Here is a 144179-nt window from a genome sequence, read left to right as displayed (position 1 = left end):
GCAGCAGCCTTGGGGAACTCTGCATGTGACTGGGGCTGATGTGGCAGGTGCGGAGGAGGAACAAACCCCCATTGCTCAGTTAGATAGGAAGGTCTCAATCAAGGCTATCACTCTAGTGGAAAAGTAGGCTGCTGAGGATATGTGTAGACATATGATTTTATGGTCCACCAAGTCAAAGGCCACGGTGAGGTCAAGCAAGAGGAGGATGGCAAGATTTCCATTGTCTTTGAGCTCATCCATTTGGATTTTTAAGTCCAGGAGTGCTCATTCCATTCCGTGACCTGGGCGGAAACCAGATTGGCGTAGGCCAAGGAGGTTGTTGGTTTCAAGGTATTTTTGAATTTGCAGATATGCAGCTCTGTCTAGTATTTTGAGTAGGAAGGGGACAGTTGTGATAGGACAGTAGTTGGAGTGGATATTAGGGTACTAGGGTCTAGTGTGGGCTTCTTGATGAGAGGAAGGACCCAAGTGTCTTTTAGATGTGTTGGTATATAGCTAGAAGAATTGTTGATAAGTGAGCAATGAAGGGGGCAAGCTCTGCTCTGAAGGAAGTCTTTTATGAGCAAGGCTGGACAGATATCTCCTTGGCATCTGGATGGCTTCAGTCCTTTGATGATTTTTGTGACCTACAGGATCATGACCGGGGTGAACTCAAATAAGTGCATGGAGAGAGGTGAGGGCACAAGGTCTCGTGGTGCCTCAGTACATGCCAATTTGTTTGCTTTTGCTGCAATTTTTTGTTTGGAGTAAGGAGATTTTGTCCAGAAGTGCCTTTTTAATATTAGAACACCAGGTGATGTCTTTAGGGCTGCTATCTGGGGGGAGGCCAGTGTTTCGAGTTCTTGCAAGATAGTGAATAGTTCTCTCATACCTGAGTTAGCTTTTTGTATTTGCTTTTTGCGTGGAGAATGGCCTGTTTGTAAGTTTTTGGATAGTGCAGTGAAGTGCTCTTTATGGGCAGCTGAAAGTGATTTTTCCAAGAATCCTTGACTGCTCGCTTTGTAGAGCATAGTGCTTTGAGATTTGGGGTGTACCAGGAGTTCAGGTTAGCTATTGGTTTAGGTTTGCGTTTACTCAAGGGAGCAACCTTGTTAATGGTGAGTAGGAGGGTTTGATTGTAAAGTTCTACCATGGAACTGGGATCATTGGTGGAGTTGGAATAGTCAGTTAATGGTTGCAGCAACGGGGGCATGTTGGCTGGGGTGATATTCCAGCCATTTCTTGAGAGGGCCGCTGGTGCAAGTTGAGGTGTAGCACAAGTTAGACTATTATTGGGATTAGTAAATAAGATAACATTATGGTAAGACCAGGGACACCGGGCATTAGATATGATGTTGGTGTTGCAGTTAGCATCTGTAAACCAGTCTAGCGTGCAACCTTTGTCATGATTGGGACGTATGGAGTTGGCAAGGGCAAGTGCGTAGTCATCATTGGGATAGTCAACTGATTTTTGGCTATGAGCCACCCCGCCTCTTTTGGTGACCGATCTGTCTTTCCTAAAGATTGTGTATTTATCCAGGATGGCAAGGGAGAGGGAAGGTACAGCACCTGCATGTAGCCATATTTCCGTGTTGTCTATTGTGTCCGGGGTGATGAGATCAAATATATTGAGGGCGTGGGCTAAAAGGGATCTGGCATAAATCAAGACTCCCTTAAAGTGTGTTGTAGTTCTGTCTTTACCTGGGCACTTGTCAACTGTGCGAGTAAGCTTGTCGGATGAGTGAGTTTTTATTTTTTTAAAACATTTTAAAACACATTTTATTGTTTTTTCGAGTTCCAAAAACATACAAACATTGCACCACAGAAGCAAACAGTAAAAACAAGGCGCATTGTGGTATATCACGTTCATACACAGAAGAGAGAACAAGGAAGTGTTTAGTCCAGGGAATTTCCAAGAAGTTTGAGCAGGCCTTCCACGACCCTTCATCCACCCCCTACTCACTTCTCCCAAATCCTCTCCCATTGCCTAGGGAACCCTCTTGCATTATATATTCGTTTTTCCAAAGCCATGCAACAGTCCATTTCCCTTGCCCATTTTGCCACACTCTGGCACTCCGCTACCCGGCTGCTATGGATACAAACAGTTTCTCAGACCTAGTAAATCCTGAGTCCTCCCAGATACCTAGTAGTAATGTTCTCGGTTTTTCTGTAATATTGAGACCGGTCACTAAGCGTACTCTGCCAGACATTTCTGCCAAAAACTGCAAACCATTGGACATTCCCATATGTTGTTAAAAGTCCCCTCCATCCCTTTACACCTCAAGCATGGAGGATGATCTGCCAGTCCCCATTTATGTAAGGCAGTGCGTGAGTAATAGACCCTGTGCAGGACCTTGGGTTGGATCAGTCGTGGTCGGATCGAGATGCCAATCTCCCTGGGAAGAGGCATGCCTCCATCCAATCCTCGGGTTGCATCGGGAGAAGGTCCCCCTCCCACTGCGACTTAAGCTTGACCAATTCCTTTGTGGCAAAGGCAGAGAAATTGGCAAAGGGTAGAAAATAACTTTGCTTTATATGTGCTCTGGGAAAAGGTTCGCCTCTATGCGTGAGCAGTGCAAGATCTCACTTAATGAATGGAACTGAGGCGCTAGGCCATGGGACAGTTGCATATAATGATACTCTTCGTTCTGTGGCAGCCCACGCTCTTCACACAGTGTCCGGAGGGGAATTCTTATGGTCATACTGGTGTAACTGGTTGGGTCAGCTGGGGCATAAGTGCCAACCAGTTCAATAGATGGCTGGCTCCCAGGTATGGGAGTGTTAGCAGTTACAGAGGCAGTCGGTTCCCCAATAGGTGGGGCATAGCTAATTACCGGGATCCGGGGCTCTATGATATATGAGGCAGCCGTGGCTACTGGGGTAGCAGGCTCCAGAATGCATGTGGCCTTAGCCATTACATGGGCTGCTGGCACTAGGATACATGAGCCTTCAATAAGTACAGGGGCTGCAGCCTCTATGATACATGAGGCATCCATAATTACAGGGGCTGTAGGATCCCGCATACATGTGGCATCAAAGATTACATGGGCTAAATGCCCTAGAATACAGGAGGCATCGACAATTACAGGGGATAAAGGCTCTAAGATACTTGAGAAATCAATAATTACAGGTGCTACAGGCTCCATAGTACATATGCCATCAAAGGTTACAGGGGCTACAGGCTCCAGAATACATCAAGCATCAATAATTGCAAGGTCAACAGGCTCTAGAATACATGAGGCATCAATAATTACAGGGGCTACATGCTCCAAAGTACATGTGGCATCAAAGGATACAGGGGCTGCAGGCTCAAGGATACATGAAGTATCAATAATTACAGGGGCTGCAGGCTCCAGAGTACATGTGAGATCAAACTTTACAGGGGCTGCAGACTCAAGGATACATGAGGCATCAATAATTGCAGGGGCTGCAGGCTCCAGAGTACATGTGGCTTCAAAGGTTACAGGGGCTGCAGGCTCTAGGATACACGAGGCATAGATAATTACAAGCGTTGCAGGCTCAAGCATACATGCGGCATCAATAATTACATGAGCTGCTGGCTCCATAGTTCATATGGCATCCAAGGTTACAGGGGCTACAGCTCCAGAATACATGAGGCATCAATAATTATAGGGTTTACAGGCTTTAGAATACATGAGGCATCAATAATTGAAGGGGCTACAGGCTCCAAAATACATATGGCATCCAAGGTTACAGGGGCTACAGGCTCCAGAGTACAAGTGGTACCAATAATTACAGGGGCAACAGGCTTCAGAATACATGTGGCATCACAAACCAGAGGGGCTGCTGGCACTAGATTATATGTGGCATTGATAATTGCAGTGGCTGCAGGTTCTGAGGTGCTTGAGCAACAGCAGTTACAAGAGCTGTGGGCTCCATTGTGCATGGGGCAACAAAAGTTATAGGGGCATCAGGTTTCAGTGTGTGTGTGACATCGGTATTAACAGGGGCATCAGGCATTACCTGTGGCAGAGGTAGATTTGTTAAGCAGAATAAAAAGTTCCCAAAAACTAGACAGTTACAAGAAGGACATAGAAATTTAGGAGAGACACATTGGACTACGCTAGGAATATTCTTTACACATGGCAGAAATATTATAATTCTTCCAGACAGGTGCCAACTAAACCACGACAACCACTGATACCTAACAGCGACACAACGGAGAGCAGTGAAGTCAATAGTGGAGAGGGGGAGATCCAACCAACTGTTCCAACCGTCCCCTCTTGGAACAATAGAGAAATCAGCTTGACACAATCCAGCACTAGTGCAACACATGCAGGCACACCCTTGCTCCCTTTTTTTAGAAGAAGCAAGACCAGAGGAGGGAAGAAGAAAGCAAAGAACACAAAACATGTAGGTGAATCCATAGTGGTCAACATTTCATCTCAGACACTCCCCAAATCCCAGCTGGATATACTCAATTTAGGCCTGTAATAGATACCAGTAGAGAACAGCTCCAGCTGGAAATAAACCTCTTCAAATTAGTTAGAAAGATGGAACTTAAGATGGAACTTAAGGTCTTCTTTGAAACTTTACCCATATCTCATGAACAACCGGACACGATTGGTATCTTGAAATGAAGTGGAAGAGTTCCTTTCACCCACTAGTGAACAATCCGATTATCGATATGTTCAAATGGAAAACCACAAAAGATTTGAGGAGAGTTAAATACAACCCTCATACGCGCAAAAATGTACATAGACACCAAACACGCCTACTGAAAGAACTTGCTGAAGACTTATCTATTACCATGAGGACTGCAGACAATGGAGGAGTGTTAGTGATAATGGACTCCACATTCTATAACAAGGCTGTCTAGAACTTCTACAGGACACAATAACATATCTGGAATTGGATCAATACCCTAGTGTGGCCATAATGACCCTAATTTCAAAGACAATCAAAAAGGCAAAGGAACTCGAGTGGATAACACCCCGCACACGAGAATACCTACTTAATAAACATCCCATAACGCCTGTCTTCTATGCTCTCCCGATAATCCATAAGGACCCTACTGATCCACTGTTTAGACCAATAGTGGCTGGTAAAGAAAGTGTATTTCACCCTATAGCAGTTTATCTGAATACCGCATTACAACCACTGGTACAGCTAACTTCCACTTATCTTTAAGACACCTCACATTTCCTACAACTCTTAGGCGAGCTACAACTGTCAGAACCAGTAATTATCTTATTTTCAGTAGATGTCACTAGCTTATTCACCTCGATCCCACACAGGGAGGGTATGGACGCCCTAGAATAGTTTCTCTTAAACCACGAAAATGGGACCATAAACAAAGGGTATCAGGTAACAATGTCTCCATACATATAGTTGCAGGGAAAAGCCATTGGCGACATTATATATGGTGACATTAAGTATGGGGATGGGTTGTAGTGATGTCCTCTTCTCCAATAAAATAAAAAAAACAGGGGTTGCCGGGTTGTCCCCTGTATGTTTAATGTCATAATGTCTCCGCAAAAAACACTGACTTTTGGGTCAGGGAACATTTTTGCAGGGACATTATTACATGGAACCAAACAAAGTACTTGCGATCGAATTCATCAATATCATCCTCTACAATAATTTCTTCAGATATGAAGGAAAATACTTCCTTGAGCTTGCAGGGACCTCAATGGGATCACCAGTAGCCCCTAGATATGCGCACATTGATATGTATTACTTTGAGACAACCCACATCCTTAACAATGAAGTCTGGGGCCCCAAGTTGTTTTTCTGGAAACGCAGCATTGACAATGTCTTTGCCATTTGGAAAGGCAGCAGAACTTAACTACAACAGTTTTTTAAATATCTCAACCACTACCATGAGTACATCAACTTTACTCTAGAGGTGGAAGAACCACATTTACATTGCCTTGATGTTATGGTGACCCAAACAAACAATGAACTTTGTACCACCATCTGTCGAAAACCCACAGATGTTAACAACACTCTGCACTTTGGTAGTTTTCACCCTAAACACCTCAAAGAGAGTCTCCCATAGAGCCAATTTCTCAGGCTTAAGAGGATAGTATCCAACATCAATACACTGCAAGACGAATATGACCTAATATCTGACAGATTCAAGATAAGGGCTTACCCACCTGACATTTTAGAGAACGCCATCACACAAGTGGAAAGCCATCAGAGAAAAGAACTCCTGAAAACTAAACCCAAAAAGGAGGGTCATGGATTGATTAATACGTTAAAATTCTCTCCAGAGAGCCATCAAGTGGCGAGAACCATTAAAAAGAATTGGAACTTCATTAAGTTAGGCCCATTCCTGAACAAATTGTTCCCAGAACCACTGATGCTGGCTTACAAAAGAGGAAAGCACTTTAGAGACTCACTGATCAAAGCTGAACGAGTGAAGAAACCCACACAAATGGTGCTACACAAACAAAGATTAGGAACATTCCCGTGCCTCAGTTGCCTGCGTTGCTCCAATATCATCAAAAGAGACCACATTTGTCACCCAAACACGGGTAAGAATGTCAAGTTTTGTCATTTTGCAATTTATAACACTGAAAATGTGAACTACGTGTCCTTGCGGTATATACTATGTAGGGCAAATCATTAGGCGCACAAAATAATGTTGGATTGAACACAATTCCAAGACTAGGATGGAAAGTATTAGATCACCCGTCCATAGACACTTCAAAGAAGCCAGACACACAGTAGCACAGATGAGATGCGTGATTCTCAGAAGTGATCCACCCCTGAGTCAGGGGAGGGGATCTACCCAGGAAACTAGCACAGAGAGAACTCTTTTGGATCTACCACTTGAACTCTATCAGTCCCTTGGGAATGAATGAGGAATACTATTTAGGACCTTACCTTTAAGATCACATGACCCATACAATAGGGTATACTTAAGATCAAATTAGAAGGGTTTTGAAATCAGGCCAGCGATAAAACCATATCACCATAGCACAATGTGACACTCCTTATTTCCTATCGGTCTACAGATCTAACAAAAATACAGACACCTTTACAACTGGTTTGCTAACAATATGTCGTACTATACTTGATATGTACACGATGTCTACTAAAATTGTGTGGTTTAATGATAACATCATAAGCTTGATCAGTCAACTGGATACTGAACGGATACGTTTTACAGAGTTAATCCCAAAGATATTTACCCGTGTAGACGTCCTTGAAAATTACACCATGAAGCATAATCTGAACATCATATACTTGCCCCATTACTTTTAGGCTGATTGGACACACTTCATGGTGCTTCACCCATAGAGCTCACCCTTTTCACCGGGTATGAGAGCATGAATATCTTCATAAGCAGACCCCCCATTACATTACACTCACACATGGCATGCAGGACTCTACATATACGTTCCAATACACATTATTAGAACTTCCCCAACATGATTGGGGCCAGCCCACAGTGACTCACGATTTGCGGATTTACTGTTTTGACATGTTTGATGAACGAGCGTGATGACGTCACCACATATCACAGGCCCTTTTACTTTATAGCAACAATCTTTCCTAGCAACACAGCTAGCAGAACTACTTCTACTGCATTCAGAATGTTCGGCAGCAGAACGACTCGTAAGTTATTTGGGACATTTAGTCCTCTCAGATTCCAGATGACAGAGGGAACATTTTACTACCCCAAACTATTTGTTACCATATTTCAGATGTTGATGAACGAGCGCGATTTGTCACCACGTCATGAGCCCGTTTAGTTTATAGCAACAATCTTTCCTCGCAACGTGGCTAGCAGAACTACTTCTACTGCGAACAGAACAGCCGGCGGCAGAACGATTAGTAAGTTATTTGGGACACTTACTCCCCTTAGATTCTAGATCACACCGGGTAAATTTTACTATCCCATACCAATTGTTATCATATTTTACAGGTCAGACATTCCCGGAATTGCACGCCCACAAAAGCATAGAACCAGCGTGACATTTTCCTTCTTAGTTAACACAGCACAAATGGCGGAGAAGGTGAGAGTTTGTCCAGATTTTCTCAGTTTGAGATATTAGAACGTAGCAGGTGATTGCAATGTAACAGTACAACACTTACCCTTTTATTCCTCTTTTACCTCGCAGTTACTTGGGCACGTTTGATGAACAGACCTGGACCATGTCCGCACAGTGGACATAAGAGCAGAACAAGTTTGGAGTTTTCTTACCCATAAGGCGACTTATCAAGCTTAAAATGCTTTTGAATCTTGATTGTATGGAGATATAACCCATGCATGATTAGCAGAAATTGCTATATTGATACAATTTTTTCATTACATTACAGTTATACTTCACATATATGAACCCCTGATGAAGATCATACCAGCTCGAAATGTGTTGGGTTTCCCATTAAAGGAGAATTTGTGAAGAACAAAGGAACCTGTTGGAAATCTTTCTTTGATCATTACCAATTAATGTGTTCAAATTAACTTGCCTTACTAACGAATACTTAAGTATTCACAGACTTAACTAAGATTGTCTAACACACAGATGTACGAAGCTTTGTAATAACAACTTGGCTGAATTTCCGCCATTGAGAGAGTGCAGGTGATTGGAGTTCCCACATCTTGGGAATTTGTTATCCTGCATTACATACTTCTACAGTCCATATGCCAGGACAGTCTTTTCTCCAATGCACCTTAAAACCTTTAATATTATCAACTAAAATAAATACATTCAATTGATATCAACTAAATAAACTTTAGCAGGTGTGCAGTGTATATTATCTTGGAGGTAGATTTGTTGGCAGCCTGATCTGAAATGTAGCTCAGGGCATCAGGTTTAAAGTTTCCAATGGCAACAGTAGTGCCTGGGGCATCCTTGACCATAGTGGTCTTGAATTGGGAGGTGGATGCCAGTGTTAGCAAGGCAGCTGCTCGATCAGTACTCAAAGTTATGTGGGTAGGTGTTGAGTGGATGCCGATAGTGCATTTACTGGCTCTACTGATAAGGTTGTAGGGCTTGTACTTGGAGGTGAGTGTTGCTGTGCTCGAGCCTATGATTTTGGCTGAGTGGCTGCGTAGGTAGCTGTGTGGGGCAAGGGCTTCTGTCAGTATGTGGAGAGCTTAAGGGGCTGCTTGTACTTTATGATTATTTTGGAGATGCGGTGGTATGGGAGTGCATGTTTGTGAGACCCTTGTGGGAGCGGGTATCGTGAGGCTTTTGAGCCCAGTCGCCTATACCTGATGTAGGGTGGTAGGAGAGCCGCAAATGGGAGACCGTGCAGTGTGGCTGCACGCGAGGTATGTCACATATTCCTATGATTGTAGGAGCAAGGGTTGGAAGCCAGGGGGTAGCCTTTAGGCATTAAGACTCCAATCTTGCTTGTGCTGATACGACGTGGAAGAGCATCCAGAAGGAAGTATGAGGGCAATACATCAGATGTGATAGGCAGGGAGATAGCCATTATCAGCGCATATATGATTTATTTTTTCTTTTGAAAAGTGAAACGGTACGTACCGTGAGGCATGGGCTGGCAGCTGGAGTTCAATGGCCTGACAGGGCCAGGCGGGACTGCACAAAGTCCTTAGAGTGGGTCCTTATAGGGGGGCCAGCAATGCCTGCCAACTCCCCGGACCAATGGTGGTTAAGGCCTGATGTAGCCAATCAGGCTTCAGCTGAGGCAGGGCAATTGGCCAGCAAGGCCCTGTTTCAAACTTTACTGCAATGGTGGCCATCTTATCAGGGAGTCGATGCTCCGTTCTTCTCGATGTGTCCCCAGCCTCTGGGTCTTCTTGGAGGCTAGAGGGACGAGCTTCCACAGCCAAAAGGTGTTGGTAATGTGAAAAACCTAAGGTCTTTCCCAACCTTCTTCTCTGGGATCTTATGTACAGGTGGCCAGGTGCGTGCCACCGCTTTTGGATCCTAACCCTGGGGGTGGACAAGTGAGTGAGAATCATCTGGGTAGAGACAGAGCTGCCCAAACCAATGCAATGGAGAGCAAGATGCAGGGATGCTGTAAGACTGCTGAGTGCAGCAGGAGAAAGCGTGTTGAGAAAGTTGTGTCTCCAGGGAGCCAGAGGAATTGTCCAGACGGGAGCCATGGGTCCTGCCATTGCCATACTCTGTGTGGCCAGAGAGGTGCTTGTTCCCCTCGTTAAAGCGGAAAGCCCAGAATGGTCTGAGGGGCAGGCGGAGAGACCCTAACCTCAGGCAGCAAAGCTGCTGAAGGAAGAAGCAGAGAAATCCATGACCAGTGAGTTTCTAAATGAGAAAGAAACCCGACACCAATTGAGGAAAGACTGTATACTTTGTAACCTTCTGACTATGGGTGAAAGATCACTCATTCCCAAAACCCATCGGGAAACAGCTGAGATGTGGACAATGATCAAGACGGTATGAAAGAATATAAAGCAGCAGAGTGGTCCTGTATAACGGTATACACATTCGAAAGTCTATGTGAAGGAAAAGAAGCATCAGAGTAGCCGGAGAGCTGTGCGTGAGTGAAGTGTGAGTGAAATAAAAATCCTTTTTGAAAAGCTCCATGGCAGTAGGGGAACTACACGAAAACTGAAATAAGAGAAAAACTGCAAAAGCTGATAATGAGAAACTGTGAGTGAACTAAGGGTGTTGAGAAGCATCGTGGTGGCCCCCAGGCCGAAGGCTGATCCAGGGAGGCCGAAAAGACCCCACTCTGAGAACCAAACAAGAGACTTAAGCCGAGCTAGGCACCTGGTTGCGTGACATGAAATGGGTGCACCGTGCGGTCTGCAATGTGTGCCACGCCCGCGGGAGGGTGTCGAGGTGTGAGAAGGAATTGTTTGAGATACTGAATTTGAAAGTCAGAAGAACTTGGTTTTGCATTGGGGAGGGAGTTCTGCAACCAAAAAGTGAAGAGTGATATTTTCGGATGGAACTTTTGTGAGCTACACTTTTGTGTTTGGAAAATAGGTCTCTTTGAACATTGGCACGTTGAAGGATAACCAGGAGGGTCTCAGCTTGAGGCAAGTGAAGTTTGAGAGACCCTGTGAACAAGTGAATCCAGATAAGGAAAACATCCTGTGAATTTCGACAAGTGAATCCTAAGAACTTGTGGAACTTTCTTATCCTGACAGTCTTGAACTTGGGCAAGGGAGCCATAGCAGAGCTCAATTTTCACACTGACTTTGCTTTGAACACTATTAAGTTGGCCAAATCCCACACACCCTATTACTTTGTTGAAGTAAGGGCAAGCATAGGTTTGGACACAGAAAGTATTTTACTTTTTACTGACAGACTTGGACTTTCCTTCGTTTTCTTTTCATTAGTGAACATTCCCACCTTAGAGTTAGGGCAAGATAAGTATTTTCCCATCCAGCCCACCAAAAATAAAGGTTTTAAAAATCTATCTCTTTGTCTGTGTCATATTTTGATACCATGCTTGCCTGTCTCACAGTAGGTAGGAGTAAGTAGGAGAAGAATATATTTAGCCAATGAAACCGAGTACATTGTCTTTTAATGGCTATACCAAATACTAGTTGCAGATAAATGTCATATTTGTGGTGGTTAGGTGGAGATTATATTAGGTGACTGTGGTGTGTTTGTGTTTAAGAGATAATTCTAAATGCCAAGAATAATTCGACAGGAGGAGGTTCAATCAGTGCTGTAAGTCACTGCTCCATTTTTTAATGGCCATAGCAATTTCTACTTGTATAGAAAGTCTTGTCCTTCTTGATGATGGGAGGAAGATTATATTCAGTGGCTATATTAGTTACAGACAAAAAGATGTATATTTCTTCTTATGCAGGAGGAGATGGGATGTTATGTTCAGTGTTTTTAACTGACCTAATTGCCTTATAGCGGCCTTAATGAACACTAGTTGTAGAGGGAAAAATGTATTTCTTGGTAGGCATGAGGAGAGTGTAATCAGTGTATGCAGCTGAGTGTGCTTACTTTTAGTGACCATACCACATACTTGTTTCAGAGAATAGGTCTTATATTTATTGGTAGGCAGGAGGAGATTAGTTTCACTGTCCATAAATCGGTGCGTTCTCTTCCAGAGGCCACACCAAATACTATTTTAATGGCCATAGCAAGTACTATTTGCATTGCAAAAGTCATCTCATATTTCTTGATAACAAGGCGGATATCCGAATGTCCGAAAAACTTGAACCTGAGATTGGCCTACCTCAAACACTTAACAGTGGACGAACGAGGGTGGGATGAAGAGAAATGGTGGAAGAGACTGATCGGCGGAGACCGAATTACCTGGCTTTTATCAACAGTAAAAATTTTAGAACACACAATGGACATGTTACAGGTTCAGGGTCCCACCCTGCTTAGTCACTTCGGACATCAGCTTTTTTTCACTTTTGTAAAGTTCTTTTTGAACACATACAAATAAATAAAATAATAAATAAAAATAAGGCGAATATTACACTATGGGTCTGTACGTGTATAAAATCTTCTCAGTAGTCATACCAAATACTTGCTGCAGAGAAAGAGACTTATATTTCGTTGAAGAAAGGAGGACATATTATTCAGTGGCAGTAAATGAAGATGCCTTCTTTTAGTGGCCAGACCTAATACTAGTTCCAGAGAAAAGTGCTATTTTTTCTAGTAGGCAGGGGGAGATTAAATTCAGTGGCTCTAAGTGATGGTTCTATCTTTTTATGGCTATCACAAAAAATAGTTGAAGAGGAGAACAAGTTATATTTTTAATAGCAAGAGGTTGTTATCAACTGGGCTTGTGTGTGGGGTGTTTTTTTAACCATAGCAAATACTATTTAATTTTATTTTTGCATTTATAGCAGCGCCCAGACCCTGAGGCATCAAGCCACTAGTTACAGTAAGTGCAGAAGTGACAGTCAATGAGATGTTACAGGTAGGTAAGAAGCAAATACAGCGTAGGGCTGATCAGTGTCAAATCAGCAGATAAGGTAACCACATAATGGTGGCCTTGCAAGTGGGCGGCGTAGAGCTGAAGACAAAGTTAGCACGTAGATATTAACATTATATTCAGGCGACTTATTGCAGAGAAAATGTTCTATCTTTCTTGTAGGCGGGAAGGGATTATATTCAGTGGTTGTGACTACAGCATTTTTAGTGGCCTGACTAAGTACTTACAAGCTGCAAAGAAACTTTCTTGTATTTCTTGCAGGAGGAGATTATGTTCACTCGCTGAGAGTGTCTTGCTATTATTTAGTGACCAGACCAATAGCTAGTTTCTTGCAAAGGCTGCAAATCACAAATCTCAGAATTGTTTAGGTAAACTTGCTCATTGTGTCACTGGGTCCGCATTTTGCCATCTTATTGTGCAGATGGGGAAATTACAATTTTGAGCGCTGGCATGTCTCAAGCACCTACAATTGCCTGGGGAAAGGGAGTCTTGACGTGGAGGTTCAACCTTCTGTGTCTGGGGCAGAAGAGTAGTTGTGGTTTTAGGTGACATCTATTGAAAGCTAAAAGAAACAAGTGCGGAGGTGATGGGGGGGTCCCGGTCTCCTTCGCCACCACAGACATCCACTGATAATGAGTCTGGGGATAATAATGATGATGACCAAGATAACGGAGGTCACTCATATGAGCCTGTGCCCCCAAATCATGTTACTTTGGAAAACAGTGATACAAGTGGATAGAAGGAGGAGGATTATGCCACAGTTACAGAGATAGGGATAGACAAAAACCCTCTTTCACCTGTGTACATGGTATTTCCGGGAGGATAGCTTAACGGCAACGTGTGTGCCTTGGATGCAAGACAACACTAAGCAACACAGGTTTGATCCCTGCGTCCGCGCTTAGAAACCTCTGGGTTTTTAAGCGCGTTATAAATACGCAACTAAGACCAAAACGCAACTGAAAAAACAAACAATTCTTGTAACAGCGCCTCGATGGCTGTGTGAGCGCTTTAAAAATGCAAAATAAATCAAATAAATTTCAAGGATAGCCATGAGATCTAAAAGTGCACGATATCATAGTGCTCCAGCCTAGAGTGAATCCAATGATATGTATTTCTCTGAAAGCAATGAAATGTTACTGTGGAAAGAAACAATTAACATGTACTATTACAAACAATAGTGAAATCTGGTCATTACAGCTCATAGAAATGGAAGCATATACCTCCAAGAAAACACTATAGGATCTACACTCTTTCTTGCATTTTTTTAAGGACATTCCTTTCATTGTTAGAAAAAGAAGTGGGTAGAAAGATCTATTAAAAATATGAAAGTCATGCTTAGAGCACTGTGGAGGGCTTTTTATAATGCAGGATCCTTACACATTTTTTTTTGTACATAGTGTGATAAGCCTGATGGTTTCATCACTCCTTTCCCAGAGGTAGCCTCTCCTCTTGTGGGCAGGGAACGGCAGACGCTACCTGATCCTCACCCTGAGGGTTGCTATTTGAGGGATGTCCATATGGGGGAGGCAATCCTCAGGGGGTGGGTGAAGCAACATCATAGGGTGAGACATGGTATCCCCCATTCCCTTTTAGGGACACCCCTTCATTACCTCAGGCCCTCATGGCATATTGTGGCAGTAATCCTCAATATTCACCAACACTTAGGGGGTCATTCCGAGTTGGGTGGTAAGGGGTTACCGGCACTGGTAAGGATGACGGTGCCCCTCCCGCCCTATTCCGAGGTCCCTTAGTGGGTATCACCAGGAACGGCTGGTCTGACCAGCTGTCCTTAGCGGGACCCGTTAAGGGACCTTGGAGCTAATAATGGGCTTGCAATTTGCGGGTCCGTTATTAGCCCGTTCCCCATTCCCATTGAGCCTTATGGGGCCTCGAATGGGAATGGGGAATGGTATTTGGCATGGGGATTTACCGGGTCCGCATAGGTCAGAATGTCCCGGTAAGTCCCCATTCCACCTACCCGGACCCAAGTTTGGAGGCAGCCATGGTGTTAATAGCACCATGGCTGCCTCCAAACTCGGATTGACCCCCTTAGTCATAGAACTCTCAAACACCCCACAGTGTTATCAGTACCAAAGACAAACATGAGGAAGAGAGCAACCAGAATAAACATTATTCAGCTAGAACAAAATGAATGGCCTAGCTGTTGCAGGAATCCAATTGGCTCCAAAGAGCTCCCTTCACTACGGCAGGAGTTCAAAGATGAAGTCATGAAGAACTTTAGAGAGACCCAACTGGCTAGTGATTGTCAGGGCACCTGAGCTGTAAGGTGGACACATGAGCAAAGAAAGGACACCAGACCGAGCAGCCCGCTGATGCGAGACATGGAGCAGGGGAATCCCTTCTGCATACATCTCTCTGACCCCAACGCCAAAGCCCTGCAGGAGCAGACGACTAGCCCAGCAGATCGCCCAAACCAGTTCACCCAACAGTCAAGTGGAACAACTGCTGAGTTGACCAGACCGGGAGAAAAGGGGAAGTGGAGAAAAAAAACAAACAGACAGGATTCTTCTGGTTCCCTTCAACTTTCCTGACGACTCGAAACACAGGAAAACCCTGAAAAATAACACAGTATAGATGTACATTAGACCCAACTCTCTTTTACTTGGAGTATATTATATACCTAACTGCCAACCCCACCTTTACCTGTCTGCCTCTGCTAGATGCCAAGAGGCTATCTAATAAGATGCAGTAGTTATAAAAACCTTGCTTGCCAACTTGTAACTGAGGTTCTTTCCAATTGCTCTGAATCTTCTGCTTTACGTTGCTTTTCTTACTCCTTAACAGATACTTGCAAACTATGCTCAACTTCACCTGTGTTGCTATTTTCACAAACTATTTTTCTCTGCTTACTTAACTATAACTACAGCCTGTTGTATGTTCTTCATTTGAATGATTTCTTAGCTCTTACAGTCTCTTTCTCCTTACTTAGTACATTTCTTCAAAGTTCCATCTTGTTTATATCTTTTTAAAGTAAATCTTTATGGACTTCTCCTTTGTATACTAGCGTTGCCACCACATTCATAAATGCTATCACTCAATCCTTACTTGATCCGTTACTATGGGCCTCATTACCCGGTAGGCGGTGAGCCATGGCGCTATTAGCGCCATGGCTCATGCCGGTAAAATACCGGCACCGCCTTGGCAGAAAGGGGATTTACCGCCCCATTCCAAGGTTGGAGGGGCGGTAAATCCCCCTTCCGCCATTGCCCTTCCCCATTCCCATTTCTGCCCCATAGGGCTCTATGGGAATGGGGAAGGCGCTAATTACGGCACCGCAATTTTGCGGTGCCGTAATTAGCTCCGAGGTCCCTTAGTGGGTTGGATTTTAACGCCTGTAAAAAGCAGGCGTTAAATCCCCCCAACCCGCAAAGGGACCTCGTAGTAAGGCGGTAGGGATTTACCGGTACCAGTATTTTACCGGTACCGGTAAATCCCTACCGCCATCCGTGTAATGAGGCCCTATGGCATGTGTAAATAACAGCTGACTTCTCTTCTGCACCCGATCTGCTTTTATGGAATGCGCGCTTGTACAGCTGAACTGTGGGATGTTTTTACCCATGCATCCGAGCCCTACCTCAAAAACTGTACATCATGATGGCCAGAGCTTCCCAGAAAATGCCCAGGGAAATGCATGAAGAATAGGCTGCCACTCATTTTTGCCGATGTTATGGGCACAGAAGGGCACTGCCTAAAAACACCATTGGACTACCCACACAGTAGCCTGAAACCATTGGGAATGGCAATGCTGATTGCCAAAAGCAACCTAGAATTGTGGGGAATTAATTTTCTTAAATCCCAAAAATGGGTGCATTACCAGTACTCACCACTATCAGAAAGCCGCCGTTTTAAAACAACTCCAGACATTTGTGTAAAACTGAATAGATGAACGCAAAGCAGGCCAAAGAAAGACTTACTGAGAGGTGGATACAATGTAAAGTTATATTCTGAAGTGACTTGAAGGTTTATAACAAGACTGGCTGAGCTGTGGATTTCAGCAGTTTAAGTAAATTTGGACTGAAAGACACTAAAAATCTAAATGTTTAAAAGAAATGAGTGACCTACTTTTGAGTGTCACATAGGTTGCAATTGTTTAAATGTCATAGTTTTAAACTTAGAATCAGCATTCTAGCTGCATATGTAAAAATGGTTAGTTTTATTTGAATGCAGAAAACTGGGTAACTAAAAGTGACATTAGCTGGGGCCTGGCTTAAGGAACTGAATTCTGCCCACCAGCTACCCCCGACAGGAGATGAGACTTGCACAACAGCTGTGTTCCCAGGCCTATCTGCCTTTTGCTGCTCCCACCAAAAGGGATATGACACTTCTCTGATTGAATTACCTGGGCTCTGCAGGAAATTGAACAAAGCCCTGTCCTGACTCAGGCAAATGTTTTATTATGGGGGCCGTAAAAGTGGCTTCCTCCTGGAAGGAAAGGGGAGGAGCACTGCCTGTGAGAGCAAGCTGGCTTGGCAGAACTGGAAAAACCAGAAATTCAACCTTGTGCTGGGGGGAAACCACACCCCTTTGGGGCCAGAACATAACTCTAAAAAGATGGATCATTCATAGAGCGGACTTGTGAATTGTAATAATTCTTGTGATTTTTCTGCCCACATTTTAAGAGGTTTTTAGAACCGGTGGTATGATCTGGGGGCAAACTAGCAGTTAAGAGGGTATTACTTAAAATGTATGCATGTGAAAAGTCTGATACTTCATCAATTAATGCCTGCATGCCTTGCACACATTTGGGTAAATTTGAGTAAGAATCTGATATTGGTAACTTGACCAAAAAGTGAAATATGTTGCCATTTCTCAATGCAAGCTCCCAGGAAGAGCAGATTTGGACAGGGTATACCTCCTGTTATATGTGATGGGTGCATGTAATTTTAAACAAATGTGTACCTGGGCAAATATGTCTTTTGGGTCAAAATATAGATTGTGTGCAATTTGACAGGGGTGGGTTCTCTGTACCATAAACAGACCGCATCATGATGACACTTCATTTCATTCCCCCAATCAAGGGGAAGAGGATGAAGGGGCCAATAACAAGTGGAGAGGGGTAGGGCCTAGGAAGCTAGCCTCTCCACCCATTTTCAAAACACATAAAAGCAGACAGTCAGGACAGATAGAGACATTCAATTCCATCTGCTGCGGGACACTCTGCCGGGAAAATCCATACTTTACCTCCATCAACCTCCAGAGAGCCAACATAGAGACTTCAATCTATCCACCTTCAGAGACCAAGACTTTACTTCAGAATTTGTAGCAGAGAGGTCAACTACAAGCTAAATCCCTCTTTAGCAGGCCTCAAATCATTGCCACTATTCACAGCCAGGCGAGTTGTTTGAATTCTTTGCAAGAACCCTTGCCATTTGCCAGAGAGCAGTGTTGTATCCAGAGAGAGACCAGCTGAACCGGAGACCGCTGTATCCGGACCCACAGACCTGATCAGAACCAGAGACCCAGACCAGACCAGCAGAGTAGAGCTGACCCAGACGCTGTGCGCAGAGACCGTCCGTGGCGAGTGAAGAAAACCTGACCAGATCCGTGGCGAGGCCCATTCTATTTTAAAATATATTGTGAGTACCTAGCAGAACTGTGCAGAACCAATCTCTTAGTTAAAATAATATAATTCAATCTATTTTAATCTAACCAGAACTGTCTCCTAGAAGTTGTACCTTGTCATTTTGCAAAACTGTCACCTGTCATTTTCTAGCTGCTAGCTGTCACTTGTCTTTTTGAACTTTAAAATTTCAAATCTGAAAAACGACCTTTATCATATCGCTCATATCTCCGTGACCGTTTGTCTTAGAGACTTACAGTAACTTTCCTCTGAAAGCTGGGAATCTTGGCTTTTCAAGGAACCTAGAACCGCATTCCTACCCCCTATACTTTTGCCGCAATCGCGAAAAACGCACTCGCGAATTTTACCGTGATTTGCAAATTTCTCCACGTGTGAAAGCAGCAGCTTCCTTGCTTTCCTTGCTAAAAATTCGTTTGCCTCTTAAGAACCATCCCTGAATCATTGCTAGAGTGAGCCTGGACTAATATTAACTTGACACCACTCACCCTGAACCTCTAGAGGGAATTAAAAGCATTTTAGCATATTTTTCACTTCATTGCCAGCACATATAAAAGCATTTTGGGCCTGTGTTTCAAACTTCTGTAGTCTAAGCTTGCTGGGGTGAACTGAATTACATTTGATTGCATTTCTGAGAACTGTGTGCTTTCCTTCCATTTCCTTGCATTGCATAAAAGGGGGGGTGAATTGCCAGAGAAAAGTGATTACATTGTTTTGTTGAAATCATATTGAGTATTTTCTGTATTGCATTTTTCATTCAACATTACATCCATCTGAACTTATATAAAGTATTCTCTGCCACCTCATTGTAACGCTCACCTGATTCTCGCAGAGGCGCCGGTCTTGACTGGGCGACTACCGTATCTTCAAAGGTGATGTGCAGCACCCGATTGGCTCTTTGGGCTGGACCTCTGTGCCCTGTATGCCTGACGTGCAGAGTAAGATGTCTGCAGATAGAAAATACGGGGTTAATGAACTGGGGTTATTGGGGTGTCCCTATCTCTCTCCTCTTCTCCTCTCCTGTAGACCCCCACAGGTTAACGCTCTCACCTTAGGTAAGTGAATGCCGAGCTCTCCATCTGCCTCGGGGCAGGGTGCTGTAGCCAGTTTCTTCACTGGATAGGTAGCGCAGGCCTCTTGACTTCAGAGGACTGCTGTCCGTCGTTTACTGCACGAACGGTAAGTTTCGAGTAACTCAAATGTCTTTAAAGTCTTTAATAATGATGTCTCTTGTTTTGCAGGGTTCCGGCGATGGCGGATGACGGGCTGAAGTGGGTTGAAGATGGAGCCCGTGTGATGAATAGAAGTGCCTGGAAGCACGTAAGTAAGCGCTTGTTGCCAGCTTCACCAAGCGCTCTAACTGTCTTTTTATTTTGCAGGTACAAGTTCGGAGCGGCTGCAGGGTGCCGGGATACCCACTGGGTTAGATGTGGAAAGGAGTAATGGCACGTGAGTATTAAAGTTCCCCAATGTCTTTAAACGCACCTTGTTTTGCCTTTCAGATGCGAGATGCAGCGCCGAAGGCCTCCGGAGCGTGCGAAGAGTTGGTAAGCTTTTGTCTTTCAGATGCCGGAATGCAGTGTGAAGACCTCCGGAGCGCACGAAGAGTAGGTAAGCCTTTGCCTTTCAGATGCCGGAATGCTAACCTGTTCTTTCTTGTCTTTATAGGTGTTGCTGAAGACTGGATTCAGGATGGTAAGCCTTTTTCCTTAGGCCCAGGACCGGATGCAGAAGACACGATGAGCGTTCTGCTGCAGAGGGTGCAGAATAACGCAAAGCAAGATTCATCCACCGGGTGTGGTTTAAATAGCCTCCTGTAGTGCTTAGGTGTCTCCTTCCACAGCCACGCCTAAGTAAGAAAAGAGTTCCTGTTAAAAAAAAGAGTTCCTGCCTTCCAGAAGAGTTCCAGTGTTCTGAATCTAGGGAGTGGCTCCAGCCCCACCCAACAGGAAAAGTAGTTCCAAACAGAAGAGGATCAGAGGCTCAACTGGCAGGCAAGTAAGCAGCATGGTCTGCTGCAGGTAAGTCCACCCAAGCATTATGAGCCCGGCGCTTCCAGCGCTGGGACTGGGCATATTTATGAGCCTGGTGCCACTGGCGCCAGGACTGGGTCCAAAAGGTCCCAATTGGGACTGGTTGGCACTCGGAACCTGGGTTATGGATCTGCTTCCAAGGGAGTTGGGAAAACCCTGACCTTTTGGAAGCAGAGATCATGACACTTATTCTTCTGTTCCTATTCAAAAGTGTGCTAGTGCCAGACTATCCATTATTGATTACTGCTCAGATTAAGTGTGATATTCAATTATTAATTATTATACTTATCAAACAAACCTTCTAAACTTGCAAAACAGAACTACTTCTTGGCTCAGTGGGGTCAGGGGGATTCCAAGAGAGGGGTGTTATATAGGGGTAGTCATCCAGAATGCATGAACTGGACATAAAGATATATCAATAAGGGTTTCCATTCAGTATCCCAGACTAGGCATTGACTTAGCTGTAGTATTGAATTGAATCCTCTTACAAATTGGGGGCTCGAGCGGGATGTTTGTGTTAGATCTACCATTTGTGCAGATTAATACAGCGTGCCAGCTGACCAGATACACATATCCGGTCGGATCACCACGCTGTGTTACGCTGTAAAGCACTCCTCAAAGGAACGCTCTTAGGAAAAGGTCTGTTTTGCAAAAATAAAATACAAACTTCTGTAAGTCAGGAAGGAACTCAAATTTCCAGAATGACGACCTTGGTAGATATGAAAATAGCCAGAGAGCACTTCTTACACAAGCTATTTGTGAGAGGTGAGTGGACTCATCAGGACCAGACGGTCTGGTTACAAGCAATCGCACCCCAGATCACGGAAACAGGGTCAGATATATGGGGAGATCAGGGTCCCCTACATGTGGCCCTGAGTGAACTATACTTGGCCCCGAAGGCCAAGGATGAGCACAACAAGATTGCCAGGGTAGCGGCATATTTATATTTACATATGGGAGCCATGCAGGACAAATGTGCTGAAGGCCAAGATCTGGCGAGTAGGCAACTGCTGGCATTACAGAAGGCCCAATCTGATCTGGACTCTTCTGAGCAGAGGCTGCAGAGGAGCCAGGAGTCAGAAAATGATAGTAGGCAGTATATCATTAAAATAAAAGAGGACATGGATATACTGCAACAGGAAAAGGCTGACCAGGATACTAGATTTCTGGCCCTGCAGAAGGAGCACCAAGACAGTTTGGACTCCTTACTGCAGAGCCAGATAAAGCTGGAGCAACAATTAGACTTTAACAGGGCATGCACGGAGCAGGTAGCCACCCTGCAAAGTCATCTAGATAGAGTGAAGGCAGAGAGCAACAAGCTGATTTTGAAAGACCTGGATACCCAGGCAGAGTTTGATGAAGAACGCCAGAAAGCTGGTGCCTTTCAAAGGCAGAAGGACGACCTGGCGGCACAAATGCAGGCTCTTAGCCAGGAAAGAGACGCCTTAGGCCAGGAAGTCTGCCATTTAAAAAGAAAAACAGAAGAAAATCACTTGGCCCTCCAGGGGCTGGGTGACCTCCAAAAAGAACGCCAGAACTTGTTAGAACACAACAGGAGGGTGGAGGATGCTCTGGCAAGAAAGGAGCAGGCCAATAGGGACACAGCTCAGGAGGTAACCCTCCTGCAGCAAAGACTGGCCCAGTGCTCCAGGACCAATCAGGAGGCGCAGAGAGAGAATGAGGCTCTCTGCCAGCACAATGATAGACTCCAACAACAGGTAGCGATGCAGGAGAGACTGATAGAGTCTAGTAAGGCCTTAAATGAGGAACTGAAGGCGCAGGCTCTTGCATTGCAACAGGGAGCAGGGGCGGATAGAGATGAGGTTCGCTGGGAAAGAGAAACTCCTGAGCATAACCCCAGGAGCCCTAGTACCAGAGGCCTTTATCTCTCTCAGTCCCTGGACTCTGCCACCCCCATGTCCCCTGGCGCACATGAGCACAGGGCCACAGGGATGGCAGATTACTATCCAGCCAGAAGCATGGGGCTCATAGGCCAGTACCACCCAGGAATGGAGGGGCGGGCATCCGGGTATGGGCACCCAAGCACAGTGCAATTTGATGGGGAACCCCAGGAGAGTAGGCCCATTAAGGGCATCCTGAAAACCTCTGCCCAGTTAGGTCAGTGGGGGGGTACCCATCAAATCCTGGCAGCAAGGAGGGATCTGAAGACTCCTCTGAGCGGTACAGGACACAGGAGACCAGGTCCCCACATTCTGCCAGCCATTCCCAGGCTTGCAGAATCTGGGAAAACCTGGAAGAACAGACGGGAACCTCTGGGAGCAGAGCCTCTGAGTCAGAAGATGAATGGACCAGGGTTACCCGGACCAAAAGGGCCAATAAGACAAAAAGGGCCTTGCTTAAGGACCCCTTAAAGCAGATTAAGGCAATCAGGAGCGTCATCACGCCTTATCATAAGAACGCCAAGTATTCTGTTTGGGAGCACTTAGAGTTGTTTGAGCAAATGATGGAGACTTTCCATTTGAAGGACAGCCAAAGCTGTATTCAATATGTAAATTGGACCTTCTCCCCGGAATACTCCAGTTTCTTTGCGGGGCTGGAGGACCAAAATCATTTAAGATGGTCCACCTATAAGGCGGCCATCTTGAAACATTTTTCTACTCATAGAAATCCTCAAGAGGCTCACAAGGCAGCCTACAATTTACAATGTGGGGAGGATCAGGCCCCACAAGAATTTGTGCAGGGGTTAAAGCGTGCTTTTGCACAGACCACAAGAAGGGTGTGCACGGATAGCAGAGAATGTATTAATACGTTTTTCCATGCCTTGCCCAAATACATAATGACCCAGCTCGTGAGGGATTTTCACGAGAAAAGATCTTTAGACTGGGTCATTGAACAGGCGACCCGGATCTATGAGGGGCAGAAGCCAATAGAAAATAAAAATAATGCGCCCAAAAACCCCAAAGTCAACAACACCCCTGCTGCTGCCAAGGTGGCAGAGGTAAAGGTCACCCCCGTTTTAGAGTTGGAGATGGGGGGGCCTAAAAACCTACCTGCACCTAATAATGCTAGGCCCAGAAGGTCCTCGGGCCAGTCACAGACAGGGAGCCAGGGAGGCAGCCCCACAAATGGGGTCCCTCGCTCTCCTGATTATGTAAGCCCCCGTTACAAGGGAAACAGACCCATCCTGGGTTATGTGTGGACTCCTCCAGCCCAAGGGGGGGATCCAGCCAAGCACCTAACCCAGAGAACTTCCCTCCCAACTTCTCACAGGAGGGCAGAAACTCACCAAACCCTGGGCAGAACTTCTTCCCCAGGTATCCACCCAACTTCCAGCCCCAAAATCCTCCACCCTTCTTTCCCCAATTCCCTGAGCCCAGACAACCGAATCCGGGAGAGGGGAGGCCAAGGGTGGAGGGGTATCCAAATCTTCCCAACCAGGGGTACTACCAAAGAAGGGATAGCTACCCTTCCCGGGATCAGCCCAGGGGAGAAAACAGGGCCCCGTATCAGCCTGAGCGGGTTTCCCAGTTAGAGCGCCAGGTTCAAAACATGGCGCGGGATCTGGGTCACATACTGAGGGCTCAGCAGAACCCTCAGATCGGCATGCCGGCGCAGAACGCACCCAACTCTGGACCTGGTGCTCCAGAACAATGACGGGGGCAGCACCCCGATAACTCACTGGTTCCCAGGGAGGAGGCACAAAGGGAAGGGGGGTGTAAAGCCTTGGAGGAAGCTTCCTTCCTCACTTGTAAACAGCCCCTGGAAACCCAGGAACCGGAAACAAAATCTCTTGCCCCTGAAAGTCTGCCTCCTAAGGAGCAGAGGGGGGGTAGGAAAAACAAAAGACCCAAACAGACTCAGTTTGAGGAGGAGGTACAGATCTTCCAATTTCAGGGAGAGGGATCCTCAGAGGATCCTGGGAAAAGGATCTTCTCCTTCAGAGAGGGGGGAACTCCTCTAAAGAAAAATGGGTCCCTAGGGATGCAAATCCAGACTGGGGAGATGTGGAGACTGAGCTACCGCCGCCCACCATCTCATCCCAGAACCAACCGCAAGAAAATCCCCTGGTTCAAACCCATCCTGATGACTGCCTCCAAAAAGGGGGGGGGCAGCCCAGAACCGGAGCCAGGGGAACCCACAATGGCTCTGATCTCCAGTTGCCAACTTTTTCTTTCAGATTCCCAAGGCTCTCCACAGAATTCTGCCCAAATCTCTTCGCTAGCAATGTCCAAAACCAGAAAGTTAGCCCACCAGTTGTCCAAAAATGTGCATTATCTGTGCCCCCTTGAGGAGAAGGAGGGAAGATACTATGCCCCGGTACAAGTACAGGGGCAGGGTACAATTTTGGCACTGGATCTCAAGCTACCCTTCTGTCCAGAAGGGCCTTTGACGAACTGAATGCAGGAAGGGGAGAGAATTACCAAATTCCTCTCACCTCTCTTCCTGGACAACTGCAGAACTTTGACGGGAAGGAAATTCCCGTTGAGGGGACTGCAGACTTGGACATTAAGATCGGGCGACACAAAGTGAAACACCCGGTCATAGTAGTGACTCCAGAGGGCACCCCTTGTTTACTGGGGAATGACCTCCTGAGGAGGTTGTCACCCTTAATAGATTGCGTAAACAAGGTCCTCTGGACCCAGACTAGCCGACCAATAAAATTAAAACAGAGTGTCAACCATGTTAGTTTAAACGGCACCTGCCACATGGTTGAACAAAAATCTGACCAAGTAGAATTTCACTTCCAGAATAGCCAAATTCCAGACGTGACAGTAATAGCAGTAGGACAACAGACTGGTGATAGAGGGTCCTCTCTATTTCTGAAAATCAACCTTCCTTCCAGTTTAAGGTGGTATTCCACACTGGAAGGAAACACCCTGAAATTCTTTACTAATCCACAATCAGAAACTCCCACTCCTATAGTCCAGAAAGATGTGAAATCAGATCAGAGCCTGGCTGATATTCAGCAAATTGGAGAGCAGTTGTTCATCCCTGTTCAGTTAAATGATGGGAAGGACTCTGTTCTCGCTCGAGTGTGCATAAACAATGGTAAGAGCTTCATCAGCGAAGCCATGTTTCGCCAACTCCCAAAAGATCCAGCCATTCCCACCTTCAAACTGATAGACAAATGGGAAATGGACCTAGAAGCACCTAATTCCAAACATCTCCTGCCAAGCAGGTGTATGCTCAAAATCTCCATTGGCAACAAGAGCATAGTCCATAATTGTTGGGTCGTGCGAACGCCACTGCCGCCTTTTACTTAGGCAGTGACATTCTCAATCGCTTTGCCATTAGTTTGGACCTAATAAACTTCAAAGCTTGGTCCCGATTAGCAGATAATCCCATGGGCTTTGATGATCCAGAAAAAGCATTTAGGTCAGCTCAATTGCTACCTTATGCAGTTGAAATTCAGATCAAAGAGGAAGTCACCATCCCAGAAAGGACCCGACAATTCTCCCTGGAAGTGAAAGTTAAAAGAGGACAATATCTGCAAAACCCTGATGCTTACATACATCTAAACGCTTCTCTCCAACAGCAAGGGTTGGGGGTAAACCCAACTCCATTAGTCAACATAGAACATGACACCATTCCAATAGAGGTGGATAACAGCGACTTAAAGAGTATTACTCTAGCCGCAGGCACCATTATTGGAATGGCGGTTGATGACCGACATTTTTCCATAGATTTAGGTAATGAACTGTTAGGGCCAATCCCCAAGGACTGCTTTGACAGTGACAGTGATGACAATACAACACCAGACAGGATTTTTACCCGGCATGGGGGGAACTTCCTGGTGTACACTTCTTGCCCTTATGGTAAGGAAGATGTGACTTGTGACTTCAGGAGGGATGAGGTGATTTTCCAGGTCCATGAGGGCTGCCTTTCCCACCTGAAGCCTCCAGTCCAAATCAGCACTCTGACCAGGGACTTCTCCACTCTGCTGGAGGAGGCCGCTGAAATAGCCAAACCAGAAGTCTTTCCAGGCTTCAGGCAGATGGTGGAAGAGAGAGTCAACCTAGCTGATGCCTGTGTGACTCTGGAACAAAAGCAAAAGTTGAAACAAGTTTTCTTGGATTGCCAAGATCTCTTTGCGGTAGACTCATATGACTGTGGTCCCACCGACATCCACACAACAACAATCCCCACGGACCCTGGCATGACTCCGGTGTTTGTGAAACAATATCGCTTGCCTCTCGCATCAATGGAGTCCCTTACTGAAATAATTAAGAACCTTGAGTCCCGGGGAATAATCCGTCCAGTCCACAGCACCTTCAATAATCCGGTGCTGGGAATATTGAAGCCAAACGGCCAGTGGAGACTCTGCGCCGACCTCAGGGAGCTCAACAAACGGGTCCATACTTCCCGATGGCCTCTGCCCTACATTGACCAAGGGCTGGCCCAGATCCAGGGGTCACAGGTATTCACTGCAATAGACCTGACCAATGGATACTGGACTGTGCCTGTCAGTAGGGAGGACCAATACAAGCTGGCTTTTACCTTTGGGGGCCAGCAATACACATGGACTCGGACTCCCTTTGGATACCTTAACTCCGGCAATGAATTCAACATTTTCCTACATAAGGCCATGCCCGACCTGGGTGCGAGGGGTAACCTGGCTTATGTAGATGATGTCCTCATCAAAAGTTCATCTGTGGAGGAACACATAGCGGAGATCCGTTATGTTCTGACGCAGTTGAGGGCCGCCGGAGCAAAACTTTCCTTTCAGAAAGCAGTGGTGTAGAACCCGTGTTAATTTCTTGGGGCATGAGATTACTCCTCAGGGTCTCTGTCCCCAGGAAAAGAAAGTGCAAGCACTTCAGAAACTGAAAGACCCCACAACTCTGCGGGAACTAAGGAGCCTCCTTGGACTGACTAATTACAGCAGAAAGTTCATTGAGGGCTACGCAGAGATCACCAGACCCCTGATTCATCTCCTGAAGGGGGGGGGGTCAAGTGGGAATGGGGTCCAGAACAAGCCGAGGCAGTAAGACAACTCAAAAAAAGCCTCTCACAAGCGCCCTGCCTAGCTTACCCTGTCAGAAACAAGGAGTTCTTCCTGGAGACGGGGTTCTCTAATACGTGCTTGACGGCAGTATTATACCAAAAGCATGACAAGGTCAATAAAGTAATCTCCTATGCGAGCAAAACTTTATCCTCTGTGGAGGAAAAATTCAATGATTGTGAGAAGGCACTCCTGGCAACGGTGTGGGCATTAAAGAATTACCGCCCGTTCATCCAGGGGGAACACATCATAGTGGAGACTCCACACCAGCCTCTGCAATATCTCCAAAGTCACAGAATTCGGGCCGGAAATGTGAGTAATTCCTGAATTACTTCCTGGATTCTGTCAATGCAAGGCTTTCCTGTGGAGGTCAGATATGGCCAAAACAAGAAGAGTCCCCTCGCGCAAGGTCTGGCTGACTTGCATGATTGTGCCAGAGAAAACTGTCTCGAGGACGAAAGTCTAAAAATCAAGGACAACACAGAGGCATACCTTAATTCCCCACACAAAGTCTTTGAAGAAGACAAGTGTGAGGGAATGCCCACTGTCTATGTGGATGGATACTCTTACCATGTTGACAACAACGGGGAGAAAGAACTGGTGGCCGGCGTAGGGAATGCATGGGTGAATGAGTCCCCAGAACCCTCCGCTGGATACAAAATTGGTCCCCGAAGTAGTCAGGTGGCAGAGTTGATGGCTGTGCATCAAGCCATCCTCACCGCTATCCAGCATCAACTCCACGAACTGGTCATAATCACAGATTCGGATTATGTACGGAACGGGTTCGTGGAGCACCTGGTTAATTGGAAAACCAGAGGCATGTTATGTGCTAACAACAAACCCTTGAAACATGGGAAGTTGATCCAAAACATTGATGATCTGGTCACCTCGAATGAGATGACCATCTATTGGAAAAAGATCAAGGGTCATTCCAAAGTAGAGGGACCAGACAAAACTGGAAATGACTTAGCTGATCAGCTGGCCAAAACCGGGGCCATCCAAGGGGATCTAATTGAGATTGAGTCCCTGTTGGGGGAAATCCAGGTCACTGCTATCACTAGGTCCCAGACAAATGCTCACAACGACCTTTCAATTGCACAATGGAGTAAGGAGACCCCTGATGCTAATTTGATTACCGCTCAGAAGGGGGATCCAATTATTGGTAAGTTTTACCAACACCTTGAGGACCCTGAGAACTTTCCCCTGACGGATACCGATTATATTGGGAAAGAGGACCTAAGAGTGTTGATGAAATGTCCAAAAATGTTCCGAATCCAAGACGGTTTGCTGGTAAGGAAATCCAAAGCTGGCCACGATCACTGGGTGGTTCCTACCTCATTCCGAAGCCTGATGTTAAGTCACGCCCATGATGTGGCCACCGCCGGTCATAGGGGGTTTCACACAACACTGGAAATCTTAAGAGAGGTTGCATACTGGCCACACATGGGGCAGGACCTTGACCAATACTTGAAGGGGTGTCTTGTGTGTGCGCAATTTCAGCCGACGTCCCTCACACACCGCGCGCCTCTCCAAAAGCGGGGGATGACACTGCCATGGTCAGATTTGCAAATCGGATTTGTAGGCCCTGTGATTCGCTCGTCTAGAGGAAACAAGTACATGTTGACCGTTACATGCTTGTTTACCAAGTGGGTGGAATGTCTCCCAGCCCCAAATTGCAAGGCAGAAACTGCAGCTGCCCTGATGATTAACCACATCTTTTCCCGTTTCGGTCTACCTCAAAGGATTGAGTCAGACAGGGGTAGCCACTTCACCAGTGAAGTAATGACAAAGATGTGGGAGATACTGGGGGTCAAAAGGAAGTTGCATATTGCTTACCAGCCAGCTTCTTCTGGGGCAGTAGAGAGATATAACCGAACCATTGTGAGCATATTAAAGAAGTTTGTGGCAGATTCTGGGCCAAGTTGGGATATCCAATTACCTCTGGTCCTAATGGCCATCAGATCTACCCCTTCATCTGCAACCAAAATGTCACCATTTGAGTTGATGACTGGGCGCAAGATGGTGCTTCCTCAGCATTTGCTCTACAGGACCCAAGAGCAGACACTGATAAATGCCTCCACAACTCATGAGTATGTGGAGAATTTAAGGAAACACCTTCAACATGCTTTTGCTTATGCTCAGCGGAATCTAGAAAGATCAGCTGATAGCATGAAAACCCACTATGACCTGAAGACTTCCAGGAAGGAATATCAGGTGGGGGACCGGGTCTATCTATACAATTTCCAAAGGAACCAGGCCAAACAGCGAAAATGTTTGCCTACATGGAAGGGACCCTTTGAGATTATAGACAAAATCTCCCCTGTGGCCTACAAGATCCGCATCCCCAAAGGCGGTTTGGCAGAGGGGGAAGACAAGTGGGTCCACATTAACCAGTTGAAGTGTTGCCATCCCAGGCACACTCTGCAACAACTGGAGGAATCCTCTGGAATCCTAGAAGGTACTGTCTCAGATTAATTCAGTTCTAACTTAAAATATCCGACATATCGCCTATCAAATTCTGAGTTTCTCAATGTGGGTGTTTTTGTTTTTGAATGCAAAAAGAAATGTGCATGTTCATATGTTTTGACTATAAATTTATATGCCACCCCACTATATCAATGGTGGGGGAGAAATGTCCATGAATAGGTATCGCCGCTCTTCCTTTGTCGTCCTAGGAGAAAGAAAACCTGTAGACTGGCCAAGGAGGACGATCCGGAGACCGGGAGCAGAGACGCAAGGGGCCCAGTGTACCGCCCAATACTCCCATCAGGACCGGCGAGGAGAACCGATCGATCTGACCGGATGGAGGAAAAGATGCTGAACTGTGCCATCTATTGGAAGAAGATGAGGAAACATCCCAGGTCTTGCGAGTCCCATCAGTGAAACAGAATGGCCATCGCAAGAAGGGGGCTTGTGGGATGTTTTTACCCATGCCTCCGAGCCCTACCTCAAAAACTGTGCAGTACTGGCATTGAAAACATCATGATGGCCAGAGCTTCCCAGAAAATGCCCAGGGAAATGCATGAAGAATAGGCTGCCACTCATTTTTGCCGATGTTATGGGCACAGAAGGGCACTGCCTAAAAACACCATTGGACTACCCACACAGTAGCCTGAAACCATTGGGAATGGCAATGCTGATTGCCAAAAGCAACCTAGAATTGTGGGGAATGCATTTTCTTAAATCCCAAAAATGGGTGCATTACCAGTACTCACCACTATCAGAAAGCCGGCGTTTTAAAACAACACCAGACATTTGTGTAAAACTGAATAGATGAACCCAAAGCAGGCCAAAGAAAGACTTACTGAGAGGTGGATACAATGTAAAGTTATATTCTGAAGTGACTTGAAGGTTTATAACAAGACTGGCTGAGCTGTGGATTTCAGCAGTTTAAGTAAATTTGGACTGAAAGACACTAAAAATCTAAATGTTTAAAAGAAATGAGTGACCTACTTTTGAGTGTCACATAGGTTGCAATTGTTTAAATGTCATAGTTTTAAACTTAGAATCAGCATTCTAGCTGCATATGTAAAAATGGTTAGTTTTATTTGAATGCAGAAAACTGGGTAACTAAAAGTGACATTAGCTGGGGCCTGGCTTAAGGAACTGAATTCTGCCCACCAGCTACCCCCGACAGGAGATGAGACTTGCACAACAGCTGTGTTCCCAGGCCTAGCTGCCTTTTGCTGCTCCCACCAAAAGGGATATGACACTTCTCTGATTGAATTACCTGGGCTCTGCAGGAAATTGAACAAAGCCCTGTCCTGACTCAGGCAAATGTTTTATTATGGGGGCCGTAAAAGTGGCTTCCTCCTGGAAGGAAAGGGGAGGAACACTGCCTGTGAGAGCAAGCTGGCTTGGCAGAACTGGAAAAACCAGAAATTCAACCTTGTGCTGGGGGGAACCACACCCCTTTGGGGCCAGAACATAACTCTAAAAAGATGGATCATTCATAGAGCGGACTTGTGAAAATTATTTAAATGATACCATAATTCTTGTGATTTTTCTGCCCACATTTTAAGAGGTTTTTAGAACCGGTGGTATGATCTGGGGGCAAACTAGCAGTTAAGAGGGTATTACTTAAAATGTATGCATGTGAAAAGTCTGATACTTCATCAATTAATGCCTGCATGCCTTGCACACATTTGGGTAAATTTGAGTAAGAATCTGATATTGGTAACTTGACCAAAAAGTGAAATATGTTGACATTTCTCAATGCAAGCTCCCAGGAAGAGCAGATTTGGACAGGGTATACCTCCTGTGATATGTGATGGGTGCATGTAATTTTAAACAAATGTGTACCTGGGCAAATATGTCTTTTGGGTCAAAATATAGATTGTGTGCAATTTGACAGGGGTGGGTTCTCTGTACCATAAACAGACCTCATCATGATGACACTTCATTTCATTCCCCCAATCAAGGGGAAGAGGATGAAGTGGCCAATAACAAGTGGAGAGGGGTAGGGCCTAGGAAGCTAGCCTCTCCACCCATTTTCAAAACACATAAAAGCAGACAGTCAGGACAGATAGAGACATTCAATTCCATCTGCTGCGGGACGCTCTGCCGGGAAAATCCATACTTTACCTCCATCAACCTCCAGAGAGCCAACATAGAGACTTCAATCTATCCACCTTCAGAGACCAAGACTTTACTTCAGAATTTGTAGCAGAGAGGTCAACTACAAGCTAAATCCCTCTTTAGCAGACCTCAAATCATTGCCACTATTCACAGCCAGGCGAGTTGTTTGAATTCTTTGCAAGAACCCTTGCCATTTGCCAGAGAGCAGTGTTGTATCCAGAGAGAGACCAGCTGAACCGGAGACCGCTGTATCCGGACCCACAGACCTGATCAGAACCAGAGACCCAAACCAGACCAGCAGAGTAGAGCTGACCCAGACGCTGTGCGCAGAGACCGTCCGTGGCGAGTGAAGAAAACCTGACCAGATCCGTGGCGAGGCCCATTCTATTTTAAAATATATTGCGAGTACCTAGCAGAACTGTGCAGAACCAATCTCTTAGTTTAAATAATATAATTCAATCTATTTTAATCTAACCAGAACTGTCTCCTAGAAGTTGTACCTTGTCATTTTGCAAAACTGTCACCTGTCATTTTCTAGTTGCTAGCTGTCACTTGTCTTTTTGAACTTTAAAATTTCAAATCTGAAAAACGACCTTTACCATATCGCTCATATCTCTGTGACCGTTTGTCTTAGAGACTTGCAGTAACTTTCCTCTGAAAGCTGGGAATCCTGGCTTTCCAAGAACCTAGAACCGCATTCCTACCCCCTATACTTTTGCCGCAATCGCGAAAAACGCACTCGCGAATTTTACCACGATTTGCAAATTTCTCCACGTGTGAAAACAGCAGCTTCCTTGCTTTCCTTGCTAAAAATTTGTTTGCCTCTTAAGAACCATCCCTGAATCATTGCTAGAGTGAGCCTGGACTAATATTAACTTGACACCACTCACTCTGAACCTCTAGAGGGAATTAAAAGCATTTTAGCATATTTTTCACTTCATTGCCAGCACATATAAAAGCATTTTGGGCCAGTGTTTCAAACTTCTGTAGTCTAAGCTTGCTGGGGTGAACTGAATTACATTTGATTGCATTTCTGAGAACTGTGTGCTTTCCTTCCATTTCCTTGCATTGCATAAAAGGGGGGGTGAATTGCCAGAGAAAAGTGATTACATTGTTTTGTTGAAATCATATTGAGTATTTTCTGTATTGCATTTTTCATTCAACATTACATCCATCTGAACTTATATAAAGTATTCTCTACCACCTTATTCTTCTGTTCCTATTCACAAGTGTGCTAGTGCCAGACTATCCATTATTGATTACTGCTCAGATTAAGTGTGATATTCAATTATTAATTATTATACTTATCAAATAAACCTTCTAAACTTGCAAAACAGAACTACTTCTTGGCTCAGTGGGGTCAGGGGGATTCCAAGAGAGGGGTGTTATATAGGGGTAGTCATCCAGAATGCATGAACTGGACATAAAGATATATCAATAAGGGTTTCCATTCAGTATCCCAGACTAGGCATTGACTTAGCTGTAGTATTGAATTGAATCCTCTTACAGAACCGACGTGCTTTCACAGAAGAACGAACTGTAAACGACACCCGCACTCTGCAAATCATTCACCTGTCACCACTGTGGTAATAATGCTGCGTATCACAGTTGACTAAAGAATTGGTATGCGCTTACTTCCTGAGTCGAAGGGCACGACGGGTCACACCGCTAGGTCCTTTCTTCTAACTCGGCATATGCGATGTGCTAAAGAAAAGCATTGTAATGCATTTCAAAACTCACGGGCTACCCGAACAGGTTCCTCAAATAAAAACGAATGCTCGTGCGCGTTTCAATGTCCAATAACTGAAATCATGCTTATGAAACTCACGCGCAACCTGAACTGGGGTTTCAAATTAAAACAAATACTTGCGCGCGTTCAAAAGTCCATTAACTAATATTTGCTTGAGATTTGCACGCGCAACTGAACACTGACTTCCAATTTAAACGTGTACACAAACGCGTTCTATTGTCCATTAACTATATTTTTCACTATATACAATTCCAACAAGAAGCCCGAAGTTTCATAACAGAATACAAATGCTTTTCTTTTGACTTTCAGTAAACTTTTAGTTCACAACAATGCTGAACTTGCAATTTTATTTGATTTAACTTCTTTTTTCTAATTCCTTGACAAGACTTATCTGAATCTTGTCTCTGGCTGTCTCTGGCTCTTTCTGATGACTTTTCCTTCCGGAGTGTGGTTCTTTTTCTTTAGTTTCTTTGTCTTCTATGGAGCTCTTGTGCACTGTGACCACTTCCTTACAGGTCTTGAATGAAAGGCAGTTTAGAACCTCTCCAGAGGTTCCAAACTGCATCACAGTTGCATCACAATGGCCCATAGCCAATTACTGCAGAGGAGGAAGTTGACCATCTTGAATTGGGAGAACAGCAGCTGACTAACATGAGGTCAAGGAAATACTGTGAATTCAACCCATATCCAGTTATTAAGCAATCTAAAAGCCTGAGTGCCCAGAAACCTAACAACAGCAGAGCAGGGAGAGGACTGGTGAGTGTTTGAGACTCTGACGCTTACCGAAGCACGACCAATGCCAAGAGGGGCACACACGGAGGATGCCGAAGCTGCCTCATAATACTGGTGAGCCTGAGAAAGCAAAAAGGGTATACAGTTCGCTTCATGGCATGGACCGAAGAGAACCCCAGAAGAGATTGATCTGTTCCTAGGCAGTAAACAAGGGAGCTGGGATATTCTGAAAACCAAGTTGACAAAAGTGAATTCAGGAAAACCAAGTGCTGTGCAAGTCTGGGACACACACCCATAATCACATATGGTGAAAAGAATTCTCAAGGGAGATTCACACCCTTTGAGAGGTTGTCCTGACAGGAGAGTAGACCAGGATGACAGCGAGAGTGAACAGTGCAATTACGACCTGTCAGTGGAGTATACCAATGTTTTGTGAGTCTGGGACCCGTACCCATAAGTGTCATTGTTGATGTATACTATCTTAAGGAAGAATCATACTCTTAGAGATATTGTCCTGGCAGGGGTGTATACCAGGACATATGAGAAAGTGAAATGGACATTGAAGAAACCTGGCAGGAGAGTCTACCAGGTGTTTTGTAAGTTGAGAGAAACCTGGCAGGAGTGTATACCAGGTGCTTTGCGGGTCTGGGACCTGCACCCACATTGTATCAAGAAATTATGTGAGAGAACCTGGTAGGAAAGATGTTTTGTGAGTTGGAGAATAAGAAGGAAGATTCATGCCCGTAGGATTTTGAACTGCATTTGTGGTATCTTGGAAAAGATAATCCAATGGAAGATTCATGCCCTTAAACTGCATTCAATGTGGAAAAGACCTGGCAAAGGGAGTCATTCCCCATAGAGTAAATTGCAACACAAAGAGGAGGGCATCACCCTCTTCGGCTACAAAGAACTTGGTAATTTGTTTGTACTTTTGTTTTGGTGGAGAGAAACCTGGGAAATGCAGTAATTCTCTGGAACTGTGAACATTGTCCATTTGGAACCTTTGTTGGATTTATACCTTTTTGTTGAACTTGAACATTTATGCACTTTTTAAGTCAAAGACAATACACTTAACACCTTAGAGTTACTTTTATAATGAGAGGGCTAGGATAGGATTTTGGACACAGGAAACTTTTGCTTTGTACATCTTGAAACATGACAGGGCTTTACTTATTGGTTGAGAAAGGGAAATACCTCCTATATTAGAGACAGGGAGGCATTTTCCAACCCCCTTTATTATTTAAATAAAAGTTTGTAGCAATCATCATGAGCTGTCTGTGTCCGTGTCTAATTCCTGGCTGCTGGCATATGGTCTCAGCAGTGGGATCGAGCTCAGTTGACACAAACTGGGGAACCCTCATATTTGAAAAACTTAGTCACTGAGCTTCTGGTCCATCAGTAGCTGCTGCAAATTGTATGGGATTTGACCTATGTAGTAGCAGGGAAGAATTATTGCAACCCTGAGACAGAATTTTAATACCCACTGACCTGGTTCTAGTATCCACTCCCAGGCACTTACATCAAGTTAGCCTCTAAGTCTGCCCTATCTTGGTGAAATGGCCTAGACTTCTAAGCAGGCATCATAGATTCTGACTATACAGGTGATGTGAAGATCTTGATTCAAAACGGTGGGAACGTGGCATACCAAATAAAGGTGGAAGATAAAAAAAACTCAGGCGATCTTGGAGAGAGCTTTGTTTGCCGAAACGGAGGAAATCAGAAAACCCAACACAAATGGGAGAGAGGGAAAATGCTTTCAGGGGGCATATGAAGATCCCCCAATAACATCATGTGTCATCACTCCTTTCCCAGAGGTAGCCTCTCCTCATGTGGGCAGGGAAAGGCAGACGCTACCTGATCCTGACCCTGAGGGTTGCTATTTGAAGGAGGACCATATGGGGGAGGCAATCCTCAGGGGGGAGTGAAGCAACATCATAGGGTGAGACATGGTATCCCCATTCCCTTTTAGGGACAGACCTTCATTACCTCAGGCCCTCATGGCATATTGTGGCAGTAATCCTCAATATTCACCAACACTTAGGGGGTCATTCCGAGTTGTGTGGTAAGGGGTAACCGGCACTGGTAAGGATGGCGGTGCCGGTAACCCCCTACAACCCTATTCCGAGGTCCCTTAGCGGGTCCCACCAGGAACGGCTGGTCTGACCAGCCGTTCTTAGCGGGACCCGTTAAGGGACTTTGGAGCTAATAATGGGCCTGCAATTTGCGGGTCCGTTATTAGCCCCTTCCCCATTCCCATTGAGCCTCATGGGGCCTCGAATGGGAATGGGGAATGGTATTTGGCATGGGGATTTACCGGGTCCGCATAGGTCAGAATGTCCCGGTAAGTCCCCATTCCACCTACCCGGACCCGGACCCGAGTTTGGACGCAGCCATGTTGCTAATAGCACCATGGCTGCCTCCAAACTCGGATTGACCCCCTTAGTCATAGAACTCTCAAACACCCCACAGTGTTATCAGTACCAAAGACTAACATGAGGAAGAGAGCAACCAGAATAAACATTATTCAGCTAGAACAAAATGAATGGTCTAGCTGTTGCAGGAATACAATTGGCTCCAAAGAGCTCCCTTCACTACGGCAGGAGTACGAAGATGAAGTCATGAAGAACTTTAGAGAGACCCGACTGGCTAGTGATTGTCAGGGCACCTGAGCTGTCAGGTGGACACATGAGCTAAGAAAGGACACCAGACCGAGCAGCTTTCTGACGCGAGACATGGAGCAGGGAAATCTCTTCTGCATACAGCTCTCTGGTCCCAACGCCGAAGCCCTGCAGGAGCAGACGAATAGCCCAGCAGATCGCCCAAACCAGTTCACCAAACAGTCAAGTGGAACAACTGCTGAGTTGACCAGATCGGAAGAAAAGGGGAAGTGGAGAAAAATAAAAACAGACAGGATTCTTCTGGTTCCCTTCAACTTTCCTGACGACTCGAAACACAGGAAAACCCTGAAAAATAACACAGTATAGATGTACATTAGACCCAACTCTCTTTTACTTGGAGTATATTATATACCTTACTGCCAACCCCGCCTTTACCTGTCTGCCTCTGCTAGATGCCAAGAGGCTATCTAATAAGATGCATTAGTTATTAAAACCTTGCTTGCCAACTTGTAACTGAGATTCTTTTCAATTGCTCTGAATCTTCTGCTTTACGGTGCTTTTCTTACTCCTTAACAGATACTTGCAAACTATGCTCAACTTCACTTGTGTTGCTACTTTCACAAACTATTTTTCTCTGCTTACTTAACTATAACTACAGCCTGTTGTATGTTCTTCATTTGAATGATTTCTTAGCTCCTACAGTCTCCTTCTCCTTACTTACATACATTTCTTCAAAGTTCCATCTTGTTTACATCTTTTTAAAGTAAATCTTTATGGACTTCTCCTTTGTATACTAGCGTTGCCACCACATTCATAAATGCTATCACTCAATCCTTACTTGATCCGTTACTATGACATGTGTAAATAACAGCTGACTTCTCTTCTGCACCCGATCTGCTTTTACAGAATGCGCGCTTGTACAGCTGAACCAACGCGCTTTCACAGAAGAACGAACTGTAAAAGACACCTGCACTCTGCAAATCATTCACTTGTCACCACTGTGGTAATAATACTGCGTATCACAGTTGACTAGAGAATTGGTATGCGCTTACTTCCTGGGTCAAAGGGCACGCCGGGTCACGCCGCTAGGTCCTTTCTTCTAACTCGACATATGCGACGTGCTAAAGAAAAGCATTGTAATGCATTTGAAAACTCACGGGCTACCTGAACAGGTTCCTCAAATAAAAACGAATGCTCGTGCGCGTTTGAATGTCCAATAACTAAAATTATGCTTATGAAACTCACGCACAACCTGAACAGGGGTTTCAAATTAAAACAAATACTTGCGCGTGTTCAAAAGTCCATTAACTAATATTGTGCTTGAGATTCGCACACGCAACTGAACACTGACTTCCAATTTAAACGTGTACACAAACGCATTCTATTGTCCATTGACTATATTTTTCACTATATAAAATTCCAACAAGAAGCCCAAAGTTTCATAACAGAATACAAATTCTTTTCTTTTGACTTTCAGTAAACTTTTAGTTCACAACAATGCTGAACTTGCAATTTTATTTGATTTAACTTATTTTCTCTAATTCCTTGACAAGACTTATCTGAATCTTGTCTCTGGCTGTCTCTGATGACTTTTCCTTCCGGAAGTGTGGTTCTTTTTCTTTAGTTTCTTTGTCTTCTATGGAGCTCTTGTGCACTGTGACCACTTCCTTACAGGTCTTGAATGAAAGGCAGTTTAAAACCTCTCCAGAGGTTCCAAACTGCATCACAGTTGCATCACAATGGCCCATAGCCAATTACTGCAGAGGAGGAAGTTGACCATCTTGAATTGGGAGAACAGCAGCTGACTAACATGAGGTCAAGGAAATACTGTGAATTCAACCCATATCCACTTATTCAGCAATTTAAAAGCCTGAGTGCCCAGAAACCTAACAACAGCAGATCAGTGAGAGGACTGGTGAGTGTTTGAGACTCCGACGCTTACCGAAGCACGACCAATGCCAAGAGGGGCACACACGGAGGATGCCGAAGCTGCCTAATAATACTGGTGAGCCTGAGAAAGCAAAAAGGGTATACAATTCGCTTCATGGCATGGACTGAAGAGAACCCCAGCAGGGATTGATCTGTTCCTAGTCAGTAAACAAGGGAGCTGGGATATTCTGAAGACCAAGTTGACAAAAGTGAATTCAGGAAAACCAAGTGTTGTACAAGTCTGGGACACACACCCATAATCACATATGGTGAAAAGAATTCTCAAGGAAGACTCATACCCTTTGAGAGGTTGTCCTGGCAGGAGAGTACACCAGGATGACAGCGAGAGTGAACAGTGCAATTACGACCTGCCAGTTGAGTATACCAATGTTTTGTGAGTCTGGGACCCATACTCATAAGTGTCATTGTTGATGTATACTATCTTAAGGAAGAATCATACTCTTAGAGATATTGTCCTGGCAGGGGTGTATACCAGGACATACGAGAAAGTGAAATAGACATTGGAGAAACCTGGCAGGAGAGTCTACCAGGTGTTTTGTAAATTGAGAGAAACCTGGCAGGAGTGTATACCAGGTGCTTTGCGGGTCTGGGACCCGTACCCACATTGTATCAAGAAATTACGTGAGAGAACCTGGCAGGAAAGATGTTTTGTGAGTTGGAGAATCAGAAGGAAGATACATGCCCATAGGATTTTGAACTGCATTCGTGGTATTTTGGAAAAGATAATCCAACGGAAGATTCATGCCCTTAAACTGCATTCAATGTGGAAAAGACCTGGCAACGGGAGTCATTCCCCATGGAGTAAGTTGCAACACAAAGAGGAGGGCGTCATCCTCTTGGGCTACAAAGAACTTGGTAATCTGTTTGTACTTTTGTTTTGGTGGAGAGAAACCTGGGGAAGGCAGTAATTCTCTGGAACTGTGAACATTGTCCATTTGGAACCTTTGTTGGATTTATACCTTTTTGTTGAACTCGAACATTTGTGCACTTTTTAAGTCAAAGACAATACACTTAACACCTTAGAGTTACTTTTATATTGAGAGGGCTAGGATAGGATTTTGGACACAGGCAATGTTTGCTTTGTCCATCTTGAAACATGACAGGCCCTTAATTATTGGTTGAGATAGGGAAATACCTCCTATGTTAGGGACAGTGAGGCATTTTCCAACCCCTTTATTATTTAAATAAAAGTATGTAGCAATCATCATGAGCTGTCTGTGTCCGTGTCTAATTCCTGGCTGCTGGCATATGGTCTCAGTAGTGGGATCGGGCTCAGTTGACACAAACTGGGGAACCCTCAGATGTGAAAAACTTAGTCACTGAGCTTCTGATCCATCAGTAGCTGCTGCAAATTGTATGGGATTTTACCTATGTAGTAGCAGGGAAACATTATTGCAACCCTGAGACAGAATGTTAATACCCACTGACCTGGTTCTAGTATCCACTCCCAGGCACTTACATCAAGTTAGCCTCTAAGTCTGCCCTATCTTGGTGAAATGGCCTAGACTTCTTAGCAGACATCATACATCCTGACTATACAGGTGATGTGAAGATCTTGATTCAAAACGGTGGGAACGTGGCATACCAAATAAAGGTGGAAGATAAAAAAAAAACTCAGGGGATCTTGGAGAGAGCTTTGTTTCCCAAAATGGAGGAAATCAGAAAACCCAACACAACTGAGAGAGAGGGAAAATGCTTTCAGGAGGCATATGAAGATCCCCCAATTTCATCTGAGGCGGTACAACTGAAAACCCTTGGCGAGGAAGCTGAGATCATTCCTGATTTAGCATTTACTCAGCAAAATGACCCTTTTCTAGCAGAGACCTTGATACATGTGATATCTGAAGAAGAGGGAAGACTTAAAGGGGGACCATTCATCTTTCTAAGGCATGGGCTACTGTATAGAGAGGATCACAGCCCTGATAGTACTCCTAGATCTCAGATTATGGTGCCTGAAAGTTACAAGGGGATGGTTCTGGAAAAGTCCCACTCCCACTTAACAGGTGGTCACTTGGGGACAGCCAAGAAACAGACGCAGGAAATAAACACATTTTATTGGCCTGGAATCTATACTGATGTGAGGGATTTAATACTTGCCTGTGTCAAAAGACTAGTTCCCAAATACCTCCTCCAGCTCCGCTCCAACCTTTGCCTTCCTTTTCCCACATAGGTATGGACATAGTTGGATCCCTTGAGCCATCTAAATTGGGGAATAGTTGCATCTTGTTAATTGTACATTATGCTATTCAATACCCAGAGATCTTCCCATTATGTAACAATACAGCCCAACAAATCTTGAAACATCTCATCCCATTTTGTTCATGAGTTGGTTTCCCGAAACAGATCTTAATGGATTAAGGGAGTACCTACATGAGTCGGTTAATGGCAGATGTGATGGAGATCCTACACATTACAACTCTTAGGACCTCTGTTTACCACCCGCAAACTGATGAGTTAGTGGAATGGTTCAACAAAACCCTTTAAAATGTCATTCACAAATTGGTTGAGACTGATGGCAAACTGTGAGATATTATGACACCCAGGCCCCTTTTTGCCATCTGGAAAATATCACAATCAAGGATTTTCACCATTTGAGTTACTGTATGGTAGGGAGCCATGGGATGTCCTTGACATGCTAAGGGAGACCCGGGAGGAGAGAGAGGAAGCCCTTCGACCTCTCTTCCAAATAGCCCAACATTTATAAGAACACATGGCTACAATGAGAGCGATAGTTCAAGCCCACTTGACTAAAGCCCAAGAAAACCAAAAGACCTCTTATAATAAAAAGGCTCTACTTAGGTATTTTTCTATTGGACAGAAAGTTCTTGTTCTCCTGCCAACATCTGAGAATAAGATGTTGTCTAAATGACAAAGACCCTATGAGGTGATTGAACAAAAAGGGCCATACAACTATCGAACCTCCCAACCAGATAGTCAAATCGAGACCCATATAAACCTCCTTAATGAATGGAGAGAGGATCCCGTAGAAACCTCCACAGTAGTAATGACTAATCTTTTAAAAGTGGAGTCAGACAAAAACACTATAATTCCTTCCCACCTGCGACAGACACAGAAAAAAGATCGACAAGACTTACGGGAACAGTTTCCAGATGTCTTTAAAAGGAAACCATGAAGAGTAAAATGTGTTTTTCACTGCATCCATACACCCCCAGGTAAAGTTGTCCATGTAAAACCATACTAGATCCCTGAAGTAAGACAAGGGATAGTCATATAGGAAGTGGTGAATATGTTAAAATCTAAAATTATTTAACCATCCCAGAGTCTTCTGTGTTCTTCAACAGTACTCGCTACCAAGCCAGATCAATCGTGGAGGTTATGTATTGATTTAAGGAAGGTGTAAGCAGTGTCCCAATTCGACAGTTATCCTATGCCAAGGATCTGATTGATCGATTGGGAGCCGCTGTTTTCCTTGCCACAATGATCTGTCAAAAGGTTACTCGCAAGTACCTGTTAATCCAGAGGACAATGAGGAAACAGCCTTCTCCACCCTTTTTTGAATATTCCAATTCAAAGTGTTACCCTTTGGCCTTCACAGGGCACAAGCCATATTTCAAAGGTTAATGGACCAAGTCCTTGGACCATACTGCTCTTTCTATGGGGCTTATATCGATGATATAATCATTCATAGTAGGATGTGAAAAGATCATATGCACCATCTCCATTTAGTCATCAGAGCCCTAAGGAAAGTCGGCCTTACTGACAACCTGGAAACATTTCACCTGGTACAGTCAGCAGCCATATACCTTGGTAGTTTGTGGGAAATGGGCTTGTTCTACCGCAAAGTAAAAAGGTGAAGGCTGTGCAAAAACTAAACAGTACCCAAAACCAAGAAAGATCTCAGAGCCTTTTTAGGGTTGGTTGGGTATCATAGGCGATTCATTCCCAGTTATTCCTCTATAACCTCTTGCCTCACTGATAAGCTTAAAAATGCAGAACCACAAAAGATAATATGGAGCCCAGAAGACCAAAACCTTTCTGACAAGCTGAAACTAATTTTGTGCAGTGAGCCAGTGTTAAAAGTAGGCAATTTTAACAAAGAATTTATCTTACAAAAAGATGCCTCACATGCTGGGTTAGGAGTTGTTCTTTCCCAAGATCACGATGGCATCGAACATCCAATTATCTTAATCAGTAGGAAATTATATTCATGGGAAAAGAACTATGCCACACTTGAGCTTGAGGACCTAGCTATAAAGTGGTCAGTTTCATACTTAAAATACTATCTCACTGGCATAAAGTTTAAGATGGTCACTTATCATTCTCCACTAACATGGATCAGCCTTTGTAAAGACACCAATGTGTGAGTCATGCACTGGTTACTAGATATGCAGCCCGATTGCTTCATGGTAGAACATCAAAAAGGAAGCGATTAGGGGAATGTAGACTTTCTTTCCTGTTTCCCAATAGATGGACCCAGCAGCATTAGGGCAAGGCTATGTGATGAACCTGATGATGTAATCACTCCTTTTCCCAGAGGAAGCCTCTCCTCATGTGGCCACGGGTCAGCAGCCGCTACCTGATCCTGACCGTAGGGGCGGGAGGACTACAAGGGGGGAGGCGACCCTCAGGGGGTGAAGCGACATCATTGAGTGAGACATTGGATCCCCAATTCCCTTTTAGGGACACCCCTTGTAAACGGTGCCGATGCATCAGTGATTTTTATGCCGATAGGGGCCTGAACTCCTGGCAGGTCGAGCCTGCTGGTAGTTCACTGCCGATACCAGCAGACTCGTAGTTAGCCAGTCCAGTAACAATGCCAGAGCTGGTCGTATTGGCATTATTTCCGGTGCCGGTACCAGACCGGCTCACTCATAATGAGGGCCTATGACCCGGAAGCTACAAAATCTTACATCTGGTGACTTGCCAGGCATATGATGGCATCATTGGTGCACTTGAGGCTGCACTTCCGGCATATGATGGAAGTACCTGCAAGCCTTTACTCTATGCATGCGTGGACTATCCCAGGCAGAAGAATTAATTATTGGAGCATCTGAGGCTGCACTGGATATGAGATGACTGCATTAGCACCTGTTGAGTTATACCTTACCCCATGGTTACTAGATCAGGCATATGATGGCAATACAGGGACTTTTAATGGTGCAGTTAGAAAATGTTGACAACCCCTTGACCTGAGGTGCTATTCATTCCATATGGTATCTGTATGCAGCATATAATGACAGGGTTGCTACATTTGAGGCTGTAAGTGGCATATTATGGCAGCATTTAAACATGTTGGGTTATACTTTACAAATGGTGGTCTTATGCCCAGGGACTGTTGTCAAGTATTGACATAATTTGGCCCACTGACTCAGAGAAAACCCATATAGCAATCCTTGGATAAGAATGACAACGGTGACAAACAGCGTGAGTGCCTGGGAATATGATGCCAGTAGCTGACACATTCTTACACAATGCCAATGTGAAGGTCATAACTATTGGCTTTGACAATGCCTGCTTCCCAATCTACCAGATTCCTGTCTAAGATCCTGTTTATAATAAGCCTGTGTAGGGTATTCTCACATATTCATGACCTCGAGAGTAAACCCTATGTTTCTATTTTACAGAAAGTAGTTTCATGAATGTTCACAACATATTATGTAACACACTTTTCCAGATCTATAAAAATGAAAACGATATTTGAGGCAGAAATACCTTAATGGCTGTTCTCTCCCCAGTGAACATGTAAACCTATTCTGCTGTTTTCTGATGAAAACAGATCAATAGCACTTAAATGACAAAGTTCTGCTTCGCTTAATGTTACAAAGGTAATGCATTTAATTATTTAGTGCTGCATAATGTGTTGACACCACCCTCCCCCATATATGTGGATGCCTTTGAACAAAACAGATCCTAATATTTCGACTTTATTTAAGGTTCCACTCTAAAGAAATCATCCGCAGTTCCTTAATGCAATATGCTTTAAGAGTATGATTTTCCGTAGTCCACTTTGCAGGCTTATCATGCTCTATGCTTTAAAGTTTACAGTGCATTGTAAAAGACAACATTTGTTTTTCAGGACAATTAGAGAGCTTAGTGATGCTGCTTGTTGGACATAAGAATTTTGAAATGACCACACTCGTGTAGGTACATGGGGACTATTCAAAAGGATCAGGAAAACATATACAATTTGCACCTCTGTTTTCTCTTGTGGATCAGTTGCATTTTGTTCATGCTTAAATCATACTTCTCAAGTAGACAAGTATGGTTTTCGAAGTGAGGTTTACTTTTCTGACCTCTGCCACATAGGACCACGGGGATCAAGATGGATGCCCATGCCAAGTATTGTTGATTCACAATGTTTACAAGTTGGAGCCAACTGAAATGTAAAATAGGGATCTCCCCGCAAGAAATAATAACAATAACCAGGATGGCCTTCCCTAAAGAAAAGTCTCTCCCACACGGGCCGGTAGGCATTTGGGGAAATGTCTAATTCTATAGAGTTTGCAGGAGGTTGCTTCACCTCCCCATCTCTAGTGTTGCAGGCTTTTATGCGTGTCCAGAATCCTCTTGATTCTTCTAGACTACTTGCAGCCTTTCAGCAAAGAGATGGTCCATGGTCATGGTCAGCAAGGAGAACTAAGCACGGGTCGCTAGGCCTGTCTGCATACTACATCATCTCCTTTGCCTCCCTGAACTGACCATAACTTCCCTGTCCCCATATAATACCTACTCCGAGTTAATAATTCTGCCTAGGGACTCCCTCGACCACTACAATGTTCTTAATTTTGCTATATCACACTTTCTTTTCCCCTCTTTGATCTTATTCATTTTCCTCCTACACCCTCTGTAGCACTTTCTTCACCTGATTTGGCTATTGCTTTTACGCCCCGGCTTAGTGTGGACATGGACTTTAACGGCCCACTAGCCCGAGCTTTGGTCGACCCAAGCAAAGCTCGGACCTCAGCTCGGGCTGCGTGCTGTTAAAGCCCATGTCTGCCCCTCAGCCGTGGTGTGAAAGCTATTTGTACCCTGGGATTTACCGGTGTGAGGAGAGTTTTCTTTTTTTTTTTCATCTGACGGGAGATCAGCTCGGTGTGAGCCCATTTCCCGTAGGAGAAAACATTTTTTTTTTAAATTGGCCTCCGCCATCAACATGGAAAAACATGTTCCAAAATGTCCGCTGTCATACTACAACCCTTTTCTATTTCAATGGCGGCAGAGATTTTTTGGCTGTTTTTTTTTTCTCTGAACGTGGGTGGTGAAGGCACAATTGCGCCTGGGAAAGGCAAATTGTGATTGGTCAATCTGCATTTCCCGGGTGCGAATAGTTATTTATCACTTGTGGGCTCTGAAATATGAACTTCATCCTGACCCTGCCTTCCACCATATCCTCTTGGCAGCTGTCTTCCACCACATACTCTAGGCCCCTGTCTTCCACCACTTCCTCTGTATGTCTGACTCCTGATGTTGTGTCCACCACCTCTCCTGGAATAGTTCTGCTTCTGGTTTCTGCGCCTCCTTTTCTCTCATCTCCTTCACTGATTTTACCTTCCCCTCAACCTCTTCCTTTCTGCCACTTCTCCCCTTCTGATGTTACAACTTCCTGTACTAATACCACCTATTTCTGTCGACTTTCACCTCCATCTGTCAACACACCTTCTTTATTTCTTTTACTACCAGCACCTCCTCATTTTTGTTCTTCTCTCCTGATGTCAATGCCTCTTTGTCATTCTCTTCTAACATTCGAACCTCCTTCTGTTGACTCTTCCCTCTTGATGTTATTACCTCCTCCCTCCGTTCACTCTCCACTCCTGATGTTACTCATGCTCTCTTCTGCTACTACATCTCTAGCCTCTTCCCTCTCCCGAGCTTTCTCTTATTCTATCAATTTATAGCTTCCAGAATTCTCCAAAGATAAGTCTCCTGCTCCTGCAACTGATGCTCAGCAAAGGCAGCTGGCTGCATTTAAACTCTGGTTCCTGCCCCTTTCTGTGTGGTTCTTATTCTGAGGGTCGGCAACTGTGCATGTTGATTGGGAGAGGCCTGGTATTGGATAGTTCTCCTGGGTGGACCTGAGGCTTATCTGGACTTAGGGCCGTTGGCCAAGCCAATTACAAGGCTGTCTACCATCTTGGATTCCATCTTTGTCCTCCGCACCACACTGATGCTGCCAGCAAGGACTCGAGTGCTATGGTGATTTCAGTGGGTGAATTATGGGCATCAAACATTATGTGTAAACTCTCAATACTTTACATGGAAATGTTAACATTGTGTGAGCTTGGGAAATTATACTTTGTTTCCCTATCATAAGGTTAGTTTGCCAGGGAATACTGGAATTGAATTGCTGTTTTCCAAGTCAACTTTCTTCCATTTGGAAAGGGCTGTCCTTGAAACATTGTCTCTGGAGAAGACAAATATTCCTTGTGGCCTCTGCAGGTTTGTACCCATATTCTTTTGAATGGCTGGGCAAGCTGGAACTTGTGACGTTGCACATGCTTCCGTTGCTGGTTGAAGTGAAAGGAGTTCCATTTAAGGGGAAGGCTTCCCTTAGGGTATTGGAGATTTGGGTCTGGCTAGTCTGAGCTTTTACTCTATATCTTGGGCAGGTGGACCTTACCACCAGCCTGCACATTATTAGTAAGATCTCTACCAGGACATACTTCTCTTGGTCTGGTCTGCCTTGATAGGTCAGTGTGTTGTGGAAGGACTTGACACCTGAAAATGACCCATGAAGATCCGATTTAACTGCCCATTCAATACGCCTTAGGACCAAAGTGAGAAGGGGATCCCCCATGCCTCCCCTGGGCCCAACAGCCACTTGTTCAGTATAGAACCTGGCCTCTTGAGTCACCTTGTAGTTCCCTGATCCATACAAGAAACCTTGTCACATATCTACCCACTTTCCCCACTGGCTTCTCTCTAAGGGATTTTCAGAGAAGGCTACACTCTATGGGACCTCTTTTCCACTTTTGGCAAGAAATCCCTGGTCCACCTCAACTCCTTTGGTGATTTTCTCACCAAACCCAATAATTATGTGTATAGTGCTGTTGACTCACCTGGGTCATCTGAAACCATTTGTCAAACTAGAGAAGGTCGATGCAGAAGATAACATCTTCTGGTAACCCAGGTAGGACTGCCATCTTTGCCTTGCATTGCTCTGTTCCAATATTAAACCTGAAGTGGGCACAAAAATGCACATTCCAGTTTCCTTGCCTTCATGTGACTGGGTATAGGTGCAGATGATTCAATTGCTCAGGGAACACCAGGACTGCGGGGACCATGGTTTGTCAATTGGTTTGGCTCCTGCACCCATTTCACTTCAGTCTCTTCTGTTGTCTTCCACCACATCTGTTACTCATGCAGGAATTTAATCCTGTGCAACATGTGCTAGAGTCTCTTTTGTGAGGAGGTGGACATCTCTCAGATGCTAATGGTGGTATTCAGAGTCTCACCCAAATCTCTCCTAAATCACATTTTGAGAGTGCTGTAATTGGTTCACCTATTGGTGTTGAGAACTTGATATGCCACCTGGAATTCTCCCTCGAGGGGAAGGGCAGTAGGTCCGTCTGGTCTTCTACTACTTAGTGGCCTTGACTATCTTTTCAAAATTCTAATGGAACAACTTGGGATCTTCTCCTTCCACATATTTTTGCAGGAAGGAGAATGGTGATACAGTAGCTCTGCCTGCTGTTACCTGAGGAGAGTTAAATGTCTAGTTATCAACTTGTCAAGGATGTTGATGAATGTTGGGTTTCTTCCTTCTGTCTTGGCTTCTTCTAAAGCGCACCTTGAAACACTCGTGTATAGGTCACGCCTTGAAGCACTTGTGTATAGGTGCGTTATAAATGCCAGATCACATCATATCAAATCCCTTGTTCGAAGCTAAACCTTGATGGGGTGGATGGCCACTGTCTCCAAGCTTGAGCGATTTGAACAGGCACAGGCTTCTTCCATTCTGTTTGGCCTCCCTTTGCTGCTGGTTCAGGCAGCACAGCTGGACAGGTGATAGGAGGCCCATGTCATGACTGGTTCTGCCTCTTGGAATCTTATGACTTTCAAACTGGGTTTGGGTAAGTAGTAGCTGTTGCTTCAATTTGGTGTCTCTTTCTTCATCATTGGAGAAACCAGCTTTAGACCTGCAGGTAGCCCCGAAGTTCATGCCATGGTGGATTGTTGGGTACCCACACTGTTGTTCATGGGGCTGAACCCTGGGGAATGGATGATAAACAAATTGTTAACCATGTCCTATTCTTTCTAGGGATGTTACCAAAGGTACCAAGCAGACCTCTAGACTGTCTGGTTTCCAATCTGGGATAGATAGTTGATGAAGAAAGTTTATTTTTCTCTGAGGCTTGGTGGGTACGGGTCCCAGGCGTGTGGCTGGTCTTCATTCAGTTATACAGTCTGCACCTTCTCGTCCCACTTTTGACACCTAATGTAACATAGCGCTCTTGGGTCATTTATATAGGTTGTGCCTTCTCAAGCCCACTTTTGACACCTAATGTAGCATAGGGCTCCTGGGATCAGGAAGGACACCATGACCAAGTATTATACGTTTGCTATTTTTCTTGGGAACTTTGTACAAGTAGGAGCCAAAGGAAGCACAGATGGGTCTCCCAACAAGAAACAGTAACAAAAATCAGGATTGTATTCTGTGAAGAAATGTCTCTCTTGCTGAGGCAGGTAGGTAGCGTTTTGGGCTCCCTCGAGGCAAATATCTGAGTCTATAACGTTCCTAGAAGATTGCTGCAACCGCGGGTTCAATGAAGGCTGCTTTGTTAGTTGCTGGCCTCCTGGGATTCCGTACTCCACAACTGTCTATGGGAACAACTATGGCAAGTAGATGGGTCAGCGGTAGGCACAGAGAGCTAGAGAGAGAGATCTGAGCCAGGCTGCATAACCAGGGCATCTTCCCCTTCTGCCATTTTTACCTCCACCTTTTAGGTGGTCGTAAGAATTGGCACCTTCTCTTGGTAGGTTTTCACCTCTTAGTTGGGTGGTATTTGCCACATGTCATTGTCCCGTGGAATGCCACATGAGGTATATCCCTCCAAACCCATAATCTGGCATGTAGTAAAAAGTAGATGATATTTGAAATACCATTTCGACAAATGTCATAAACCGTTCCTAGGATTGCCAAGTATTTCAATTAGGGGAACAATTCACTTTTGATTTACAACAAAACAAAAATGTACAACTATTTTATTGCTGGATGCATACAACATGTTGTCCAGCATCATCTTGAATTATGAAAGTATTGTTCTGGAAGACAGGCATTGTATATTGTCTACAGTGTGCATCATGTTTCCTTGATGGAAATACGAGTCTGCATTCACCCAGTGAACCCTAGCATACTGTAGTGGGCCATAAGTCTACATTTGAGTGTTTGAGACCTGAAAGTGCACACTAGAACTGTGATTTGTATTCAACCTGACTGGCAAATTCAGTAAAGCGCAGGAAGGATTACAACAAAGTCGGATACATGGAGGGATTCTCAGTCTGGGATCATGTGTGGCCAGAAGCTGAACAGCATTAATATTTTTCGATTTGTGTAATGTGTATAAGTGGTCTATAATAAATCAGACTCACAATTCTAGAAGAATGAAACGAGTTTGTGGTTGAGCGGAATTTGGGATTCACAATGGATGCCCTCGTAAAAACTGACGATTGACCAAATCCATCTAGGTGCTCTGTACCACCACTGGCTCATTCATGTTCCTAAAGAGACACATTAAGGGTTGTATCTATTTCTGTTGGGAATAGAAACTCTCTCAAAACCAAACTAAAATATGGATCTTATACAACTCATTCTTTTGCAGAATTTTATTAGTGGGGCAAGCACTCCATATCCCCCTTTTATGCTCCTCACACCTCTTCCTCAACCACCAATTCCATGGTACAACAGATGGTCACATAGCCACTGGATATGATACGATATGATATTTTATTTGTATCGTGCTTCTACACAAGTGTTTCAGAGCACGACAAGGCGGGGAATAGGGGAGAACACAACAACGATCTTACTAGACCCAGTGACATTGAGAACGTGCAAGTGCATGGGAAAGGGGAAAAGTGCATGGAAGGGGGAGAGTGGAAAGTGCAGAGCAGAGTAGAACAGATAAATAATAATAAATACAAATACATAGATAATGGAGACAATAAACAGTGGTAGTGCAGCCAGCAAGTGGCAAGTGCTGTGTTTGCGGCAGCAGAACTGGGTAAGCCTGATAAGTGCATAAAAAGAAGAAAAGGAGGGGGTAGGGGACTGTATGGGTACAGATACAGTACCCAGTACAAGGGGTGGCCAGGAGGCAGTGCAGGAGGGTGGCAGGGTGAGCAGGTAACTGGGCCCAGGGGACAAAGGGTGGCCAGAGATGTAGTGCAGCAAAATTATGTTAAGTAGGGGGTCTGATAAGCCCCATTCAGTGGGTGCTGATCCAAGTTTTGACCACCCTAGACAAAGTACCAGAAAAATACAGCGATGCCAAGCGTGGGGGGGTATGGAAAAATAGTATCAAAATGACCGCAGACAGCCTCTGTGCATGTGAACCTCTCCCTCCTTTTGTAGGGGGATTTGGAGGTCTCATTCTGGGATGAGCTTTAGCTGTTTCCTCAGGCCCTACATCAGTGGTCTGCCACCTGAGGCTCTTCAGGTCTTTTGGACTATGATTCCCAAGATGGCTGACCTTTGAGTATGCTAGGTAGGAATTATGAGGTTCGCAGTCCAAACCATCTGGCGAGCCAAAGGTTACAGACCACTGCCTTACATAATCTCTTTGAAACTGCATGCGAAAGGTCGTGGAAGATGTGGAAACATAAAATGCCCACCACCACCACCTCGTTGACAGCTTTCAGAGTTTGCAGCGTGGGGTCTATTTGCTTATATGCATGCTACTGTAGTGGAACAGAATTACTTCATTTACATGTGGGTATGCTATCTTCAAATTTTGGAACAGCTACATTTGCATGAGTGTCCACTGCAGTTGCAGGTATGCATGTGCTAAAATGCTGAAGCACTTGCATCTTTGATGATACAGCTGGAAAACAAGTCATACATCTATTCTAGTACTTAGTCTTCACAACATAAATGGGTGTTGTGTATGCGTTTGTACCAAATAGGAATTGCACAGGAATCAATCTCTGGTATGTTATCACAGCATCTTAGACATAGTCATAGTTGAAATTATTTTTATTTGAGCAAACATTGGGCAAATGAATTCCTGTGCAATCCCCATTTGGTTCAAATGAATACACAACACCAATTATGTTGTGAAGACGATGGGGGTCATTCTGACCCTAGTGGTAGGGGGTTAATGGCGCCGGGAGAGCTGCCGGTGCCGTTAACCCCCTACCGCCTCATTACGAGGTCCACTTGCAGGACCCACTAAGGACGCCTGGTAAAACCATTAACGTGCCCATTAACCATTAAAAATCATTAACGGACCCGTTGTTAGCATGCTCCCCATTCCCAATGAGCCCTATGGGGGCTCGAATGGGAATGGGGATGAACAGATTCTGGGTTCCCTGAATGGGGAATGACCTCCTATGTCTAAAATGCTGGGATAACATACAAGAGATTTTTATCCCATAACCCTAGACTGAAGAATAACTTAGTAATAGTTCAAAAATCTCATATTCTTGAGTCCAAAGCCACTCCCTTTTCAAAGTGTGAGAGAAAAGGTGTAATCAGAGAATCCTTGTGAACAATTGCAAGCCTTCAACAGCAAAAACAATGTCTTCTCCTCAGGAGAGACAATCAAGACTTTTCCTGCACAACCCTCTCCCTGGTCACAGTCCTACTAAGGAATACCCAGAGAGAACTAGCTTTATAATGTCAAACATTTACCATAGATGCATTTCACCACACATGCTTATTGCAGAAAGAAACTTAGCACCTACAACTAATACATAAAAGTCCAGGAGCTGCAGCTCCCTTAAGTGGATCTTGGATGAACCCCAGCTGGAACATGTTATATTATGTTCTAGAACTTATAAAGCACAACTAAGACCTGAAGGTATCCTGGCACTACAAAAAAATGTACCTTCGAAGAAGAGGGAACAAGGCAGGCTGGAGAGCAGACAGACATACAGGGAAACTCAAGCTTAAAAATACAAGTTTTTGCAGCTTTTCTAAAGGGGAAATAAGCCACAATAGACCGAAGGTGAAGTAGAAGGGAATTCCACAAAACAGGAGCTGCAACTGAAAAAGCTCTGCCACCCACAGTAGATTTCCGGAAGCGAGGAACTTGCAGCAGGCGCTGGTTGGCTGAACGGAGATTTCGAGGAGGACAATATCTCATGATTTTGTGACAAGGATACAGGGGTCCACATCGATAGGAAGCCCGATGGACCAAACAGAAAATCTTAAAATGAAATGAATATGCCAAGGAAATAAAATGATCCACAGAGCACAAAGCTTTCCAACCCTCACCTTCTACCTAGAAAGGAACAATCAAGCTGTATGACTTTTTGGAACAAAGATGATCTCTTAAGAAAAATCAATATTGCTCTTCTTACAACAAATTGGGCCAACTGCTCCTTAGTGTCTGTTGAGTGAACAGGACAACAAGCGGACTATAATAGCTCCTCATGAAAAATGTAAAAAAAGGAGCTTTTATATTACTCTTCATGCCAGAGACCAGCCTCTCAGCACAGGAATCAGGATTTGAGCCTGCACGCTTAGTGTTGTCTTGTTTTGCCCCTGAGCTATCCTCACGGCCCTGAAGAAACATATTTGTTTTAAAGGCCAAAAGTAAGGCTTCCCACTTAACCACTTAACCAACAATAATCACATCTTTATTTATTTTTTATTTTGTATATAATAAAGGCTTTATTTGGTTCAACAATAAAGAAAAACCTTTTGCCTTAAAGTTAACGTAAAAAACCATAAAACAATAAATATATAACATGAATTCGTAACAAAGAGGAAGAAAAAAAGAGGAGAAACAAGGAGGGAGAGAGAACAGGAGAAGAAAAAAACCTAAAAAAGATGAAAACAAATAACCCAGGTGATGAAAGAGAACAAGGCTAATATTTAAAGCGTCCAAGCCTTGATCTAGTAGTGTCCTCAGCGAATCTGTAGCCCTCTCATCCTTGAGCTGAGCTGGACTAAATTCTTGAGATTATTTCGATCAACAATTTCACCAAAGCTAAGGTGAGTGAGATATGGTTACCCCTTAATAGTTCCAGCCACCAGTCCTCTGCTGACCTTCAGACAAAGTTCTTTGTAAGATCTGTCATGAGTAGGCCTCTTTTACCTTCCATAGTCGGGAAAATAAAACAAATGCTTTAATGACTCGACGCTATCCTCAGGTCCACACACAAAAAATGTACATCTCATTCGACACTAATGTTATATGCACTGCATCCGAAATAATTAGACATGCAAAGCTGTCAGAATTAACGTATGCTTCCAAGAAAGCACCACAGATATATCTGAGGATCACATCAACGTGAATCCATGCAAAGGGTTGTCCACCAGAGCTCCTGACTCTCACCAATTCCCCATGCCTTCAGAAAATGACAAATCACCACTCATTGACTCACGTGAACAGGAACTGAAAGAGGAACAGATGAAGCCTCGGGAAGACACTGAACAATCTCAGGCAATGAAGATAACAAATGCTTGAACTCACTTTCTGAGCAGCCTTCAAAGGCTTTTATTGAGTCAGCAAGCAGTGGCGGCTGGTGAATGTTTTAACTGAAGCAGCGTAAATGTTTGTCCCTGATATGGCCGAGTGACCGAGCGTAGCGAGTAAGACTACACCACTCAAGGGGGATTCATGGTTTTTCCCCAGATAATTATTTTTAAATAATCGGTGCAAATGGTGCATTTTAGAACACACTTTTCTTTAGAGAAAATGGGTAAAAAGCCATACAGTTTGCAATTGGGTTTTGTAGGGTAACTCATGAAAAAATGTCAATAGGTGTAAGTCACCAACAGAGCACAGGCGCATTTCTCTAACACATTTTCATAATGCCTTTTCCCACAATATGTGCCAGTATAAATCATTTTTACACTGGCTGGGCCCATACATTTCCATGCTGACTGCAACATCATACGCTATTATTCCAATATAAGAACATACTCATGTTTGCTTTGTGCCTAATGCCAGTAATGAAACCATAGGAAAACATGTCCATGTTTGCTCTGCCAATATATGGCAGTATCCCCACATAAGAACATACTCCAGTTGGCTTTACCATTAAAAATGCCTGCCAAAATATTAAAACATGTACAAACTGGCTGTACTAAAATGAAAGTCGAGCTACATAATAACACATATCATGCTTGCTTTATCAAATATGCCCAATAAAAAATGCCATACCACAATACGAAAGGACTGAACTGGCTGAATTGAAATGCCAGTCTAGCTACATAATAACACGCTTGTTTTACCAAAGGTGCCTAATACAAAATGTCATGCCACAGAAAGAAAAATACCACCGATCTCGCTTGCTTTATCAAAGATGCCCAATACAAAATGTCGTGCCTCAGTAAGAACTGGCTATACTGGTAGTATAAAAAAGCCAGTCTTGCTTCATAAAAACACTTATCATGCTTGCTTTACCAAAGATGTCCAATACAAAATGTCATACCACAATAAGAAATTACTAGACTGACTGCGTTGGAATGCCAGTCTAGCTACATAACAATTATGCTTGTTTTACCAAAGATGCATAATACAAAATGTCATGCCACAGTAAGAATAATACCACTGATGATGCTTGCTTTATCAAAGATGCCCAATACAAAATGTCATGCCTCATTAAGAAATGGCTACAGTAGTTGCATACAAAATGCCAGGCTTGCTCCATAATAACACTTATCATGCTTGCTTTAGCAAAGATGCACAATACAAAATGTTATACCACCATAAGAAATGACCAGACAGAATGCATTAAAATGCAAGTCTAGGTACATGATAAGATATCTGTATACTAACTGCGCTTCGCGCTATGCCCAAGTATTATTAGTCAGTTGTAATTATAGTACACAATAGTATTCTTAAAACTATTCATAACACAATGTATGATATTTCTCATCCATGAATGTATTCTCTTTGAATCATATTTGAACAGCTGACTAATGGTAATAATACTTGGACATAGTGCGAAGCATAGGCGGTATACAGATATCTTATATGTTCTATGGTTTAGGGTTTACCAGAAACCACAAGCTACGCAGCTGCCCTCACAAGCTCAAAAATGTAGGTGCCATTGCAACTGGGCACTGGTTAAACCTGTCACATATCTTCAACTAGCTACATAATAACATTTATCATGCTTGCTTTATCAACCATGTGCAGTAAATAATATCATGCCTGCTCCATGGTGTGCCTGCGCCTTGCAGTCAAACATAATCACAATAATGATGAATTTGATTATGTGTGATTGCGAGGCGCTGGGGGACACTGGGGTAAGGCATGTTTTTTTTTTTACTGGCCATCTATCATAGATGCCCAGTAAAAAATATGACACACCTGTCCCCTGGGTCCAGAGCTACTCACAAATGCACACAGTTGATGTGGTTATGTGGTTATGCCAGGCACTGGGGGACTCAGGTGCGGGGATGGTATTTTTTACTGGACATACTGACCACCCCTGCCAGCAAGATTAAAAGCCTTCCAGAGTACGGATAAAGCAGACCTTTTAAAGCTGACCTCCTCAACCACCACACAGACAAGGCCAAGAACATTTCCTTTGTGCCACTGGGAAAGGGTGGATCAGAAGTGTAGAACACAGAGCCACTGCCAATTATTTGAGCAAATGGAACAAAGAGGTATGCAGCACCAAAATAGGGTGACCAAAATCAATGTGTGATCTACCCCTATGAGCCTAATCAACACTACTGGTATTAGATGAAACGGAGGAATGTCATACAGCAGCTGAGTCAGAAATTGGGCCTGGGTGCCTATTGCCCAGGCCAGGGAATCTACAATCCTTGATCATTAAATAGCAAGCTGAAGCAGACCCAGCGAATCCAATAGTATGGGTCCCAAACAAACTTCTGTGATGTCTCCCCTGATGTGGACCGCCATTGATAAAACACAGATTCCTCTCTTCCAAAGGCCCAGCTGCTAAGTCAACTCTGCCAAAGTCCGACACCGAGCTGTGTCGACTGTGTATCTATATCTGAGACACTGTGTTGTTGTTCTCTAAAGGGCAGTCTCAACTCTCATCTGAGGTGCAAACCTTTTTAAAAGACTGAAATTATTCTTCCAAGTCTCTCCAGCATAAAGATCTCATCTGCCCGGGTCTAAGCAGGTATTTTCGATCGTCTTGGCTCCCAGAGTATCGCTTAACTCACTGCATTTCATCTGATGTTATGGCCTGCTGATTTGATGGGCAAAAATAGAACCCTGCAGTTAGAGAGCTAGGACCTATCCACCAATACAGTGCTCCTCTCATATCTCAGGAATCTGTAATGAAAGAATTAAAGTCCTAAGACCTTTGAACCCAAATGGCAAGGTGATGGCGACACAGTGGGTAAGGCAGAAGCAGGGGGTTACCTGGCCCTGAGCACTGTAAACACACACAAGGAAATGTGACCCTGCACTTTAAGACACATCTGGTGCCAAAGGATCCCTTAGCCTGACTACTTGGTCTGCTAGTAAAATAAAAAATGAATCCTGGAGAATGCACAGCTGAAAAACAGATCCTGAAAGACCTCATACATGGTATGTTCCTTTATGTCACGAATCACCTTTGGTGAAGAATATTTCACACAAACACCAGGGGAAACCACACCTGAGTCGGAGTTGGAACGAGGATCAGTAATCTAGGTAATGGTTCATGCTCTTTAAATTATTGGCTTCCTAAATCCCCCACTTTATTTGTGAACAAGGTGGACAATAAAGAAAGTGCCTGTTACCAACTACTCAGCAGACACTTGAAGAAGCACTCTCTTGCTTCACAGATCCACAATTCCCTAAATCAAGATCACCTTGCAACGGAAAAGGACTGTGGTTTTATAGACCACAATTACTTCAACCACTTTTTGATTGGCTCTTCTAGGTTGTGCTATTTACCAACGCACACATACATAGATGATGTTGGGGGGTGGGACAGGCCGAGTTTGGGGGAACTTTAATTAAAAAAAACAAAGACCTAAAAGAAGCCAACCAAAACATGGTCCAAGTAAGTGTGGTCGCTAAGACCGCATAGAAACCCAAGGAGCAATCAGAAAACCCGCCTCAACAGGACACAATGGCTCTCATTCCGAGTCTACCGGTAACCCACCGATAGCACCAGCGGGTTACCGGCAGACTCGCCTTACCGTTTCCTCCGCCCGGTAATACGGGGATATTACGGGTGGCGGAGGAACGCTAATTTCCCATTCCCGTTGAGTCCCATACGACTTCATTGAAATGGGAACACAGAAGCACCAGCAGCGTTAGTAATGGTGCCGGTGCTTCAGTGAAAAATCTGCCCGTAGGGGTAATTCAGGCCTGCTGGTAGTTCACTGCCCCTATCGGCAGACTTGTAGTTTACTCGTACGGAAAAGATGCCAGAAACCATTGTTTTTCCAGACCAGCAAACTTATAATGAGGGCCATGATCGTAGCTCTATAAGCCAATGCTGTCATTAGTTAATAATTTAACGCAGGCTCTGACAGGAGGTTTTCCTGTCTCTGTATACCTTTCAGCAGCAATGTCTGCTCTCAGCAGTCTTCTACCGCCTGAGAAAAAAAAGAATTAGAATTTGTCAGTCAGTCCAGTGAGCCACAGGATCTCTGCCTTCTTGCCCATAGGATCCTTTATTGTAGAATACTCACAAGCCATGTGAGCAAGGTCTTGCAAGCAAGAAAACACACACTGAATTTGAACAGAAGCTTTTCTTCTGAACCCTTCCAAATCTTCTTGAGGAACTTAGAATTTAAACATAGTAAAGATCCATCCATCTAGCACAGCCTGTACATCTGGATGAAGGGAGACACCTTCCAACAAGGGGCAGGCATTGCAGGAGATACCAATAGCTACTGGTTGGGCTCTGTTACTCTGGTACCAAAAAACTCATATCCTGCTGTCTGTCATAACCTGTGAAAGGCATCTTCTCTCCTCCTGCATGTCTATGCTCGTCTCCCATCTCCGCCCGGGAATAGATGGACACATTTATGGGAGGAGACTTTCAAGAAACCTACTTTTTCTCTTTGTTTTTGCAGTTGAGTCCTTCATCCTACCGTCCCTAAAATGTGCTTAATGAGCTCCTCTGACAAAGACAACATTCTCCTCCTCCTTCCAAAACAGTGACCCTTTGGAAACGGGATGGAAAGCAGAGGAAGAAGAGACTTGAAGCATCTGCCCTTCTTGTTATGTTTCACTATGAATAGAGTGTAGGCTTTGTAGGAGTAAAGCACTGCCAGAAAAGGCACAACTGTGTCTGTAGCCATAAGGGTGCGAACGAAGCGGCCAAGGGGGCCATTTTGTTAGCCAGAGTTACCTCTCACATGAACAGCTCCTGGCGAGTTTGTACATGGACCCGAGCACTGTTGATACTGAGAAAGGCCTTTAGAGGTGTGAGGCCTTCCCAGGGCTCTACCCCGTACACCCTGCTGCTTTCCTTGTGACTGGACAATGGGGATCACCTGGATCATCTTTCATTGACTGAGAATCTTCTAGCAAAACCTTTTCTGGCAGCCAAAATATTTCCATTAACTGTAGCGTGAGGAACACCAATTGGTCCGCCTAACCTGGTTTTCCATATTGAAACCAAGAACGTTGACGGCAAGGACACACCAGTGCACATCCCAGTCCACCCTCCTCACCCGATAGGTTGTACGTTAAGGGATGTGTTACATTCCACAGGCCTGAACCGAGATGGCCCTCAAACAAAGAAAATCCCTTCTTCCTGAGTTTCCAGCCCCCTCTTTGAATCCTCACTTTGCGAGTAGTAGTGTCTGGGGATGTTGAATATTTTGTGTTTTGTAGTAAAATCACTGTGTTTATCTGTCCGGGAGATGCTGTGCCCCACAAGTGTAAGGAGTGTGACCTGCAAGAGGGACGCAGGGTTAATGGTACAATAATTGTTGCAATATGAAATTACAATCATCATTTACATGTTGCTCTCATTCTATAGGTGTTTATTTTTTGACTGGCAGTTAAAATATTAAAGTTGGCAGAACACAACATCAAAATCAAACTGTGTCTGAGACAATAAGTGCCAGGGTTCAGAAATAAGTTCCAGGGCTTGGCCCTGACAAACCTCCACACCCCCAAACACACTCATCATTTACATGTTGCTCTCATTCTATTGGTGTTTATTATGTGACTGGCAGTTAAAATAATAAAGTTGGCAGAACACAACAACATAATCAAACTGTGTCTGAGACAATAAGTACCAGGGTTCAGAAATAAGTGCCAGGGTCGAGCCCTGGCAACCCCCCCTGCCCCTTCCCCACATACACACAAATTAAGCACTGCCTAAGTGCCAGATTTCAAGACACAGTCCTCCACTGCTCACTGGTTGGGTGGGGGGAGGGGGCAGAGTCCCCTCTTGCCCCTCCCTAGAGACGCCGTGGCTCAGCTGTGCCTGGTGGAACTCCGCTGGAATCGCAGAGCACCTTTTTTCCTTTCTCAGCTGGGAGGGAGCCATCCACGCAGTCGATTTCTGATAACTGAACCATTCAGGCAAGCAAGAGAACCGAGACATGGCACACAGGAATCCCCGCGAAAAGCAGCACTTCCGGCACATGCTTACACTTTTGCATTTGACCATAGCCCCTCATGTGGAACGCGCTATTAAATGCATACCAGACAGAGAACACTGATAAATTCGTGCCCAGCGAGGGAGCGAGTCCCCGGATGTGACCGTTATGACGGTTGAAGAGGCTTTGCATATTTGAGTTGTTTCATGGGCGCGCGCTGCAGTCGCTACAATGGGAAATGTCAAGCCATTGCCGTGAAGCACGCAGCCGCGCTGGATAACAATACAAACGCCAATGAAGTCAGCAGATGCGCCACAGCTCAATACTTGCAGCGGCAGAGATGGAACTCTGGATGCGCGGCTCTCGCTTTAGCGTGGAAAATAAAAGAGCAAAAAGCTAATTAATTAGGGAACTAACTAATCTTGCTGCGCCAGGACAAAGAAAGGGCCTCTTAGTACAGTATATTGTGCCTTAAATTGTGTTTATGACACACTTAAACCTGTCTCAGTTCAAGACACGACTAGCATGTTATTTTATGTGTAGGTAGATTGGCATTTGTAAATCACACTTCTGCCGTCGCGGCTTCATCCGTCAACCACAATAAGCTGGTGGGAGTTACAGCTTTAACCCCATATATGGGGAGCCGCAGTTGTTGGTGGCAACAGTGGGCGGGGAGATGCCCATCCTGACGTGTCATGTGCATGTTAATAAATAACTGCTGGGGCTCAAATATTTTCTAACAAATTAAGCACTGTCAGTAGAAGTCAGCAGGGCAAGCCAAAGCGATGCATCAAACAGATCCATATAAGACCCACCCCTTCTTTTTTGTGGCCAGGGAGAGCAGTCATTAGACTTACATGTGTAGGCAGTAGGAGCACAGAAGGCCGTGGTGGCATACATATTAGAGGCTGCCTTACTGGCCCCATCAGGAAACAAGAGCGTGTAGCCTTGCTGCTTGCCTGGAGGACCAGCCGATGCCTGAACATCGCTTGAACAAGCACTGCATGCTAAGTGCCCCATTCAGGATTTGACCTGGAGGCTACTGCTGTACATACATCTGCTCTTTCAGTGAGCAATCTCCTTGTGTTTGTCTATTAGGTAGCTCAACAAGTTTTGTGACGGTTGCTGAGATCTGTAGGTAACCTCTATAGCCCAGAGCTGTCTTAATGAGTGTGGCGCTCATTCAATCCATTTCTTTTTTTCCAACGAAGTAAATCATAATTATCTGTTTGTAATGTGATTCCCGATATATTATCAGCTCCATTTATCATGTGAATTGGTGCTTTGGCTGCCACATTTATGGAAGAGGGTCCTAGTACACCATGTGAAAGACAAATACACACCATAGTATTATGGTTTTTAAAACTGAAGGTGGAACATTCTAATGTACTGTTCTAATTGTAAATTGTGGAAACAGCTTCCCACATTATTTGATCCTCAGTTAAACACTTTATCCCACTGTTCGTTTTTTCCCTTAACTACCACCAAAACTGTGTCCACTCAGCAGTGACTCAATTCATTCTATTCCATAGAGAACATCTCAGTCATACGTTGCTTGACTATAATATTACTCCATATCAAATGCTCATACCAACCATTTTTTATAGAGCTCACAGTTATTGAATATTCTCAATTGCTGCGGCATCACTTTGAGTCATAATTCTCACAAACAAGTTAAACAAATGATATTTTGAAATGGTTAATGACAAATGTGTTCCAAATCTATGTATATTTACAAACGTACACAGATGCTACTCTTTGGCATTGGTACCCCATTACAGACATCCCTGATGGCAGGCCACAGCGGGATTGTTTTCTTTTTTTCTCTGTGCATCAATTTTACACAAATAATTAGTACATGAAGTCTTGAAATATCTCAAGTCATTAGATTCCTCTTTCTTCATTAACACATTTTCTCATGTTAATGTCAGAAAAATAAAACATTTAAAGTACAGCTGTTTTTCTTTTGACCTTATAGGCCTTATTTTAGTTAAGTTAACATGTACTTGCCGCTGTACCAGTATGAATGTGTTATGGTTTATTGAGAGACCACCCTCAACACGGGGGGTTCCCTACTTCAGATGCATATCATGCTCCTTGGATCCCTCCCCCTGAGCTACCAATGAGCCAAGAAATAGGCGGTTGTACAGGTAATATATTTGTAATTATTTAAATTAAAAGTAACAAATCACACTGAATTATATGCCACCTTCTTTGGGGCGCACCATTAACTTCTTGTTACACAAATCAATTATACAAATCAGTTTAAAAAAACACAAATCACAATTCTTTACTTTCTACACATTTTACTTCAAGAATAATTAAACTGATCAATAACCAAAACAATTATAAATGTAATGCTGTGCAATTTTGATTTTCCTGCAGTTTTAAAAGGCTAGCAGTAGGGTTTCAAGATTGGTACAAATACACATGACAATTATGATTTAATCTAGACTTTTGGTTTAAAATAAACACAGGGTGATTTAACTGTTTGTTTTTCAGACCCCCCTACTTTGGTCTGTGTTGGGGAAGTCAGACAGAAAAATTGAAATGATTTAGGGAATTTGGGTTTTCAGACCCCCCCCTCCACTGAAAGGCCTGTGTTAGGGGAAGCTGGACAAAACTATTGGACTGATTTAGGGACAAAGACACCCCTCTTCCTTAACCCCTTAAGTGCCAGAGTATAGTCGTCCTTTTTGCATAGACTTCAATAATAGGCTGGCACTTAGAAGTCAGGGTCAACAGGACGAAAAGGATTACCCAATTAAATTATAGGCTATAGTTTTCAGCGTACACTGGGAAGTGAGCTTTGTTAATTTCAAATGTTAACATAAATCACACCATACGGGGAATTAATTAAATTAATCATTTTAGTTAAGTATGCTAAGGATATGCACAGTTTTGCCCCACCGCCCACTATAAAAGGAAAGGATATAAAGCCAGCCGATTCCCCCACCTTTTGGTTTCCCAGGGATCAAGTCTACTTACACAGAAAGCCTCTGTTTAAAGTTCAGGACAGCCACCTGCATGTCAGGACCCTCTGGAAAGATGGGGCAGGTGTCTGGTCACTCCACTCTCAAGGATGGCCTACCGCTCTCCACCAAGGGACCCAGTCAGCGTTTAGGCCTTCTTGGCAATATAGCTCCACTCAGATGCACTCTCTGCAATCTCCTCTGGTGTTCCCTTGCAGCTGTCAGATGGTAAGTTGCAAAAGCACTCTTTTAATGCAAATTTCCACAGCTCTGTCGCTTCCTCCTAGTGCAGTCCCCCTTATATAGCAGCAATGACACCACTAATTTTAGGATCTTGGGGAAGTACCCTGTCAGAGTTCTTGCAACTAGGATTGGACAGTTACCCTTCTCTCACCACCCCACTCCAGCCCCTCTCTATGGATTTGTTTAATGGCCTGGAGCAGACATATGGCAGCTTAATTTACAAGCCCCATTTGTTCTCATGTCATTTGTTCCGCAAAAACGGCTTATGTGGCAACACTTCATCATTTTACTAATAACTGCCATGATATGCATATTTTCTGATTCAGCTAATCATTGGGAATTAAATAAGACGACAGCCAGGTCCGCAAAATGTTGCACAGCCATATGGCAATTTTCTGCCGTTTCCATAAAAAGCAAAACAGTTATGAATATGTCATTTGTTAACCATATTCTTAATTTTATCCTCCACCCATTCACCAACTCTCACATTTGGAACATTTTCAGATCAGCCAGAAACACATCTTAGATGCCCATTCCCCGAGTCACAGGTGAATGAATTTTATATCGCCAAATTCACCAGGAAATTATTTGAAAATGGTACATAAATGAGTGAAATCTGCCTTATTGTTGCTTGGAAAAAGGCCTCTTTCCTCCAGGCCACATGGTCTCACTGGGCTCGCCTGTAACCAGAGTTTTTATTATTCTCTTTGAAGTATGTTGTATCCCCCATTCACACATTTTGTCAATGCTCCAGCCAAGGGAAATTGACCTGCAGTAACTGCCTTCAGAGCCAGCAAGCCTGGGGAACACTGGGTTTTCCACATCTTTAGGGGGACACTTTATTGTAATTTATAATTAGCGGGGGATGTAAAATCCAGACTGGTAGTGGGGGATTTCTATGTGAAGTGTCCCACAGCCAGTAAAAGGTTTTGCCTCTGGCTTAGAGACACTTTTTCGTGAAAACAAAGTGGCTTTTCCTTTCAAATGTCTGCTGGTATTTTGCATGCGAAACATAAAATACATTACTTCTTGTGAACACGCACCATATCTTTTCCCTGACATTTTCTGTTAGCAGTGGCACATTTTCACATTTAATCTGCAGAGCAGTTTTTGTGTCAGTGTTGAAAACTCCTACTTTTCATGTGAACGGGACTTCAGTTTGGGTCCTTTGAATGCACCCCACAAATGGCATTGGGAGGGCCTCCGAAGAAGAGGATCCATGTGTACTGGGCATCTCAGATTTAAGCAATTGTCCCACATGGATAATTTTGAAATGGGAACCGGCTCACCTTCAGCCCGCCCGGGCTATAGCCTTTGAAATGCAAGCCCATCATTCTGCTGCAGCACTGCTCTGCCATTAGCATTATTGTGAAATGGATTGAGAGAGCCTTCAGAATGACAAAGATTGCATATTTGGTGCTGGCCACCAAGAGAGAGTTTCTTTGTACTGTCATGCACACAAATAAAACAATATTATCAGCAGGAAACATGATAAAACAATATTATCAGCAGGAAACATGATTTGTTTAAAACAGTCTTTACAGATTGACCTATATATGAACAAAGTGCAACAGAGTGTGTTTGTAAAATCAGCATTATTAGTTGTTTTTTTAATTCATAATAACAATATGCATTGCAGTGCTCTCAGGTTTCCCTGTGTCATGCACAAATTAGTCATCCTCTCTGTTATCAGTCAGGTTTTCACAATATCATATTGGTCTGTATTGACCTCAATATAAGAGCTTTTTGCTTCCTTTGAAAATTTCGGTCAAACCCACACAGTCCACATTCAGTTTGTTAGGGTAACACATAAAAAAATCCAGTAGATGCAAGTCACTAACAGTGCACACAAGAATATTTCAACCCATTTTAATGATGACCTTACCCACAATATATGCCAGTATAAAAAACAATGTCATGCTAGCTATGCCCATACATTTCCATCCAGGCTGTACCAAAACATTCTAGTATTACCATACATGTACAAGCTCCTGTTAGCTTTGCCAGAAAGAAATGCCAGTTACAAAATCTATCAACACTAGCTGCACCAATGTAGGCCAGTCTAGCCATGTGCTACCATTCATCGTGTTTGGTTTACATTTGTTACCGAATAACATGCCATGCAACAGGAAGAAATTGTAACCAGACTGGCTGCAGCAATGTAGGTCAGTCTAGCCACAACAAAACACTTATCATGTTTGCTTTAATCTTTATCCCATGTAAAAAAAAAATGCCATGCCAGTGCCACAGTAACACAATGTAACCACACTGGTTGCAGCAATGTAGTCCAGTATACCCACATACGAGCATTTATCATGTTTGCTTTACCCTTGGGGCCCAGTCAAAAATGCCATTACACAGTAAGAAGACATAAACATACTGTCTGTAGCAATGGAGTCCAGTCTAGCCACATAGCAACACTCATCATGTTTGCTACAAGCTTGATGACCATTAAAATAATTCCATGCCAGAGGCAAAAACCATAACCAGATTGGCTGAAGCAATGCAGTCCAGTCTAGCCATATAACAAGACTTATCATGTTTGCTTCAACTTGATGCCCAGTAAAAGGATTCTATGCCATAGACAGAAAACATAACCAGACTAGCTGCAACAATGCAGGCCAGTCTAGCCATGTAACAACCCTTATCATGTTTGCTTCAACCTTGATACTCAGTAGAAAATGCATCTACACTGCAGGTGCCAAATCGAAGGCCCACTCCTCAGCAGGCATGCAAACCACCACACACACTTATTCAGAATTCAGACACATTCACTCATGCACTCATACATATTCCAAGCATTTGCAACTCTTTCACCCGTGCACCAATAACACACTCTCTCATTCACATGTGCCACAACACAACATACACTCTTTCATTCATGCACGCACTCAAACAACATAAGCTCATTGCTACACATGCAGCCACGCACAAATTCCCATACACATTTTCTTTTTACCTGCAGCCTTGGTCTAGAATCCACTCTGCCTCCCTCAGGGGGACATGATCCCACCATGGTTCTTTGGCTCTCTGGCTCTCGTGAGCAGGGAAAGCTTACTGGTGTCTGCACACGTGCATAGTAGCCAGAGCACTCCGTGGACTATGCCTCAGGTGCTCAGTATGTTCAAGGATGTGCAGGAACATGCCCTATGCACAGTCAGAGCTGCATTACTCCAGCCTGCATTCCCATTGACATGCGTACTGGGAAACACAAACTGTAAGAGGAAAACTATGTTTCCCTTTGATAGTTTAAGCCAGCCCAGAAGTGCTAGCTCAACTATTTGTTGCAGCCGATGGAGCGCTTGATGTTTTTACTGGGCTGCTGTACCAAAATGGGCGGGTTGACGGCCATACTGTCCAAGCAAGGAAAGAGACTTTGATTGTTGGTGCAGAACGATTGGAAGAGTTGATGACCATCTAATGCCACTTTGGCTTTAATGAACAAGAAAGGTTGAAGCCTTAACTTTAGGAGTCCCCTGTCTTTATAATATTCAAACATTAGTGTAGCTATAAACAATTGAGATACAATATTTTTTAAGATGTATGTTTATGTTTGGTTTCTAGAGCTGACAAAAGGATCATATCATTATTACACCAGCTTCCGTATTCTTTACCTGCCTCCTTTTCCTGTCCAGCAGAAGATAGAGGACGAATGGACTGCAAAGCAGTCAATGGAGGGACTACATAATATCATGACCTCTACTGTCGTGCTGATTTGCTTATCCCTAAATAGGGGGCTTAAATATTTCCTTCTCGGTTCTATATACTGTGGGCAGATTAAAACAAAGTGGGGAGAGCTTTCGATTTGGTCCGATCAAAATGGACGCACTGCTATGACAGTGGTGTTCCATTTACTACATAAACATCCAACTGGTAGTAGGCCAAATCTCAACTTTATGTGCTTAGCTCTCATTTGCTTAGGATTTACACTGTCCAAATAGGCTTCATAACCAAACATTTGCTTGAGATCCCAATACCTATTTCACTGAAAAGATTGAGTCTACTTATTACGGATTTTTAATTCGGTCTTGGGTCCATAAGCATTCTTAATAACCAGTTTGCTGTTGCTATCCATGTCATTAGACCTGAGCCAATACTTGTTGAACCTAATGTCATGGAGCTCACTCTTTATAGGTGGGAACCGGGCAATGACCTGCCACCCTCTTGTCCCATTATATCGCAGAGGGGCTCTCTGTATTTACCCTACAGTTCACATGACCATAAAGTCAACCAGTAGTAAACTGGCCTTGCCTTACAGATTGACTCTATGTGTTGCATGTTAGTTTGCAGGTACACTGGGAGATTAGGTGCAAAAAAGGGCAGACAAGGTGATCATCTCGTTTTGTCAGAGTAGCAGGGGGCGGTATCCAGTGATACCCTCGAAAACAAAGCATCGAATGCAAATGCCTCGAAAAAAATGCATCGAAAAAATGCTTTTTTTGTAGGTAAGGGTTATTTTTTAATTAAAATGGGGTTTAAGGGGTAAAAAAACGGGGGTTAGGGGGAACCCCCCATTAAAATGTTTTTTTAAAAAGGCATTTTTTCGATGTATTTTTTTCGAGGCTTTTGCATTCGATGCTTTGGATGTCAAGGCTATCACTACGAACCGCAGGCGGTACCTTTTACTGAGGTGGAGATGGGGAGGTTACTCAATTCAAACCAGTAATATAAAGGAGACGGGCTAGAGAGCGCACAAATGTCTGATGGATTAAGTAGGCCACACCAAAGGCAGAGCCAGGTGTACTTCAGCATTTAAAGACGTGTATTTCAAGTAGACATATAGACCTTGATGATTTGTAGAACTTTTAGATATTGACATAGTTGGTCGCCTTGAAGCTCATACCTCCTCGAGGAACCAGTTCATTTTGGTTGACGTCAACCAAGGAACCAGTTCCCCACAGGTAGAGCCAACTAGGGCTGTCCCTGTCTGGGCATTGTTTATTTATTTATGGTGCTTCTGTTGCGGCTGAGCATAGGCGCTTTACAGAAAATGTCAACGCAGAGCTGCAGATGTGAAAATACCATAGTAAAAACATTGAAAAAGCATTAAAAAATAAGAAAATATCTGGAATAGAAACCCAAAAAAGAAAGAGAATGCATTATGAACCCGTAAGACATTGTTTTTTAATGTGATATTGTATTACTGGGATTTATACTGAACTCTGCTGTTATTTTCATGGTCTCCAGGTGCTCTTGCCGATCAGAAAGATAGAATGAGAGTGGGTGTAGGGAGATGAGGTTAGCGGGGAGCAGGGTTGTTGTTAGGTCTGGAAAAGATCCGGGGCTACACTAATGTCAGGACTGTCGGGATGCGGGGCTAGCTAGCCTTTTGGTTGTAACTCCTGAGCGTCTAACCGGGCCTACAACCAAAAGACCTAGGCTATAGCCCCCCAAACCTCCAAGCAACGCCTCTGACTGGGGTAGAGGGAAAATGCAAGATAGCTTTTCTGTTTGGTTGATGCATGCAGACGGGAAGTACCTTGAGCTCTGTGTGTGGGTGTGTTACTAGGTGTTCTGTTGGTATAAGTGAAAAAGTATTTTCCATTTTTCGGAAAAATGAAAAAGACCGATTTAGAAAGACCGTCCTGAGAACACTCAGAGCAGTCTTTATAAATCTGAACTGTTACGACCCTGCCGCACACGAGTGCATGCAGAGGGTGACAGGCTGACCGAGATGGGCTGGGGAAGACGGTTGTCGGCCTTTAATATTCGAGATAATCACATACAACCATTCTGTTTCGTGATCAAAGAGAGATTTGTATCCAGAAAGGAGCTCTGTACATTTGTGGTGCTCTGCAGCTTTGCACGCACCTGTGGTATATATTTCCCAGCAAGTCCCCATCCAGGACCTAACTGGAGATATAACCCAGTGTATGTGTTACTGGGAGTCCATAAAACACCCATTTTAGGGAGCCCCAACAGTGTCCAGTATTCTGTTTCCTCAAGCGGGTCACTTTGTTTGGTTCCTTGTGTGCACTCAGCGGCTATCATGTTTTGGATGGCTGCACACTCTTGTAGCCATTTTATGATCAGGGAACAAAGTCTTGTTCTTGCAGATGGCCATTAATATGGCAACCTGAATTTAGAAGCCCAGTGTCACTACATAATAAGACCACCCAATCCTACTTAAACGCCTAGCCCAAGTCGGAATCTCTGGCCAGGTTCACCTCATTCCTGGCCGAGAGAATCCAGACTCTTTCACTTTCTCGGTTTCTCTCTTCTATCTTCTTACTCCCTGAAGGCTCTGCCTTGTCTCCTATTCGCTTCAATATTTACATGTGGCCTCTTGTATGTCACATCTGCTCCTTCGGCGTTAGGTGCTACTCGTATGCTGACAACACTCAGATTCTGATCTGTTTGGATCTTGATCAGGCTGAGATGTTGTTGCGCCTGCGGGGTTGCCTGCCATCTGTTGGAGATTGGTTGAACTGCGACTGGCTGAAGTTGAATGGGGACAAGGCGGAGGTGCTGGTAGTGGGTTCTCCCCCCGATCCTTCACTTTGGGTGTCTTCCTTCTGGCCTTCTTCTCTGGGTCCCCTGCCTGTTCCGGCCGATAAGGTGAGGAATTTGCGGGTAATCTTCTCGGCCTCACTCTGTATGGAGGCACACTTTGCCACTGTCTGTGAAGCAGGGCATTTTAATCTTAGAATTTTGAGGAAGGTTCTTCCTCTGCTGCCCTCGCGTTTACATTCTCTGGTAGTGGCTGCCCTTGTGCCCAGTCGCCTAGACTATTGTAATTCTCTGTATCTATCACAACCTACAGGCAGTGTTGCCAGGTCCGCTTATTATAAGCGACTTTGGGCTTGTTTTTGCCCAAAGTCGCTTATAATATTTGGAGGTCGCTTGTCGCGGTTTTGGTCCGCTTGTTGGACCGTCTGTGCGCGTGTAATTGGGCTTGTTTATATTGCTGTTAAGCCCATTACACGTCGCACAGAGCGTCCTGCACTGGGCTGCTGGCAGCACTTGACGGCAATTGCTGCTTTGTCTTGCTCTCGGGTGCGCCCTGTATTTTGAATATGCTTAAGTGTTTGGCACTGATGGGATCGTTACTTGCCCACCAGGTGGCCCATCAATGCCAAATGCCTAAATATATGCAAAAAAAGCGCACTTTAAAAGTTTTGTCATGCAGGCAGACACACTGACATGTAAAGATGTAAAGAAGGGGATTGGTTTAGTTTAGCAAGCGTCACTCTATAGCAATATTATCCTGGTGATATCCCCAGTGCTGACGTATTATCCACTAACATCCTTTATTTATTTATTTTTTAAAAACTTTTTTTTGCAAGACTGGGTTAGAGGATTATTGGAATCTATATACAACATTTTCTCAGAAAGATGTATTCAGGAAGGCCATGTTTCTTTTCAGCTTCCAATTGGCCATGTTACAATATTATATAGCGCCTTGGATTAAGGCGCTATATAAAACAATAAATACAAATATTTCAGGGTCGTATTATTTTGCAATCTGGGACTTCTAGTCACCATGCAATAAAATATTGTTGTTCTAACACACTATGTCAGTGTTCTGTCTATGTATGTTTTTCTTGTTGTGTTATGTTTCTTACTTTTGAGACCTTTCCACAACTTTTTAGGTGCACGCTTGTTTTTTCCGCTTATTTGGATGGGAGTCAGCTTGTTTTGGGCTTGTTTTTGAAGGGCACTCAGCTTATTTTTTCCTTCCGACCTGGCAACACTGCCTACAGGACTCATACAGAGTCTTCAACATTTGCAAAACATGGCTGCTCGGGTTGCTACAGGCTCCGCTTGTGGTGCCCATATATCTCCTGTGCTACGTTCCCTCCACTGGTTGCAGGTTGCCCAGTGCATTGCTTTTAAAGCACTTTGCCTGGTACACCGTGCCTTGTATGCCCAAGGTGCGGAATATCTCAGTGAAAAGTTTTCCCGCTATCTCTCTACGCGGACTCTGGGCTCTGTTACAGCTGGTTTACTAGTTGTTCCTCTGTTTTGATGCTCCCGTTGTGGTGGCCGTGTCTTTTCTGTTGCCGCAGTTCGGCTCTGGAATAGCCTTCCGTTGTTTCTGAAAAACTCTGTAAATCACCTTACCTTTACAAAGGCATTGAAAATGTATCTGTTTTACGATTATGATTGAAGTAATGCTGTTCTCTCTCCTATTCAGCGCCATGATACCTCTGGGTAATTGAGCGTTTAACAAATTGACCTAACATAACATATTTACCTGGTAACAAAAAAACAAAAAAATAACACTGTATGGCTGAGTTGTGCCAGGAAGTGGAAGTGCTTGAGCAGGTAAATTTGCATGAAAACCACTTTGTAATCAACCAAAACTAGCTGCTGCACTCTGATGAAACAAGTAGGCACATCAGACCTACTCCACGTAGAAAAGAAACAGTAATTGTTCCACCATGTAGATGCGCTGCTAGCTAACACAAAAGTGCAACTCCTTAAACAATAAAGTTGAAAGTCGCCAATGAAACAAGTCCTCAAAGTGCTACTCAAAGAAGTCTCAAATATGTATTTGAATATTTAATTATGTCCATATTCAAAAGTCAGAGTTGTATGCCAACACGTGTTTCGACCACCACAGGTCTTTTTCAAGGCAAAGCTCAAAAATGCATTCTCTCTAAAAAATTTCCACTTCTAAGTGGATTCAGGTATAACAGCATTCGTAATTCTGACGTCCTAGAAAATTAACTTGAAAGCAATAATGCTGATTCGTTGTGGTGCAATTCAATATGGTTATCTGATTAAATGACGCACATCCAGCCTCAAAATGGCAAAACCTACCAAATATACTGCCGTCTGCACTTGTCTAATTCTTACCGCAATATGGTCTAAAATATACTGCTGTCTGCACTCGTCTAATTCTTACCGCAATATGGTCTAAACCATATTGCGGTAAGAAATTAGACGAGTGCAGACGGCAGTATATTTGGTAGGTTTTGCCATTTCGAGGCTGGATGTGCGTCATTTAATCGGATGCCATGAGCAGATCTGAAATAGGTGTTTGGAGCCACTCCTGAATCCGGATCCTGTTTGTTGGCCGGGGAAGGTTTGTATGCAGTGACAACTCCTCATTGGTTTCCCGCCAATTGCTTCGATGGTGCTTTATGTTTGAATGGAGGCTGATGTGCTTCCAAGCGCTACAGACTGTAAATCGTCTCGGGAGGATAGCTCAGGGAGAACGTGCTCACCTTGGAAGCAAAACGATGGGTTCGATCCCCGGGTCCGTGCTTAGAAACCTCTGGGTATTAAGCACGTTATAAATAACCTATCCTCTAATTAGAATAGTGGTATCTGAACCACCCCTTTGTTAAATGCTTGAATTTGTACCATGTTGCGAGTAATCAGAATATTCAGTACTGTTTTCATTTCTTGCATTCTGGTACTAACAAACTACCATTTAAATTGTAAATAAGTGGAGTATAAGTACCATAGTGCGAAGAAAAAATGCAGGACTGATCCAGAAAAGGTACATGCGCAGTTTAAGATTTCCAGAGTTGTATAACAGTAAAGGCTTGTATTTTAATTTACTCTACGGAATGAACATTTCCTTTAGCAAAGAAATGCACGCGTGTTGAATTTGTGAACTGATGAACACTGTGCAATATCTACATACTAACACATCGCCCCCAAAAAGCATGTCCTGTGTAAAATCGCTGATTTAACAATAAATGTGCATTGTCAGGCAATGCATACTTCGATCTACAGCGCTTCCCAGCTTTGCTGTTTGATGCAGGGTGAGAGGAACTGGCCCTGTCTAAGTACCGCGAAACTTGCGACTATTTGGACTGAGGGGTTACATCAATTCCGTGGCTGTCTCCTTAGACAGCCGCATACTGCCCAGGAAGATCAAAACGCGTCAGCTGTCTCAAAGAGGATGCCAGCGGAACCATCTGTTAGGCCTGTCCCTGGTATTTTTCCTGGCACTGATCCTGTGATTCTGGGCTAAAAACCTCCCTTCAATACTTGATGTCTGAGATGCTTTTAATCCACGGGCTTTTGCCAAATGTTATTTTAGATTCCATTGAAAATATAATTAAAATGTGTCCTAGGACTGCCAGTTTTAAATGTCCCTCCTCTTATTTGATATTTTACTACTGTCTTCATCACCTCCGATCAACCAGATTAATTTCATTCTAGTATAAAATAAATGTCTAATCAAATTCCCCACCTGGTTGCTACCCACACATATTGCTGTTTTCTCCAGTAACTTCACAACAAGGGGTGTCGAGTCTTCAAGTGACAGCAAATAAGTTATATTTCCATTGTGGATACGTAATCAATCTAGAGTTTGAGAAAACATTTTTTTTTCCTTTCAATGATACAAATTGAAATGCATCAATATCTCTGTTGACACTGCCTGTTTGTGAATCTGGAAATTATTTCGAATATCTGAGTGCATTCATTAATTGTGACGCGACATATTGATAGGATATGAAAAAGATGCTGTGTCCCTTTACGTCTTGAACAGGGGTCTGGGTGGGCTATAGTCGTTCTGATGTCTAATGCAATTTTTAGGTAAGGTAGAATTATTTTCCTGTCACCCATAAACACCCTTTCCAACAAGGATGAATAAAAAAGAAGAGATGTGAGCTTTGTAGACATGGTCCATATGTAAATATTACATTTAGTTGTGTGGCAACAATGTTTCCAATTAGGGCAAACTGACATTAAAAATGACTTAATTTGCTTGTGACAAAATCCTTGCTGGCCAGAGGCAGTGATAGGGGGAACAAGGGCTCCTGTGCGTCATGACCAACCCTGTAATACCAGATGGGTCGGGGGTGTTCCAGTCACAAAGGATAAACAGACAAAAGTAGACAGTATGCCGTATTTACCTTAGATACCGATGTCCGAGGGCAGCCCATACTCTCCAGAGATGTGGGTCAGCAGACAAAGTGCTCAAACAATCACAATAAACTCAAACAAATACTAATACTTTACCATTGTAAGGGACAAAGCAGAGTATATGATTACAGGAGAACATCACTAGCCAGATTGGATAGCTAGGAATGGAAATGCAGGAGGGATGTAAAAGAGTGCATTAATAAAGGGAAAAAAATGATCTGTAAAAATAAAGCTTCTTTCTTGGGCCAATGTAATAATAGGGATCTTAATGATTCACTAGGACCCAGGGTAACACTTGATGGCTAGGGTACATGGTGTGCCTACTAGTCCTCTAGTTCACTAACTTAGTTTTTGGTGGAACAACTGTGTTGAGCTGGTCATCCCAGTGCTTTACACAATTGTATTATTATTATTATCATCATTATTATTATTATTATCATCAGCAGCATTATTGGAATTATTAGAATTATTATCTGTTATTATTATTATTGTTAAGAATAATATTATTATCATCATTATTAGTGGAATTATTAGAATTATTATTATTTTTATTATTATTATTACTATCATCATTAGAATTATTTTTTTATTATTATCATCATCATCATTATTATTGGAATTATTAGAATTATTATTATTATTAATAATAATATGGAAAGTCCACAGCAGAAGTTTACATGTATTCACCATGGATGCCAGTGATGTAGTTACTCTCACCATGGCCCGCACTATAACGTGAGTTTACCCACTTACACCACTTTTTGACTACATGGCATATGATGAATGTGCGTTGTCTGGCAGCGCACGCTTTCCTGCAGCATCCATCTTCACTTGTTTCACAATTAAAAACATTTTTTTAATCTGTAGAGTGCACCTGCCAGAGGGAATTCTGTCACATTAGTCCTAATCCTGTATCCTACCTCCTGGGAGGCCATACCTGAATCTCGTTTCCATGTTGTGATTAGACAACCATCAGATCTGCCACAACCTCAGAGAGCTCCCGATTGGTCTAGAGGGACTAGTCGGAAGTAAATCAATGTTTTCAGGGACCTTCAGATACGAGCACTGATAGATAATGGTAGGATAGCTCAACAGCAACGTGCTCACCTTGGAAGCAAGACGACACTGGCAACACAGGTCCAATCCCCGGGTCCGTGCTTAGAAACATCTGGGTATTAAGCGTGTTATAAATAACCTATCATATCACTGTAATATCTTATCCTGCTATAATCTCTAATCTAATGTTCTTCAAATACTTTTGAAAATGTAGTTAGATTGGAGCCCCTTTGGGGGACATATGCTAATGAGGAAATGTGAAGGAGATGATTTAATAAAAGGTTAAGGCACTTTAACATAGTAACTCAATGAAAGAAATCAATACTTGGCACAGCCCATATCCCTTTCACATTTATTCACCAAGTTATCTTTGCTCTGTAATATCCCCTTATCAGAGACATTACAGTGGACTACAACCTGTCAATGAAAGTGGCCCATTAGTATTGAATGACTAACTGAAAAAAGTATCTTTGGAAGATTGGCATATTTATAACATCCCCCTTCCTACTAAATTGAAGTGTATTTAGTCCCATTTTGTGAAGTTGCCCGAGTGTGAGTAAAATCCCTCCAAAAAATTAGCTATATTTGCTGAGGGAGCTGTCATTATTGTGGGATAATGGCCCACCCCCAAGAGGGAAGGGTATGTATCCCAAGTGGCAATGACCCTATTAATATCTATGAAGCTATTAGCAAAAAGCGCTGATTGCAATGCAGGATTTGGAGTTGTAGTATTTTAGTTAAAAGGCTAGTTTAGTAGTAAGTTAAGTACCTCGAACAAATGCTTTTTTGTCAGTTAAACAATTTGTATTAATCTTTGCAATGGATGAGTACAGAATATAATAATCACAGTTAACAACAATAATAAGACTTGCTAACCAATAATCCAAGATAAAAATTTAAGTTGAGTAAACAATTAAAAGGCACAACATAGTGTATCAAGGTAACAATAAATGCAGTAATTCACTAAAAGTTCCTTTGGAAAACTCTAACATCAGAATTAATTGAATCAATTTATGTGAAATGTAAGCCTAAAAGGACTACAGGAACAAAAAAGAAGAGAGAAACAGACAGATCAATACAGGACACAAGAGAAGGAATAACAAACAAAACTAAAACTGAAGCAACACATTAAAAAGAATCTTCTGATGAGGCATTAAGATATTTGATCAGAGGACTCCACTTTTAATTAAAAAAAAAAAAAAAATATATATATATATATATATATATATATATATATATATATATATATCAAAGAAACTGGAGGAGAAAGGACGGACCGCACTCACCATGGATCCATAAGGGTCCTACAATCCCGAATAGGGAGAGGACCCAGAAAAAAATGCGCAATGCTCACACGAGACGATGTGGAAAATATTTTTAATAATGAAAACAGCCTGCACGGTGTGTGCAGAGCAAGAGGGGGCTGGGGAAACAGCAAACAGACAAGAGCAGGACGCCTGGTAAACGGCCCACCCACAACGCGTTTCACGCTCAACTGAGCGCTTGATCACGTGGTACAGCAGAGTACACAGACACAAATAACAATAGCAAGTAGTCCGTCATCTATGTTGGTTGAGTTAAAAGTACCATGGAAGACTGTTTTGCTGGCGGCCATATTGAGATGAAAAGTCAACAGTAAACCAGCAGTATAGCACATATATCGTCCTGGAATAAAGTATATATATTCAGAAATCCACGTTTAGCCAAAAATGTCTGCGCTCTACCTCTATCAAATAGCTGGTGCTACCGGGCTATAGCTTGGCTAAGCTGACATTTCAAAAATGTATCAAACTACAGACTCCAGCCAGAGAAGTGTTTAAGGCTGAGAGTATCATAGCACAATAATGCCCAAGCACTCTAGACCGCTTTGGTGAAAACATGTATATTTTATTTCTTCATTGCAATAATGAGCATCAGTCTTAAAAAATTCTTATTCAATTCTATGCAGACCAGGTAAAAAGCATGATGAGTACCTCACCGGGTGGAGTTCGCCACGCGTTCCGCTCTATTCAAAGAGCTTCGTCAGGCTATTTGTAATCCATTTGGAGTTAGAGCTCATTTCCTTTCTATACAGGCTGGATTTCAGATTGGTGTTTTCTATATTAAAATGAACATCTAGAAATACCAACTCTTCTTTGTTAATTACACTGGTTAGTTCCAAATTGAAGATGTTCTCATTGAGGATGTTAATGTATTCCTCCATTAGTTGCACTCCTGCTGTTGTTTTTAAAAGGTAACCAAGTGGGCGTTAACGTGCTACGCGAGCGCTCTGTCTCGCTCTCTACATTGGATCATGTGACCACTACTGCCTTTCTGACCAAACGCGTCATAGAGTCATGTGACTCTGAGTGAGCTGTAATCGAGATGTCTCCAAAGCTCTGAAATTATGTGCGGAATCATGCCCGCCATCTTGGAATGGTCTTAAAGTTTATGTGATATCCTAATAAATGAAGGCAAGTGTCTATATCATTAGAAAGGACCTCTCGCACTCACGCAGTTAACACCCACTTGGTTGGTTACTATACAAATTAAATTTCGCAGGAATATTCCACTAGTGTGATTTCTATTGTTACAATAGGCTCCAGAGGAAAGAATTCCAATTTCCGTCCTCACACCTATAAAGCTCCCCGGTGATTACCATTACATGCAGAAACAAAGGAATGCAGTCTAAGTTACCTTTTTATATAATGTCATACACCTAGTGGCACCAATATTTTAATATCCTGCACTGCCATGATATAGTGAACTCTTGCATTGCTTCCTAATTGATTCTTGTAACAATAATCGGATGCTAGTGCTCGTGTCTAATGTAACATATGATTCCAACAATTAGTGGAATCCACATATGTATATGTACTTCTGAAAGTTAAAATAGTTTGTTTATGCATGTTCAATTGTCTATGCATAAAACCGTGCAAAATTGCATTTTAATAAAGTGCAATAAGCTTGTGCAAATTAGCTATTTAAAGTGCCAGTGCATTATTCATAATGTCATATACAATGTGAAAACATAAGGTGCTGACTGTATGTTAGAAGTACTTATCTCATTCTCTAAAAAAACAGGTACACAATATATAGAATTTTTAGGACACAGTTTAGATGTCCATATCTTAAGTCATATTTTTCTAGTAATACATCAAAAAGAGAAGTCAAGTTCATTGTTATTTTTCAAATGGCTCTGAACAGATTTAAAAGAGAAACTGGTTGTTTCATCAATTTCATTTTTGTTGCATATTTTCTATTCATACAGGAACACATATAATTCTGAATCAATGTTTAATCCATTCGGTTTTAGTGAATCAGGTTTACAGATTAGAGTGGCTTCAAGTTGGCGTAAGTTGAGCTCTCTGTTTCCCATTCTTTGATGCTGGGGAACATGTGCCAAACCCACAAAAGACATTGCTTTCACATCACTATTATGTTTTTCTTCAAAGTGTATTGGTAGTGAATATGTTTGGTCCTTGTTTTTTATGGCCCGATAGTGTTGCAAAATGCGCAGTTTTAAGGGGCCTATCGTGGATCCAATGTAATGTAGTCCACAACTACATGTAATAGCATGTACTACATACTTGGTAATGCATGTTATCTTGTGTTTATATTTCCATGATATCCCTTTACTGCTTACAAACGGTACTTTGGTTACATGATTACACATTTTGCAATGTCCACATTTGTTGAAGCCCACCTGAGAGCTCCTATTTTGAAGCCAATTAGAGTCATTCTTTTCTGTTCTAACCGTACTTGGTGCTAAAATGTTCTTAAGCGTTGGTGCTCTACGAAACGTTACACTAGAGTTTTCACTCAATACTTTATTGAGATCTGTGCCCGTAGTTAATATGTTCCAATGCTTCTGCATTATGGTCTTGATTTGTTCCGCCTGTTGATTGTATCCAGTGATAAATCTAATCACTTTATCTTTGCTTTTTAACACAGGATTAAGTAAGTTGATTCTTTTAACCTTTTCTGCCTTCACATAACAGTCAGTTATAGGTTTTTTAGCATTTCCCCTGTTGATGAATCTGCTTCCTATTTTCTTGGCTTCTTTTTGGTAATCTTCTTCTGAGCTACAGATTTGTTTTGCCCTTAAGAATTCACCATATGGTATTGAACTCTTCAGGGGAATGGGATGGTGGCTATTTGCGTGCAGCGTGGAGTTAGAGCTCGTGTCCTTTCTATACAGGCTGGATTTCAGATTGTTGTTTTCTATATTAAAATGAACATCTAGAAATACCAACTCTTCTTTGTTAATTACACTGGTTAGTTCCAAATTGAAGATGTTCTCATTGAGGATGTTAATGTATTCCTCCATTAGTTGTTCACCGTCATCCCATATAAAGAATAGGTCATCTATAAATCTATACCACACTACTATATGTTTGGTATAGAATTCAAGCTCTTCTCTCCAGGCTACATTCATTTCCCCCCATCCCATATAGAGGTTGGCATAGGTAGGTGCAATGCACGAACCCATGGCTGTTCCCTGTTTTTTCCGAAAGAGAACATCATCATATAGAAAGTAATTATTTACCAAACAGAACTGAAGCATATCCAAATGAAACATTTGATTATGTTTGCGATAGCTAACTGATCTTCCATCAAGGAAGTATTTGCAGGCTTTCAGACCATATTGATGTCCTATAGAGGTATAAAGTGATGTGACATCTAAAGATACCAAAAGATAATTGGCTTCCCAATTAATGTCTTGTAACTTGATTAACAGGTCAGCAGTGTCCCGAATATATGAAATTAAACTGAGAACAAAAGGCTGAAAGAAATAATTCAAGAATCTTGACATGTTTTCCAATAGACTTCCAATTGATGAGACTATTGGAAGCCCAGGTGGATCCTCTAATCCCTTGTGAATTTTAGGATTAAAATAAATGTTCGGTGTGGTTGGATGTGCGGTCCTGAGGAATAAGTATTCATCATCATCAATTAGTGCTTCTTCACACCAATTGTCTAGTAGAGAGAAGAATGTTGTTTTAGTCCCTTTCAAAATTACCATTTCAACTTTTTCATAGTGCCTGGTGTTACCTAGTTGTCTATTTGCTTCTTTGATATAGTTCTCACTATTCAGGACTACCACTCCTCCACCTTTATCTGATGGTCTGATCACTATTGTGTGATCATTTTTTAGATGTTCCAGAGTTTGTAGTTGTGATGGATTCAGATTTTTGATTCTGTTGTTCCGTGAGATCCCAGATAAGGATTTTAAATCTTTGACAACTAGTTCTTCAAAAATGTCAATAGCACTACACATGATGTTAGGACGGAAAACTGATTTAGGTCTCAGATTGCTCGAGCTGCTCATGCCAGTATCAATGCCAAACCTCTCTTGTAAATCATTGTCATTTATAGTAATTTCTTGTTCTCTTGAGTATGGATTTAGTTGAAGTTCATTCAGACAGGTTAGTGTTGTCATGTCTGACTTCGTAAGGGGAAAAGGTGATAATGTGTCCCCATTTGCGGTTTGTTTGTGATCTTTGACTTGAGTTGCATAAAACTTTGTTAGTTTGAGCTTTCTTGTAAATTTGAATAAATCAATTCTTGTCACTGTGAAATCATATTTATTGGTGGGGCTGTATGATAGTCCAAGTTGTAGAATGGATTCTTCTACCGGGGATAATGCTCTTGATGAGATATTGAAATTTTTCAATTTCAGGTCTTCTTGCCTCTCTGCTTCCCCTTCTGATTGCTGCCAGATCTTGTGCTGTTTTGTTTATGCTGTCTGGATCGGCTGCCCCTCCTTGTGATGATTTGGCCATTCATCCTCTTTGTCCTCTTCCTCGGCTTGCTACTTGGCCTCTTGCGTGAACAATGCCCTGCTCCTCTTAATTTGTCTAAAGCAAAGGGTGCTATACTGCGATGCATGTACAAAGTTAATTCAGTGTGTGCAAAAATTGCACTATAAGCCTAAAAGGACTACAGGAACAAATAAGAAGAGAAAAACAGACAGATCAATACAGGACACAAGAGGAGAAGGAAGAACAAACAAAACTAAAACTGAAGCAACACATTAAAAATAATCTTCTGATGAGGCATTAAGATATTCGATCAGAGGACTGCACTTTTAATTATATTATATATATATATATATATATATATATATATATATATATATATATATATATATATATATATATATGTCAATTAGAGAAGTGCCACAATCCTTTTATATTCTGTGAATGCAACATATATAATGCCACCAAGTAGCATAAGATAAGTGATCAAAACATTTCCAGTTAGAAGATATTAGATGAAAACCAACGAAGACAAGTAGGTGAAATAACCTGGGAGACGAAATATCAGTTAAATCAGAGTAACTATGTGATCTGACGATGTTTTTATAAATTCACTATTGGTTTACTTTGTAGTATTTAAATATGCACACAGTTATTTAAGTATCCAAGCTAGCACAATGGCCATAGGGAACAGTCCCCATATCCAAGGGTAGTGCATACATCACACTGTCATAAAGGGGGTAGATCCCTTTTGCTATATGGATCCAGTGAAAACAAGCTGCAATCATCCTTAGTGCTTGCAACACCAATTCAAGCAGTTAGCAAGGTCTCCTTGCACTATATCTATGTGAGAATAGATTACATTATTTTGGGTGAAAAGTCTCCTCGACACCCTGCTGAGCATGGTGAATGACAAACTGAACAGGTGACATTAGTCAATTTACAAAAATATTAGCAAAAACATTCAAATCATAACAAAGCTGGGATATTCGTTGGCATGATCCATACTTTGTTCTCTTTGTTTGTTAGTTTGTTTGTTTCTTTCTTTCTTAGATATTACCGTTCCACAGCTTTGGGTGAGGGAGTCGCATTTTCCCATACGTAGTTGAATAATGTAATCGAATGTACTAGGATCCCTTCCAAAAACCTCTTATCGAATGCATTTGGTAAGGCACCAGGGCAAGTGGCTGAAATGCTCTGCATGTTTTAAAATGGTGATTAAGCATACTGCCATCTTCTTCCACCAGGCGGAGAAGTTCTAATTGGTGTGGAGTATCGCTTCAGAATGGCTCTGTTACATTGAGCTCTTTCTCAGAAGTGTATAGTACTTATGAAACGAATGTGAAGCAAATCCAATGGTCTATGTACAGTGTTGACGAGTGTTGATTGAAAGTGAATGATTTGTATTATTGTTGGTGTGCCTTTGGAATTAATACTGGCTCCTAGCCATTTTGCTGTTACTCTGCGTTAGCCATTTTTTCCCCTGCAAATCCTTCCAGGCTGTTCCTTTTCAATCACATTGTTCAGTTTTTGTCTTAATTAGTACATCTCTCACACTTGCTTAGTCTAGTACCATCCTTTTTTTCCCATTTCTATGGTGTTTAGCAATTGCATATTGACTTGCCTCTACTGGAAGCCTTGAAGTAAGCCACATGTTCTTAGGTCTTGGAGGAGAACAGTCAGTTCATCATTGTTGTTAATTTGATGTTTTGCTGCTTCTTTACACGTGATATCTATCAATAAAGACCTACGGTCCAACGTCCATCTTGGAGGGCTCTGGGAGCTGTCTTTTTTAATCTTCCTATCAGGGATGAGTGGTCAAAAATGCCAGTGTTCTGGATTGTGATGTACAAGAGTGCCTTTGTATGGTTTCACATCTAAATGTAGTGACCTGGAATAGGATTTAATCGTGAGGAGAAAAAACGAAACCTGCTTCTGTTGTGCTATTTTTCTCCCGCCAATCCATCCTGGAGGTAAAGCGACAACTTTAGCTACTTCATTACACTTTTGGACCTCTTCATTTCTGACAAAGGACTATTTCCCAATGGGCTCTTGTAAGATCTATCTAGCCCTGCGTTCATAGCTAGATTGAAAGCTTGTTCTATGGTGTATAATACAGGGAAGTCGACTAGAGTGAGTAGTAAATCACGCAAGGTCTGCCGATTATCAGTGTCAGGCTCTTAGAAACCTGCTGCATCAGCTTTCTTATCCTTTTATAGTTGTCCCAAGACGCTCCACTTCCCCATGCAACTACCAATGCTTTTCTAATTCTAATTTTAAACTTCTTGGAGATGAAGTTCGCTGCCACCTCCTTGCTTACCCGTAAGAACTTTCTTCCGCATCCCGTAGGCCATGGGTAACTTAGAAAAATGGCTTTGTTAGGATTGCACATGTGTTTACTGTAGCAAAACTACAGTGAGAGATTAGCCATATTGGTTCTTTTCACCTTATTTCTTAAACCATTGGCAAGCTGTGAAATGACTTTGCTAACCATTAGCAATTTCTCAGTTGATGTTGGTGTTCTTGTAATACTTGCTGTTTACATATCTCAATCTTCAATTTTTATCCCTCTCCATATGTGTATTCTGTTTTTGATTCTGTTTTTCCTTGCTCTGCTGCCTATAATACGCAGCCTGGGTTCACTACAAGCTTTTATTCTTCTAACTTGATTCATTGAGAGACCATGTGGACCACTTCATGAGCTCACATTGTCCTAGTCTCCCTTTCTTCCTTTCTATCCCTGCCTCAACACCCTGTTTTGTTTGTCTACACTTGCTGGTCTGTGCACAAACTCTCTGTACCATTGCCTCTTCAATGCTCATCAGGTGTTCTTCCCCTTCCTTTCTCACTACCGCACAGCCCGTTTAGCTACCTTCATACTTCCCTCACCCTGCCTTCTCTCGCCAGCAATTCCCAGGGTTCCCTGCTTTCCCCCCTTCTCATGAGGAACTCCATCTGCAAAATCTGCGTCTCATAGTCTTTGGACTACCAAAACTCATCCCCACAGTATAATTGTCACTGTGTCACAGTGTTTATAGTGTTGATTCACTCTAACCTGAAATGGGGTCAGTGCGCCCAGCTTTCTTTCCCCCTTTGTAATATCCTTCTCAGTACTTGTCTCTTTCCCTGATTTATTTTCACTTTTTCAAGGTAATAAACACTGCTTTGACCTCTTCAAATGTTCCCCAGCTGTACCTCAGCTATCTCCCCTATCTGAACTGTGTCATATAGTGATTGCTGGTGCTCTGCCTCCTTCACTCGAAGCTTTCAAAATGTCTTTGGGTCCCAAGGTTTCCCCGGGAAGTTATATGAGCCAGTAAGGCTTCAGCTTCTGCACAGGTGGTGCAGAAATGAGCGGAATGTTCAATAACTGATGTAAGTTTACCCAGATCTTGTAAAGAAATTGTCACTCCTTAACTTTGACATGACATTATCGAGATATATTTGAGGACCTGCCATCTCATATCCGTCATTCCTGATATATTCTCTGATAACATTTCCATCCAGATACCGACAGTTGGCTAAGAACTCTGAATTAACTGTCACTGTTGTTGAAATGACCTACATATATCAAGAAGTGTTTGGCTTTGAGGCTATCAGTATAATTACAAAGGTTATACCATGCACTCTTTACCTCATATCGAAAGTTCCAATACACCGGTTACTGAACGCTCCCTGTATGATATGTATGCTAAAGCCCTTGCATCTGCTGTCTCAGCATTTTCAAACTTAACATTCCACAATTTTTAAAGCTATTTTCTGCATCCTCTCCCTATGTTGTAAACCACATCATTTCAGATTGCTGTCTCTTGAGTGCTAAGTGTTTGTATGTGTTCCTTGTTCTCTTCCACACATTGCTCTTCTTCTCGCAAAAATCTCCATAGAAGCCATCAAGTTTTGGAGAGTGTGTGCTTTTGGCCCGTAATCAGCTCTTGGATCAATTTATACATCTTGTTTCCAGAAGCCTGTGCTGGATAATCAGCTTGGACTCATTGATACGGTTGGTGGACAGGATCCCCCATTTAAAAAAAAACTTTGTCGCCATTTGGGCTCTGACTTCTCTTAATGGAAATGGGCCTAGAGGATGGTCTAGGAGAGGATCAAATCTTTTGCACAAATTCAGTCGATATGGCACATTTCCATGGCTGTGGTTGATACTAGGGTCGTGTTGTTGATTTGTGTCCCCTTCTGCAGATGTAGTTGGGAGCAGGGCTTGCTTGTTCTTATCCTCATCTTCTGGTCAGAAAGGCCCAGGGGCTTAGAGTGACTTGAAGATGTCAACCTTGTGCACGTATTCTGCTTCTTGCCATTACTTACCACCTGCAACCTGCCGACTTCACTGTTCAGCAATTTCTTTATTCAGCATGCTGATTCCTAATGTCTGATTCCAATCAATGATGCCTTTTTGTCTTCTTCTGTGATCTCTTAAGATTGTTGTAAACTGCCCGAATAGCCCTACAGAGTGACTAAATGATCAGAACATATAGAGAGCCCTCAAGATTCCAAATGGTGGCTTTGAGCTCTGACTTGTCCTTCATCCTTCAGAAACGTTTACTGAATATCTTAACGGCTTCAGAGTAGTAGAAGGGAATATCTCCGGGGCAAGCTGCCTGAGTCTCTTAGAAAGTCCTCTTTCTCTCTCTCTGTCAGTAGAACTGGTGAAGTTACCATGATTGAGGGAGGGGGAGCCACTTTGTGAAAGCAACATTTGAGTTATGCAGGGACTTCTGGGGATCACAGTACGTGAACACACCACAAAGTCCAGGTACATATTGGCTGTGCTGATAATGAAAACCAACATGTGGGTATTCATTATCAGCATGGCCAATGAACTAATTTCAGATATTGGCTTTTCAGGAGCTTAGTGCTAGTCTCTTTATCTATCCCCTACCCCTAGATATCACACCAGCACATGCTAGGGCAAGCCACCTCATGTGGGATAGTTAGTGGAGGTTGGAGGGCCACAGTAGCCACGTCTCTAGCTTGTAATCGTTTAAGGAAGGTTGATATATCTGGAATTTGTTGTGTGTTCAGAAATTGGGTTTTTGGTCCAGGTTATATCACCCTTTTGGTCCCATCTTTATTGTGTAGGTATCACAGTACTCCAACATCTGAAGTCCAATAATCTTGTACATGAATCCATCACCTCTTCTGTATCCTGCTCACTCTCCTCTAATTGCTGATGAGAGTGTCATAGCCAGAATCTCCAAGGGTCCCAAGAGAGGATCACGGGGCCGCACTGCCTTGCCTTTCAGTTGGCAGCCAAATTACTTGCAGCAGGCCAGTCTCCTGATGATTCTACCATATGACTGCATTTGATTTAAGCCACAGCTGATGTGGTACTGAAGTGGGAGAATGGAAGAACAGGCTCCCGCCCTTCCCCTCTCGCGCTTGGCCTAGAGGATCACGGCCTAGACACCCGCCACGAGAGGAGTTTGCCTATCTACCAGACGACCAAATACCCTGGTACAGGAACATACGGATGTGCCCATCTACCTGCCCAGCAGCCCGCCCTGTCCATGCCGACACCTGCGGCACGGATCAACTCGACTAAACCTACACGTCGTTAGAGATGCCATGACGACCTAGCCAACCGTCAGCACACCTGTGCAAACATGCACACCGGACACTCCCACACCAATCCACACGAAGAATATACTCAGTGCTATGACGTAGGCGACAGACATACTCACGGACGTGCATCTTTATTATTTTCCACATAGGCTCTCAAAATGCTGAAACGCAAGACGCATCATGAACTTATCTAAAAAGGCTTGCTCACGCTTCTTCTAAGAACCATGTACCATAATGAAGAATATAACGGAGACACGATACTGGGGATAGGGCAATATGATACCATAACCTAAAGCGCTCTGCATCAAACGGTTCCACCTATGCACCAGGCCCAAGTAGGCAACAAGCAAAAGCTTCCATGAACATTGAATGAGCAAGAACTGGGTTGCTGACCCTGCAAAATGAGCCCGGCGAAAGCACACCGCCAAGGGCACGATGTTGCAATCTCGCACGCTGCAAGCCAACGCCAAGGTCGCACCTGCAAGATAAACCAGGCACACAGTAGGAAAAACAACATTAATTGTGTTGAATTTTGCCTCAAAACACGGTCCCACCTCACGTGACAAAGCCAAACCTGACAAGATGCCAAGCCCAGGAGGAAGGAGACGCCTGAATCCCACGTTTCAAGACACAGGCAGATACAATTAAAAGACTCATTGGACATCTGCAGCAGTGGGAGTAGTCGACCTCCCAACATATGAATAAATCCTCACATTGTTTACACCTACCCGTAGTAAAACATTGTTGCAAATTACAGGTGCACCGCGAGCTGGGAACAGCGATAGTCCCAGACTGAGAGGCTCGCGAGCGGACCAATCAGAACATGGGGCTCCTATCACTGACGCCATTAACATTGACCAATCCTCAGAGGTCTTCATGTAACAACTTTCATGTATCAAATTGAAGGGACAGCCCAGGTATACCACCTGACTAACCCTCAACCACTAACACCGTTCTCTATATGTGTGCTATACTAACCCTACCACTCGAGTAACCAATCCAGAGTGGAGATAGGTTTTTTGCTAAACTTTCCAAGTGACGCAAGTAGCGCGTTATACTAAGGTAAAAAGGGCCTGCGAGCCCCACGATTGTGTGTGTGTCAGGACGGACGCGTACGCTCCTTGACCCATCCCTGCCGTTTTGTCTAATAAACAGCAGAGTCACCTTGCTTCTTGCATGTGTCTCATACTCTATCTCTTTTGGGATATACGGGAGGAGTTGGGGCCTCCCTGCCCGGAGGTCTGCGGACGGCCCGGCCGACCCCGGCAGAATTTCCCCCCGACAAGTTGGAGGCACTGCTGAGATCTGTTTAAGATCTGCTTTTTTATTTTTACTTTTTCCAGGTACTCCTGTTGCGAGGAGGCCCGGCGGCGCAGCCCCCTCTGCCGTTGCCCCCTTCTGAGGACTACAGGACCATCGCGGAACTGCGAGAAGACCGGACAGCGCAATCCGGATATTGGCCTTCGGGAGCCGGTTGAGAAGTATCCTGCCTGCGGTTGGCGAGTGTCCGGACGTGGTCCAGACGAGGGGAGGTGGCGAGCCGCTTGGAGGGGTGCGCGCAGTCGAGCGGCCCCGCATCAAGAGAACTTGATGAGCATGCCACGCACAACAAGCAATGTGAAATTGTGAGGGAGGGGGGAGGAATTAAATACAGGAGGTGGGAGGTGTTGCACAGGTGCGCGGCGAAGGTTTGACAATTTAGTGTAGGCAATGAAATGAATGGTAGCCGAACGAGTGCGAGAGCAGTCGGTTACGTTACGCGAGAGAAGGGGGCGTGGCACGGAAACATCACGTGCGGCCGCTCATAGACACTGATTGGCCTCGGTCGCGACTACGTGTAAGGGTGTGTGTGTGTGTGTGGTTTCCTACGATTTGGCATTTATTGATCAATGAGTAGATGAGGATCCCTATTGTTCGAGCAAGAAACTCGATAGGTAGATGACGTTTCCCTGTAGGCGGTAGCTAGTTAGTTGCCCAATACGGAAGATAATTGGCTGGTTAAGCCCTCCTGTCGAGGGGCGTATCACACGCGAGGCGACGCAGCGTGCGCAGTCCGATTTTATTATTGATTACCTTGTTCCAGGAGTGACAGGAAGACAGCTGTGAGGTTAACGGGGGTAGATTGCAAGTGTATTTTGGACTTAAAGAATATATGAAGAACTTACCAGTAGTTTGAAGCGATCGGTGACGTCACTAGTAGGGCTTTCATAGGATATCCCGAGCACAAGGCATCTTTCTTTCTGAGAGTGGTGGGGAAGAGAACTGTGGTAAGGGAGTGGAAACGGAGATAAACAGTAATGAGTTGATCGGGGAAAGGCGAAACGGGGGACGTGGCTGCGCACGGAGAACGCCGGCCACGGCAAGTGTAGAAGAAGGAGGAGGAGCAAATGAAAATAGGACGACTGTATAAGAACGTCACAAGGGGTACGCAGCCGCAGGGGGCTACGTGCGCCTCGGCCGCAGGGGGCCGTAAGGGTGTTGTGTAAAGGAAGAACAGAACGAAGAACATATACAAATGTAAATACCATATTTTAATAATTTTCCTTAGCGGACTATCGCAAGTCCCCAAACTTACGGGGCCAGGTAAAGGTATAAGGCTGTATATTGTAAACTGCTAGTGAGATAACCGCTACCAAATAGGGGAAGGGTAACAAGTGGAGCGCTACTATGTCACACGGGACAGGATCGGGAGGGTGGGGGAACACCCTCATTACCCCACTACAACACATATGTAAAACACTCTCACCCCATAGGGAGAACCTGATCAAGTATAGCATAGAATGGACACAGGGGACGGACAACAAAATGATAACACCATGACCGCCTAATGGTAGCTTTGATCCATATGCCCAACATTCACTATTAAACCATCTGCATAATACATACAAAGGGAAGAAGTTGGCAAACCACGTGGAGGTGTTTAACTTATGGAGGATGTTCCAAGGGTCGCGACCAGGACCAAATGGAATGTTCACTGTGGGGGAAATACCGGAAGAAAAAGAGATTAAGGAGGAAGGAGAGGATGGGAAAAAGGGGAGTGAAGACCCAAAGAACACGGGGAACGGACAAGAGGGAAGAGAAAAGAACAATAAATCAAATGAAATAAAAAAGGAACAGAGCAACGATATACCCCTAGCAAAGGTAGTGAAAACAGAGGGAGGGGTTGTACCCTTTAAGAGAATTAAGAGAAATAGAAAGAGGACAGTTAAGGGCGGCTGAGGGGTACTCGAACCCGGCATACAGCCCGCCACCATATGTGGCTCATAGGAAGATGCCAGCAGGGGAGGGGAGGACTGGAAAAGAACAAACTGTGGAAATAGGAAATGATGAGTGGGTAGCTGCACAGATACTACTAAAATTACGAGGTTCATTAACAGGAGAAGAGAAGGAGGTAGTAAGGAAAACAGGCGAGGATAATACCAGGGAGAGTGGAATGAGAGGGGAAGAGCTGTTACGACAAAAGGAAGAGATTTTGGAGGAAGGACTAGCAGAGTTAAGGGATGAGCAGAATGAACTGATCAAACAGCTCGAGAGGGAGGAAAGAGAGAGAGCGAGGGAAAGGAAAGAAGGTAAGAGCGAATTGGAAAAAATAAGGGAACGAACTGAGGAGCAAAGGAGAGAAGTTGGAAGGGTAAAAGCAGCAGCAGAAAGGGTATCAAGAGCAGTGCTGCGAGAGAGGAAAAGGGAAGAAAAAGAGAAAGAAAGAGAAATGGCAATGTGGAAGAAGAGATTACTGTCAGAAACGACTAAGAAATACGAAGAAGGGAGGGTGATAGAGAGTATATTAGAAAGGGAGAGGGTGAGATGGGAAAGGAAGGAAGAGGATGAAAGGATATTGGAAAAGGTGAGTAGTGAAGTAATGGAGGAATTAAAAAGGAAAAGGGAGGAAAATGGTAGGGAGATGGATGAGAGAAATGAAGGAGAAAGAGAAGATAGGAGAAGGGAGAGTGAAGTAAGGGGGGATGTATATAGAGACACAGAAGTAGCAACAACATCAGCGCAAAGGGGAGCGGTTGATAAAGGAGAGAAGGGAGAACTGGACCTAATAGACTTAAAAACAGTAACCATCAAGGGGAAAAAGACCGAGTGGGGGGTGCCGTTTATGACTGACTTTTGTAGTGAGGAAGAAGAAGGAGTGGAGAAGGAAGGAAGAAACAGTGAAAGGGAAAGCCTAGATAAACTATACATCACCCGGACCAACACAGACACACCATGGATCTGTGGGAGAAAGGATGAACTGGAGAGAAGTGAGGAGGAAGAGCAAGGAATAGGGGAAAGACAGACACATGAGGCCACACCGTCCCCATCACGCCCTCTCCCATCCCACCCTACATGCTCAACCACCTCACGCTCATTACGTACAATAAAACTTGCGCCCTTCACAAACGAACTGACACCCTATGCATGTCGGCTTAGAGACCTCCCTAGACGCAGGCAGGAAGGACGAATTCACACGCCCACATTAAATACAGAAAATGATGGAAGAAGGGGAAGGATGGAGAAGAAAGAGTTACGAGCAGGGGAAATACGGACGAAATTGACGATGTAGAAGAGAGGGAAGAAGAGGAGGGGTGTGAGGACTCGATTTTATGGAACCCAAGGGGTAAAATGAGACACAACTTAATGCCACTTCTGGAGAGAGGAGGAGTTAGACCACAGTACGTCCCTTGGAAGCATACAGACAAAGAGAATATAAAGTGCAGGCTCCCATCATTAAGTGGAGGTGCGGGTAAATGGATATATGAAATGGAAAACACACCGCAGGACAGAAACTGGCAGTGGGAGATGTAAAGGGCCTTCTAATATCGATATTAGGGGATGCAGCGGATGACATTTGGAAGAGAGCGGGATTCCCTGGGGTAACAATAGTAAACACATCGCACGATGGGGCACCATTCGCAAACTGCAGACATGCACTATGGAAGGCACTGAGGGTACAGTACCCAGACACATCAGACATAGGAGCAATTACCTCACGCAAGATGCGTGAGAACGAAGATCCTGTTGATTATATCCAGGAAATCCAAGAGAAGTGGCGCATGGAAACTAGAGAACAATGGGATAAAACACCATCAATATTTTATCATATACTAGTACAAGGGCTCCCAGAAGGAGTTCAGAAACAACTGAAGAAAGTAGTGGGAATGGAAGCAAAAGCATGGCCAGAAATACAAATGACAATAGTGCATCATTGCAGGACCTGGCAAGGAAAAATGAAACAAAAGGAAGAGGACAGGAAAACGGAAGAGGCTAAACTAGTACAGAAAAAACTTACTAAATACATAATGGAAGGGGCACTAATAACTACACCTACAACAATGACCCAAAGCCCCACACAAGTAGTGGCTGCACAAGATCTCTCCCAAATACCACCCTCACAGACTATAACACAACAGGTGCCGCCACTCCAACCATACCCGACCAACATGGGAGGAGGATACTCAATGCCAGGAGCTGGGTATTATAATTACAACAGGGGAAAGAGGAGGAATTATGAGAGGGAGAGGATACGGATATAACACACAACAGCAGGTGGGAGGACTTAGAAATTCCTACCCCACAGGGCAACCAGTATACCAGGACAACACAGGGAGCTTTCCATGGCAGAGTAGGGAACCACCGGTGTGTTGGAGTTGTGGATTATTAGGGCACATGTCACGCACGTGTAGAGTAAGACCAGGAACACCATCATGGAGTGAACAGGGACAACCAAGGCCCACACAGGAACAGCAGGGCATACAGCAACAGCAGACGTTGCAACAGGGAAATGAACAGCAACAACTAATAACACAACAGCCACAGACATATTCACTGCCACAACAACAGGTAGCGATAACACAACAACCCCAAGCACAACAAACACAACTGGGTAGGGTGACGGTCCTGGGACACAACCCTTACACAGGAAATGGTCAATCGTTGTACCCTCAATAGGACAGCCCACAGACGGCCTTGGTGTGTCCCATCCTGTCAGTAACACCTAATAGTGCGGAGGAACCACGTATAGAGGTAACGATAGGTGACAAAAAATTATCATTCCTTGTTGACACCGGGGCGACCCGGTCTTGCATAAGGGAAGGTAAATTTAAGATGTCAGGCGAAGCCATGAACACCCAAGGATTCTCTGGGGCTAGAGGGTTGGTTCCTTTTACTGATAACATTCCCTTATCTATAGGAGATTATGACATGTCAGTTCTACTTTTATATTATAGTGCCTCACCAGTAAATATACTGGGGAGAGACATAATGAACAGGTTGAATATGACGATCTCCTTTACTGAAGACGGCATAATTTGCTCTACTCCAGGGATTAACATGCTCACAGCACAACAGATTATGCAAGCATACTGCGGACAGACAGCGATTAGGGCCGAGCCAGTAGATGGCGAACTTTTCCAGTACGGGACAGACATGGCATTTGCATGGATGCCAGGGATAGAGGGAAAGATCTGGAGGAGGCCAGCAGCCTATTTGTTCAGACCAGAAACACCAGTCAATGAACCAGAAGGAAAGGTGGTTCCAGTGGACATTGAGAGCATTATAGCAACAGCTGATTATATTGCTGTACATGCCCAAGACAGAGAAGGAAGAGCATGGAGGGCAGTGATAGCACTAGCAGAAGGATGTAGACTGACCCAGGTGTCAGATGAAGAGCTGTTCTCAGAAGAAAAGGAGGAAGGTGAAATGGTGTTTATGATGAATGTGGAAATATGGCTAAGAGTGGCGTACAAACAAGTAGCACAGAAAATTGCAATGGCACTTGAGGCACCTACATCCACCCCAGTTCCCTTCTTTAAGGAGGATATGACAAAGGTACCCACATCATTGTGGACTACTAGCCCCTATGACGTGGGGTGCATAAAAAGTATAGGGGGAGTAAGGATAAAATTGAAAAAAGGTGCAATACTCCCCAGAGTGAAACAGTGCCCACTATCAAAAGAGGCAGATGAGGGCATATATGAAACCATAACGGCCCTTATAGATAATGGCATATTAGTCCCCTCAGAATCACCATGTAACACGACTGTATACCCAGTGCGCAAGGCTAAAGGGGGGTCTTGGCACTTCATACAGGATCTCAGGCCCTTGAACAACATAGTAGAAGCAGAATACCCCATAGCCGCAAACCCGGCTACAATATTGTGTGGCATTCCAGCAGAAGCATCACGATTTACAGTGATCGACCTTAAAAATGCTTTCTTCTCAATACCATTGCACCCAGACTCACAAGATCTGACAAGCTTCACTTACAGAAACACAAAGTGGAAACACACCAGATTGCCACAAGGGTATTGCGAATCACCCTCAATTTTCAACAGAGTAATACAGATGGATTTGGGTAACATTGAAGTGGAAAGCACAGTGTTGCAGTATGTCGACGACATAATAATTTGCAGTACAAACGAAAGAACATGCAGAAAGGACTCATTAAAGATGTTGACAATATTGGCTGAAAAAGGTTACAAGGTAGACATGGAAAAGTTACAGTACTGTCAAGAACAGGTACTTTACATTGGTCAGCTCATATCCCAACATGGAAGAAAGATTGCACCACAAAGAGCACAGGCCATTTCAAACACACCAGTGCCGCAAACAGTGAGGGAACTGCAGCAGTTCCTGGGTCTGTGCAACTACTGTAGAGCATGGGTATTTGATTACAGTTCATACATAGGACCCCTGCTTGAGGCGTTAAAGGAAGCTAATAAAGGGGAGAAAAAGTTGGGATGGACAATGGAAATGAAAGAGGCTTTTGATGAATTGAAAGATGCGATATCAACTGCTCCAGTACTGGCATCCCCAGACTATGAGCGACAATTCTTTATATTTTCACATTGCGACTCAGCAGTAATGAAAGCAGTGTTGGCTCAAAAAACAAGCATGGGCTACAAACCAGTAGCATTTTACAGCGGCCACTTAGATCCTGTGATGTTAGGTCATTTCCCTTGCGAACAAGGTCTCGCCGCAGCTGCTTTTGCGGTAGAGAAAGCATCAGCAATCACCATGGGGTGCCCAACTACACTGTTTGTGGAACATGCACTATTTGCAATATTGAATAAACCTAAGTCCACCCTAACCACGCAAAGGGCATCAGGTTATGAGATCATTTTATCCAGAGCTGAACTATCAATTGTTAGATGTAGCACGGTCAACCCTGCAAGGTTCCTAGCAGAAGTAATTGAGGAGGGAGACTATGCCCACGACTGTACGCAAATAACTGAAATGTACTCATGTACTAGAAAGGTTGAAGAGAACGCACTAGAGGGGGGTGAGCTCCTGTTCATTGATGGGTCATCAACTATCGACCAAAGGGATGGTATAAGGAGGACTGGGGCAGCAGTGGTGAAAATGATGGAGGTACCGGTGTGTGTGGCAATGAGATGTGTACAACTACCACAGCATTATTCCGCTCAAGCAGCAGAATTGATTGCACTGATCTTGGCGTTGAAGGAAAGCTTTGACAAATGAGTGACCATATATTCCGACAGCGCATATGTTACGTCCACTGTCCACTCAGGGCTGTCGAAATGGAGGAGAAGAGGGTTTAGGAGAGCTGATGGCACACCAGTGCAACATGCCCTCCTATTGGCTGAACTAATTAAAGCAATAAATGACCCCCAAGAATTAGCTTTGGTTAAATGCACCGCACACACCAATGGTGAAGACCACATCTCAAAAGGGAATGCAGCAGCAGACGCACATGCGAAGTATGCTGCATACTTTGGTGAGATATGGAACCCCCCAGAGTCACAGAGAGGGAGAGGGAGGGGAATGGCTAAGGAGATGTTGATAAGAGAAGGTTACACCCATCTCCCAGCCACACAGATAATGGAGCTACAAGCGGCTGCACCAATGGCAGAAAAAGAAATATGGCTAAAAAGAGGATGCACAATGTCACCAACCGACGCACTATGGCGCCAGGGTGACACTGGAAAGATTGTAATACCACTGGCACTATTGAACACCGCCCTGAGCCAACTACATCACCCAGCCCACACAGGCAAGGAAGTAATTGCAGCACGAATTAGGGAAGACTGGTTCTGCCCAGAGTTAAATTCTCATGTGTCAAATTTTATCAGCAATTGTCTCACATGTCAACAGTTTACGGCCGGTCACACTCTGAAGGTGATAAGAGGTACTATACCCCGGCCAGAGGGACCTTTCCGACATCTCCATATTGACTATGTTGATATGATCAACGTATGTCAAGGAAATAGGTATATGATTGTAGTAGTATGCCCATTCTCGAGGTGGATTGAAGCAGGGCCCTGTTCACACCCAGATGCATTTAGAGCAGCTAAATTCCTAGTGAGGGAGGTCTTCCCCAGGTGGGGAGTGTGCGAGGTACTGAGGTCAGACAATGGCCCACATTTCGCAAACGAAATGTTCCAGCACATCACATCCTTGCTGAACATCAAGCATAAATTTGCATGTGCATACCACCCACAGGCCAACGGTATATGTGAACGCCTGAATGGCCTATTAAAGGAGGCAATTGCAAAAATACAGCAAACAACAAAGAAGAGTTGGTTGTATTGCCTTCCACTAGCCCTATTTGAGCTAAGGAATAGACCAGGTTCCGACCACCACCTCACCCCTCACGAGGTGGTTACCGGACGTCAAATGCGCCTTCCCCTAACGCCAACATCAAGAGCATTTACCGACCACGAGAGTACTGCAGATGTCCTTGGTGATGAAATGTACCAATATGTGTCTTCTTTGATTACTAGTGTAGTGTTTGTGTCTCAACAGCTCGAGCGCACGCAGGGCGGGTCTAACAGCGATCAACAAGAAGACGTGGATAAAGAATTGGAAAAGGAAAGACTGTGCAAAGTTGCTAAAGGTGACCACGTACTACTTCGCAATTTCAACAGAAAGTGGAACAGTCCACGATTCACTGGCCCCCATCTGGTAGAGGAGGTATCAACGAGAGCAGTAAAGCTACAGGACAAACGTGCCTGGAACCACCTACACGACGTAAAGATCTACAAACTCCAGACCTACAAACTCCAGACCCGCCCCAGCGCCATCGACAGGGCCACTGGAAGAACAACAACAGCGTCACCAACGGAGGAAGAGACTTCTACCACAACTAACGGCCTAAGTGTCCCCATACCCTGCCACCCCCCAGATTCCCCAGAGACAACTACTAGAAAAGAAAGGGGTGACCCCCATACCGCCCACCCCATGGTTACACGAGCAAAGGGTAAAGAGACTTCCGCCAGTTGAACCCCAAACCCTCTGCCCATTGACCCCCTACCCACTGTAGTAATAACTGAACTGAAGGACATTGTTTTGCACATACACGCATGTAAACACCTGAATGTTCTCTTTCTTTTCTCTCGCACATGCAGATACAGCGTATTATTGTACTGTTAAGAAAGTAGATAACTAACCAATTCACTGCCCAGGAGTAGATGGTACCCTCAGACGATAATTACCTGGAAGAATTGTCACACCAATTTGTATATGAAATAAAACGGCCAACGTACCTGAAAAGAAGGAGGGTACGTGTCTACTACACAGCCTTCCTCTTGGCCATAGAACATTCAATGCCCCACCTCCAACCATACTTGCCCGCCCTAAGAGATAGATCGCTTAGATTGGCGTGGGAACAGCTCTTCGCCTGGGCACTGAATGACTACCTGATAGGGAGAGCTTAAAAAACGACAACTAACACCAATAACAAGCATATTAAGAATTTTCAGGCGGGCAACTGTAACGTCGCAAGAATAAGCTGCCGGACTGCAGCAAGGTAAGAGCAAATGCCGGTGAAATTAGCATCTGTAATAAAATTGATAGGGATTTTAATGATCACCGGGTTCTTGGCTGCCTCTGTAATAGCTATGCTATTGATATTATTGCTGTACCCAAACCTAATACACCCCACCCCCAGCTGCAACAGGTGTTACGTCAGGTGGTACTAGTAAAATCCCACACAAGGAAAATAGAGTTAAACGCAGCACATACTCAGATAAAGGCATTAACAACTACATACAAGATTCAGCACACATCTCAAACAACATATGGTACCAACACATGACCCACATAGGTAAGCAGACAACAGAAGACAGCTGCTACGTTTGCTCATTGATCCCATACACCATGAGCGCTTCTCGAACATTTGTTACCACGGAGATAGATGGAAAAATAGCACGATGTATAATACACCTGGCACTGTTCCAGACGAAAGGAAGATTTCAAGGGACAGTGGTGCAACTGGTGTGGAAAACACAAGATGCATATCCATATGAAAACAACTTCCTCAAGACTTATTTGAGTTACCACAAGAACAGTTTATATGCTGAAGGATTCAGATACATAACAAGTGGTCCTGAAAAAGGAGAAACAAAGAAAGTAACACTGCAGTACCTACCATGCGATTGGTACGCCACTGAAGTCCCTGGTAAAAATGGATGTTGGGAAAGACCACTGATGATAATAACAGGGAAGGTGTACATGAACAAATGGGACATAGGAGTGGTTGGCAGCAACATGGTAACAAGAGAAAATATTTCAACTATTGATGGACATAACCATAGATGTTGGATGACTTGGATCAAGTACGTACCCATGCTCACGTGGATGGAGAAGGATGAAGACCCAATAACAATACTGCCGCTAACTGCGCCTAAGGTATGCTACCAACATAAAGGAGAGGTGGATGTAGGATACAACACCAACTGTGAAAGCGTGATGGAGTTACCTGAGGGGGGAGCAGGAACAGCAGTAGTAATGGACCATTACTGGGCCTGTGGAGACAAGGCGTACCACACACTGCCCCCTTTGTGGAATGGTGTATGCACTATAGTACACGTTAATGTACCATCACTAGTGGTACCCCAGAAGCATGTGAATATGGCGAATTTCCCCAAGATGGATGAAGGGAACAAAAGGAAGAGGAGATCTGCACAGCCTCGGAAAGGGCCAGAGAACCGACGCAACGGCAACTACACTGTCCTCAACAGAAGGAAAAGACAAGGAGAACCTCCGACAGGAAATTACCTGTGGGGAAGGTCGGAAACAGCACTCACCTCAATTCCGCCGGAACACAGACTATTCAGCAGAGCAGCTATGTTCTTCTCCTCAATAATACATGCTGGACTGCAGGCCTACGCAAACGCAAAATGGCTCCAGATACCTAGGTGGGAACTAATGATGACAATTAACTCTACAGTAAATGGATTCAACGCAATAAAAGAGGAATTGCGAGCAGTAAGAATGGTTGCATTACAGAACAGATATGTACTGGACCTCCTCACAGCAATGGAAGGAGGAGTTTGCGCAAAGATAGGACAATCATGCTGCACATTCATTCCTGCTAATGATGCTGACAATGGTACACTCACGGAAGCTGTATCACAATTGGCCAAGATGCACTCAAAAATTATGGATGAAAGTAAAGGTGTGAAAAAGGATGAGAGCTGGTTCTCAATATTATGGTCATGGATGCCATCTTGGCTGTCAGATGGACTGAAGATTATAGTTGGATGTACTTTTTTGGCTGGAGCTACACTGATCATAATAAGATTTTGGAAGGCCCGGAAGGCACGCACCACAGACGAGATGATCGAAATGGTTGGTATACACCTCTTGATGCCAACAGATGACGGCCAACACACAGGTACAATCATAAAAGAGAGAGAGAAGTTGCGCAACCAGATCATCACCAACCACCTGGACCCACCATCTGTGAAGCTCGAAAACCCAAGAAACCCAAGGAGCTACATAGGGAAATGGGTATACTGCACTCCTGGAGGAACCTGTGAATATATGTATTGGTCATTTGAAGACCATGTTAACCACTATGGACATTTGGGAGGAATAACTAAAATATGGAGAGTAAGAGGAGATAAAGAAAAGGATATGTTTGTGGTCGACAAGTCGACCAGAGGGGGGACTGAAGTGGGAGAATGGAAGAACAGGCTCCCGCCCTTCCCCTCTCGCGCTTGGCCTAGAGGATCACGGCCTAGACACCCGCCACGAGAGGAGTTTGCCTATCTACCAGACGACCAAATACCCTGGTACAGGAACATACGGATGTGCCCATCTACCTGCCCAGCAGCCCGCCCTGTCCATGCCGACACCTGCGGCACGGATCAACTCGACTAAACCTACACGTCGTTAGAGATGCCATGACGACCTAGCCAACGGTCAGCACACCTGTGCAAACATGCACACCGGACACTCCCACACCAATCCACACGAAGAATATACTCAGTGCTATGACGTAGGCGACAGACATACTCACGGACGTGCATCTTTATTATTTTCCACATAGGCTCTCAAAATGCAGAAACGCAAGACGCATCATGAACTTATCTAAAAAGGCTTGCTCACGCTTCTTCTAAGAACCATGTACCATAATGAAGAATATAACGGAGACACGATACTGAGGATAGGGCAATATGATACCATAACCTAAAGCGCTCTGTATCAAACGGTTCCACCTATGCACCAGGCCCAAGTAGGCCGCAAGCAAAAGCTTCCATGAACATTGAATGAGCAAGAACTGGGTTGCTGACCCTGCAAAATGAGCCCGGCGAAAGCACACAGCCAAGGGCACAATGTTGCAATCTCGCACGCTGCAAGCCAACGCCAAGGTCGCACCTGCAAGATAAACCAGGCACACAGTAGGAAAAACAACATTAATTGTGTTGAATTTTGCCTCAAAACACGGTCCCACCTCACGTGACAAAGCCAAACCTGACAAGATGCCAAGCCCAGGAGGAAGGAGACGCCTGAATCCCACGTTTCAAGACACAGGCAGATACAATTAAAAGACTCATTGGACATCTGCAGCAGTGGGAGTAATCGACCTCCCAACATATGAATAAATCCTCACATTGTTTACACCTACCCGTAGTAAAACATTGTTGCAAATTACAGGTGCACCGCGAGCTGGGAACAGCGATAGTCCCAGACTGGGAGGCTCGCGAGCGGACCAATCAGAACATGGGGCTCCTATCACTGACGCCATTAACATTGACCAATCCTCAGAGGTCTTCATGTAACAACTTTCATGTATCAAATTGAAGGGACAGCCCAGGTATACCACCTGACTAACCCTCAACCACTAACACCGTTCTCTATATGTGTGCTATACTAACCCTACCACTCGAGTAACCAATCCAGAGTGGAGATAGGTTTTTTGCTAAACTTTCCAAGTGACGCAAGTAGCGCGTCATACTAAGGTAAAAAGGGCCTGCGAGCCCCACGATTGTGTGTGTGTCAGGACGGACGCGTACGCTCCTTGACCCATCCCTGCCGTTTTGTCTAATAAACAGCAGAGTCACCTTGCTTCTTGCATGTGTCTCATACTCTATCTCTTTTGGGATATACGGGAGGAGTTGGGGCCTCCCTGCCCGGAGGTCTGCGGACGGCCCGGCCAACCCCGGCAGAATTTCCCCCCGACAGTACGTTTTCTCAAAGACCTGAATTTGGTTGGAAAGAGGGAGAGTCTCAATTCTGAAACTTGATTACTGATGTAGTTCATATGGGATTGTTTTCTTCTGAACGTCTTTCCGATTGTGTGTTTTAGGTTATGTTTTGATAAATAGTTGAATGTTTACTTTATTTTTTGGAATGTAAGAAAATATATTTGTTCTTTTTTTCTTTTTTAATTGATACTTTTTTCCTTTATGGAATTGAAATTTTGAGTTTTATCAATCTGTGTAAAAAGTCAAGTTTACTTTTGTAGTTTTGGCTAGTACACAATAAAATAAAACAAAAATAAAAAAGATTTAAGCTTGTAAAATCACGAACAGGAAAGCCGAATAAGAATACAGATTATAGTGGCAAAAATTAGCATGTTCTCGCATCTGCCCTCCTGCATTTTACCCAAGCATCAACCTGCCTTTTGATCCCCCCTTTACTTGGTCAACCCGCAAATTCTGGAAAAGTCTAGGTATCTTCGTCACAAGGCGAGGTAAGCCCTTGATCGAAGATGAGGAAAGCAGCACTGTCCTGTATGGCCGGCACCACCTAAATTATTTCTTCTGCTGCATGTTCATGTTCATAGTTTACTGGTGAGTATTATTGTTTGTAGGAGTTTTGCCAGAACAAAGGCGCATTAAGGCCCTCATTTTTTAATGTTACGTTATTTAGAAGGATACTCTGTGCAGCCTTGGCAATTGTATGTTAAAAGGTAAGTGTATGGGCAAAAGAATTACAAGCCATGGAGGATGTAGTAATTTGACAAGAGGGGAAAAGATGTTGAAAAATAGTCATCAGTGCTCACCGCTATAAGGATCACGGCATAAGAGGACTTGTGCCTTGGCTATCGCAAGAGAGAGAAGGGAGATTGAAACTGGACACTGACTCCAGATAAACTTTGAGGGAGTTGTTCTGTAGTTTGGGCTGCAGAAGGTGAAAGAGATGGGAACTTGCGAGTCATCTGTTTAAAGGTGTGTGGGGACAACAAATAGGAGGTAATATATACCACCAAAAGTGGGCACAGAAAAGGAAACAAGACCACAGAACAGATGAGGGCAGACAGCAGAAAGAGTTGGATGTTCAACAGGTGAACAGAATTGTGGTAGTAGAGAGATGTTTTATCAATCACAAAAGATCCAAAGTATTAATCCTGAAATGTTGCTGTGGGAGTAGTACTGTGGATGAGCAATAGTACTGAAGGCAGTAATCAAGTCCATTCTTGCTGAGTACGGTGAGCGTGATGGAGGAAGTCTGTGACACAAAGAGCATTGTTTTTGTGGAGGGGCCAGGTTCATGACCACATTTATTATAAAAGATGCCTCATTAGGAGTAAACTAGCCAGGAAACATTGCTGGTAAAATGGCGGGCACTACCTGCTCTGGCATTTTTTCCAGACCGGGTTACTCATAGTCTACTGGTAGGGGCAATAAACAACTAGCAGGCCTGACCTGACGGTAGTTCATGCCCCTACCGGAAGAAATAATCACTTAAGTACCGGCATTGTTAACAATGGTGCCGGTGCTTCCCATGGAGTCCTATGGGATTCCATGGGAATGGGAACTTACCGTTCCGCCATCGCCCATAATATCCCATTAATACCAGGATATCGAGCAGCAGAAAGGGCAAGCCGAGGTTGACGGTAGACCGCCTGTGCTACCGGAGGCCTACCGGCAACCTCTTAATGACCCCCCCTATGTGTTTACAAAAGCAGAGAGTTGAGGATAAACAATTCTTTGTGATTGCTCAGAAACATATACCGAAGTAATAGGATCCTAGTTTGAAGAGCTGTAGGAGTCAAGGGATGACTAATCTTTTAAGTTGTAGATCAATGGAGAGAGGACCTGGTTTGTGTTCAGATAAAAATGGGCTCTTAGGGTTATACTTTTTTGCACTTCCATCGGAGAGGTTTAAGGCATTAGCAAACAGAGTGTTTCAGATTTGCAGTAGCATTTTCTCAAGTAGCAAATATTTCTTTTGTTGACATTTCATTCACGGACATAAGTACTTGCAAAGGTTTTCATTTAAATATAGTCTGGAAAGCATCACAACGTTTCCAACTGTAACATGAGCCTTAGAGATATCACTAGCCCATCGGGGAACCCGATACAGGGAAGGATAGGCCCCTTAGTTAGAGGGATGGGAGCCCCAGAAAAAGGAATACCCATGACCAGTGTGAGTGACAGCGTGTTCGGTCAAAGAGAATCCCCAAGTGGGCCTAAAAGGGATGCCCACTTTGCGAGGGGGTGGAATCTATGAAAACACCCGAATATCCTTCTCATCAACAAATTAACTCCTGAGCTCCATAAGCCCTACAGCAAGAGCAGTTGTTCTCTGTAATCACGAGTAGCTCGGGTCCATTACTGAGGATTTCAACAATGTTTGACAACTCTAACCTACTATTTAAAACTACATAACTCATATCAAACCTGGACCTTAATACGCCTGCCCCAACAGAATGTACTGATCCACATTTTTTTCAATTGTTGTTACCAGCAGAAACTGTGCTCAACACATGACAGATCTACTCGGAGGACTTTGTTCAAGGGACTGCCGGCCAGACATGTGTCAGCGTGGTTTATGCAAGCACAGAGGATTTCACCGGCGTACAATGGGGATAAGTGAACGCATGGTCCCACACCCCAAGACATCAAGGCATTATACAAGGATTTACTTTGTGGAATGCCATTCGAAAATTACCAAATGTACCACTCATATCTGCAAGCCTGCGGATAGGATGCTTCTGGACAATGGAGAAACACATGCATGCAAGTTACCAGCGTCTACAGGGTGGTCCGACTGCACTAGCGCAATTGAGATCCATCAGTCAAGATGGTGGGTGACCTTTATGAGGGTTCATTCCCCGGTCCCACACGTGGATGCTTAGATCAACAGATTGCAAATGAGAAGAAGAGTTTGAATCGCGAGAACCAGTCCCGGCACTCATATCATAGAGCTTCACAGAGGAGTACAGGTCAGTGTTCAAAGCAGGGGTGTTGTTAGGTCTGGAAAAGATCCGTGACTGTCGGGACTCGGGCTAGCTAGGCTTTTGGCTGTAGCCCCTGAGCTGCTATCTGGGGCTATAACCAAAAGACCCGGGGCTATAGCACCCTCATCCTACCCTCTCCCCTCCCACACCCCCCAGCAACACCAATGGTTCACACACATTGGTTTTGGACCAGCACAGATATAAATAGCCTCATTGTTGTACACTGAGTGAGGGTGACAGTGGATGGAGGCAGAGCAGGAAGGAGGTTGGAATGCGGAACAGCAAAGAGGGGATGGTGGAAAGAGAGAGGGGGATGTCGAAAAGGCATTGAGGAAAAGCAAAGGATGAGGAGCAGAAAAAAGAAGGAGAGGAGGAAAGAAAATGAGGAGTTCGGAAGGATCTGGGGAGAGAGGCACAGTAGGTGCATACAATGTGCTGCATTGGTGAAAATTACAGACAAAACTTGATCCCATCTCTCCCCCACAAACACACACGCACGCACAGCTTGCCAAACGGGAAGAGGGTGTAACTACAGTTAATTCAATTTGCAGGTGCCAGGTCACAACTAGTCCTCCTATCCTAGCATAAGCCAACTTTGGAACTTGGGCAAATTCACTTTCCCACTTGAATACTTCTTCAAACTAATTTTGTGCACTTTCTACTTCCTCGAATATACGTTTCTTTCTTGGGAGTTGTGCCTGTAAATACAAACAGAGTGGATCTGCTTCTCAAAGATTTGAATAGGAGCAAATGTGATTATACGAAAGGGCATCTCTGATGTGCCTCTGTACTCCCGCAGAGGCTAAAACTATCGCAGACATGTATCTGCTTGGACCATCTTGATGCGCATGTGCAAATATGATTCATACATTATTGGTCAAGAGCATCTCACAGATACAGTTTTAGATTTTGTGAATTTGGTTCATACAGTTCTTTGTCTAACCATGATGCCTGGCTAGTTCTGGTTCCTGAGTTTAAGTAGGAGAGGGTTCCCATGCTGGGTGTGCTTAAAAATGGACATCAGTTTGAGTTATGCGGATGCACCATTCTGCTTCGGCCTGGTTCTGCAATGCTCTCTCCCAAGGAACACATTTAATTGTTGATAGTAAGGAACTGAGTCCCAAAGTCAAAACATGGGTAAAATAAGCTGAGTGTAGCTCAAATGCAGCATGAGGACACCAATAGCACGCATGTCCCCCACTAGCACAGTCTTGCCCTACAGATCCATGAGTCTTGAGCGGCATCATGCTTTGTCACAGATATAATCCTGCAATGTTCGTGTGGAGTCGACAGAGATTTCTTGAGAGCAAGGGAGCCATTGGAATTCCTTGGAATTGCTGAGCAATGATCCATGCGTCTCGGGAGGATAGCTCAGCGGCAACCTGCTCGCCTTGGAAGCAAGATGACATGGAGCACCACAGGTTCGATCCCCGGGTCCGCGCTTAGGAACCTCTGGATATTAAGCGCATTATAAATAACCTATCGTATCATATCATGATGCAGAGTCTCTGCTCCTGCGAAGGAGGAGTGGCGGTAGTGCCAACAAAGGCATTGCCGCACTCAGCGCCAGGGAGCATGTACAAATGCACGTCCAAGGCGTGCAGGCCCCATATGGGCAGTGCCTGGGAGAAAAGATGCTGTTGGGCTCGAACAAGGTTAATCTTTACCAGTAAAAGTCACTGTCATTGTCCGCCATGTCTTTTCTCAGTTCTCACAGGACCTCTCATTGCAGTAGGATCGCAAGCCTGAATGATGCTTGTAAGAAGCAGTTGTGGCAACAGGTAAGACTAGGATGGAGTGTACAACGCTTAGGCACAATATTCTTAGGTTGCAGTCCTCACACATACTATTGAGCGACTATAGAGTGGTTTAGGGAGAAACACTGGACAGAGATGGTTTGCCCCGACGATGGGCTAATGTCCGAAATGCATTGGCAAAAATCCGACGAGAGTGTGTCTGTTCTCTCTGATACAGAAAAGATGGATTAAAGTAAAATCTGACCACATTAAGGACTATTAAGATTCCATTATATACATTTTTTGTTATTTAACGTTATTGAATCTCATATAAACAAGCTTAAATAGACTCATTGTGAGCGCAGGCATCTCTATAATGCGGTTATCAGGGTTTCTTTTTAACAGTTAAGACACAGTTGTGGCTAGTTTTACTAAGACACGAGCAGAGATCACTGGTTTTTGTATCACAATAAAAAGAAAGATGTCTGACTACAGATAATAAGCCGGCATTTTCTCAAAGGGTCTTGCATGAGCACAACATTTTCCGAAGCAATGATTCCACCACTCGTCTTGAGGTTAGATCTTCTTGGTTATGCCGTTAAGTACCTGGGCAGCCAGTCTATATTCGTGTGGAATTGTGGTGTGGGTCACAAGCCCCAATTACGCATTTGCGTTCATTCAATCATTTTGGCAATCACTCAATCCATGGTGGCTCCCACATTCATTCCTCCTGGGTTTTTCTAACAGTCTAAAAGGTTGAAGAGTTGTATGCACTGATGGTTCAATATATGTCAGAGTAAACCAAACTGATCGTGGCTCACCTGCCTCTTGAATTTCCCGGTAAGTGAGTCATAACCATACATGACCACATCCATGGTTGGACACTAAAAGGAATAGAGCCCAATTGCAAGACTTTCCATGTTTTAGAAATTACGTCACATAGGCAGACGTGCCATGTTGCACTAACTGAAATAGATGGAAAATGCCATACGTTCCTCGTAACCTAGCCATGTAAGGATGCTCACCTCGAGGAAATATAGGGCACAATGTACATCCCTCTTTAGGGAACCTAGGATTGCTAGGGTGCACGTCCTGCTGAGATCATGTCATCAGAGCATGGCAGGGAAAAGTTGAAACCACAGGTGAACACAACAGCACATATATGGGTGCAGTCACAGAGCCTCAGTTAAGGACTTTCAGGCTCATGCTTAATTAATTAGAAGACGCTGGAAATTGTTCGTCGTTGAGCTTTGCAACAGAATTGGTCAGTTTAGAGTAAAATGCCTTGTTGCTTTTGTAATTTGATAATTGATCAAATCTGTGTCCAGCTGCTGGATGTACACTATCATTGCTTCAATGAATGTCCCATGAGCAGAAAGAATTCAATTTCAATTTGAGTTCAGATGAGTTGTGAATGATTCTCCCAAGAGTGTAATCCTCACTAGACATGTCTAGAATCCGCGTTCAGTTTCCCGCTCATTTTAAAATGTTTGCCTGAACACTTATGGTTCATTGTTACCTATAATTGGCCACGGTAACGAACTCCCCGTGCCCCTTCACCCTGTACCAATCTTTCCCTTTGGCACATACATGCGTCATAGATGTGTGTGCTTTGGAATACTATATCAGACACAATAATTGGTTCTATGACGATTCCCCGCAGGCGTTTTCACCGAAGCCTGGTTCGCCGGGCCAGTTTGGGCACTGCAGGTAATCATCATTCCCCTTGTGTGCCCCCCCCCTCCCTCGCATCTCACAATACAGTGAACAACCCTGCAACCCCTGTTCCCTTCAACGCCCTCCTTCCCCCCACAGACTGCTACATATTGAGAGGGGGGACAGCCCCCACCGCTGAATTGTTGACCCTTGTTCGCAAATACCTACTGTCTTACACACACACCACAATCATGCATAAACACATATGCGCACACACACACACACAAATTGCTCCTCCTTACCTCTCCGTTACCACATGCGCAATAACTTCACATTGGTGTTCTCCGACAGGCTGCCGTTTGATCAATGCGGCCTGTCGTGGAAACGGATTCGATGAAACTGGGTAGTGCCCAATAATTGCTGTGTTCAAATAGTAGCAGTGTGCTGCATAGGATGTTAAATTGTTTTTAATACTTCTGGCTAACACCGTTTTTGCCATTTCATATGACGCATTATTATTATTATCAATATTATTATTATTGTGATCATTATATGTTAGTGATACTCGGATACACCTCGGAAGGATGAAAGGCTCAGTTATGCTACAAAGAATTTGAACCTGTGATTCAAAGGTCACATACAGGTCTCTGGAGCGAGACGTCATGGCCCTCCACAAGTTAACTTATTCATTGTAAACTTTAAAATACTACAAGATACACTTTTTTAAATGGTACTTAACACAGATGGTCTAGCCTCGGTAGGAAAGACATTCATCACAATTTCTGTATGAATATTAGGACAGTCAGTGATACATACTGATTGTGTAAATTCAATTTAAAGGACTCAGTGGTCACATGATCGAGGGATGTCCAAACTCGGGGACGAAGAGTCCTTCGGACTTTAAGACGCCAACAGCATGGAGCACCCATCAGCAGTTGAGGTCCATTTAGGCCAGAAGACCAACCAGTGCTCATTAAAGCCAGGAGCTAGAGCACAGATTACAATCCCTATCTTTCCTGCATGGCCGTGTTTCGGCCAGCAACCACTACTGGCCATGCAACATGTTTATTGGGCCAGACAGTCATGTGTTACCGTGTAAATCACCTTTCCATATGCATCCCACTGGAGGGCACCTTAGCAAGGGGCTGCACAGGTAAGAGCATGTTCTGAATGGCCTGTTTGGGCCTGTGTGGTTCTTGAGCCCTTTTCCCCTGCCCCCAGCCTCAAGCCCACTTTATCACGTCTAGACATTTCCTACATACCGTGAGTAAGACTGGTTACTACTTGCCTTTTGTATCTTAACTGTAATTTTTAGTTCCCACCAACCTATTGTAGCTATTAAGACTGAAAAAAGGTGAGCGTACAGGCCCACTTATAACAGCGCTGGGTTGCCTATCCATAAAAATAAAGATAATTTGGTTGCGAGTTTAGTGCGTTCCAACAGGTATGGTGTCTATGCACTGTTCCATTAAATAGCTAGGTCTGAGAGGTTAATACCCGTGTAAAAAATGCACAGCTCCTTCAAACGTTCATGGTTGTTGCCCTTTTCAAAATATACAGTTCAAAAGTGAGGCATATATAGATTTGACATGATGAATATTTTGTTCCTTAGTTGTTGCCAGTTGTTGCTGATGCGTGTTTCGACCCATAATGGTCTTTCTCAAGGCTCTGCTGTGCTTTCATCTTAATGTGGGGACTCTTTAATCCTATGCATCTCTATCCTTTAATACGACATAGATTATCTCAAAGTCTTTTTCAATTGATGATTTCAAATGCGTGCGCTTGCGCGTTCCCTTGATTACTGCAGACCTATTGGTCAGTCCTGGACAGTCTATCTCTTCATAATTCCAAGGGCCGTGGTCAGCGTGTTCCTGGTTCTGTTCATGCCTATTGTATCTAAACTGTCATTTTTGGTTGCTACCAGAATATTGCATTTTAGCTGTCCGTTATTTTGCCGCTAGCATCCTATTCTATCTTAGCTGTGATTATTTGTCACTAGCAACCTCTTGCATCTTAACTTACATGTTTTTGTCATGGCTGCCCTGTTGCGGCTTAAACTGAATGTCCTGGTTGCGACCGCTCTATTGGCATCCTTACATTTGCCACACCTATATAAATAATGATCTATGCCTGAGTAACATCAGGGAGAACCTTGGTAGCATTACTCTGCTCAGCCAGAAACCCACAGCAGCTTATCTAGAAAACTAGCTAACTATTTGGTATGTCCTGTTTATGGCAAAATGTCTTCAGAATAGTTTTACCAGCCATCTCTCGATTGCAGTGAAACCCTCTGCTTCCTTGATGAAAAAAAATATCAGAATGTAGATCTTTCATAAACGGCCCTCTTCTTTAAGAGAGTAGAGATCTTGAAGGTCTTGGACATGGACAACTCACATATCCTCATCCTGCTACACTGTTCAACATAATACAGTGAAGCACACACTTCTTCTAGACAAACTCTAGTCCTTTAGAATCTTTGATATAAATACATTGTTTTGTCCACCACAATCCTGCTTGTGAATTCGGAATCTGTGTTTGCATATTCTTATAGAAACCTTTCAGGTTCTCATCCCAATGTATACTTTCAGACACGGACAACAAATCATATACATTGCAATTGGTGTGATTCATCAGTGTCCAATGTGTTTCATTGTGGACGAATACTACGCTCTTAATGGTGTACTCGCATACTCTACAGTTTCCACATGTGAAGTTTCCAACTATCGGGGTGTGCTGTAGGTTTCAATGTTCAAAAAGTGTAGTAGAATTGCAAAGTGTATTGTGTTCCAAATATCTGGACTGCACTATCCTGCCTCTGATGCTTTGACCTTGCTTAAGGGCAACAAGTGGAGGGCGTGTCAAGCAACCCATGCTTTTCACAAGAATCCAGTGTTTTTTTAAACTAATTTCTTGATTTGGGCCATTTGTTTAGAAAACGTGGTTACACAGACTAGTCTATTTTCAGATCTATTTTTGTGTTTAGGGCTTAAGAGAGTTCGCTGTTTTTAAACCCATGCTATTTTGACTGAATGCTTCAAAAACCTCTGTGGATATCCCCTGTCTGCTAGTCTATTGATCAAAGCAATGGCGTGCACCTCATAGTCCTCTTTATAGTTGTGTTTGCGAATTATGCACAGAAACTGGGTGAAGGGAAGGTTTTCCCTCGATGTTTTGGGGTGCTGACTATTGCATAGCAGCATGGAGTCCTGTTCTGTATCTTTCCGGTATAGAGAGGTGTACAGTTTCCCATTTTTGTGCTGAATCATCAAATCTAAGAATGATATTGCGTCAGCATCAGCCTTGCACATACACTGCAAGTTGAGATTGTGCTTATTAAGCCAACGTAAGAATTCTTGCAATTTAATCACATTCCTCGTCCAGATGAAGAATATATCATCGATATATCATTTAAAACTCTAACTGGTCGATTCATGGAAATAATGTGCGCCGAAAATTCCCGCGCAGAGGTGCCAAAACGTGCGATTCGCAGTAAAAGTGCATAAATCGCAGTGCAACTGCGAAAATCGCGGGGAAACCAGGGCACATCGATTCATGGAAGTCCGTGCGCGAGAAAAACATTGGATGTGCGCTGAAAAAGTGCGCGCGCATGTCGGCGCACAGGTCATCCAATGGCGTGCGCCACGGCCACTGCGAAATCGCACATAGCGCGGCGCACACCACAAAAGTAGGCGTAACACGGGGCGTAACACTCGGAATGGGGAACAACACGTGAAAATATGGGCGTCACAGGGAAAGTACAGGAGGCAAGTGCGCCGTACGCCCACACGCTCGCCTACAACCCGTATTCATGGAATCGAATAGCGCAAACCAGCGCACGGTGAAAGACGCGCACAGGGCCAAACAAGTACACCACAAGAAAGCAGGCGGTAGCGTCCCTGCGCCTGAAATAAATGTGCGACAAAATGTGCGCTAACAAAAAGCACCCATATGCAGCCATGATGAATGGTCCATACAGTGGCCCTCTAGGACAAATGAGGTGCAAAGGGGTACCGACAAACACGGACACCTGCTGTGTGAAAATTTGCATGTGCGTGTATTACGGGGTCCGCGGGAAGTTCCACACACGATTGGCCTGGGCACGTGTATTCCGGGGTGCGTGGGAAGTTTCACACGCAAATTTGGAAGTTCCACACGCGATTGCCCTGGGTCCGTGTATTTCGGGGTGCGCGGGAAGTTTCACACGCGAATTAGCAGGGTACATGTATTTCGGTGTGAGGGGGAAGTTTCACACGCGAATTAGCAGGGTATGTGTATTTCGGTGTGCGCATGAAGTCCCACATGCAATTTCAGCAGGGTACGTGTACTCAGGGTGCGTGGCAAATTCCACACGCGAATCCAGCAGCCTATGTGTATTTCTGGGGTGCCGAGGAGTCCCACACGTGAATTGGCCATGTGGGTCCTCCCAGCTGTTCCCTAAACACCCTCCACGGCCCCTGCAGGCGGCCCACATCACAGGGGACTACCCTGGACCCCTGCACATGTCCCGCAGGCAGCCCATCCACCATGGCTATGCCCCCCAGCCAACCCACATGTCACCTTGCACTACTGCCCACCAACGCATGTCTCCCAGCACCCCCACCCCCCAGCATCCAGGGGCACACTCCACCAGGCCCCCACTCATGTCTCCCAGCACCCCCACCCCCCACCAGTCAGGGGCACCCTCCACCAGGCCCCCACTCATGTCTCCCTGCACCCCCACCCCCCTGCATCCAGGGGCACCCTCCACCAGGCCCCCACTCATGTCTCCCAGCACCCCCACCCCCCCTGCATCCAGGGGCACCCTCCACCAGGCCCCCACTCATGTCTCCCAGCACCCCCACCCCCCTGCATCCAGGGGCACCCTCCACCAGGCCCCCACTCATGTCTCCCAGCACCCCCACCCCCCTGCATCCAGGGGCACCCTCCACCAGGCCCCACTCATGTCTCCCAGCACCCCCACCCCCCTGCATCCAGGGGCACCCTCCACCAGGCCCCCACTCATGTCCCCCTGCACCCCCACCCCCCAGCACTGTGGGGCAGCCTCCACCAGGCCCCCACTCATGTCTCCCTGCACCCCCACCCCCCACCAGTCAGGGGCACACTCCACCAGGCCCCCACTCATGTCCAACTCATGTCTCCTTGCACCCCCACCCCCTAGCATCCAGGGGCACACTCCACCAGGCCCCCACTCATGTCTCCCAGCACCCCCACCCCCCACCAGTCAGGGGCACCCTCCACCAGGCCCCCACTCATGTCTCCCAGCACACCCAACCACCTGCATCCAGGGGAACCCTCCACCAGGCCCCCACTCATGTCCCCCTGCACCCCCACCCCCCAGCACTGGGGGGCACCCTCCACCAGGCCCCCACTCATGTCTCCCTGCACCCCCACCCCCCTGCATCCAGAGGCACCCTCCACCAGGCCTCCACGCATGTCCCCCTGCACCCCCAGCCCCCAGCACTGTGGGGCACCCTCCACCAGGCCCCCACTCATGTCTCCCTGCACCCCCACCCCCCTGCATCCAGGGGCACCCTCCACCAGGCCCCCACTCATGTCTCCCAGCACCCCCACCCCCCCTGCATCCAGGGGCACCCTCCACCAGGCCCCCACTCATGTCTCCCAGCACCCCCACCCCCCTGCATCCAGGGGCACCCTCCACCAGGCCCCCACTCATGTCCCCCTGCACCCCCACCCCAAGCACTGTGGGGCAGCCTCCACCAGGCCCCCACTCATGTCTCCCAGCACCCCCACCCCTCACCCCCCACCAGTCAGGGGCACACTCCACCAGGCCCCCACTCATGTCCAACTCATGTCTCCTTGCACCCCCAGCATCCAGGGGCACCCTCCACCAGGCCCCACTCATGTCTCCCTGCACCCCCACCCACCAGCACTGTGGGGCACCCTCCACCAGGCCCCCACTCATGTCTCCCAGCACCCCCACCCCCCACCAGTCAGGGGCACCCTCCACCAGGCCCCCAATCATGTCTCCCAGCACCCCGACCCCCCTGCATCCAGGGGCACCCTCCACCAGGCCCCCAGTCATGTCTCCCTGCACCCCCCCTGCATCCAGGGGCACCCTCCACCAGGCCCCCACTCATGCCTCCCAGCACCCCCACCCCCCACCAGTCAGGGGCACCCTCCACCAGGCCCCCACTCATGTTTACCAGCACCCCCACCCCCCTGCATCCAGGGCCTCCCTCCACCAGACCCCCAATCATGTCTCCCTGCACCCCCACCCCCCAGCACTGTGGGGCACCCTCCACCAGGCCCCCACACATGTCTCCCTGCACCCCCAACCCCCACCAGTCAGGGGCACCCTTCACCAGGCCCCCACTCATGTCTCCCTGCACCCCCACCCCCCACCAGTCAGGGGCACACTCCACCAGGCCCCCACTCATGTCCAACTCATGTCTCCTTGCACCCCCACCCCCCCTGCATCCAGGGGCACCCTCCACCAGGCCCCCACTCATGTCTCCCAGCACCCCCACCCCCCTGCATCCAGGGGCACCCTCCACCAGGCCCCCACTCATGTCCCCCTGCACCCCCACCCCCCAGCACTGTGGGGCACCCTCCACCAGGCCCACACTCATGTCTCCCTGCACCCCCACCCCCCTGCATCCAGGGGCACCCTCCACCAGGCCCCCACTCATGTCTCCCAGCACCCCCACCCCCACCAGTCAGGGGCACCCTCCACCAGGCCCCCACTCATGTCTCCCTGCACCCCCACCACCCCTGCATCCAGGGGCACCATCCACCAGGCCCCCACTCATGTCTCCCAGCACCCCCACCCCCCACCAGTCAGGGGCACCCTCCACCAGGCCCCCACTCATATCTCCCTGCACCCCCACCCCCCTGCATCCAGAGGCACCCTCCACCAGGCCCCCACTCATGTCCCCCTGCACCCCCACCCCCGAGCACTGTGGGGCACCCTCCACCAGGCCCCCACTCATGTCTCCCTGCACCCCCACCCCCCACAAGTCAGGGGCACCCTCCACCAGGCCCCCAATCATGTCTCCCTGCACCCCCACCCCCCAGCACTGTGGGGCACCCTCCACCAGGCCCACACTCATATCTCCCTGCACCCCCACCCCCCTTCATCCAGGGGCACCCTCCACCAGGCCCCCACTCATGTCTCCCAGCACCCCCACCCCCCACCAGTCAGGGGCACCCTCCACCAGGCCCCCACTCATGTCTCCCAGCACCCCCATCCCCCTGCATCCAGGGGCACCCTCCACCAGGCCCCCACTCATGTCTCCCAGCACCCCCACCAGTCAGGGGCACCCTCCACCAGGCCCCCACTCATGTCTCCCAGCACCCCCACCCCCCTGCATCCAGGGGCACCCTCCACCAGGCCCCCACTCATGTCCAACTCATGTCTCCTTGCACCCCCACCCCCCAGCATCCAGGGGCACCCTCCACCAGGCCCCCACTCATGTCTCCCAGCACCCCCCACCCCCCTGCAACCAGGGGCACCCTCCACCAGGCCCCCACTCCTTCCTACCACCCCCCCCCGCCCCCCAGCAGTGCGAATCGCCTGTGTATGTGTATATCAGGGTTGCGCGTGTAGTCTGACACGCGATATCAGCAGGGTACGCGTATTACAGGGTTCGCAGGAAGTTCCACACGCGATTTCAGCAGGGTACGTGTATTTCGGTGTGTGCGCGTGAAGTTACACACGCGACTGTGCCTGTGAGAGTGGGGTACGTGTATTCCAGGGGTGGGCGGGAAGATTTACACGCTCGCCTACAACGCGCCAAGAAATAAAAGGATCAATCCTGAAACACGTACGCCAGCATGAAGCAGGCGCCCGTCCCGCGCAGCATAAAAGAGTGCGCAAACAACAAACAAGCTCAGACGCCAGGATGAATATACCGTTCCTAGCAGCAGTGGCCGTGGGATACCGCAGGAGAAGGATAGTCAGGGCCAAAATCTTCACACCCAGAACCAACCTATTTGGTATGCCAGGTGACCAGGTGTATGGGAGGTACAGGTTTCCACCACACATAATACTCGACCTGGTCAGTGAGTGGGAGGATGACCTCAAATCACCCACCCTGTGCCCCCAAGCACTCAGCCCCCTGGAGAAGGTCCTCAATGTACTGCACTTCTTGGCTACCGGATCATTTCAGCGGACAAGTGCCATAGTGGGGGGGGGGTGGGGGGGGGTGTCTCAGGCCACGCAGTCATGGTGCCTACACCAGGTGTTGGTCATCATCACTGCACGCCCATCAGTCTGCAGGCACATATACCTGCCCAGAACACCTGCAGAAAGGCAGGCTGTCAGCCAGGATTTCTACAGGGTGGCACAATTCCCTAAAGTGCTTGGTGCCATTGATTGCACCCATGTGGCTCTACATCCCCCCCAGGGCATCTGAGCACATCTATAGAAACCGCAAGCACTGGCATTCCATCAACGTCCAGGTAGTATGTGATGCCAAGGGAATCATCACCTCAGTATATGCCAACTATCCAGGGTCCACCCACGACAGCTTAATTTACAGGATGTCAACCCTAAACCGGGACATGGAAGCTGTGCGGCATGGCGATGCATGGCTGCTTGGTGAGTAGAAATGCCACAGCACACGCATGCATGACAGATACATAGTAATGCCAATACCCCACTAATGATCCCCATCACCACCTCCCCAGGGGACAGTGCCTACCCTCTGAGCACACACATGATGACGTCAATTCAGAACCCCATCACGCCTCCCAAGGTAAGATACAACACAGCCCATATTGCAACACGGGGCATAGTGGAGCGCACATTCGGAGTGCTCAAGTCACGCTTTCGCTCCATTGACCGTTCTGGCGGGCAGCTGTTATACGCTCCGCCAGTAGTGGCAGCATGTGTCCTGCACAATGTTGCAACACGCCGGGGCCTGGCTGTGGACATGGTGGTGCCCCCACATCCCCAACCACATGCATGCCCGCTGCGCATGGGAGGGGGGAAAGGGCACGGGGTGAGGCAGCCCATACGCAGCTGGTGGCTAATTACTTCACATAGAAAGCACACCCCTGTGGAGTGCACACAGCCCTGGCACATACCATCTGACAATCAATGATGATCAATCTGTCAATTATGATGAACAAAGGGACAGTCAACTGTCAGAACCATAGCAGCCTGAGATTGTTCATCCCTGAAGTGTCACAATGTGTGCATCCCTACCTACACAAACACCACCAATGCAGTGTCATCAAAAGACACACTTCCATGCAGCAAAAATGAATACCCACTTGCAAAATACAATATGAGAACAGTGCCATGTCACCCAACCCCTCCCCGGCACGGCCACACAACACACCATGGCATGTCATGCAATGTGAGAGCAAACAAATTAATCCCCACAACATGCCCCAAGTGTGACCAACTACAGTGTCCCTAATGGAAACTGGCCACACATGAAATGCTCACAGTAATGCAGGACCAACAACACACATTACCAAATACTTACCAAGAATACCAATCACCTACACAACCTCCAACATACCATAAACATGACAGTACAGACTTAAAAAATTGGTAGCCTCACTACCTGATAATGGCAGCATTGTAGGTGCACTGCTTACAACATGGACGCCAGTCCCAAAGTAGACCACCTTGTGAAGACATGAGAAATGGACCTGCAAATTAGGAGGATGAGATGGATGCAGAGGCACATATCAATACACCATGCAGTGTACAATACAACAACAATATGCACTAGGAATGTATACACAGTATTGACTACAGACTGCCCACACATCAAATGGGAGTCCAACGTCACTGTGTACATCAATGTCACTTGGGCACACCCTTTGCAAGCCCATGGAAATGGGAAGCAGGAGGGGTGTGTGTCACACAAACCCAAGCATCTGACCCAAATTCAGGACAAGCCTGCATGTGCCCAGCCACAATACAGTGTATGCCCACGGGAGCCACACAAGGCAACACACTGTCCAAAAAATCAAAAATAAAAAAAAAATATATATATCAAAAATGGCCATCAATGGGCCCGGGGGGGTGGGGGAGGCCACCCAGGATGTCCGAGGACCGGGTGCACACCAAAACCCACCTGTGTGGATCTAGCGAAAAAAAAACACCTCCATGGGCTCATGGCCTGCACGGCTACCCTATTGTGACAGATTCGCTGCTGTCGCTCTCCTCACCCTCTGCAGCTGCATCAGGAGGTGGTGGCACTATGGGAGGCAGCCCACGCAAAGCCCTCGTCTGGTCCTCCATGGCAGCAAGCATGCAGGTGTGGAAGGTCTGGTTCTGGAGGATAATTGTGCGGAGGTCCCCATGCAACAACTCACGGGATGCCTGGACCTCCGCCCTAGTTGCCTGCATCTCAGCTGAGAGTGTACGTGTGAGCCGCTCCAGCTGCTGTTCTGTCCTCGTGTTAGCTAAAGCCTCAAGCTCAACCAGAGTTGCCCTGAGCTGACAGAGTTCCACCCTCAGGGCTTCCCTGTGGCCCTGGGACTCAATGGAAATGGCTTCCCGCAGAGTCTCCAGTGCCGCCCGCCTGTCCCTGTTAGACGCCAACATGTCCTCCCTGTGTGACTGGCTAATGGAGTCTGTTGCCTGCTGTAGTTGTTCAATTAGCCTTTCTTGGGGGACAATGGAAGTGGCCACCCTATCCATGGCCTGAGCCATCATCTCAGTTGATGCTGCCTGTTGGTTTGCCATACCGTATATGGATTGCTCCCATGCGGTATTGCCTGGTGGCGTACAGCCACCGCGTCGGCGGGCACCACACCTATCTGGGGCAAGGCGAACTGCGCCTTGCTGTGCCGGCACTGCCTGAGGCTGCAGGACTGCATTCCCCCTCGGATCTGCTGGCCCAGGAACAGGATCAGATGTAGCAGAGTGTGACCCTGCATCCGTAACCACCAAAGGCTGACCTACCAACACTGACATCCCCATTGAGGGTTCGACCCCTGGAGCAGGTGGGTTGGACAGTACAGAATTCCTCCCAGAGACACTTACCTGCGACGGCACATAGGTCTCATCATCCGAATCGACACCTGACTAGAGCTCGGGGGAGGTGCACCCAGAGACACCCCTTGAGATGACGGCCTGCAGCAAGTGTGGGTTCTCACCCACCACCACACCACGTCCCTCACTGGTGCCCGGTCGGGCCTGAGACCCCTCCTGGGTCTGCACCATCTCCACAACCCCAGCAGTGTCAAGTGCGTCATCCCCTGCAAAGACATGAAAGAAAAGAAATGGGAACAGGCATTAGCAACATGGAACACAATTAGGGCTGAGAAGCAACAGAAACATTACTTCATTGACACATTTCCCACATGACTATAACCCTCCCATGCATGCACTGTCACTGCGTATGAAGGGGAGGCAAATGGCACACATTGATGACACCAAGATGGAAGACCAACAAATTTGCTGCATGCTGCCTAGCAGTGCCATCACACAGATGTCATGTACCCTAGCCATGTCACACATGTGACAATAGGACTGAGAAATGCCTAGTGAAAGTGGTGGAATGCAGACAATCAGCCTGAATGAACACAGAATAACATGCAACTATGTTGTGGCAAGATGACAATTCAAGGGCAACTGGCGTGAGGTTGGGCTGAATGTCTACTGTTGCCAGAAGGGATACTGCAACACCCAAATCCTGGTATGCAGAATGTTTTGGATGAAGCACATGGGTGACCCAAACCACTCAGACACACACCCCCTCACTGGCACTCAATCAGAAGCACTCACACACACGCCATGCACATGGATGACACACACATGCATGTGCACTCACCGGACAATGCCTCGTAATCTGGCAGGTCTCCCACGCCTTGGATCTGTTCCTCCGTGACATAGGTCCCAGCAACATACTCATGTGGAGTGAGTTCTATGTCCTCTGCCGGAGACCCACCTCCAGTCACTAGAGTTGCAGCATGACTTGAGGCCAGCTTTTTCTTTGCCCTGCGCTTAAGGTCATTCCAGCACTTGTAGCAATCATTAGCTGTGCGCCTCACGAATCCAAGGGCACTTATGAGTTCCGCAATGGTCTGCCAGTGTACCTGACGTTGTGCAGGTGTGGTCTTGCATCCTGCAGTAATCACCATTTCGGTGTCATGTGCGAACACATACTCCACAAGTGCATCAAGTTCGACCCGATTGAAGCAGGGCTTCCTTGGTGGGCCGGACTGTGTAGCCGTGTCTGGGGCATCAGCCTTTCCTGGACGAGCACTCTTCCTCTTCCGCTTGGAAGGTGGTGGTGGTACTGAGTGTCCTACGCTGCTCTGGACACTAGGGGCAGGAGCCCCGTGGACTGTGGACTAAGAGTGTGGGAATGAACACTCACCATGGGAGTTGGTGCAGGCATTAGCTGAAGTGTGATGTGGTCAGGGGGAACGTCAGCAGGATGGACTAGGACCGACACTGTCATGGCTGGGAGACTCAGAGCTGGGGTGGATGGAGCCACAGCTGCCCCTGCAGCCTCCCCACCCTGCCTACTCGGGGCAGCAGATGACATAGCTGCCCCTGATCCACCTGGGCTGGTGACACCAACGTGCACCGCCACACGTGGCCTAGACCTGCTGACCTGGAAGTCAGCCATGGAGACATCCAGTGCCAGGTCTGATGCCACAATGGGCTGGTCCAACAAGGGCTGAGCAGGGATGGTGTCAGCCACGTTACCCTCAACCAGGGGGGAGGGGGGGCATGGGTGTCCCTCACTGGTCACCCACACATGGGGGGCTAGGGGCACCCTGCAAGTCCTGGCCACGTCCCCTACCGTATCCACCACAGCCACCTCTTGTGGCTCGCCCACCTCTGCCACCCTTACCCCGTGCTCGCCTCCCAACCATGGCACTGATGTTGTTGTGCGTATGGGAGTTGCAGTAAACTATTGTCCTGGGCAATTGGGGGTCAAAGGGGTAGGGTACTAGATGGAATTCGTACGCTAGTGCTCTAGCAAGGCTGTATGTGACCCCTGGGGGAAGATGACGGGTCACGCAACACACAGGCACCCCGAAAAAGGTAGATAACGTGCACGCAACCCCTTCTAGACCACGTGCGTGGAAAAAAAAAACCTGCACTACGCTGTGGCACCCAGATACACAAAAATGAACGTATGCGTGTCACACGCAGCCTAGAATGACCTCTGAAGGGGTAGGCAACACACGGGGCTAGCACAGATGTCAAATATGTGCGCAACTCATCATCTGCCAGGATAAATCGCGTTGGCAACATCCCCGCCATAAGAAGAATTGTACGCTGTCTGAGGAGACTGGACAACAGGAGAAGTGAACGCTGTTTGAGGAAACAGGCCCAGGAAAAAGACAAGAAGAGAAAAAGCTGTCAGAGGTAACAGGGTGTACGAACTTGTAACACCGTGAAGTAAATCGCGTGTGAACCAACAAGAAGTACAGATTTCACCCACTCGCTCTCCACGAAAAGCACGTACAGGGAAATGGCGTTCTACACGTAGCTTTTAAATATGCCCACATGTCCAGCGTCACTTCTGCGTGTACGTGCTAAGACCCCATCCTCCAATTACAGGCGCTGACACTCTGACGTGCAGTCATTGGACGTGTAACATGCACCCGACTACAGGGAAACGCCCGCGCACGCACATCACAGACACGCATACGCGCTGTTGGCCTTTGGGCCAATGAATTTGCGTACGTGTGCTGACGCGCTTACGCGCTAAGGCCCTTTCCTCGAATTACACGCAGACGTGCTGGATTTTCTCGTGCCAAATCACTCCGTATCAAGCTGGCCACGCGTAAGCACACGGAAGACCAGTCTCCTGCCCAGAAGGCCGAATTACTGCCCCCCAGAACCCCGAGCACGCTCCCACCTGCCATATGCTGCTGCCTGATTGCCTGATGCCCACGTGCCCTGCCATTTGCTGCCTGCACATCAGCCAGGGGTGCTGTTGCTGTGACCACCCCTGCTGGAACTGAAGACTCCCGACTGGGATTCCATCGCTCCACAGCCCAGCCCCAGGACCCAGTTACCCACCCACTCCTGCCTCTGGGGTTGTCATGTCGGGCACTGCAACATCTGGCACCACTGACAACCCCCGGCCAGAGAGGCACTGCCACCGAAGTTGGTGTCCTGGTGGAGCAAGTCCTGGGGCAGTATGATGCCCTCTTCGGAAGTTTGCACGCCGACAAGGAAGGACGGACTCGGATCTGGGCGGACATCGTGACTGCCATCAACGCGGAGGGGGTGGCAGTCCGCGACTTCCAACATGTCAAGAAGCGCTGGGAGGACTTCAGGTCCAGGACCCTCAACAAGGCCCAGCGCCTCTTGAAGGCAGCGGATGCTAAGGGGCGCCGGGGCCACTTGTCGGAAGATCAGATGAGGGTCCTGGAACGCATATCCCCAGCGCTCCACGTCCAGGTCCTTGAGAGGCAGACCCGTCTGGAGTCGAGTGGTAAGTGTACATGCATCATGATTGTAAGCTGTGCGTGTGGTGATGTGCCAGTAGTGTGCAGGTTGCACATCTGTTTGTATGGGGCCGAGTATGAGTGGGGGTGTACAGGGCCATGAGGCTAACACATGCGAGGGTGTGAGACATGGATGGTGCTTGTGTGTGTAGGCTTGCATGCCAAATGCAGTTGTGTGAGTACACATGTTTGGATGAATGTGTATGTAAGTAGGCATGTTCGTGATGTCACGCATGTATGTTGTTTTCAGCTGCATGTATCAGGACTGTGTACATGTGCGTGTATTTGACAAGGGTGCAACAGTGATGCAACATGGATGCATGTGACAGCGGGATGTGGAAGCCTGATTGGCAGATGTGACATGGATGCCCATCTGAACACTGCAACAGTTGGCAGAGGTGTACACATGCATGCAAGTGTGGTGGTGTGTGTGCATGTGTAGTGCACTCCCTGTGTTGCATGTGATGTCTGGCTCACCTTTGCCTGCTCATGCTGTTGTATGTGTATGGATGGTGCTGGCAGTTGCGATATGGCTGTGGTATGGATCATGTGTGCAAGTTGAAATGACATGTGTGTTGGCGATTGTGATGCCATGTCTGAGGTTTGCCAATGCAACTCATGTACAACTGTCATGTGTGTATGTGTCCATTGTACAGTGCCCTGATGCCTGTGTTTTATTTCTCCCTGTCTGCAGCGTCAAACGATGAAGAGGGCGGAGAAGGTGCTGTGGAGCACAGCGGCGGGGATCGCACCGCCAGCCGGAGACACAAGGCCCGGCTCCCCTCCCAGGTTGTGATCTCGTCGGGGAGTGAGGAGTCCGGTGCCACGTCCCAGGCCGCAGCTGCCGGGGGGAGGTCCAAGAAGCGGAGGTCGGAGTTGGACTCCTCGGCAGCAGAAGGGGCAGCTGGGACCCCACAGGGCCCAACGGGGGAAGATGGCACAGAGTCATCCACGTTGGTGGGGGGGTTTGGTGGAGGAGGAGGCCGTGCAAGCAAGAGAGACGGGGTCTGAAGGTGGGAATTCCACTGGTGCTAGTGGTGCAGTGCAGGACCATGGACAGGAGGCAGCACAGGCCGCCGCGGAGGTGCCTGTGTGCAATCCTGTCCCTGATCCTGTCACTGCATCATCTTGCACCAGCAGGGATGCCTACGTCCAGACCTGTTTTCAGGCAGGGGATGAGCTCACAACAACTGGCCTTCCTCTGCCTGCGGACGTGGCTATCCGGGTCCGGGTTGAGCCTGTCCTGACTGGTGTGGCGTTGCATCAACGGGCCATGCGAGGTGACCTGCAGTCTTTTCATGAGGAGACTGCACGTCATCTCGGATGGCTTGTTGACCGCGTCGGCCTACTGGGACAGGTCACCCAGGCCGGATTCCTCTGTTTGATGGGGCTTGCTCAGACCCCCTCCTCAACTGAACCCCCTATGCGCCAGTCGTCCTCTGTGCCATCTTCCCACCCATTAGTCACCTGGGTGCCCTGTGGAGCTGCCTCTGACGGTGCGGCCAGGCTGGTGGAGGAGGCATCCCTGCCACAGTCGGGAGTCGGACGTCCAGCAGGGGTGGCCACATCAACGACTGCACCCCAGCCAGTGGAGGATGTGCAGGCAGCAGGAGGCAGTGCACGGGCAGAGGCACAGCAGCAGCAGCAACGAGGTGGGAGCCATGATGGCTCGGGGCCTTCGACATCGGAGGGGCAGGCATCGGCCGGAGGGCAGGAGGACCCAGGACAGGAAGTGTCTTCCGTGTGGCAGCGGTTGGGCCACGCCATAGATGCGGAGCGGCAGCGGGCGGAAGAGGCACGGCTCACGATGATCAGGGCAGAGAACTCCATGCGGAGGGCCCGGAGGCGGGCCGAGTGCCTCGAGGCAATCTGCAGGGAGTTGGAGGTGAACATGTCGACGGCCCTGCGGACCCTCGGGGCTATGGAGGAGGACCGCCTCCGGGACATTGAGCAGGAGTTCGATGATGCCCTGGCCCGGAACATCCCGAAGTGAGCCGTCGGACTAGCCCACTGCCCTTGTAAATAGTTCTGTAGTTAGTGTTAGGTTTCCTTTGTTTTTGCATTTTTTTTGGACCTTTTGGACAATGGGCCACATTTTTGTATATAGTTTTTTTTATTAGGTAGTGTTGTTAGATAGGTTTCATTTCTTCTGTTGGGATCATGGACCCTGGATTGTTTATCTGTATATAGTTGACTGTTGGATTTTCATTTTTTTTAATGATTTACCCATGGAGCAATGGTTTTCGAATTTAATTTTCCATTGGTTTTAACTTTTGTGGACTGTGACTTTGGACACCTTTCCTTTGGATTATGATTTGTGGTTTTGCATTATTTCACGGACATGCTGTTTTTTTTTTTTAATTACCATTTTTGTTTGTTTATTTTTGATTCAATTTATGTTGCTTTTAATACATATTTTTTCTTCAAACTTCAATGTGTAGTATCATCTCTTTGGTTTCATGCATATCATGATATGGGTTTTGACATTCACTGATACCCATTGGGTGTATGTGAGGGACATGTGTTCATTTCCAAACTTGCAATTGGGGTTCTATCATGTTATTGCCATTTCTAAGTGGGTGGATGCAATACTCGGGTGGGTGTTTGGCATTTGGAGGCTGACCATAAGGGCGAGGGATCTAGATTGTGATGACATGTTGGCTGAGGGACATGTGTGGGGGCCTGGTGGAGGGTGCCCCTGGATGCAGGGGGTTGGGGGTGCTGGGAGACATGAGTTGGGGCCTGGTGGAGGGTGCCCCTGGATGCTGGGGGGTGGGGGTGCAGGGAGACATGAGTGGGGGCCTGATGGAGGGTGCCCCTGACTGGTGGGGGGTGGGTGTGCAGGGAGACATGAGTGGGGGCCTGGTGGAGGGTGCCCCACAGTGCTGGGGGTGGGGGTGCTGGGAGACATGCGTTGGTGGGCAATAGTGCAAGGTGACATGTGGGTTGGCTGGGGGGCATGGGCATGGTGGATGGGCTGCCTGCGGGACATGTGCAGGGTAGTCTCCTGTGGTGTGGGCCACCTGCAGGGGCCGTGGAGGGTGTAGAGGGAAAACATGGGAGGACCCACACGGGCAATTCACGTGTAGTGCTCCCCGCGCACCCCTGAAATACACATGCCCTGATGGAATCACGTGTGATACTTCCCGCGCACCCCTGAAATGCACGTACCCTGCTGATTTTGCGTGTGATACTTCCTGCGTACCACTGAAATACACATACCCTGATGGAATCGCGTGTGATACTTCCCGCGCACCCCTGAAATACATGTACCCTGCTGCTTTTGCGTGTGATACTTCCCACGCACCCCTGAAATGCACGTACCCTGCTGATTTTGCGTGTGATACTTCCCGCGCACCACTGAAATACATGTACCCTGATGGAATTGCGTGTGATACTTCCCGCGCACCCCTGATGTACACGTACCCAGGACAATCGCATGTGAAACTTCCCGCGAACCACTGAAATACACGTTCCCCGCTTGGCGTTTGCTGTTTGGCAGCCCTGTGAACTGGTCCAGGGTTAGCGCAGCCCTTTGCGATGATTTGGGAATTTTGAAGGCTTTTCCTTGCGCGAGGGCGTTCTTGGGGGTTCTTGAGGGTCGCTGCGCCACGGCTGGTTTTTGAGGCTAAAATCCATGAATACGCTGTGCGATGAAAAGGATTTTATCGCACGCGGCTGGTGCAGTGTATCGCACAGGGACACTGTGCGCCAGCCGCATGCACCACTTTTGTGCGAAATTCTATGAATTACCCTGTAAATGTTTTCAAAGTATGGGTTCTTAGAGAAAATATATCTATCTTCGAAGTCTGCCATGAATATGTTAGCCATACTGGGCACAAAAGCAGCCCCCATGGCAGTTCCTTTCTTTGATAGGAAGATCTCATCCTCAAATACTAAATAGTTTTTACAAAGAACTACAAATAGTAGTTCAGTGATAAACTCCGTCCAAACTTTGTGTGGACTTGGACGCTAGTTTCATTTGTCAGCAACAACCTCTAGGGCATCAAGTTGAGGAATGATAGTGTATAAGGCTGCTATATCACAAGTCACCAGAAGTTCATTTTCAGAGCAATAGTTAATACCTTCCAGATTAGCTGCTGCTGAAATTGTGTCCTTCAAAAATTATTTGTGGCTTAGGTCCAGGGCTTGTAAAAACAAGTCAATATTTTCCCAATGGGTTTAGAAAGGACCAGAGAAACAATGGGACTTCCAGAAGTGTTGCTGTGATTTTAATGAATTTTAGGTACAGCATATAACAACGGGTTTCAGACATCTCTAGGCATGGGGAATATCGCCTCTTTATGGGTTAATAAAGCCAGGTCTACCCCATTTGAAAACGGTTCCTGAATTTGCACCATCAACCTTTCTGTCAGGTGTACATTAGTTTTCAAGTACTGTTCTGTATTGTCCAAAAGGGTTTTAACCATCCTACCATAGTGAGGTGTATCCATAATAACAACCCTCCCCTTTATCCACTGGTTTAATCACAATTGATTTGTAACATTTTAACTCTTTAAGAGCCTTGTGTTCTTCTAGAATAGTGTTGTTGGGCAGATGCGAAGGACCCCTTGCCAAGGTCTGTGGTAATCCATTAATAACTATGTTTTCAAAGCATAGAATTTCAGGTGGCATATCCTGGTCATGGGGCGTAAATGTGGAGAATGGCCTGAAGGGAGTATATGCCTCCTCTCTCTCATCCCCCTTGCCATTAAAACACACTTTCATTCTAATAATCCTGAAGAATCTTTTGAGTTCCAACTCTATTAAATCCCTACTTACATTATGAGAAGGCACAAACGTCAGTCCCTTGGATGGAACCTCCACTCGGGCTGCCGTCAGCAATTGAGAAGATAGGTACATATTGGTATTTCTACCTCAGGTAGTTCCTCCAGTGGGTGATGAACGTTCCCTGGTGTCCCTAAGTTCCATTGTTGTGGGGGTCTTCGACACTGTGGTTGGCCACACCTAAAAAGGTATCAATGCTGGCATCTATTGTGGGCATAGCCATAATGAAAACTTGTTCATTGGCAATGGAGGCACTCTTTGTGGAGACAAGCATCACAAAAGTGTTTTACAGAGGCAATGCTGGCATGTATTGTGGTCACAGGCTTCATGAAAATGTAATGTACAGTGGCAATGGTAGCATGAATTGTGGGCACAAGCATTACACAGGTGTGTTTTGCAGTAGCAATGTTGGCATATTGTTGTGTACATTACATCATGAAATAGTGCTTTGCAGTGGCTCTGCTGGCATATATTGTAGGCACAGGCATCATGAAAATATGTTTAACAGTGAAAACAATGTCACACTTTGATACATGCATCGTGAAGTATTTTCAATATGGTCGCAGGCATCTAGAAAATATTTTCCAGTAGCAATTCTGGCTATAATGTTGGCAGAGGCAATATGAGTATGTGCTGTGCAGTGGCAATGCTGGTACGAAAGTGTCTGGAGGAAAGCTAAATCAGAACTCCTTGCTGCCCTAAAGTTGAATAGAGAAACAAATTCACACCTGGTTAAAGACCCAAGATCTAAATATCGAAATATGATTACAACGAAAAAGAAAGTTGCTATTAGCCAGGTATGGAATTATCTCAAATAGGCGGTTAGTGAACATAACCAATCAGGTGTTTATAAAATAGTTACTCATGGGGCTGCTAATGTTCCCTTGCGCCCAACATCGTTTCTTCCAGAAAATGTCTGGTATGAACATTTTAAAAATGTCTCTTCAATTACTAATGCTATAGACATTCCTGTTCTTACCATAGAACCTGATCAATCTACCCATTTGGTGCTCTCATCAGAAGAAGTGGAAATAGCCCTAATTTCACAGCGACTTAGCAAAGCGCAAGGTCCAGATGCATTACCAATCGATCTAATTGAACAAGAACCTTAATATGGATCCTGATATTGATGGTCATGTTCAACTCTCTTGTAGCTAAAGCAAATCCACCAACTTCTTTGAGGAATGCTGAGATTATTATACTGTTTTTTAAAAAGGGAGATCAAAATGACTTGGCCAATTACCAACACATATCCCTTAATGACTGACAAAACGTATGCAAACATTCTTGAAAACCAGCTAAGTCAGTGGGCTACTGCAAATGGTGTCCTATCGCATGCCCAGGTGGGCTTTCGTTAATTAATGGGAACCATGGAACAATCTTTCAGATTGGCTCTAGTTATCGTCATTCAAAAACATGATTCCCTCAGCTTGTTGTTTGTCAACTTTTGAGCAGCTTTCAACAATGTCAAGCAGGATCTATTGTGGATATCTTTAGTAAGTCAGGGCATCCGGCTTGATCGCTTAGGCGCGATTAAATCCTCTATACAGAGAATGAGGCATCCATAAAATGGGGAGCAGCGGGACAAAAAACAAATACCTTCCCTGTAATGAAGACATGCAAAAAGGCTGGTCATGGCCCCCTTATTGTTTTCCCTTTTTATTAATGACATAGCTGTAACATTGTTCAATTGTTCAGTAGACGCCCGACATGCGAATAGTGAAAAGTTAAGAATTCCCCATTTCCCTTGTAATGCAATGCTCATATCAACCTAGTCATTTGGCTTAAAGGTAGCGCTTAACATATTTTCTGAACTCTGTATATCCAAAGAAATGATCATAAAAACAAATACAATCAAGATTATGACTTGCATTTGGAAAGTGCCACCATCTATCAATATGAAATTAAATGGTGTCATGATTGATCCAGTGACAAACTTTGATTATCTGGGGGTACGCTTTTTACAATAAAGGAACATGGACAAACCAATTAGCTAAATCTAACCTCACATCAAAGCAATGCTCAGGAGATACACTTAAATCTTCTAAAAGTTTTGGAGGTACATTTATAGGGCCAAACCTGGAGGATTGTAGGGCTCAGGCCAAACATACCACCCTATATCGAGAAGAACTGTGTGCCATTCTTGTGTTGACAACCTGGGTATCAGATAAAATATATTTTTTTCAGAATCGTCTTTCCTTACCTGTGGGCACACCAACCATTCTCCTTCTTAAACTTGAATTAGGAATGATGGGAGTTGACTATGCCATTAGGATTAAACCAGTACTCCTCTGGCCTAAACCATGGTCAAATGAAGAGTTGGCCTTGTACAAGGGTGTCATGATAGTTGTATCAAAGGTCAATAGCATCAAATCCTGGCCCTGGTTTACTCATGTAAAGAATACCCGAAGAAAGATAGGGATGGCCATCTATAGGACAATCCAGAGACAATCGAAAACACTGGGATTTATTGGACCTTTTGGATAGAGCAGATGAGAAACCATTAGCCATCCAATATATGAGCTCTAAAACTCATTAAGCCTTTAAAAGTACTTTGCCTGACTGATGGTGCCACCAGAGAGGATTCTGTAATGCCAAGTTCCGATTAGGAATCCTACCGTTAATGAGTTTCACATTTACCTGTTATACACCTACTACCAAAATATGCCTGATGCCAGAAATAGGACCTCCTCCTAGGACGTGTCTCATTTCTGATTTTGGTGTCCCCAACTGCAAAATATTTATGTTAGGATGACAATTCAAGCAATGGACCTGTGTAAAGCCGCTCATAGAGAAACATGTGTATTTGCAATAACAGTATTTCTTGTTAGGACATGCTACAGGCGTAGTAAATTCTTGGCATAAATTTGTTCTGATTGTTATTAACTGTATTTTTGTAACTAAGTCATGAGGATTATTTTACTTTAATTGCGTTTTTTATGAACAGCTGTGGCAATTGTTTTTAATCTGTATCTTGAACTATTTTTTAGAAATGACACTCAAATTAAACACTATTACAATAAAAACCTGGTCCCTCATTAACAGTATCAACCATTTTGCCCTTATACCAATATACTTATTGGAAATAAATCACACATTCCCTTTCATTGCTGCGAAAAAAGGCTTTTGACAATACTACATGTTTGATACTTAATAGACAGTATGGCTGACTGCATACGCTGAACTTGATAAAAGTGATTTTAGCCAAATAGGCTCAATTTCTGGCTATTCATCTTCCAACAGTAGATATTATTTGCATTTCAGATATCAATGTGACAGAGAGTTACTCCTACATTTCTCCAACAGATCCTGTGTGGCTCATGAGAAGATGAATTCTTTAACTACACATGAGGTGTTTCAGGAAGAGGTCAGGCAACCCCATGCTAGTGTGCCTTTGTTTTATGCTGTCAAGGAAAGGGGTTGGCAACGACCCGGTATGTGCAGCATTTATTGTTTCTTCTTTATAAATGACTCTCCTTGGGGCAGCCCATGCTTGTATCCAGTAGATTAACGGTCTTAGCTAGCGTTAGCACTTAACGCCATTCACCCTGACAGCAGTGGTGGTGGCTTCCCTTCATTGCTGATGATCATCACGGAACATGTACGTGAAAGAAGATGCAGCAGTCTAGTCTTCAACTAAGATGGTGACGACGTGCAGAGATGCGTGTGACATCTGACGTCAATCTAGATGGCTGCATACACTACAGCGCTCACTGGGTGCTTAATAGGGCTCTCGTGCCATTAAGCCCCTGCTTTGCAATTTTCTTTTTGTGCTTAGGCTTTTTGTTACTTCCTCTGCACTGCTACGCCTGTACTCGCCCATCCCATGTCTAGTGCTTACCAGTACTCATCCTCCTCTCCTTTATCATATTGGCTTGCTCCTCTTTCTCCCTGTTCTGCCTCCTCCCACCTATGTCATTGTACTACAGGACCGCTTTCCCGGAGCACTGTAAGAGCTCCGCTCCCAGGATCTTCAGAATCCTTCAAGACTTCCTTTATCAACGTGAAGTCAGAAAACATCACAGTGGGTTTTTCTCCCCCATTTGGGAGTATTTCCCCTAGGAATTGACCCTTTCTGGAGCCTAGTTTGACCCTGTCAAGAGCTCAGTGTAAGTCGTGGCTGCATGGGAGGATCGACCCTACCTCTACTCCACCAAGGGCTGCGTCACAGCGCAGGTAAGGCAAGTTGCTGAGACTTAGCTTCATATTTGTCCATAGCTGACAAATTTATTACTGGTCTTGGATAATTGGGGTAAAATTTGCAAGAGTTAGAAGTAGTTCAAAAAGGGATTCTCACTTGAAACAAAAATATTAAATTCACATGGCACCGGAGCTCTGTTCCAGTTAAGAAGGTCACTTTCAGAAGGATATCTGCCTAGTGCTGTTGAAACTGCCTGCCCTCCAAAATGCCTGCCAGAGGTAGATGCCCTCACCCCCATGTCATCTCTTGAGTGATATCTCAATTTTGCTACTTCGGGCCTCTGTACCACATTGTTACTCAAATAACCCTCAGGCGGTCAAGTAACTTGACCCGAGCTATGCCATTTTCATCCTAAGTGGGTTTAAATCTGGGGGTTGTTTTACATAGCTGAAAATATTTGTTAAATGTTAGTGGACAACCCATTTCACCTGCAGAGAACACTAACAATATCCACCTGTTTATTGGAGCATGGTTGGAATATGCAAGGCCAAAACAGTGTCACCTGGGATTAACAATACCCTGCGGCTTTTGACGCCCCAGCCATGATGCAATACCCAATACATCAGATATCTCAAGTGCAATTTGGCTAGTGAGAATTCTAGAAAACTCTGGAACCTAATCAATAAATCTAATGCACCCACTGTTAATCCACTAACAACTGCACTGATACTATAGATTGTTGGCTCTCTTAGACGTACCGGAGGAACGTTTTTTACCAACATTCTGCTAAGAGAACTCACTAAGTGGGCTGAAGGAAAGCAATTATTAAACCATTATCAAGCAGGGTTTAGAAAAGAGAATGTGATGGCCCAAAATATATTCCTATTAAGACTCCTCTCTAGGGAGGCTAGTGCTGGGGGCTTCCATTATATTCTGCTTTTGTGTATTACTAAGCAACTTTCGATTCAGTCAATAGAACACTATAGTGACTTAAACTGAATCGTTGGGGTATTCCCAAGGGACTATTAAACATGGAGATGCAACCCTATACTGCCACCAAGGTCAGGGTAAAGCTGGATGATATGGGTCATGTCTCTAGGAAAATTGATACAAACTGGGGACTGAAGTAAGGGTGTCTTCTTGCCCCTTTATTGTTTAATCTTTATATTGCAGATCTGCCTGATAATGGATGCCCTCTCAAGATTGTGGATTACGCGGACGACATTGTCCTATAAATACACAAAAAACAGTGATCATACAATTTGTGCACGAATGTATTGCTATTAATACTGGTAAATATGGCAGGTTAAATGCTATCAGTAAGAGAATACAGTTTTTTGATTTTTTTAGATTTGTCACTATCATATGAAAACCTCGTATCCCAATCCAAAAAGAAGACCCTCTGTTGGATAATGTTCATAATTACGAGATGTTATTGGAGGAAAAAAACAGTCCTTAATAGGGTACACCTTTCTTCGTGTTAAACCCCAACCTTAGTTGCTAAAATTCCCCATGTTTTAAATTCAGAAGTGAATTTTTATTGTTACGATTCGATTAATTGCCTTGCCTTGCAACATATGACCATCGGTTGGGACCCCTCTGACAAAAGACGTTGTTGCCAATGTGATCGAACAGAGGGACCAGAAACGATAGGACATCTATTGCTTGAATGCCCAAGAGTAGACCATCATACACAGCGTTATCTCAGACCGCCTGTCCACTTGCCGGGAATTAATAACACAGATGGTTTCTAGGATGCGGCATTGGAGCGACTCAAGTATCTTTGGTTATTATTGACATTAATTGTTTTATGATATAAGACTTGTAATTTGTGTTGATATGAGTTCTTCTACAATGTTTAATTTGTAAAGCTGCAATTTTATAGAAGGTTAAGGGGAAAGTTTAATTTTGAACTGTCAACACACTTATTAATTAAACAATATATATTGTATTAATGAAGACATTGAAAGGTGATGGGGCTAGGGCTGTTGAAAGCAGCTGAGTTGAAATTGGAAAACACACTCATCATAACATATTCACCCTGGTAGCCTTAGGTGGATTAACCCTAAGCACAATGTGTTAAATGGTACTGTATATGTGAATTAGAATAATAACATTATTAGTAGATCAAGGGACCAACCTACAGGATTGGTAGAGTGTTTTAAGAAGACCAACCAAATGTGGGAAGTGCATCTGTGTGCATGCATGTTTTCATAACACAAGAAGGTGTGAATAAGTCAAGTGTTTCACCACTGCCAGCTGCTGAGGAGTTGGGGGAATGACAACACACTTGGGTGAAACCACCCTCAAAGAGCTGAGGTTCAACCATACCCTTACTATGATGTCCGCTAGTGGTGAAGAACATTCCACTATGAATTCGAGTCAAGGAGGGCAGTTTTCCTCAGGGTGTCAATAAGTGAAATGGCCAGCAACAGGTAGTGACATCTTTTACTCACTTTTTAAATATTGAAATGTCCTCTGCACTCTAACATGTATGAGTTTTAAAAAGTTCCAAAGGCAGTCTATTTTGGTACTGGCGCTCCCATGCTTTCTTTGGTATGCTAACACCTGCTAATTTATAGAGTGAGAATTCCATGACCTCCTTGCTATTAATAAAAGGTGAAGACACCGAGACCTTAGCCATTGCCTGCTCTTATTGGTCCCAGTCATAACATTCACTAAAATAAGCTATCCATCCCTCTGTGAAAATAAAAGTGTTAACATTTTTCAAAAGGACTTGGGGGCCTATTCTCATCATGACGCAGTGAGCGTGCTAAATAACACGACTCACTGAGTCATTTCTTGACGCCCAGGCACCACTCCTTTTCTCATGTGGGCCTAGACGTCTTCGCAAAGCACGACAGTGCTTTCCCTGTAATCCACCTATTTCTAAAGAAAACAGGCTGATTGCAGAATCTCAGCAGCATTTTCGTTAAATAACGAGGGAATCTTTATTTAACGAAAATGCTGCCGAGATGAAAACAAAAAAGCATGTGCTGTTTGGGTGTGCAGATCGTGACAGATGGATCCTGCACTGCATTTGTTTATCTTTGTTTGCAGAAGAGTGCATACTGGCATCCATAGTAGAATCATGGATGGCAGTATGCACTCTTCTGCAAAGATGCAGTGCAGCACCCACCTGTCACCTTATGCACACCCAAACAGCCGTGTGCTTCTTGTGGCACTACTCCTGTGCATGGGCTTCTTTTGGCACTCCTCCTGTACGACAGCAATTTGGCACCGTACTTCACCGCAAATTTCAGGCAGTTCCGAAATTGGAGGAGTGCCACAAGAATACCCATGCAAAAGGAGAGATAACGAAAGTGCCGGTTGCTAGGTCGGTTTTCAGCCCTTCCTAGCAACCGGCACCCATATTCCGAAAGTGGCGTATTCAGTCCGACTTCGGAAGAATGCGCCACCTTCAGAATAGGTGTTAATTACTGAAAATGTCATTAACACTTTTTAGGACATTTTCGGTAATTAACACCCACTTGAAAATCGGGCCCTTGGAATTTTTGGCTACAAGTATTTTAGGAGTGCTTCTCAGTTCACATCCTCCAGTTTCTTTTTTTAACTAGCAATCAACTTTGAGGAAGCACATGAAAGGGTGCGCTATTTTAATGATCTATAATTGCATTCACCAAAGTGCACATACCAGGTGACAATCGATAATGACAAAGAGACAGTCAACTGTCACAACCTTATCACACTGAGATTGTTGCCATGGAATTGCGACATTGTGTGCGTCCCTAGCTACTTAAACACAAGCAATCTTGTGTGACCAAAAGGCACACATGCAAGGTGTGAATCACACAGACCTACAAAACAGGCCATGTCTATCACTGGTACGTCACTCAAACCCTCCCAAACCACAACATTACATGGCAAGCAATAGCCATACACCAACACAGTACCAATAAGGTACACATTGCCATGTGAAAAATGTAAATTGGCATCAGACAATGATGCCTGACATGCCTGACATGGAATCAGATGAAATGACTGAAGAACAACCTCCCACCCAAAATAAGTCATACCCAAATGCATTCCAAAAGTTGTAGTTGTAACATAACAATGAATGCCTGTCTACATGCACAGTGTGCATTGCAAAATCAACACTGCAGCTTCTGTGTGCGTGTCCACCTCCTGCAACACACTGCTCAGTGCACAGCACAGTGAACAGCCATTGTGTGTGATGCACACCCTGAGCATCACATCTAAGCGACAAACTACATCAAAAAGAAAATTAGGCATGTACAGGATCCACAGTTGTTCATAGAACATGTGCTGCAGGCACACCGTGGGCACCAGAAGGCAAACAGAGTGTACACGTGGACATGGAAGGGTGGTTGTACATGTAGTGGATAATAGTGCGAGTGTGTAGGTCAGTAGGGACATGCACTCAACATATGCATGTGCAATCAAGTGACCATCAGTGTCCTCTACACAACACATGTGAACATTCACCATGTGTATACCCCAGCATGTCAAACCACAACTATCCCCTCACACCTGAAAGGTAAACACAACACATGAACAGGCATTAATCAGCAGAATACATCATGTACATAGGATACCACAATCACAATGTCAGGGTGCCCATCACACTGCAGGGCAAGGCAACTATCAACAACAAACCCCCCTCACAAATCACCACGACCCACTGAACAACTGCACCTGGGTTATTCAGCCTCATCCGTTAATTTCACCTGGCCACAGGATCACCCTTCCCCTTTGTCACCATCTCCCACCTTGTGTGTAAAAAGTTGCCAGCACCCTCAGAGTCCACCTTGATTTGCAAAAGCACCAAATCCAAGAGAACTCAAAGCAGGCCAACACAGAAGCCAAGCAAATAGCCTGCAGGCAGGAAACAAACCAGAACAGCCTCCAATAGATGACTTGAAGTAGCAGTACGCCACAAAGGCCAAGTACTACCACAATGATGTTAACAACCAAGGTAGCACAGTAAAACAATGTCACAACAGGATGTGTACCATGTGTGTAACATAGAATGATGCACCATGAACGGATGTGTACTGTCACAGATCCCTTGTACAGGCGCAGGAGTGGCACGAACCAACCACCCCCACCGTGGTCTGGGTGCCTGCAAGGTCAAACTCACACAGGCCTCTGAGACCCTGGTGGGGAAGGAGGGTCAGGGATATGCAGTCAGGACAGGCATTGGCATACTGGAAAACCGGAATGAGGGGCAAGAGAGGGGAGTAGGATTGACACGAGAAAGTAGGGAATGCACAAAAATGTAATACTCACATTAACACATACACAATTAGACCAAACATGTTCATCATGCACATAGCAGCAAATTACTCAAATGGAAGTCAAAGAGAAACTTATCTCTGGGGTGAGTGCTGGCCTCCTGCCTGTGCACTCTCAGGGCCGGTAACAGGAGCAGTTCAATGTTGCAAAGAGAGCCACAGTTAATAATCTGTGCATGCCCAAAACACACAAACGCACCACCAAATATGCCCCAAAGTAACAAACTACTCTACAAACAGACAATCTTGCGTGAATGCTTCGTACCCATATGTAACATTACCCCAGGGATGGTTCATACACAGTAAATGCAGGAAGTCAGGCGCCGCTGGGTGCGTGGCAAATGGAACACCAATTTGTCACGATTCACACAACATGCAATGTTCCCTGGGTAAGCAGACAGACACAAATAGCAAGGTATGACTTCAGAACAAGTAGTGTACCACCATGACCAAAATAAAGTAGGCAGTGCATGTTTCAAATTCTACTTGAAAATGAAATGCACTGCACCCGAGTATGTCCCTTGCTGTCTGTCCCTGTGAGCTGATTCTTTCCATGTCTTGGAACGCTAAATGGCTAATAAAAGTGCCTAAATGGCCCATGGTGGACCGGAGGGTATGTGCCACTGCCCCTGCAGGTGCAGGTGCCCCAGACAACTTTCGCTATCAACTAGCCATCAGTCCACTAACACATCTGAGCTGTATTGTGCGCTTCAACACCAATATTTGTCCAAGCTCACCGTCAGTGCTGCTACTAAGCATGCATGTGCAACTGGCCTGGTGGAAGGTATGCTGTGTTGTGACCCCCCCGTGCTGCTCACCTTGCCTGGAGTCCCTTGAAACACGTCAGCAGTTTTCAGATGTATGATCGCAATCCCTGTGCCTCTGCTTGCGCACACATGCACATGTCAGCACCACCAAACTTGTCCAGATTAAAGACGTCCAATGGCCCATGTCTCCTGGCAAAGGTGGTCTGGAGGCTCATCCCCCTGCAGAAAGGCCATGAAACACATGATTAATGCTTTAGATGAATCTGTGTGTGTCTCTTCAGGCATTTCATGACTGGACCATGTCAGAGACATACATCAGAAATCACACCATCAGTCCGTCTTTCACAGCCAAAGTGTGGAACACACTATCTACGGCATTAATTGCAACAAGCACATGTACAGTAAAGATAAGAAACATACTGCACAATGCATAGCAATGAATGTACACATGAATCATGAAACGACTCATGTAGCAAAAGAAGAACAGTGGTCAATTACACCCCAATCATCCCCTCTAGGGGTGTCAACACAAGTTCCACAGCAGCAGGCATGCCACATATATGACAGTCCAAAGCCCTTGTGTAATAGGCTGTTACACCAAACCATCCTTGCGAGCCCATGGATAAGGGAAGCAGGAGTGGCATATGTGAGTCAAGGGTGCTGCTCAACACCCACATGCGATTATGCTGAGGAAAAAAAAACCTCCATGGTTTTAACGCCTGCACAGCCCGACCTATGTGGGAGATAGATTGTCGTCCGAGTCTGGCTCTTCCTGGAAAGGAGGACGTGGCACAGGAGCATGACCACGCCTAGCCACAGCTTGCCCCTCGTCGGCAGCAAGTCTGCCGGACGGGTGAGCCTGGTTCTGTGTGGCGATGACACGTAGGTCTACATGCAGAACCTTCGTGATACACATGCTTCCTCTTGCAAGGTAGCACGTGTAACACGGAGTTCCTCCTGCAAGGCCTGGCTGGACAACCGCTGCACCTCCCGGCAAGCATGTAGCTCAGCCGAGATGGTACGCTCAAGCTGTGCAAACCTCTCCTCTGCCCGCTCCCTCTGGGACATCAGAAGGACACCCAGAGTGGATCTGAGGGAAGCATACTCCTCCCTCAGGGCCTCCATGTGTGCCTCTGCGTGAGCAGCAATTGCTTGACTCAGAGACGACATTTCAGCCTGGCGTGCCCTGTCTGAGGCTGCCATGCCCAGCCTGAGCGAGCGGGCCGTGGACTGTGCTGCCTGCTGCTGGAGAAGCACCTGCCTAGCAGGTGGGAGCACGGATCGGGCCACACGCTCCAAGCTCTCAGCGATGTTCTCCATTTCTGCCCCCTTGGGGTTCAGAATTGGCAGTCATGGCTTGGTCGCACTGAGTATACAGCGGTTGCGCGTGGCGACAGCATTGCTAGGCTTGACCCCTATGGGACCCAAGGACCGGGTGTCCTTGTTGTGTTGGCACTGCCAGCAGCTGCACGACTACATGCCCCCGTCGACGTGATGTCCCAGGCGCATCAGTGACTGGTGTGGAGGGTGACCCTGCGTCCCGATCCACCACGGGCGGAGGTTCCAAGACTGTCTGACCCCTCAGTGCAGGTGCCATGGACAGAGGAGTGTCCACATCAGAATCACTCACCCCTGACATATGGACCTGATGCTCATCCAACTCGACATGGTCGTCAGAGTGTTCATCAGGTCTGGACTCATAGGCAGCCAGAGACAAGATGGACTGTAGCACTTGGGGGTTTTCATGGCCTACCACCCCACGACCCCCACTTGTGCTGGGTTGATGTCGTGATAACAAACCTGTGCCTGGCATGACAACACCATTCTCCGGCTCCATTGCCTCATCACCTGAAAAATAGAGAGAAAAAAGGTCACTACACATGTTAGAAGCACACAACACACACACACCCCGACACCAAACACATCAGGCAGGCATGTAACACACAAAATAGAACCTGGCATGCATGCTGGGTCAACTTGAAATTGCTTCTGTGATTAGACCTGTGGAAAGGTGGCAGTTTGCACTGAAGTGTGTCTATGCAGTGCAGCAAATATGTATGTTACTCACTATCTACATGTACAAGGACTTCATGGTGTGTGTCAGAAAATGTGAAGGCAGTGCAAGGTCAACTTCAGGCATCACGTGCAATGTGCATTCAATGGGTAGCATGTCTACAAGCAAACCACCCCTACCCCCAAGTGCAAAAGCAGGGATGGCTAGCATGGTATCAAAAGGCTGACCATAGACCTGTGTATTGACAGACAGTGTTGACTAGCATCAACAGCATCATGTGAGTCAAGTGACAAAACAGCAAATGATGATGGGACAGTAAGCAGGACACATGATGAAACCTCTGGAGTACACCCACGTGTGAAGAAGACACTACACCAGTTGGACAGAGTCATTGGCCATTAAACAGGCTGAGGCCTGTGACCCACACAGATTGTCACACTCTAAACATGTGTGCAATGCAGTACTGAGCCACAGTTGACATGGGAAGGCAGATGAAATGCCATGCAATGTAGGTTATCCAGGAATTGTATTACAGTGATCATCCAGTCATGGACACATAGGGGCATGCGTGGAATGCACATGGAGCATGAATGGGCACTCATGTCCCTGCGGGGCATCTGACCTCTGTACAGTCCAAGTGAGACACCCTGCATCAAGTACTAAGGATGTACCACACAGCATATGTCTGGCAGATTGGCCGCTGGATGTTAGCATGTACACAGGAGGCATGAACAGGGAAGTACCCAACGGCAATATTGTAGCAGACCAGTGCTAAGGTGGAATTGGAGTGCAGACCGGGGGGTTGAGGGGCAAGGGAGCATGCCTACATTGAGTACCCGCTTGCAGACAGAGGACACATGCACGTCAGTCATGCTATGCATAGTCCCTGGGCTGAGAGGAAGGTCACCCCACGCTACATGCAGAAGTGCCAGTGAGCTGGAACATGGACCGGAGGGGCATACTGGTAACCAGCATTTGAGTAGGGTGCGATAGTGGTGATGCGGGCAGTCCCTGTCTGCTCCAGATGTCCACCATCCAGCAGAGTAGACATGCATCAGGGAAACATTGCATTACTTGCACATCAGAACCATGTAAACGTGACATGTAGTGGCAGTCATGCACAACACATCACACAAGTAAAACACACACGTCCTCGACAAACACGCATCAACACTCACTGGACTGGGCATCAAAGTCCGGCATCTCTCCCACTCCTTTGACCGATTCAGATGGTATGAACTCTGCAACGAGTGGCTCATGCGGAGTGAGGTCTTCCGCCTCTGGTGATGGCCGAATGCACTCACATGTTCCGCAACTTGCTTCCAGTGGGTATCACGGTGGGCAGCCGTAGTCTGACAATTAGCACCCACTAGCATGTCACGGCTGTGGTCCCGCACGTAGTTCACGAGGAAGTCCAGTTCCTGTTTGCAGAAAGGCTTCTTCCTCGACGTGCCGGAGGTCGTGGCTGTGTGTGGGGTCCCAGCCTGTGCTGCAGGTGCAACCTTCCTCCTCTTGGATTGTGGAGCAGACCGTGGCTGGCCAATGCCGCCCTGATCAGTATGGCCAGTGGGTTCCGTGGATTGAGCCAAGGGAGTGGCAGGTGGAGGGATGACCAAAGGCCTGACTTGTGTCAGTGGCAGCTGGGTGCCCTCTAATGGACCCTGCGCAGCAACAAATGCTGTGGCAGGGTCATTGACCGCAACTGTCCTGGTTGGCAGACTCACAACTGGGGTGTTGTTGGGTGCATCTGCCCCTGCACTTGCCAACACCCGGCTGTTCGGGGCAGCAGATGACATAACTGCCCCAGGGGCACATGTCTTGGTCAGGGGAGCCCTGCGTGCCCCTACGGTTTTCCTCCTGGCCTGTTGGAAATCTTCCAAGGGCTCTTCAAGTGCCAACGCAGCCTGCGCTGGCAGACCCTGAGCCTGGGTGGTGGTGTCCACAGCTGCACCTGCAGCTACCAATACCCTTGGGCCCGTGGCAGTCGAAACAAACTGCCGGGTCACACGGGTGCCAGTGCCAGATGCAGAAGCTGCATCTCCCGGAACCACAGGGGGTGATGGCATGACTGCACCGACACATGGCACAACATCATGCTCAAGTGGCGCACCCCTGCCTCTTCCCCCTCTGCGGCCACCCTGGACAACCTGGAGTCCCCCTACTCCCTGGTCACCCCGGCCATGTCTCTGACCACGCCCGCCACGAGGAGGACGCCCAGCTGAGGTGCCCCTCACCTTTGGTGGCCTCCCAACCATGGCACAGATGGAGTAGTGCCAATGGGAGGTTTACACCACAATTGACCTGGGCAATTGGGGTGAAGGGGGTGGGATGCAAGATGTTAACAGCCCCCCTGCACCTGCAAGGCTATATGTGACCCTCGTGATGTAGTGACGGATCACGCAACGCTCAGGCACCCCAAAACTGCAGTAAAACTGTGCATGCAACCCTGCAGCCTACGTGCGTGGAATCAACCTCCTGCAGTATGTGGTGGCACCCAGTAACACGAGAAACGCGTATGCGTAGGACAGGCTACTATGACCTCGAAAACGGGTGCGATACACAGGGGCACCCGCAAAATAGCGTGAGCGACTCACCGTCTGACTAGCGCGATGCAGAAAACGCGTAGCCAATACCCACGCCAAAAGAAGAGATATGTCCTTGATAGCAGTGAAGTTGTGATGGCGCGCGAAACAACACGACGCTGCAACACACGTCGGTCTCCACGAAAGGCACGTACAGCGAACTGCTGGCCCCGCTCACCTTTAATCCGTGCTGAGGGAAACGCCCGCGTGCGTCACGTCACTTACGCGCGTAGGCCCTTTCCTCGGATTACATGCATTTGCACGCGGACGTGCAGTTTTTTCACGCGCGCTGATCCACTATGCCCACGTCACGAGGGAAACACCCGCGTGCATAACGTCACAGATGCGCTTACGTGCTAAGGGCCTTTCCTCGAATTACACGCTGACGTGCAATTTTTTCACTTTCCAAATCACTCCGTATCAAGCTGGCCACACGAAAACACACGGAAGACCACGCTCCTGCCGAGAAGGCCGAATTACTGCCCCCCGGAGCCCCGAGCACGCTCCCACCTGCCATCTGCTGCTGCCTGACTACCTGCTGCCCAAGTGCCCTGCTATTTGCTGCCTGCACGTCAGCCAGGGGTGCAGTTGCTGTGACCACCCCTGCTGGAACCGAAGACTCCCGACTGGGATACCATCGCTCCACAGCCCAGCCCCAGGACCCAGTTGCCCACCCACTCCTGCCTCTGGGGTTGCCATGTCGGGCACAACACCATCTGGCACCACTGGCAACCCCCAGCCAGAGAGGCAGAGGGCCACCAGCTTCAGTGCCAGGGAAGTTGGTGTCCTGGTGGAGCAAGTCCTGGGGCAGTATGATGCCCTCTTTGGAAGTTTGCGCGCCGACTATGAAGGACAGACCAGGATCTGGATGGACATTGTGACTGCCATCAACGCGGAGGGGGTGGCAGTCCGCGACTTACAACATGTCAAGAAGCACTGGGAGGACTTCAGGTCCAGGACCCTCAACAAGGCCCGGCACCTCTTGAAGGCAGCGGATGCCAAGGGGCGCCGGGGCCACCTGTCCGACCACCAGATGAGGGTCCTGGAACACATATGCCCAGCGCTCCACATCCAGGTCCTTGAGAGGCAGACCCGTCTGGAGTCGAGCGGTAAGTGTACATGCATACTGATTGGACGCTGTGCGTGTGGTGGTGTGCCAGTAGTGTGCAGGTTGTATATCTGTTTTCGTAGGGCCATGTAGGGGGTGTGAGGCTGCCACATGTGAGTCCTCTTAGGTGTGAGACACATCGATGGTGTATGTGTTGGTAAGCATGCTGTGCAAATGCAGGTGTTGGAGCACACATGTTTGAATTTCTGAGTATGTACGTTGGCATGGTTGTGGTGTCACACATGGATGGTGGTTCCTGCTGCATGTATCTGCACTGTGTACATGTCCATGTGTGTGTATTTGACAAGTGTGCAACTGTGATGCAACATGGATGCACGTGACACTGATATGTAGAAGGCTGAATGCCAGATGTGACATGTATGGCGATTGCATCACTGCGACAGTTGGAGGAGAAGTAGACTTGCATGTAAGTGTGGTGGCGTGTGTGCATGTCTAGTGCACTCCCTGTGTTTCATGTGATGTCAGGCTCACCATTGGCTGTTTATGCTGTTGTATGTGTATGGATGTTGCTGCCTGGTACAATATTGCTGTGGAAATGCTCATGTGTGTGAGATGAAATTACATGTGTGTCGTGGAGTGTGATGCCATGTCTGAAGTTTGACACTGCCACTCATGTGCAAATGTCATGTGTGTATCAGTCTATTGTACAGTGCCCTGATATCTGTGTTTTATCTCTCCCTGTCTGCAGCGTCAACTGATGAAGAGGGCAGAGAGGGTGCTGTGGAGCACAGCGGCAGGGATCGCACCACCAGCCGGAGACGCAAGGCCCGGCTCCCCTCTCAGATTGTCATCTCGTCGGGGAGTGAGGAGTTGGTGCTGCGTCCCAGGCCGCAGCTGCCGAGGGTAGGTCCAAGAGGAAGAGGTCGGAGGTGTACTCCTCGGCAGCAGAAGGGGTAGCTGAGACCCCTCAGGGTCCAACGGAGGAAGATGGCATGGAGTCATCCAGGTTGGTGGGGGGTTTGGTGGAGGAGGAGGCCACGGAAGGGACAAACACGGGGTCTGGAGGTGGGGATTCCACTGGTGCTAGTGGTGCAGTGCAGGGTCAGGGACAGGAGGCAGCACAGGCAGCCGCGGAGGTGCCTGTGTGTAATCCTGTCCCTGATCCTGTCACTGCATCATCTGGCACCAGCAGGGATGCCTACGTCCAGACCCGTTTTCAGGGAGGGGATGAGCGCACAACAACTGGCCTCCCTCTCCCTGCGGACATGGCTATC

The sequence above is a fragment of the Ambystoma mexicanum genome, chromosome 7p (assembly GCF_040938575.1).
Source record: "Ambystoma mexicanum isolate Mex_15411 chromosome 7p, UKY_AmexF1_1, whole genome shotgun sequence".
Classification (NCBI taxonomy): Eukaryota; Metazoa; Chordata; class Amphibia; order Caudata; family Ambystomatidae; genus Ambystoma; species Ambystoma mexicanum.
The sequence above is the reverse complement of the archived record's forward strand: the minus strand, read 5'-3'. Positions refer to the sequence as shown.